The sequence below is a fragment of the Cervus elaphus genome, chromosome X (genome assembly GCF_910594005.1).
Source record: "Cervus elaphus chromosome X, mCerEla1.1, whole genome shotgun sequence".
NCBI classification, from domain to species: domain Eukaryota; kingdom Metazoa; phylum Chordata; class Mammalia; order Artiodactyla; family Cervidae; genus Cervus; species Cervus elaphus.
Genome location: NC_057848.1, coordinates 105,267,963 through 105,411,450, shown reverse-complemented (window position 1 = coordinate 105,411,450; position 143,488 = coordinate 105,267,963). Strand labels below are relative to the sequence as shown.

Sequence of the window (143,488 nt, the reverse complement as noted above, 5' to 3'; positions counted from 1 at the left end):
ATTGTGTTGTCTTTATCTTTCTGGCTTACTTCACTCTGTATGATGGGCTCTGGTTTCATCCATCTCATTAGGACTGATTCAAATGAATTCTTTTTAATGGCTAAGTGATATTCCATGGTGTATATGTACCACAGCTTCCTTATCCATCCATCTGCTGATGGGCATCTAGGTTGCTTCCATGTCCTGGCTATTATAAACAGTGCTGCGATGAACACTGGGGTGCACGTGTCTCTTTCAGACCTGGTTTCCTCAGTGTGTATGCCCAGAAGTGGGATTGCTGGGTCATATGGCAGTTCTATTTCCAGTGTTTTAAGAAATCTCCACACTGTTCTCCATAGTGGCTGTACTAGTTTGCATTCCCACCAACAGTGTAAGAGGGTTCCCTTTTCTCCACACCCTCACCAGCATTTATTGCTTGTAGACTTTTCGATAGCAGCCATCCTGACTGGCGTGTGATGGTACCTCATTGTGGTTTTGATTTGCATTTCTCTGATAATGAGTGATGTTGAGCATCTTTTCATGTGTTTGTTAGCCATCTGCATGTCTTCTTTGGAGAAATGTCTGTTTAGTTCTTTGGCCCATTTTTTGATTGGGTCATTTATTTTTCTGGAATTGAGCTGCAGGAGTTGCTTGTATATTTTTGAGTTAATCCTTTGTTTGTTGCTTCATTTGCTATTATTTTCTCCCAATCTGAGGGCTGTCTTTTCACCTTGCTTATAGTTTCCTTTGTTGTGCAAAAGCTTTTAAGTTTAATTAGGTCCCATTTGTTTATTTTTGCTTTTATTTCCAATATTCTGGGAGGTGGGTCATAGAGGATCCTGCTGTGATTTATGTCGGAGAGTGTTTTGCCTATGTTCTCCTCTAGGAGTTTTATAGTTTCTGGTCTTACATTTAGATCTTTAATCCATTTTGAGTTTATTTTTGTGTATGGTGTTAGAAAGTGTTCTAGTTTCGTTCTTTTACAAGTGGTTGACAAGTTTTCCCAGCACCACTTGTTAAAGAGGTTGTCTTTTCTCCATTGTATATTCTTGCCTCCTTTGTCAAAGATAAGGTGTCCATAGGTGCATGGATTTATCTCTGGGCTTTCTATTCTGTTCCATTGGTCTATATTTCTGTCTTTGTGCCAGTACCATACTGTCTTGATGACTGTGGCTTTGTAGTATAGTCTGAAGTCAGGCAAGTTGATTCCTCCAGTTCCATTCTTCTTTCTCAAGATTGCTTTGGCTATTCGAGGTTTTTTGTATTTCCATACAAACTGTGAAATTATTTGTTCTAGTTCTGTGAAAGATACCGTTGGTAGCTTGATAGGGATTGCATTGAATCTATAGAATGCTTTGGGTAGTATAGTCATTTTGACAATATTGATTCTTCCAATCCATGAAGACAGTATATTTCTCCATCTGTTTGTGTCCTCTTTGATTTCTTTCATCAGTGTTTTATAGTTTTCTATGTATAGGTCTTTTGTTTCTTTAGGTAGATATACTCCTAAGTATTTTATTCTTTTTGTTGCAATGGTGAATGTAATTGTTTCCTTAATTTCTCTTTTTGTTTTCTCATTGTTAGTGTATAGGAATGCAAGAGATTTCTGTATGTTAGTTTTATATCCTGCAACTTTACTATATTCGTTGATTAGCTCTAGTAATTTTCTGGTAGAGTCTTTAGGGTTTTCTATGTAGAGGATCACGTCATCTGCAAACAGCGAGAGTTTCACTTCTTCTTTTCCTATCTGGATTCTTTTACTTCTTTTTCTGCTCTGATTGCTGTGGCCAAAACTTCCAAACTATGTTGAATAGTAGTGGTGAGAGTGGGCACCATTGTCTTGTTCCTGATTTCAGGGGAAATGCTTTCAATTTTTCACCATTGAGGGTAATGCTTGCTGTGGGTTTGTCACATATAGCTTTTATTATGTTGAGGTATGTTCCTTCTATTCCTGCTTTCTGGAGAGTTTTAATTATAAAAGGATGTTGAATTTTGTCAAAGGTTTTCTCTGCATCTATTGAGATAATCATATGGTTTTTATCTTTCAATTTGTTAATGTGGTGTATTACATTGATTGATTTGCAGATATTAAAGAATCCTTGCATTCCTGGGATAAAGCCCACTTGGTCATGATGTATGATTTTTTTAATATGTTTAAAACACTTTATTTATTTTTAATTGAAGGGTAATTTTTTTTACAATATTGTGTTGGTTTCTGCCATATACCAACATGTATAGCCAAAAATTTGTTTCATTCATGACTAGTAATTGTTTTCTAAGCCATTTTAATGATGGGATTGATCAAGATTTAAAGCAACTTACAATGACATTTAAAAAATGAGGACTGGCAACAAACTATTTGTGTGTGTGTGTGTGTGTTTACATGTGTGTGTGTATATACACATATATATATCCTCCCATTTCTTACTGTTCATTTCCATTAGAACTTCCAATTATTGGCGCACATGGTATGTCAAATTAATAGAGTTTGTTATTCATCTCTCTATCTTTGCTATAGCTGTGCACCAACTTAGACGTAGGATTAATTTAATCATTGAGTCAATGTTGGGTGACATCCATACATTAACAGATTCTAAGCAGACAGATAACTATCTTTCAGTAAAAATTGAGAAGGGGTTTTAATTGCTTTGAAATTAAAATTAATTGAAATTAATTTCCCTAAAGTATAAATGTTTTAAATATTCTTATTGGTTAACAAGTCAATGTTACAAATGATTAAATGCCCCATTTAGATAGATTGTTTCAAGTATTTCAGTTTTACAGGTTAAATGATTTCTAGTATATCTAGAATCCATTTACCTTTAGCATTTGGAGAATTTCTTGTTCTTTCCCCTCATGTTTTGGTCATTATCTTTTCATTTTAAATTTAAATGCTAAATTCATGTTTAGATCTTCAATTTCTAGCAATGTTATGACTAATTATTTACATAAGAACAATCAAAATTTAAGAACAAGAATGGCATCACAACACTTTTTCATGAAGAAGCGTTTATTTTTATACTTGGGTTGGGAAGAGCCCCTGGAGAAGAAAATGGAAATTCACTCCAGTATTTTTTAAAATTATTTGTTTATTTTAATTGAAGGATAATTACTCTACAATATTATGATGCTTTTTGTGATACATCAATATGAATCAGCCGTAGGATTCCAATTATTGTATTGGATACATGTGTCCCCCACATCCTGAACCCTCGCCCCACCTCCTTCCCCACCCTATCCCTCTAGATTGTCCCAGAGCACCAGCTTTGGGTGCCCTGCTTGATGAATTGAACTCACACTGGTCATCTATTTTACATACGGTAATGTACATGTTTCAACACCCCACCCTCTTCTTTTTCCACTGAGTCCAAAAGTCTGTTTGTTATGTCTGTGTCTCCTTTGCTGCCCTGTATGCAGGATCATCCATACTATCTTTCTAGATTGCATATATATGTATTGATATACATACAGTACTTATCTTTCTCTTTTTGACTTACTTCACTCTGTATAATAAACTCTAGGCTCAGCCACCTGATTAGAACTGACTCAAATGCATTCACTTTTATAGTTGAGTAATATATCCACTTTGTATATGTACCACAACTTCCTTATTCATTTGTCTGCTGATGGACATCTAGGTCCATCTAGACATGGACATTGCTTCCATGTCGTGAGTGAGTGAGTGACTGAGTGAGTGAAGTCACTCAGTCGTGTCTGACTCTTTGTGACCCCATGGACTGTAGCCTACCAGGATCCACCATCCATGGGATTTTCCAGGCAAGAATATTGGAGTGGGTTGCCATTTCCTTCTCCAGGAGATCTTCCCAACCCAGGGATTGAACCTGGGTCTCTTGCATAGTAGGCAGACGCTTTACTATCTGAGCCACCAGGGAAGTCTAGCTATGGTAAATAGTGCTGTAGTGAACATTGGGGTACATGCGTCTTCTTCATTCGTGGTTTCCTTGGGGTATATCCAGCAATGGGATTGCTGGGTCATATGGTAGTTTTTAGGAATAAATTTACCTAAAAAGACAGAAGACCTGTACACAGAAAACTATAAAACACCGATGAAAGAAATCAAAGATGACAGAAATAGATGGAGAAATACACCATGTTCTTGGATTGGAAGAATCAATACAGTGAAAATGAATATAGTTCCCAAAGCAATCTATAGATTCAATGCAATCCCTATCAAACTACCAATGGTATTTTTCACAGAAATAGAACAAACAATCTCACAATTTGTATGGAAACATAAAAGACCCTAAACAGCCAAAGCAATCCTGAGAAAGAAGAATGGAACTAGAGGAATCAACTTTCTCAACTTCAGATTATATTACATAGCTACAGTCATCAAGACATTATGACCCTGGCACAAAGACAGAAATATAGATCAATGGAACAAAATAGATAAATCCATGTGCCTATGGACACCTTTCACAAACGGTGCAAAAATATACAATGGAGAAAAGACAGTCTCTTCAAAAAACAGTGCTGGGGAAACTGGCCAACTACATATAAAAGAATGAAATCAGAACACTTTCTGAAATTATACACAAAAATAAACTTTAAATTCATTAAAGAGCTAAATGTAAAACCAGAAACTATAAAACTCTTAGAGGAAAACATAGAACACTCTCTGATATAAATCACAGCAAGATCTCTATGACCTACCTCCTAGAGTAATGGAAATAAAAACATAAATAAACAAATGGGATCTTATTAAACTTAAAAGATTTTGCACAATGAGGGAAACGATAAACAAAGTGAAAAGACAGCTCTCAGAATGGAAGAAAATAATAGCAAATGAGGCAACTGACAAAGAATTAATCTCTAAAATATACAAGCAGCTCATGCAACTCAGTACCAGAAAAAGAAACAACCCAATCAAAAAGTGGGCAAAAAACCTAAACAGATATTTCTTCAAAGAAGACATGCAGATGGCTAATAAACACATGAAAAGGTGCTCAACATCACTCATTATTAGCGAAATGAAAGTCAAAACCACAATGAGGTATCATCTCACACCGGTCAGAATGGCTATCATCAAAAAGTCTACAAAAAATAAATGCCTCAGAGAGTGTGGAGAAAAGGAAACCCCCTTACACTGTTGGTGGGAATGCAAACTGGTACAGCCACTATGGAGAACAGTATGGAGATTCCTTTAAAAACTAGGAATAAAACTACCATACAATACTCCAGTAATCTTGCCTGGGAAATCCCATGGACAGAGGAACCTGGTAGGCTACAGCCCATGGGGTAGCAGAAGTGTCAGACATGACTTAGCGACTAAAACAACAACAAAAAATATCAAATCGTCAAAATGCAGAAACTATAGAACTTAGTAATTTTTATAGTACAAGAAAAGCTAGAAGCAATATATAATAGTTATACTGTTATCAATAGAACCTCTTATTAATTTCACATCTGCTTCAACTGTTGCTTTCATTCATTAAATTAAATTATGATAAATAACTATATGATGAAGGACAATTTGACAAAGGCTAGGTTGCCAGGGATTTTATCCAGTGTAAAGCATTTCTAGGGTAGCTTCATTAAACACATCTTCCCAACAAAACCCATTTTCCATCTCATTAGCTGGTCAATAAACTACTCTATCAAGTGAAGTACCTTTTTCAAGGCAGCTTTAATAATTTTGATTTTTAGGCTCTTGAAATCTCTTGATAAAATCTTATAGAAGTCTCCATTTTGCTGTTCTGCACACCTCACAAATTTACCATTATTCTTCTCCTACTTTACTCTGTACTTGGACAATAAATGTAGTGCTTTAAAACAAATCATCCTAATGAAAGGAAATACTATGTGAGGAAAAGTACAAAATGTTGAATGACATTACTACAATGAAACACAAATCCTCAAAAATTCGTCTTGATAAACTCTGCATACAAATAATTAATTCTGGTTGATCAAAGAAAAAACAAACAAGCAAACAAACAAACATTAGCTTCCTTAGAAGTAGGAAAACTTTATAAACTGGGGCATAATATGTTACAATAGATATATCCATGATTCTTAGTTTTAATTTCAAGCTGAGTCTAAAGTTAAGTACCCTCATAGTTCATAAAGGCTACAGTTAAAAAATGCTGATGCATGTTGCAATAAAGGGTTTGTGCCTCACTGCATAAATCCCAAGCTAAACCATCTAACTATACAAAAGTAACATTAAAAACAAGTATATCAATAGGGCAAGAACTATAAGGATGTAGTCTGCTTTGCAAATTTTTATAAATTATTTAATTCAAATTATTGGTCAGATGTTAATATTAGAATTTATTTTATATTGAAAAAATAATGTAAATGATTTCAAAATGGATTCCTTTAATATTAAATTGTATATATGCTACAATTAGAGTGTAACTCTTCAGAACCCCATTTAAGTAGATTTTCTACTATGTTATGCTATGAAAGAGATATGTTAACTTTAGACACTATTTTCAACCTTTTTTAAAAGTGGGAAAACACTTCAGGTATAACCTGATGAGGAAGCAATGCTTATCTTCCAGAATTAAATTTAGGTTCAGAGTTTCTCCACAACTTCACAATTGGGGGATTTCAATTAGCAATGCATGGAATTGGCCCATAACTGCCTGTGCTTCCTACATTTTTCCTTAAAAATATCATTCTTTGGATAAAGTTCCCTACTATAACCTTCTGCAGCATCAGAATTTACTTTTACCACCAGACACATCCACAACCAGGTGTTGTTTCAACTTTAGCTCAGCTTCTTCATTCATTCTGGAGCTATTTCTCTGCTCTTCTCCAATAGCATATTGCATACCTACTGACTTGGGGGGTTCATCTTTCAGTGTCATATCTTTTTGCCTTTTCATACTGTTCATGGGGTTCTCAAGGCAAGAATGCTGAAGTGGTTTGCCATTCCTTTCTTCAGTGGACCACATTTTGTCAGAACTCTCCACCATGACTTGCCCATCTTGGGTGGCCCTGCACAGCATGGCTCATGGTTTCATTGAGTTACACAAGGCTGTGATCCATGTGATCATTTTGGTTACTTTTCTGTGACTGCTGTTTTCATTCTATCTGCTCTATGATGGATGAGGATAAGAGGCTTGTGCAAGCTTCTTGATGGGAGGGATTGGCTGTAGGGAAAACTGGATCTTGCTCTGGTGGGCAGGGCCATCAATAAATCTTTAATCCAATTTTCTGCTGATGGGTGGAGCTGTGCTCCCTCCCTGCAGTTTGGCCTGAGGTGGCCCAATCCTGGAGTTTGCAGTCTCTATAGACTTTATGGTAGAGCTAAAGGTGGCCTCCTCCAAGAGGATTTATGCTTATCCTCTGCACCTCACAGGACTGCTGCTGCCAGTGCCCCTGACACCATGGCAGGCCACTATGGACCCATGCCTCTGCTGGAGACTCCCAAACACTCAATACTGAGTAGGAACCTGGATGTTAGGTCCATGACCATTTGAAGTGGTCAAACAGGAAATAGGAGTGAACATTGATATTTTAGGAATCAGTGAACCAAAATGGACAGGAATGGGTGAACTTAATTCTGATGACCATTATATCTACTACTGTGGGCAAGAATCCCTTGGAAGAAATGGAGTAGTTCTCATAGTTAACAAAACAGTCCCAAATGCAATGCTTGGGTGCAATCTCAAAAATGACAGAATGATCTCAGTTTGTTTCCTAGGCAAACCATTAAACATCACAGTAATCCAAGTCTATGCCCCAACCACTAATGCCAAAGAAGCTGAAGTTGAATGGTTCAGTGAAGACCTACAAGACCTTCTAGAACTAACACCAAAAAACATGTCCTTTTCATCATAGGGGACTGGAATGCAAAGTAGGAAATCAAGAGATACCTGGAGAAACAGGCAAGTTTGGCCTTAGAGTACAAAATGAAGCAGGGCAAAGGCTAACAGAGTTTTGCCAAGAGAACACACTGGTAATACCAAACACCCTCTTCTAATAACACAAGAGATGACTCTACACATGGACATCACCAGATGGTCAATATGGAAGTCAGACTGATTATATTCTTTGAAGCTGAGAAGCTCTATACAGTCAGCAAAAACAAGACCTGGAGATGACTGGCTCAGTTCATGAGCTCCTTACTGCAAAATTCAGACTTAAATTGAAGAAAATAGAGAAAATCACTAAGCCATTCAGATATGACCTAAATCAAATCCCTTATGATTATACAGTGAAAGTGATAAATAGATTAAAAGGATTCGATCTGGAAGACAGAGTACTAGAGAACTATGATGGAGGTTCATAACATTGTACAGGAGGTGGTTAGCAAAACCACCCCCAAGAAAAAGATATGCAAAAAGGCAAAATGGTTGTCTGAGGAGGCCTTACAAAAAGGCCTACTGAGAAAAGAAGATAAGAAAAAGGCAAAGGAGAAAAGGAAAGATATACTCCTCCGAATGCAGAGTTCCAAGCAAGGAGAAATAAGAAAGCATTCTTAAGTGAACAATGCAAAGAAATAGAGGAATACAACAGAATGGGAAAGACTAGAGAGCTCTTCAAGAAGATTAGAGGTACCAAGGGACCATTTCATGCAAAACGGACACAATAAAGGACAGAAATGGTATGGACCTAACAGAAGCAGAAGATATTGAAAAGAGGTGTTAAGAATACACAGAACTGTACAAAAAAGATCTCAATGACCAAGAAAAACACAATATTGTGTTCCCTCACTTAGAGCCAGACACCCTGGAGTGTGAAGTCAAGTGGGCCTTAGAAAGCATTACTATGGACAAAGCTAGTTGAGGTGATGGAATTGCAGCTGAGTTCTTACAAATCCTTAAAGATGATGCTGTGAAAGTGCTGCACTCATTATGCAAGTGAATTTGGAAAACTTAGCAGTGGCCACAAGACTAGAAAAGGTCAGCTTTCATTCCAATCCTGAAGAAGGACAATGCCAAAGATTGTTAAAACTACCACACAATTGCACTCTTTTCACACGCTAGCAAGGCAATACTCAAAATCCTTCAAGCCAGGATTCAACAGTATATGAACCAAGAGCTTCCAGATGTATAGGGTGGATTTAGAAAAGGCAGAGGAGCCAGAAATCAAGTTGCCAATATCTGTTGGATCATAGACAAAGCAAGGGAATTCCAGAAAACCATCTACTTCTGCTTCATTGACTACGCTAAAGCCTTTGACTATGTGGATCATGACAAATGGTGGAAGATTCTTAAAGAGATGAGAATGTCAGATGACCTTATTTGCCTTCTGTGAAACTCGTATGCAGGTCAAGAAGCAATGGTTAGAACCCTATATGTTACAATGGACTGGTTCAAAATTGGGAAAGGAGTACATCAAGGCTGTATATTGTCACACTGCTTATTTAAATTATATGCAGAATACATCATGTGAAATGTTGGGCTGAATGATGCACAAGCTGGAATCAAGATTGTCAGGAGAAATATCAATAACCTCAGATACGCAGATAACACCACCCTTACAGCAGAAAGTGAAGAGGAATTAAGAAGCCTCTTGATGAAGGTGAAAGAGGAGAGTGAAAAAGCTGGCTTAAAACTCAACATTCAAAAAACTAAGATCTTGGCATCTGGTCCCATCATTTCATGGGAAATGGTTGGGGAAGCAATGGAAACAGTGAGAGACTTTATTTTTTTGGCTCCAACATCACTGCAGATGGTGACTGCAGCCATGAAATTAAAAGACTTGCTCCTTGGAAGAAAAGCTACGAGAAAGCTTGACAGCATATTAAAAAGCAGAAACATCACTTTGCCGACAAAGATTCATATTCAAAGCTATGGTTTTTCCAGTAGTCATGTACAGATGTGAGAGTTGGACCATAAAGAAGTTTGAGAGCCAAAGAATTGATGCTTTCCAACTGTGGTGCTGGGGAAGACTCTTGAGAGTCCCTTGGACTGCAAGATCTACCCAGTCAATCCTAAAAGAAATCAACCCTGAATATTAACTGGAAAGACTGATGCTGAAGCTGATGCTCCAATACTTTGGCCACCTGATATGAAAGGCCAACTCTTTGGAAAAGACATCGATACTGGGAAAGACTGAGGACAGGAGGAGACAGGGATGATAGAGGATGCAATGGTTAGATGGCATCACTGACTCAATGGACATGAGTTTGAGCAAATTCCAGGAGGTAGTGAAGGATAGGGAAGCCTGGCATGCTGCAGTCCATGGGATCACATAGAGTCAGACATGGCTGAGCAACTGAACAACTACAGCCTTTTAAAAGTCCAATTCCAAAGTCACAAATATTTTTAAAACTGGAAATAAGTTATTAAAAATCATCTACAATATACTCTTGCCAAAGAGCTGCTTTTTATATATTTATTTCTATTTTTTCATTTATTTTTATTAGTTGGAGGCTAATTACTTTACAATATTGTAGTGGTTTTTGCCATACATTGACATGAATCAGCCATGGATTTACATGTGTTCCCCATCCCGATCCCCTCTCCCGCCTCCCTCCCCATCCCATCCCTCTGGGTCTTCCCGGTGCACCAGCCCTGAGCACTTCTCTCATGCATCCAACCTGGGCTGATGGTCTGTTTCACCCTTGATAGTATACTTGTTTCAATGCTATTCTCTCAGAACATCCCACCCTCGCCTTCTCCCACAGAGTCCCAAAGTCTGTTCTATACATCTGTGACTCTTTTTCTGTTTTGCATATAGGGTTATCGTTACCATCTTTCTAAATTCCGTATATATGCATTAGTATACTGTATTGGTGTTTATCTTTCTGGCTTACTTCACTCTGTATAATGGGCTCCAGTTTCATCCATCTCATTAGAATTATTCAAATGAATTTTTTTAATGGCTGAGTAATATTCCATTGTGTATATGTACCATAGCTTCCTTATCCATTTGTCTGCTGATGGGCATCTAGGTTGCTTCCATGTCCTGGCAATTATAAACAGTGCTGCGATGAACATTGGAGTGCACGTGTCTCTTTCAGATTTGGTTTCCTTGGTGTGTATGCCCAGGAGTGGGATTACTGGGTCATATGGCAGTTCTATTTCCAGTTTTTTAAGGAATCTTCACACTATTCTCGAGAACAGTGTGCCCTTCCCCGCTCCGAGCAGCTCAGGCGACCAGGTGCTTGGCCTGCGCACTCTCCTCAGGTGCGTTGCGTCTTATCACCTCTCCGGTCCCAGCCGCCTGGTTTCCGGGCACACCTGTCTCCAGTGTACCATGTGTCTCTTCTGGGGAGCTGATCTCTGGCTGCAACCCTCCCTGCAGATGTACTGTCCAGAATCTCAGGAAGTCTTTGGTTAGAAACTGGAAGCCTGTTCCCAGTTTGGTAGGGGATGCCGTCTCTGGGGCCGAGTTTGCCCCTTTTCAGCTCTGGCTGGTGCCTGCCTGCCCCCCTCTCATTTATTCTTTACTTTTAGACTCAGATAAAATAAATTACCAAAAAAACCAAATGAGACCAAATGAGCATATTTGTGAATATATTTGATAAGTTTTAACTTACTATTTTGTCCTTTTACAGTATTTAATTTGCTAAGTAGTTTAATTCACTAAGAAGTATAATTAAAACAGAATGAGAATTTGTGAAAATTTTTACACATTTTTAAATTTAGAGATGAAAATATTGGTGATACTGCCAAACTCTAAATATAAATCATAGCAAAACAAACAAAAAATAGCCAACACACACACACTTTTTGTTAAGATTTTAGAGACACAGAAAGCTGGCAAATTTAATGGCAGATCATTATAAATTTACTTCTTCTATATATTTTTAGAACAAATTTCATAATGAACTGCAATTTTAATTTTATAGCACAGTTGTAATTCAAATTTCTTTGTCAATTTATTTGTACTTGAATAAAACATAAGGAATTTTGCCTAGATCTTAAAGTTGAATTTGGGGATCTAAAATGTCAGGCTCATATTTATGAGTACAGCAATTTATATTAAGAACTAGAAGTGATTTTTCAGTAAGCACTTCAAAGGTGTTATATATAAAAAAGTCAGCACTGCAAAGGTACTTAAAACTCTCCTGCTAAAGTCTAGTGCTTATCAGTGATGAACTGCATGTAGTCACCTCGACCTGAAGATATTTCACCACAGGCTTTCTCTGAGATAAACACAAAAACAGGTGGAAAAATTAAAAAAAAAAAAGCCATGCTTTGCTAAGTCTGCCATTCAGATTTTGATTTAGTGTCAAATGAAAAATTGTCAGAAACTTTTCAAAGAAGTCATCTATTTCCAAGCTTGAAAAGCAGTATAAAATAAAACATTTTAATTTTGTTAATGAGAGGTATTTCAAAATATTCTCAGGGTACAGTTAGCTGTATCTTTAATCTACCACCATCCCTGAATACTTTATGCACTTCTATATGATTAAAAACAATTTATATTATCACTTGCAGAGATAACTTTAAACAGAAGTTTCCAAGAGTTTAATTTTCTGTTCTTTGCAAAATTTTTTTTAAAGTAACAGAGTACTTTAAAAAAATTGTAGTGGTCATTTATAAAAATAAACTATGAAAGTTCTTTGGTATTTCTGTCACCCACTCTTTATGACACAGATACCGCATTAAGAATCAGGTTTCACTTATATTCACTATGATTTCAACCAAGAGAGATGGCATGTCAAAGGAGGGGCAGCATGGGCAAGAGTGGAGCAGGGTGGAGAGGGGCAAACGGTAGTGGTGCCATGACCTGAAGGAGGAAAGGGTCAATTTCTCCTTGTAAGATCTCCCTGAAAGTTATGAATGGATGCTTATGGTCTTTAATTTCTGAATACTTGTCAACAAACTGATAAAACCATTACTTTCCTGAATGAATTTGGAATCAAGACTCCTTGAAAACAATTACTTTGTCCTATTTTCAAGGGATTGCTTATATAAGGACAAATTTGGGAAAGAAAAAACTTGCAAGTACCACTGAGAGAGACTGAAAAAACTTGATTCAAAGGGTTTCACAAGGTGCCCATTCAAGTAAGTTTTTAATAAAAATAAAAATACGCAAGTATCCTACAATTAAAAATAAAATGTAGATAAAAATAAATAATTAAACTTTGAAAAAAAAGTATAGACAAAAAAAGCAAGGGCATTACCAGTTAGTTTTCTTTTTTTTTTCCATTTATTTTTATTAGTTGGAGGATAATTGCTTTACAATATTGTAGTGGGTTTTGTCATACATTGACATGAATCAGCCATGGAGTTTCTTTTTAGCTTTAGAAAAGTCAATGATTCACATGAATAACAGGTATCCTCAATGTGAGATGCAAAGATAAAGGAAAAAAACCAGTGATTCCCAAATAAATCAACTTCACCTTAAGCCGCAAGCACAGATCCTCAGTTAAACAAACAAAACCTCAAACACCCAGCATTGAGCAATACTCCTTTGTACGTCCGCAAGAAATCTACATTTTTCTCTTCAATATAATTAGACCTGGTTCACTTACCTGTCAACATTGACGGAAAAATTAAAAAAAAAAAAAAAGACAAGATTAGAATCAACACTGGGCAAAAATGACAAGATTTACTGAAAACTGTCCTCCAACACTAAGAGCTCCAGACTGTAACTAACTGCAGAGAAAACTATAGTGGCTGCAAAGTCCAGGAACGTAGAAAGTAGGAAAAAAGATGACTACAGAAGCAGGTCTCTCTTCAGGTATTTCCTAGTCAGGATAGTGCATTCTGAATAGGAAGAGACCCAACTACAATGACCCGCCAGAAAATAAGAGATAAAAGGGAGGGCTGTAAAAGCAGTCACTGAATACAAAGACAAGCGGTGAAGTGAAGCTATGCAAAGAAAGGGGGAATGTGCAGGAGGGACCTAAGTGGCCAGAGTGGTGGTCGTGCGGCGTTGGGGGAAGTGGAAGAAAGGTCTTACCACATGGCACCCAACGGCTGACGAGGGAATGAGGGACCAAGCCTTATATATGGTCCCCAATCTAAATGAGGCTCCAGATGTAAAAGGAGCCCCTGGTCTCTCCTCACTCCACAAACAACTACCGCCCCCGACCCTGGCCCCTAACTCCTCCCAGCTTCTTAGCTACTCTTGCTTCCAAAAATATCCCCTTCACCTCCTTGAGCCGGTCCCAACAGCAGTGTAACCCTATCCACTAGCATCCCAGCAACAGGCGAACTCAGCTCCAGGGCTGCCGGCCCTGTCCCACTCCTGTACCACCACCGTCCATGCGACACCCCCTCCCCCACCAAGTCCAGCCTCATGCTATTTGGCGTTTTCCATCCTGTCACTGCATCGTCCTTGTCCTCTCCCAATGCAGAAGTCCCCAAGCAGAAGTTCTCCCAGAGGCTATTCATACCTTCTTGGCAACTGAACACAACAGCCATTAGGGAAAGAAGAAAGGCACAAAGTTACAAACCACAGTAGCAGCTGTTCCTTGCCCAAGAACTAGGAGGGGAGGGGCAAGAAAGAAAAAAAAAAAGAGAGAGAGAGAAAAAGATGAATGGCCACTGTCGCCTCATCAGGGTCATAGTTCTGGACTCCGGGTAAACACTGACAGACAAATCATCTGATCAGGGGCAGGGGTGGCCGTGGCTCCTCAGCTGCTCCTCAGCTGATCAGGGTGCTGAAAGAGACCTTTTTCTCTCCCATTTTCCCGGTCTTTGCACTTTAAGCACTAAAATGTCCCTGAATCTGAATCCCTGGATGTCACTTTTACAATGGACACACAAGTTACCTCTAAAAGAACTGGAGTGTTGGACAGAACTGCTTCCATACCTTAACGTCTGAGGTCAGCAGTGGGCAGAGGTCGAGCTCGACATGGCATGCCTCTGTTTCTGAGCGGTGGGCAGTGTAAACTAAGGCCTTGGGGATGCAAGTTTGGACTTTACAAGACCTTTTTGAAAGGCATTGTCGGCCAGGGAGGGTTATTTTGGGGATGGAACATCTTCTGCGGGCCCTTCTGCAGCCCTTTCTAGTCACTTTAGACAAGGAATTAGGAGTGACCATGGAGTGGGTCCCCTTTCTTGTGGCTAAGGGTTCTGAGCCTACTGAGAAGCAGCAGGTCCTTCCCAAATATGTCTGGCACAACTGTCAGTCGATGCAACCTCGACCTTTGAAAGAGACATCAAAGGACATTAACTAAGTATTTGCCTGTCTAGACCCCAGAATAGATAGCCTCTGCTCCGGAGTTCTTTATCAGGAGAGCTGTTACCTCATTGTATACCAGGCTATTCACTGATTTGAGCAATCAGGGACCCGCCAACCTTTTCTTCTGTTCTCTTGAGATTAGTGCTCCCAATTTGCAAACCTATCTCCTTGGCCATGTCATTGTGTGGATTGTTTCTTAAGGGTCTGCAGCAGCTGCGGCCCCAAATTAAAGAGGAAATTGCTGAATAATAAGGTTTTACACAAGTGTTCACTAACGAAAGAATTTGTGAGAGGAAGGGGCAGGGACATTTATAAAATACTATTACTCACAATGTGACTAGGTGTCCTCTTTCCCACCAATCCCCCATCCTGCCCAATTAGTTGATTTGAGACTCTCTGAAGCCTGACTGACGCCAGAGTAAACAAATTCTCTAAGAGTTGTAGATATGTTAATGTTTGACAGGAGACAAATATCAGGATAGAGTTTGGGGATTGGTTGGCCTCAGAGGAGAGTTCAATCAATTCAATAAAATCAGTTGCCTTTATTGATGGCTTGCTACTACTGGCATTACAAAGAGAGGGTGTCTATGGGAGGTGAGATGAAGCAAACTCCTGAGATAATTTGGGAGGTTGGAGAGTATCTGTGGGGTCAGCAAGGTCTGAAGACATCAGGCAAGCCAAAAATGACTCTACAGGATGGAGGTAGGTGCTGTCTGTACCAAGAGGAATAAGATGAGACTAGTATAAAGAGAAACTGTCGGCAGAGCTAAGGACAAAGTGAACTCACAGATAGAATACTGGGCTGGAATTGTGAGAACTGGGAAGGAGGAGCTAACAAGAAAGTCAAGGAGACACCAAGACAGAATACTGAAAGGAGCCAATCAATATGACCTGAAGAAGGAACAGGAAGGTGAACACTGAAAAATGAAATGAAGAATAGTGACAAAGGAACCAGGGGCATCACATATAAGGGGGGAAAGTGAAGTCCAGTGGGGAGAAGGAACTTATTATTTAGTGGCAAGACCAGTCTCCTGACTCCCAAACCTGTGTTCACTACCACCAACATCTCAAAGTGTAGGTGAAAGAGGTCTGCACTTTACTTTTCAGAGCTGTAGTCTGCCTAATTTATGAGAGGTTCTAGGCTTCAGAGGCTTCCCCAGTGGCTCAGCAGTAAAGAATCAAGACAATATGGTACTGGCACAAAGACAGAAATATAGATCAATGGAACAAAATAGAAAGCCCAGAGATAAATCCATGCACCTATGGACACCTTATCTTTGACAAAGGAGGCAAGAATATACAATGGAGAAAAGACAACCTCTTTAACAAGTGGTGCTGGGAAACTTGTCAACCACTTGTAAAAGAATGAAACTAGAACACTTTCTAACACCATACACAAAATTAAACTCAAAATGGATTAAAGATCTAAATGTAAGACCAGAAACTATAAAACTCCTAGAGGAGAACATAGGCAAAACACTCTCCGACATAAATCACAGCAGGATCCTCTATGACCCACCTCCCAGAGTAAAGGAAATAAATGCAAAAATAAGCACATGGGACCTAATTAAACTTAAAACTTAAAACTTCCAAAACTATGTTGAATAGTGTTGGTGAGAGTGGGCACCCTTGTCTTGTTCCTGATTTCAGGGGAAATGCTTTCAATTTTTCACCATTGAGGATAATGTTTGCTGTGGGTTTATCATATATGGCTTTTATTATGTTGAGGTATGTTCCTTCTATTCCTGCTTTCTGGAGGGTTTTTGTCAGAAATGGATGTTGAATTTTGTCTAAGGCTTTCTCTGCATCTATTGAGATAGTCATATGGTTTTTATCTTTCAATTTGTTAATGTGGTGTATCACATTGATTCATTTGCAGATATTAAAGAATATTTGCATCCCTGGAATAAAGCCCACTTGTTCATGATGTTTTTCATGATCTTTTTAATATGCTGTTGGATTCTGTTTGCTAGAATTTTGTTAAGGATTTTTGCATCTATGTTCATCATTGATATTGGGCTGTAGTTTTCTCTTTTTGTGTCATCTTCATCTGGTTTTGGTATTAGGGTGATGGTGGCCTCATAGAATGAGTTTCGAAGTTTGCCTTCCTCTGCAATTTTCTGGAAGAGTTTGAATAAGATAGGTGTTAGCTCTTCTCTAAATTTTTGGTAGCATTCAGCTGTGAGGCCATCTGGTCCTGGGCTTTTGTTTGTTGGAAGATTTCTGATTACAGTTTCAATTTCCATGCTTGTGATGGGTCTGTTAAGATTTTCTATTTCTCCCTGGTTCAGTTTTGTAAAGTTTTTCTTTTCTAAGTATTTGTCCATTTCTTCCAAGTTGTCCATTTTATTGGCATATAGTTGCTGATAGGAGTCTCTTATGATCCTTTGTATTTATGTGTTGCCCGTTGATTTCTTCATTTTCATTTCTAATTTTGTTGATTTGATTCTTCTCCCTTTGTTTCTTGATGAGTCTGACTAATGGTTTGTCAATTTTATTTATCTTCTCAAAGAACCAGCTTTTAGCTTTGTTGGTTTTTGCTATGGTCTCCTTTGTTTCTTTTGCATTTATTTCTGCCCTAATTTTTATGATTTCTTTCCTTCTACTAACCCTGGGGTTCTTCTTTTCTTCCTTTTCTAGTTGCTTTAGGTGTAGAGGTAGATTATTTATTTGATTTTTGTTGGTTATTCAGAAGTGTGTTGTTTGGTCTCCATATATTTGTATTTTTAATAGTTTTTTTCCCCCAGTAATTGACATCTAATCTTACCGCATTGTGTTCAGAAAAGATGCTTGAGATGATTTCAATTTTTTTGAATTTGCCAAGGCTAGATTTATGGCCCAGGATGTGATCTATCCTAGATAAGGTTCCTGTGCACTTGAGAAAAAGGTGAAATTCATTGTTTTAGGGTGAAATGTCCTATAGATATCAATTAGTCTAACTGGTCCATTGTATCATTTAAGGTTTGTGTTTCCTTACTAATTTTCTGTTTAGTTGATCTATCCATAGGTGTGAGTGGGGTATTAAATTCTCCCACTATTATTGTGTCATTGTTAATTTCACCTTTCATACTTGTTAGCATTTCCCTTACATATTGTGGTTCTCCTATGTTGGGTGCATATATATTTATAATTGTTAGTTATATCTCCTTGGAATGATCCTTTGATCATGTCCTTGTCTCTTTTCACAGCCTTTATTTCAAAGTCTATTTTATCTGATATGAGTATTGCTGCTCTTGCTTTCTTTTGGTCTCCATTTGCGTGGAATATCTTTTTCTAGCCCTTCACTGTCAATCTGTATTTGTCCCTTACTTTGAGGTGGGTCTCTTGTAGACAGCATATATAGGGGTCTTGTTTTTCTATCCATTCAGCCAGTATTTGTCTTTTGGTTGGGGCATTCAAACCATTTACACTTAAGGTAATTGTTGATAAGTATGATCCTGTTGCCATTTACTTTGTTGTTTTGGGTTCGAGTTTATACACTTTTTCTGTGTTTCCTGTCTAGAGAAGATCCTTTAGCATTTTTTGAAGAGCTGGTTTGGTGGTGCTGAAATCTCTGAGTTTTGCTTATCTGTAAAGCTTTTGATTTCTCCTTCATGTTTGAATGAGATCCTTGCTGGGTACAGTAATCTGGGTTGTAGGTTTTTCTCTTTCATCACTTTAAGTATATCCTGCCATTCCCATCTGGCCTGAAGAGTTTCTATTGAAAGATCAGCGGTTATCCTTATGGGAATCCCCTTGTGTGTTATTTGTTGCTTTTCCCTTGTTGCTTTTAATATTTGTTCTTTGTGTTTGATCTTTGTTAATTTGATTAATATGTGTCTTGGGGTGTTTCACCTTGGGTTTATCCTGTTTGGGACTCTCTGGGTTTCTTGGATTGGGTGGCTGTTTCCTTCCCCATTTTAGGGAAGTTTTCAACTATTATCTCCTCGAGTATCTTCTCATGGCCTTTCTTTTTGTCTTCTTCTTCTGGGACTCCTATGATTCGAATGTTGGGGCGTTTCACATTGTCCCAGAGGTCTCTGAGGTTGTCCTAATTTCTTATAATTCTTTTTTCTTTTTTCCTCTCTGCTTCATTTATTTCCACCATTCTATCTTCCACCTCACTTATTCTATGTTCTGCCTCAGTTATTCTACTGTTGGTTCCCTCCAGAGTGTTTTTGATCTCAGTTATTGCATTATTCATTGTTGACTCTTTTTTTATTTCTTGTAGGTCCTTGTTAAACATTTCTTGCATCGTCTCAATCCTTGTCTCCAGACTATTTATCTGTAACCCCATTTTGTTTTCAAGATTTTGGATCATTTTTACTTTCAATATTCTGAATTCTTTTTCACCTAGATTCCCTATCTCCTCCTCTTTTGTTTGGCTTGATGGGCATTTATCATGTTCCTTTATGTGATGAGTATTTCTCTGTCTTTTCATCTTGTTTAGATTGTTATGTTGGGGTGGCCTTTCTGTATGCTGGAAATTTGTGGTTCCTCTTTATTGTGGAGGTTCCTCCCTTTGGTTGGGGTTGGACGAGTGACTTGTCAAGGTTTCTTGGTTAGGGAGGCTTGAGTTGGTGTTCTGGTGCATGGAGCTGGATCTCTTCTCTCTGGAGTGCAATGAAGTGTCCATTAGTGAGTTTTGAGGTGTCTGTGGGTTCAGTGTGACTTTGAGCAGCCTGTATTTTAACGCTGAGGGCTATGTCCCTGAGTTGCTAAAGAATTAGCATGGTATGTCTTGCTCTGAAACTTGTTGACTCTTGGGTGGAGCTTGGGTTCTGTGTAGGTATGGAGGCCTTTGGATGAGCTCTTGTCGATTATTGTTCCCTGGAGTCAGGAGTTCTCTGGTGTCCTCAAGTTTTGGATTTTAGCCTCCTGCCTCTGACTTTCAGTCTTATTCTAACAGTAGCCTCAATACTTCTCCATCCATACAGCACCAATGATAAAACATCTAGGGTAATGGTGTAAAGATTCTCCACAGTGAGGGGCACCCAGAGAGGTTCTCAGAGTTACATGGAGAAGAGAAGAGGGAGGAGGGAGATAGAGGTGACCAGGAGGAGAAGAGGGGGAATCAAAAGGGGAGAGAGCAATCTAGCTAGTAATCAATTCCCTATTTGCTCTCCGTAGCCTGGAACACACAGAGAGTTCACAGAGTTACATAGAGAAGAGAAGAGGGAAGAAGGAGATAGAGATGACCAGGAGGAGAAGAGGGGGAGTCAAAAGGAGAGAGACAGGTCTAGTCACTAATCAGTTGCCTAAGTATTGTCCACAGCCTGGAATACCCAAAGAGATTCACAGAGTTGGGTAGAGAAGACAAGGAGGTAGGAGGAGATATAGGTGACCTGGGGGAGAAAACGGAGATTCAAAGGGGGGAGGGGGCAATCAAGCCAGTAATCCCACTCCTAAGTAAAAATGGGTACGGAAGATTGGGTTCTTGTAGGTACAATATTGTTAATGCATACCAACAAGCAAAGATTGAAAATATAGAGTAAAGGTTAGACTATCAAGAATACAATATTAAAAAGGCTAATCAAAATCACCAAAATTATAAGGAATATATATGAAGTTTGCTTTAAAAGTAGGATTTCTTTTGACAAGGTAGGTTATAAAAATGAAAATTAAAGGTGTAATAAAGGACTTAAAAATAAAAAAATTAAAAATTAGAAAAATGATAATAGTAAAATACATCTGGTAATTTCTCTGAAGTTGTTGAGGGCAGTGTGGGGTCAGTTCAATTTCAGATAGTTCTTATTCCAGCTCATAATCCTTTTCAAGGTCTATAGGCTCCTTCCAAAGTAGTCGGTGCTAACTACAGGGTTTTAAACTGTTGCACCTGTCACTTCCAAAGTGGTCCCTCGTTTATTTTTGCTTCTTCTATTTACAAGTCTCTTCAGTGTCTAGTTTCTGCCCTGATGCAAGAGGGCAAAGGTGGTCACTTATTTAGGCTCACTTGTTCAGTTGTGCTGTGGGGAGAGAGAAACATTGCAGACAAATATCACTGGCGTGTGTGGGGAGTGCTTGCAGTGTTGGGCCACACTGGGTTTGCCCCTGCTCACGGCGTGTGTGCTTTCCCGGTGTACACTGTTCAGGCTCCAGGTTGCTCTGAAGGGGAACTGTCTAAAGCGGGCCCTGGGTTGCGTGCACTTCCGAGGTCTAAGCCACTCAGGTTCACGTTCTCGAGTAGTCCACAAAGGCACAGACTTGGTTGGGCCTGTGTTTTGTGCCCTCTCCAGGTCTGAGCAAGTCAAGTGACCAGGTGCTTGGCAAGCACACTCACCCCAGGTGGGCCAAGCGTCTTATCCCCTCTCTGGTCCCAGCTGCTCAGTTTCCTGGGTGTGCAGCGGGACCACAGTCTCAGGTGTGCCATGTGCCTCTCTGAGGAGCTGATCTCTGGCTGCGGCCCTCCTGGCAGATGTCAACCGTCTAGGATCACAGGAAGACTTGGTTAGCAACTGGGAGCCTGCTCACAGTTTGGTGGAGGATGCCATCTCTGTTGCCGAGATTGCCCCTCTCCTTTCAGCTCTGGCTTTTGCCCGCCTGTCTCTCTGCCTCAGGCAGGGAATGGGCCAGTCTGCAGCTGGCTAGCTCTCCTCTAGTATTCGCTCAGTTTTTTGTTCTGTGAGTGGGCTGGCAGTGCCTTAGGTTAGAGCTTTTCATGGGAAAGTTCTGTCTCTCTCTCTCTCTCTCTTTCCTTTCTTCTTCTTCTTCTTCTCTCTCTCTGGCTATACCACAGTTTGGGTTGCTATCTCACGTTAGCTCCCTCAGATTGTCCTCAGGGTATTCTGGCCCGGCCCTTACCCTAAGCAATGTAGCACACGCCTCCCTGTTCAGCCCCCATTGCTGGTGGTGAACACGAGTGTCTGGGCTACTTCTCTGCTGGGAGTTGTGGTTAGGTGCGTAATCTGTGGGTGTTTATTTATTTTTTCTTCCTGGTTATGTTCCCCTCTGAGATTCCAAAACTCCCCACAGAGCCACTGGTGAGAGGGTTTCTTGGTGTTTGGAAACTTCTCCTGTTTTACGACTCCCTCCCAGGATGGGTCTCTATCCCTAACTATTTTGTCTCTCTTTTTATCTTTTACATTTTGTCCTACCTCCTTTCGAAGACAATGGGCTGCCTTTCGAAGGCAAAGGGTGTTCTCCGCCAGCATTCAGAAGTTGTCCTATGGAATTTTTCTCAGCATTCAAATGATCTTTCGTTGAGTTTATCAGGGAGAAAGTGTTCTCCCTGTCATAATCCTCCCCCATCTTAGGACCTCCCCCTTGTCTTGGCTATTGTAAATAGTTCTGCAGTGAACATTGGGGTGCAAATATCTTTTTGAATTATGGTTTTCTCTGGTTATATGCCCAGGAGTGGGATTGCTGGATCATATGGTAGACCCCTGTTTATTTTTATTTTATTTTTTTATTGAAGGATAATTGCTTTACAGAATTTTTTTATTTTTCTGTCAAACCTCAACATGAATCAGCCAAAGGTATACATATATTCCCTCCCTTTTGAAACTCCCTCCCATCTCCTGCCCCATCCCATCCCTCTAGATTGATACAGAGCTCCTGTTTGAGTTTCCTGAGCCATACAGCAAATTCCCATTGGCTATATATTTTACATATGGTAATGTGAATTTCCATGTTACTCTTTCCATACATATCTACCTCTCCTACCATCTCCCCATGTCCACAAGTCTATTCTCTATGTCTGTTTCTCCATCGCTATCCTGTAAATAAATTCTTCAGTACCATTTTTCTAGATTCTGTATATATGCATTAGAATACGATATTTAACTTTCTCTTTCTGACTCGCTTCACTCTGTGTAATAGATTCTAGGTTCATCCACCTTATCAGAACTGACTCAAATGCGTTCCTTTTTATGGCTGAGTAACATTCCATTGTGCATATGTACCACAACTTCTTTATCCATTCATCTCTCGATGGACATCTAGGTGGCCTCCATGTTCTAGCTATTATAAATAGGCCTGCAATGGACAATGGGATATATGTGTCTCTTTCAATTTTTGTTTCCTTAGGATATATGCCAAGGAGTGGGATTGCTGGGTCATAAGGTGGTTTTATTCCCAGTTTTTTTTTTTTTTTTTAAGGAATCTCCATACCATCCTTCATAGTGGCTGTATCAATTTACATCCTCAATGACAGTGCAAGTTCAGTTCAGTTCAGTTCAGTCTCTCAGTCGTGTCCGACTCTTTGCGACCCCATGAACCACAGCACGCCAGGCCTCCCTGTCCATCACCAACTCATGGAGTCCACCCAAAACCATGTCCATTGAGTCGGTGATGCCATCCACCCACCTTATCCTCTGTTGTCCCCTTCTCCTCCTGCCCTCAATCGTTCCCAGCATCAGGGTCTTTTCCAATGACTCAGCTCTTCACATCAGGTGGCCAAAGTATTGTAGTTTCATGTTCAACATAAGTCCTTACAACGAACACCCAGGACTGGTCTCCTTTAGGATGGACTGGTTGGATATCCTCGCAGTCCAAAGGACTCTCAAGAGTCTTCTCCAATACCACAGTTCAAAAGCATCAATTCTTTGGCACTCAGCTTTCTTTATAGTCCAACTCTTACATCCATACATGACCACTGGAAAAACCATAGCCTTGACTATGTGGACATTTGTTAGCAAAGTGATGTCTCTGCTTTTTAATATGCTGTCTAGGTTGGTCATAACTTTCCTTCCAAGGAGTAAGCGTCTTTTAATTGCATGGCTGCAATCACCATCTGCAGTGATTTTGGAGCCCCCCAAAATAAAGTCAACCACTGTTTCCACTGTTTCCCCATCTATTTGCATGAAGTGATTGGACCAGACGCCATGATCGTAGTTTTCTGAATGTTGGGTTTTAAGCCAACTTTTTCACTCTCCTCTTTCACTTTCATCAAGAGGCTTTTTAGTCCCTCTTCACTTTCTGCCATAAGGGTGGTGTCATCTGCATATCTGAGGTTATTGATATTTCCCCCAGCAATCTTGATTCCAACTTGTGCTTCCTCCAGCCCAGCATTTCTCATGATGTACTCTGCATATAAGTTGAATAAAGCAGGGTGCCAATATACAGCCTTGACATACTCCTTTTCCTATTTGGAACCAGTCGGTTGTTCCATGCCCAGTTCTAACTGTTGCTTCCTGACCTGCATACAGGTTTCTCAAGAGGCAGGTCAGGTGGTCTGGTATTCCCACCTCTTTCAGAATTTTCCACAGTTTATAGTGATCCACAGAGTCAAAGGTTTTGGCATAGTCAACAAAGCAGAAATAGATGTTTTTCTGGAACTCTCTTGCTTTTTCGATGATCCAGCAGATGTTGGCAATTTGATCTCTGGTTCCTCTGCTTTTTCTAAAACCATCTTGAACATCTGGAAGTTCACGGTTCATGTATTGCTGAAGCCTGGCTTGGATAATTTTAAGTATTACTATAGTAGCCTGTGAGATGAGTGCAATTGTGTGGTAGTTTGAGCATTCTTTGTCATTGCCTTTCTTTGGGATTGAAATGAAAACTGACCTTTTCCATTCCCGTGACCACAGCTGAGTTTTCCAAATTTGCTGGCATATTGAGTGCAGCACTTTCACAGCATCATTTTCAGGATTTGAAATAGCTCAACTGGAATTCCATCACCTCCACTAGCTTTGCTCGTAGTGATGCTTCCTAAGGCCCACTTGACTTCACATTCCAGGATGTCTGGCTCTAGGTGAGTGATCATACCATTGTGATTATCAGGGTCGTGAAGATCTTTTTTGTACAGTTCTTCTGGGCATTCTTCCCACCTCTTCTCAATATCTTCTGCTGCTGTTAGGTCCCTACCATTTCTGTCCTTTATTGAGCCCATCTTTGCATGAAATGTTCACTTGGTATTTCTAATTTTCTTGAAGAGATCTCTAGTCTTTCCCATTTTATTGTTTTCCTCTATTTCTTTGCAGTGATCACTGAGGAAGGCTTTCTTATCTCTCCTTGCTATTCTTTGGAACTCTGCATTCAAATGGGAATATCTTTCCTTTTCTCCTTTGCTTTTTGCTTCCCTTCTTTTCACAGCTATTTGTAAGGCCTCCTCAGACAGACGTTTTGCTTTTTTGCATTTCTTTTTCTTGGGGATGGTCTTGCTCCCTGTCTCCTGTACAATGTCACAAACCTCTGTCCATAGTTCATCAGGCACTCTATCAGATCTAGTCCCTTAAATTTATTTCTCACTTTCACTGTATAGTCATAAGGGATTTGACTTAGATCATGTCTGAATGGTCTAGTGGTTTTCCCCACTTTCTTCAATTTCAGACTGAATTTGGCAATAAGGAGTTCATGATCTGAGCCACAGTCAGCTCCCTGTCTTGTTTTTGCTGACTGTATAGAGCATCTCCATCTTTAGCTGCAAAGAATATAATCAATCTGATTTCAGTGTTGGCCATCTGGTGATGTCCATGTGTAGAGTTTTTTCTTGTGTTGTTGGAAGTGGGTGTTTGCTATGACCAGTGCGTTCTCTTGGCAAAACTCTATTAGCCTTTGCCTTGCTTCATTCTGTACTCCAAGGCCAAATTTGCCTGTTGTTTCAGGTGTTTCTTAACTTCCCACTTTTGCATTCCAGTCCCCTATAATGAAAAGGACATCTTGTTTGGGTGTTATTTCTAGAAGGTCTTGTAGGTCTTCATAGAACTGCTCAACTTTAGCTTCTTCAGCATTTCTGGTCGGGGCACAGATTAGATTACCGTGACTTTGAATGGTTTGCCTTGCAAATGAACAGAGATCATTCTGTCATTTTTGAGATTGTATCTAAGTACAGCATTTCAGACTCTTTTGTGGACTATGATGGCTATTCCATTTCTTCTAAGAGATTCCTGCCCACAGTAGTAGATATAATGGTCATCTGAGTTAAATTAACCCATTCCAGTCCATTAGTTTGCTGATTCCTAGAATGCCGATGTTCACTCTTGTCATCTCCTGTTTGATCACTTCCAAATTGCCCTGATTCATGGACCTAACTTTCCAGGTTCCTATTGAGACAGTCATTTCCTAGGCAGGTTGATAATAAGTCTAGGGGTTCCCAAGGAGAAAAGGGTCTGGAATTCTCAAGGAGGGAGAAAGGACAAACTTTTTTTCCTTCTATGTTCCTTAGAATTATATAACAATAATGTATCCTGCTTGAAGACAATCTCTGGAAAAAACCTTCTGGCTAATCCTATTATCTTAAGGTGTAAATTATGGGAGTAGGTCTAGTGAGGTCTTTACAACCTCCAGACATTCTTTTGATTCACTGTAATAACTAATTGGAGACTATATAACTTCATTGCTAACACTAGCAAGGGGGTACTCTTTCTGCCCCCTTCTGATGTCTATGTCAGAAGCTTTCTCTATCTCCTTTATACTTTAATAAAACTTTATTACACAAAAGCTCTGAGTGATCAAGCCTCATCTCTGGCCCAGGGTTGAATTCTTCTCCTCTGGAGGCCAAGAATCCCGGCATCTTTTTGTGGTTCAGCAACAACCTTTCATCTTGGGGGCTCGTCCAGGATTCTTCAGAACAAGGTAAGGATGCTTGAAGCTCTAGTTCTTTGTTATCCTAGCGAGCACATTTTCTGCTGTACTTTACTAACTCTACGGTACTTGCGTGAATGAATGAAATGCCCTGCAGGAAGCAAGTGAGGAGCCCTGCTCTGCGTTTCCGCTGTGACCTCATACAGCTTATGGCAGAAACCTTCCGGGGTTTATACCGACCTGCCAATGCAGAGGCACCCAGTGTCTCCTTTGGGGGATCGACCAGAAATGGCCAAAGTTTGTGGGCCAAGCTCTCCTTTCTCGGTCAGTCTTTTTGGTCTCTTTGACTATTTCATAACTCCTTGGAAATTAGAAGTACTAACCTAATCTGTCGGATCATAGACTTTCAAGGGACGTGTGATCTATGCTGTTACTGTGTACTCTTACTTAGGTCCCAAATTTGGATTGGCAGTCAGGACGTGCCTAGCCTCGCTAGGAAAGTTTGGAAGCTAGATGGAGCTCTAGCTCCAAGAGCATCTCTGAGGTTAAAGGTTACTCAGATCAGAACTGCAATAGGTTTTTTCCCTTTGGTAATGCTGGCTGTTAGTGGACCAGAGGAGGCTCTTATACTGGTGTGGTGACGCTTGGAAGGAACATCTCAGTTTTATGTTCCTATTGGTCTTATTGTGGTCAGGAATATACTCAGGATCGTGCACAGGCACTCAGGTGACGAATGTTTCCCCCAGCTGTTTAGCCTGGGAGGCATTCCGGAAGGTTACCCTGATTGCACTCTGGGTGGCATAAGAGGTAAGCAAAGTTTTAATGGTGAGGAGCTGGACGTCAGTCAGGGATGCCCTCAGGTCTACCCCTGGTGCATCCCCACCCCGTCTTGGTGGTAGAACCAGGAGGGACAGACTAAGTCCAACCAGGAAAGAAAAGCTTTTGGTGTAAAGTCTGTCTACACCCCCATCTAGAGCACGGGAGGGTTGCCTCCAGTAGAAAGATGGCACTGGCCGCTTTTTTTCTCTCTTACAGATGGGAGCTAACAATTGCAGCCTCACTCCTTTGAACTGTATCCTGAAAAACTGGGATAGATTTGATCCCCAGGGCTTAAAGAAGACACACCTGGTCTTCCTATGTGATACTGCATGGCCGCAGTACCCGCTGGAGGATGGTGAACGGTGGCCAGTTGGAGGGTCTCTTAAGTATAATACTGTTTTACAATTAGACTGGTTCTGTAGAAAACAAGGAAAATGGGTAGAAGTAGCATATGTGTTGCACTTTTTCTCTCTGCGAAATATATCAGACTTATCTCCTAAGGGTATAGATTTGGGTGTGACACCTTCAGCTCCCTCCTGTCCTCCTACTTTTCTAAATGAGATGGAGGACAGGAGACAAAGAGATAAAGAAATGCAGGTTTCTTCAATCTATTCCTGGGATCATATGCGCAGAGAAGCCAGAGAGACTGAGAACAGCCACACAAGCTTTTGCCTCTTCATGAAGCACCCACTGGGAGAAATTACCAGTCTATGAGAGTTAATAAGCTTTTTTCTTATCAAGAAATACAAAAAATCAAGGAGGATCTGGGAGACTATTTAGAGGACCCAGAAAAATATATTAGAGCTTTTAAAGGTGTTACTCTGCTTTATGACCTTACTTGAAAGGATGTGATGTATATCTTGGGACAAACGCTGACTCCCAACTCAAAGACTCGAGTTTTGGGAAAAGCGGTTGCTTATGGAGATGAATGGTTTGGTAATGAATCAGTAGGGTAGAGGGAGGACGAGATAACCATCCTCCCCATTGGAAATCAGGCGGTCCCAACTACAGAACCAGACTGGGACTACAACACAGCTAAAGGAAGACGGGATCAGAGTCATTTTGTCAGATGTATTCTTAAAGGACTCAGGCAGGCATGTGCTAAGCCTTTAAACTATGGCAAATTGGCAAACATAGAACAGGAGGAGAAGGAAGCTCCTGGTAAATTCCTAGATAGACTGAGAGAAGCCCTTCTCAGATTCACTGAGATTGATCCTGAAAGTGAAGAGGGAAAAGTGATCTTAAAGGATAGAGTTCTTACTCAGTCGGCTCCAGATATCTGCCGTAAGCTATTAAAATGGGCGTATGGACCAAATCAGTTTCTAGATACTCTGTTACAACTGGCTCAGACAGTCTGTTATGGTAGAGGATATGAGAAAATGAAAGAAAGGCAGAAAAGGACAAAGGAACAGGCAGAAGCCCTGTTGGCTTCTGAAATGGCTATGAAAACCGTTCTTAAACAGCCCGAGAAAAATGCCCAGAGGGACCCAGGTGAAAAGGGATGGGCTTGCTATTACTGTGGAAAGGACGGGCACCTCAAGCGGGATTGCCCTCAGGCATTTAAGTCGCCCCCGACTCCATGTCTGGTCTGCAAAGGACCATACTGGAAGAGAGACTGCCCCAGAGGTGTAGGTTTCAGGGGTCAAACTCTCAAGACAAACAGGACTGAAGGTGCCCGGGGGTCCCCACACAAGCTTCCATCCTAATTACATCAGAGGAACCCCAGGTGTTAATAACTGTGGAGGGCCAATCTGTCGATTTCCTTTTAGATACTGGGGCAGCTTACTCCGTGCTTACTGAAGCCCCTGGCCCACTTTCTTCCCAATCCACTTCCATAATGGGACTGTCTGGACGAGCCAAAAGGTATAACTTCAGTGTTTCTGTCAATTGTGACTTACTCTGTGCTATTTTCACAAGAGTTTCTGATTGTGCCAGAGTCTCTCTCAACCCCTTTTGGGGAGGGATATACTGAGCAAGGTCCATGCCTCTGTTTTCATGAATATGGAGCCCTCCCTTTCTCTCCCTTTAATTGAACAAAATATAAATCCTAGAGTATGGGCTGATGGAAAATCTGTGGGTCGAGCACAAAATGCTATTCCTGTAGTTCTCAAGCTCAAAGACCCACACTTATTCCCACATAAGAAGCAGTATCCACTGAAACCTGAGGTTAAGGAAGGGTTAAAACCCATCATTGAGAATTTAAAGGAGCAGGGACTATTAATTCCCTGTAACAGTCCATGCAACACTCCTATTTGGGGTATAAAGAAATCAAATGGTAAATGGAGACTAGTTTAAGATTTACAAATAATAAATGAGGCTGTAGTTCCTTTACACCCTGTGGTGCATAATCCTTATAGTCTATTGTCTGAAATTCCTGAATGAGCCAAATATTTCTCAGTAATTGATTTGAAAGATGCCTTCTATTCAGTGCCTTTGGCGGAGGAAAGTCAATTTCTATTTGCTTTTGAGCACCCTACGCAGCCAGCTTCTCTATTAACCTGGACAGTTTTGCCCCAGGGATTTTGTGACAGTCCTCACTTATTTGGACAAAGTTTATCACGGGATCTACAAAACTTTAATAGCTCTGAAGCAGTGGTGTTACAATATGTAGATGATATTTTGCTCTGTGCTGAGACAGAGGAAGCTTGTTCACGAGCCTCAGAAGACTTCTTAAACTTTCTAGCAGGTTGCGGTTACAAGGCATCAAGAGAAAAGGCTCAGCTTTGTCAACAATCTGTTAGATATCTGGGCCTAATCATATCAGAAGGGACTAGGGCCATAGGCCTGGAGAGAATTAATCCTATACTAAACCATCCCCTACCTATGACTTTAAGACAATTGAGAGGATTTTGGGGAATCACAGGCTACTGTCGCATTTGGATTCCAGGTTATGGGGAACTTGCCTGGCCTTTATATAAACTTATAGCTGAGACTCAGCAGGCCCAAACCGACAAACTGGTTTGGTTTCCAGATACTCAAAAGGCTTTTAAGGTTCTTCAGACTGCTCTCCTGCAAGCTCCTGCTCTGAGCTTGCCCACAGGGTCAGAATTTAATTTGTTTGTCACTGAAAGAAAAGGTGTGACCTTGGGAGTTTTGACACAACCCTGAGGGCCTCACCAGCAACCTATTGCTTATCTAAGCAGATAATTAGATGTAATTTCATGTGGGTGGCCCCACTGCCTAAGAGTAATTGGGGCAGCGGCTTTATTAGCACCTGAAGCTTTAAAAATAATTAATGGACGGAACCTTACTATACTGACTTCTCATGATGTGAGTGGAATCTTAAATTCTAAGGTTAATATTTGAATGACAGACAGTAGGCTTCTTAAATATCAGTCATTGTTGTTAGAAGGACCAGTAACTAAGCTTAAAGTTTGTGGAAATTTAAATCCTGCCATTTTCCTTCCTGAGAAGGAAAAATGAAACACCTAATCACGATTGTTCCCAATTCCTAACTTTAAACTATGCAGCTCGGGAAGATCTAATGGATATCCCATTAGACGTTCCTGACATGGAAATATTTACAGATGGCCGTTCTTTTATTCTGGATGGAAAGCGTAAAGCAGGTTATGCCATGGTGACTGCTGAACAGGTTTTAGAAGCAAAATCTCTCCCCCAGGGAACCAGTGCTCAGTTGGTGGAGACTGTGGCTCTGACCTGAGCTCTAGAGTTAAGTAAAGGGCAGCGGGTAAATATCTACACTGAGTCTAAGTACGCTTATTTGACTTTACATGCTCATGCTGCAATATGGAAAGAAAGACAGTTTAAAACAGCAACAGGAGAACGTATTAAACATTTCAGAGAAATTGAGAGACTTTTAACTGCTATATATTGTCCTAAAGAAGTAACTGCTATGCATTGCAAAGGACACAACAGGGATGGGAGTAAAGAGGCTGAAGGTAATCAGCTGGCTGACTGTCAAGCCAGAAAAGTGGCCCTTTACGAAACCCCCTCACTACAGACACCTATGATCGGGACAGGTCCTGTGGAACAGGAAAAACCACAATATACTGAGGAAGAATTAGAAAGATATGAAAAAGAGAAGCAAAGATTACTGATAAAGGGTGGTTATAGTCTGAGGATGGACGATTAATAATTCCTGGAAATGCTCAATGGAAAATTCTTAAGGGTTTACACCAGAGTTTTCATTGGGTGCAGAGAGTACTTGCCAGATGGCTTCTCGTTTGTTTGAAGGTAAAAATGTAATGAAAACTTTAAAGAACATTATCAAAAGGTGTGAGGTTTATCAGAAAAATAACCCAAAGACTGAAAAGCTAGCAAAATCTGGATTACAACGAAGTGGAAAGTATCTTGGAGAGGACTGGGAAATTGATTTTACTCATATGCCAAAAGCTAATGGATATTCTTGCTTACAAGTTTGGGTGGATACTTTTACTGGATGGATTGAGGCTTTTCCATGTCCAAGATAAGGAGGTTATAACGATTTTAATCCACGAAATTATCCCCAGGTTTGGACTGCCATGGAGCCTTCAGAGTGACAATGACTGTGCCTTTATTTATTTATTTTTTTTGACTGTGCCTTTAAACCTGCTGTAACTCAAGGGGTGTCTAAAGCTCTAAGAATAGAATATCACTTACACTGTTCCTGGAGACCCCAATCCTCAGGAAAGGTTGAAAAAGCTAATGACATTATCAAAAGACATCTTCGCAAATTAACTCAAGAGACTCAAGACAACTGGATTAAAGTCCTACCCATAGCTTTAGTGAGGGCTCGAACTGCCCCCCAAAAGGAGGGACTGTCCCCTTTTGAATGTATTTATGGAAGCCCTTCCTAGGCACAGACATTGTTATAGACCCTGAAGCCTTGGAATTAACTAGTTATGCAACTCAGCTCTCAGCTTTTCAACAGGCATTAACAGAACTCTGGGAGACGACTCCTGACCCAGCCTCTGAGTCAAGCAAGCCTCTATTTGAGTCGGAAACTGAGGTCCTCATAAAAACATTGGGGTCTGGGGGTCCATCCCTCGAGGACCCTTACCAGGTTATTCTTTCTTCTCCCGCAGCTGTCAAAGTCCCAGGAATTGATTCATGGGTACATCACACTCGAGTTAAGAGGTGGCACCCTGACCAGAACTAAGTGACTTCATTTTATGTCTTTACTTTCTATGCTCTGACTTTGTACTTTTCAGATGGGCCTGATAATCTATGTGAGCCTACTTATGCTGACTCCAAAAATCCTGAGTCTGCTGTTTGATCCTCAAGACAATGTCTTCCTGTCCTGGGCTCACTCCTACACAGCATTTCACAATCAGTCTAACTGCTGGGTCTGTGGAGCGCTCCCCTCTTCATCAGTGGAAGGCTTCCCATGGTGGGCATCTCCACTTCAAGGAAAAGACTTTCTCCAAGTCTGCGAATACCTTCGACAACAATCATATGCAATGACTCTTCTTCATCTGATGACATCTAATAACCTTAAGATGGACTGTTGTAACTACGGACATAATGTGATTTTTCATTTTGATTTTAACTTAGTTTAATGACTATTTTGCCTTACATCTGTAACCGTATAATGGGGTTTTCTAACCATCCAAAAGCTTTTAATTTACAAATGGCTGTCTAAGCTCCTACTAGTGCCACAGCCTCCTCCAACTATTACTTGGGACCCCTGGATCAGAGACCCTCAATATGAGGGTTAGGATAATATGTTGCCTCAACAATTTAGGGACCACACTCCTAAACAGCAGGAAACAGTTATGGAATGTAAACGATGCCCCTTTCCCTTGGCAATATAATTCTCCTAAAAGAAAAGGGGGGAATGAGACAATCAATTCCTAGGCGGGTTGATAAGAAGTCTAGGGGTCCCCAAGGAGAAAGGGGTCTGGAATTCTCAAGGAGGGAGAAAGGACAAACTTTTTTTGTCCCTCTACATTCCTTAGGATTATATAACAATAATGTATCCTGCTTGAAGACAGTCTCTGGAAAAAAACCTTCTGGCTAATCCTATTATCTTAAGGTGTAAATTATGGGAGTAGGTCTAGTGAGGTCTTTACAACCTCCAGACATTCTTTTGATTCACTGTAATAACTAATTGGAGCTATATAACTTCATTGCTAACACTAGCAAGGGGGTACTCTTTCTGCCCCCTTCTGATGTCTATGTCAGAAGCTTTCTCTATCTCCTTTATACTTTAATAAAACTTTATTACACAAAAGCTCTGAGTGATCAAGCCTCGTCTCTGGCCCCGGATAGAATTCTTCTCCTCTGGAGGCCAAGAATCCCGGCATCTTTTTGTGGTTCAACAACAACTTTTCACTATGCAATATTGCTCTTTACAGCATCAAACCTTGCTTCTATCACCAGTCCCATCCACAACTGGGTGTTGTTTTTGCTTTGGCTCCATCCCTTCATTCTTTCTGGAGTTACTTCTCTACTGATCTCCAGTAGCATATTGGGCACCAACCGACCTGGGGAGTTCATCTTTCAGTGTCCTATCTTTTTGCCTTTTCATACTGTTCACGGGGTTCTCAAGGCAAGAATACTGAAGCCATTCCCTTCTCCAGTGGGACCTGTCCCACTGACCTGTCCCGTTCAGTCAGACCTGTCCACCATGACCTGTCCATCTTGGGTGGCCCCACACAGCATGGCTTAGTTTCATTGAGTTAGACAAGGCTGTGGTCCATGTGATCAGATTGGCTAGTTGTCTGTGCATTCCCTTTTCTCCATAGCCTCTCCAGCATTTATTATTTGTAGTCTTTTTGATGATAGCCATTCTGACTGGTATGAGGTGATATCTCATTGTAGTTTTGATTTGCATTGCTCTTTGGAAAATTCTGAAAGAGATGGGAATACCAGACCACCTGACCTGCCTCTTGAGAAACCTATATGCAGGTCAGGAAGCAACAGTTAGAACTGGACATGGAACAACAGACTGGTTCCAAATAGGAAAAGGAGTATGTCAAGGCTGTATATTGTCACCCTGCTTATTTAACTTATATGCAGAGTACATCATAAGAAATGCTGGGCTGGAAGAAGCACAAGCTGGAATCAAGACTGCTGGGAGAAATAGCAATAACCTCATATATGCAGATGACACCACCCTTATGGCAGAAAGTGAAGAGGGACTAAAAAGCCTCTTGTTGAAAGTGAAAGAGGAGAGTGAAAAAGTTGGCTTAAAGCTCAACACTCAGAAAACTGAGATCATGGCATCTGGTCCCATCATTTCATGGCAAATAGATGGGGAAACAGTGGAAACAGTGGCAGACTTTATTTTTAGGGGCTCCAAATTCACTGCAAATGGTGACTGAAGCCATGAAATTAAAAGACACTTACTCCTTGGAAGGAAAGTTATGACCAACCTAGATAGCATATTAAAAAGCAGAGACATTACTTTGCCAACAAAGGTCCATCTGGTCAAGGCTATGGTTTTTCCAGTGGTCATGTATGGATGTGAGAGTCAGACTGTGAAGAAAGCTGAGCGCTGAAAAATTGGTGCTTTTGAACTGTGGTGTTGGAGAAGACTCTTGAGGGTCCGTTGGACTGTGAGGAGATCCAACCAGTCCATCCTCAAGGAGATCAGTCCTGGGTGTTCATTGGAAGGACTGATGCTGAAGCTGAAAGTCCAATACTTTGTCCACCTCATGTGAAGAGTTGACTCATTGGAGAAGACCCTGATGCTGGGAGAGATTGGGGGCAGGAGGAGAAGGGGACGACAGAGGATGAGATGGCTGGATGGCATCATTGACTCGAGGGACATGAGTTTGAGTAAACTCTGGGAGTTGGTGATGGACAGGGAGGCCTGGTGTGCTGTGGTTCATGGAGTCGCAGAGAATCTGAGTGACTTAACTGAACTGAAGTGATAAATGAGCAATGTTGAGCATCTTTTCACGTGTTTCTTAGCCATCTGTATATCTTCTTTGGAAAAATGTCTGTTTAGGTCTTTTTTTCCCCACTTTTTGACTGGGTTGTTCATTTTTCTGGCATTGAGTTGCATGACTGCTTGTATATTTTTGAAATTAATCCTTTGTCAGTTGTTTCATTTGTTGCTATTTTCTCCCATTCTGAGGGTTGTCTTTTCATCTTGCTTTTAGTTTTCTTTGCTGTGCATAAACTTTTAAGTTTGATCAGGTCCCATTTGCTTACTTTTGTTTTTATTTCCATTACTCTAGGAGGTAGGTCATAGAGATTCTTGCTTTGATTTATGTCATTGAGTGTTCTGCCTACGTTTTCTTCTAAAAGTTTTATAGTTTATGGTCTTGCATTTAAGTCTTTAATCCATTTTATCTTTGTGTATGGTGTTAGGAAGTGTTCTAATTTCATTGTTTTCCATATATTGGTCCAGTTTTCTGAGCATGATTTATTGAAGAGACTGTCTTTGTCCCATTGTATATTCTTGCCTCCTTTGTCAAAAACAAGGTACCCATAGGTGCATGGGTTTATTTCTGGGATTTCTATCTTGTTCCATTGCTCTATATGTCTGTTTTGGTGCCAGTACTATACTGTCTTGATGGCCGTAGCTTTGTAGTATAATCTGAAGTCAGGAAGGTTGATTCCTCCAGCTCCATGCCTCTTTCTCAAGAGTGCTTTGGCTATTCGGGGTCTTCTGTGTTTCCCCGTGAATTGTAGAATTTTTTGTTTTAATTCTGTGAAAAATGCAATTAGGGATAGGGATCACATTGAATATATAGATTGCATATTGTAGTATAGTCATTTTCACAATATTGATTCTTCCAACCCAGGAATGTGGAATATCTCTCCATGTGTCTATGTCATCTTTTATTTCTTTCATTAGTGTCATAATTTTCTGTGTACAGTTATTTTGTCTCCTTAGGTAAATTTATTCCTAGATATTTAATTCTTTTTGTTGCAATGGTGAATGGGATTGATTCCTTAATTTCTCTTTCTGATTTTTCATTGTTAGTATATAGAAATGCAAGTGATTTCTGTGTATTGGTTTTGTATCCTGCAACTTTGCTAAATTCTCTGATTAGCTCTAGCAATTTTCTAATACTATCTTTAGGGTTTTCTATGTGCAGTATCATCTCATCTGCAAACAGTGAGAGCTTCACTTCTTTTCTGATCAGGATTCATTTTATTTCTTTTTCTTCTCTGGTTGCTGTAGCTAGAACTTCCAGAACTATGTTGAATAATAGGGGTGAAAGTGGACACCCTTGTCTTGTTCCTGATCTTAGGAAAAATGCTTTCAGTTTTTGATCACTGAGAATAATGTTTGCTGTAGGCTTATCATATATGGCCTTTACTATGTTGAGGTAGGTTCCTTCTGTGCCCATTTATTGAAGAGTTTTAATCGTAAATGGGTGCTGAATTCTGTCAAAGGCTTTTTCTGCACCTATTGAGATTGTCATATGGTTTTTTTCTTTCAATTTATTAATATGGTGTATCACATTGATTGATTTGCAAATATTGAAGAATCCTTGCATTCCTGGAATAAACCCAACCTGATCACGCTGTATGAACTTTTTGATGTGTTGCTGAATTCTGTTTGCTAAAATTTTGTTGAGGATTTTTGCATCTATGTTCATCAGTGATATTGGCCTGTAGTTTTTTTTTTTTTTTTTGGTGGTGTCTTTTCTGGTTTGGTATCAGGGTGATGGTGGCCTCATAGATTGAATTTGGAAGTGTTCCTTCCTCTGCAATTTTTTGAGAGTTTTAGAAGGATAGGAATTAGCTCTTCTCTAAATGTTTGATAGAATTCTCCTGTGAAGTCATCTGGTCCTGGGCTTTTGTTTTTTGGGAGATTTTTGATTATGGCTTCAATTTCAGTGCTTGTAATTGGGTTGTTCATCATTTCTATTTCTTCCTGGTTCAGTCTTGGAAGATTTCTTCCAGGTTATCCTTTTTATTGCCATATAGTTGTTCATAATAGTCTATTATAATCCCTTGTATTTCTGCCTTGTCTGTTGTAACCTCTTCTTTTTCATTTCTAATTTTGTTGATTTGATTCTTCTCTCTTTTTTTCTTGATGAGTATGGCTAAAGGCTTGTCAATTTTGTTTATCTTCTCAAAGAACCAGCTTTTAGTTTTATTAATCTTTACTATTGTTTCTTTCATTTCTTTTTCATTTATTTCTGCTCAGATCTTTATGGTTTGTTTCCTTCTATTAATTTTGGGGTTTTCTTGCTCTTCTCTTTCCAGTTGTTTTAGGTGTAAAGTTAGGTTGTCTATTAGATGTTTTTCTTATTTCTTGGAGTAGGATTGTATTGCTATAAACTTCCCTCTTAAAACAGCTTTTGCTGCATCCCATAGGTTTTGAGTTGTCGTGTTTTCATTGTCAATTGTTTCTAGAAATTTATTGATTTCCCTTTTGATTTCTTCAGTAACCTGTTGGCTACTTAGAGATGTGTTGTTTAATCTCCATGTGTTTGTGTTTCTTACAGTTTTTTTTTCTTGTAATTGCTATCAAGTCTCATAGCATTGTGGTCAGAAAAGATGCTTGATGAGTTCAATTTTCTTAAATTTTCTGAGGTTTGATTTGTGACCCAAGATGTGGTCTATCCTGGACAGTGTTCCATGTGCACTTAAGAAGAAGGTGTATTCTTCTGCATTTGGATGGAATGTCCTGAAGATATCAGTGAGATCCCTCTCATCTAATGTATCATTTAAGACTTATGTTTCCTTATTAACTTTCTGTTTCGATGATCTGTCCTTTGGTGTGAGTGGGGTGTTAAAATCTCCTACTATTATTGTGTTACTGTCAATTTCTCCTTTTATGTCTGTTAGTGTTTGTCTTATGTATTGATGTGCTCCTATGTTGGGTGCATAGATGTTTACAATTGTTATGTCTTCCTCGTGGATTGATCCCTTTATCATTATGTTTTGTCCTTCCTTATCTCTTGTAATCTTCTTTATTTTAAGGTCTCTTTTGTCTGATATGAGGATTGCTACTCCAGCTTTCTTTTGCTTCCCATTTGCATGGAATATATGTTTCCATCCTCTCACTTTCAGTCTATATGTGTCTTGAGGTCTGAAGTGAGTTTCTTGTAGACAGCATATATATGGGTCTTGTTTTTGTATCCATTCAGCCAGTCTGTGTCTTTTGGTTGGAGCGTTTAATCCATTTACATATAAATAATTATTGATATATATATTCCTATTGGCATTTTGTTAATTGTCTGGTGTTGATTTTGTAGATCTTTTTTCTTCTGTCATATTTCTTGACCATATTATTCTGTTTAACATTTTCTGTACAGCTGGTTTGGTGGTACTGAATTCTCTTCACTTTTGTTTGTCTGAAAAGCTTTTTATTTCTCCATTAATTTTGAATGAGATCCTTGCCGGGTACTATAATCTTGGTTGTAGATTTTCCCCTTTCAGTATTTTAAATATATCCTGTCATTTCCTTCTGACCTGCAGAGTTTCTGCTGAAACATCAGCTGTTAAATGTATGCGGTTTCCCTTGTATGTTACTTGTTGCATTTCCCTTGCTGCTTTTAATATTCTTTCTTTGTGTATAGTCTTTGTTAGTTTGATTAGTATGTGTCTTGGCATATTTCTCCTTGGGTTTATCCTGTATGGGACTCTTTGTGCCTCTTGGACTTGACTGACTATTTCCTTTTCCATGTTGGGGAAATTTTCAACTGAAATCTCTTCAAAAATTTTCTCATACTCCTCCTATTTCTTTTCTTCTTCTGGGATCCCTATAATTGGAATGCTGGTGCATTTGGGTTGGAGCATTTAATCCATTTCATTTAAAGTAAATATTGATATATATGTTTGATATTGTCCCAGATGTCTCTGAGAGTATCCTCCTCAGTTATTTTCATCCTTTTTACTTTATTTGGCTCTTCATAAATTATTTCCACCATTTTATCTTCCAGCTTACTGATTCGTTCTTCTGCTTTAGATATTATGCTATAGATCCCTTCTAGAGTATTTTTAATTTCAGCAATTGTGTTGTTTGTCTCTGTATGTTTATTCTTTAATTATTCTAGGTCTTTGTTAATTGATTGTTGCTTTTTCTCCATTTTGCTTTCATGGTTTTTGATCATCTTTACTATCATTATTGTGAATTCTTTTTCGGGTAGTTTGCCTATTTCCTCTTCATTTATTTGAACATCTGTGTTTCTAGTTTGTTCCTTCATTTGTGTAGTATTTCTCTGCCTTTTCATTATTTTTTTTAAACTTATTGTGTTTGAGGTCTCATTTTCCCAGGCTTCAGGGTTGAATTCTTTCTTCCTTTTGGTTGCTGCCCTGCTAAGGTTGGTCCAGTGGTATGTGTAAGCTTCGTATAGCGTGAGATTTGCACTGAGATTTTGTTTGTTTTTTTTCCTCTGATGGGCAAGGCTGTGTGAGGTGGTAATCCTGTCTGCTGATGATTTGGTTTGTATTTTTTGTTTGTTTGTTTTTTTGTTTAGATAAGGTGTCCTGCACAGAGTGCTACTGGTGGTTGGGTGATGCTGGATCTTGTATTCAAGTGGTTTCCTTTGTGTGAGTTCTCACTATTTGATCCTCGCTAGGGTGAGTTCTCTGGTATTCTAGGGTCTTGGAGTTAGTGCTCCCGCTCCAAAGGCTCAAGGATTGATCTCTTGGAATTGTTTAGTGAAGGTATAATGACTTACTGCTGGTCCCAAGTAGTTCCTAGCCAAAATGAAGTAATGGTGCCTCAATTTGCCTTCTCTCCTGAGGTTCCACTCTACAAGAAATGTGTCAGGTCACTTCTGTCAGAGTTGATACGGAGTTCTGCTCACCACACAAAAGGCCAGTATATCAGGAAGCAAGTTCCTGGGGCAGGAATAACAACTTTAAACAGACAGCCATCAGCCTGAGAGGTCAGCTGACTGGTGTTTCAAAGAAGCAGCTTTTATTTCTTGTCTTTTTGATAATAGTCATTCTGACAGGTGTGAGGTGATATCTCATCATATTTTCAACTTGTGTCTCTCTGCTGATTAGATATGTTGAGCATCTTTTCATGTGCTTGGTAGACATCTGGGTGTCTTTTTTGAGAAAATGTCTATTTAGGTCCTCTGCCCATTTTTTCAAATTAAACTTTTTATTTAGTATTGGACTATAGCCAATTAACAATGCTGTGACAATGTTTCAGGTGGACAGAAAAGGGACTCTGCCATACATATACATGTATCTATTCTCCCCCAAGCTTCCCTTCCATGTATGCTGCCACATAACATTCAGCAAAGTTCCCAGTGCTATACAGTAGGATCGCGATGGTTATGTGTTTTAAATATAACAGTGTGTACATGCCTGTCCCAAATTCCCTTATCTATTCCCCCCATTCTTCCCACCTGGCAACCATAAGTTCATTCTCTAAGTCTGTGAGTCTGTTTCTGTTTCGTAAATAAGTTCATTTATATTATATCTTTTTAGAGTCCACATATAAAGGATGCCATATGATATTTCTCTTTCTCTGTCTGACTTACTTCACTCAGTGTGACAATCTCTAGGTGCATCCATGTTGCTGCAAATGACATTATTTCACTCTTTTTAATGACTGAGTAATAATCCATTGAGGATAAGATCTAACAGTCAGCAAAGACAAGACAGGGAGCTGACTGTGGCTCAATCATGAACTCCTTATTGCAAAATTCAGACTTAACTTGAAGAAAGTAGGGAAAACAACTAAGCCATTCAGGTATGACCTAAATCAAATCCCTTATGATTATACAGTGGAAGTGACAAATAGATTAAAGGGATTAGATCTGATAGAGTGCTTGAAGAACTATGGATGGAGGTTCTTAACATTGTGCAGGAGTCAGTGATCAAGACCATCCCCAAGAAAAGAAATACAAAAAGGCAAAATGGTTGTCTGAGGAAGCCTTACAACACATGAGAAAGGAAGAGAAGTGAAAGGCAAAGGAGAAAAGGAAAGATTTGAATGCAGAGTTCCAAAGAATAGCAAGGAGAGATAAGAAAGCCTTCCTCAGTGATCAGTGCAAATAGGGGAACACAATAGAATGGGAAAGACTAGAGAGCTCTTCAAGAAAATTAGAGATACCAAGGGAATATTTCATGCAAAGATGGGCACAATAAAGGACAGAAATGGTATGGACCTAACAGAAGCAGAAGATATTAAGAGGTGGCAAGAATACACAGAAGAACTGTACAAAAAAGATCTTAATGACCTGGATAACCACGATGGTGTGATCACTTACCTAGAGCCAGACATTCTGGAGTGTGAAGTCAAGTGGGCTTTAGGAATCATCACTACAAACAAAGCTAGGGGAGGTGATGGAATTGCAGCTGAGCTATTTCAAATCCTAAAAGATGATGCTGTGAAAGTGTTGCACTCAATATGCCAGCAAATTTGAAAACTCAGCAGTGGCCACAGGACAGGAAAGGGTCAGTTTTCATTCCAATCCCAAAGAAAAGCAATGCCAAAGAATGTTCAAACTACCACACAATTGCACTCATTACACATGGTAGCAAGGTAATGCTCAAAATCCGTCAAGTTAGGCTTCAACATTATGTGAACTTAGAACTTCCAGATGTACAGATTAGATTTAGACAAGGCAGAGGAATCAGAGATCAGAATGTCAACATCCATTGGATCATAAAAAAGGCAAGAAAATTCCAGAAAAACATCTACTTCTGCTTCATTGCTTACTCTGAAACCTTTGACCCTGTGGATATCAACAAACTGTGGAGAATTTTTAAAGAGATGGGAATATCAGACCACCTTACCTGCCTCCTGTGAAACCTGTATGCAGGTCAATAAGCAACAGTTAGAACTGGACATGAAACAATGGCCTGGCTCAAAATTGGGAAAGGAGTACATCAAGGCTGTGTATTACAGAGTACATCATGCAAAATGCCAGTATGGTTGAAGCACAAGCTGGGATCAAGATTGTTGGGAGAAATATCAATAACCACAGATATGCAGATGACACCACCCTTATGGTAGAAAGTGAAGAGAAACTAAAGATGAACGTAATAGGCTAGATTGAAAAAGCTGGCTTAAAACTCAACATTCAAAAAACGAAGATCATGGCATCCAGTCCCATCAGTTCAAGGCAAGTAGATGGATAAAAATTGGAAACAGGGACAGACTTTATTTTCTTGGGCTCCAAAATCACTGTGGACCATGACTGCAGTCACGAAATTAAGACACTTGCTCCTTGGAAGAAAAGGTATGACAAACCTAGACAGTGGATTAAAAAGCAGAGACACTTCTTGCCTACAAAGGTCCATATGGTCAAAGCTATGGTTTTTCCAGTAGTCATATATGGATGTGAGAGTTAGACCATAAAGACAGCTGAGCGCCAAAGAATTGGTGCTTTGAAACTGTGGTGTTGTAGAAGACTTTTGAGAGTCCCTTGGACAGCAAAGAGATCAAACCAGTCAATCCTAAAGGAAATCATTCCTGAATATTCACCGGAAGTACTGATGCTGAAGCTGAAGCTCCAATACTTTTGCCACCTGATACGAAAGACTGACTCATTGGAAAAGACCCTGATGCTGGGAAAGATGAAGGCAGGAGGAGAAGGGGACAACAGAGGATCAGATAACTGGGTGGCATGACCAACTTAATGGACATGAATTTGAGGCAACTATGTGAGATGGTGTAGAGTTGGGATGGGAAACCTAGCACACTTGCAGTCCATGGTGTCGCAAAGAGTTGGACACGTTTGAGTGACTGAACAACAACAATAATCCATTGTATATATGAATCACATTTTTTATCCATTCCTCTGTCAATGGACATTTCCTCTGACCATTTTTTAAATGAATTGTTTGTTTTATTTTTTGACATTGAGTTGTATGAGATCTTTATATATTTTGGATGTAACCCCTTATCAGAGTAATCATTTACAAGGATTGTTTCTCTTTCAGTCTGTTGCATTTTCATTTTGCTGATTTGTTTTTCTGTGCCAAAGCTTTGTAGTAGGATGTGGTCCCATTTGTTTATTTTTGGTTTTATTGCCCTTGCCTGAGGATGCAGATCAAAAAATCATTGCTAGGACCAATCCCAAAGAGTGTACTGCTGATATTTTCTTTTAGGGCTTTCATGATTTCAGGTCTTACTTTTAAGTTTAATAAACTATGAGTTTTTTTTTTTTTTGTATATAGTATGAGAAAATGGTCCAGCTTTATTCTTTTACACGAAGGTGTCCAATCCCCCCAACATCAATTATAAAGACACTGTCTTTTCTTCAATGTCTATTCTTGTCATTTTTGTCATAAATTAATTGACCATATGTACATGGGTTTATTTTGGGGCTCACTCTTCTGGATGTTGAATGGATATTGAATTTTGTCAGATGCTTTTTCTGCATTGATTTTGATGATCTTGTGATTTTTATTCTTTGTTTTGTAAATGATTAATCTGCAGATGTTGAACCATCCTTGCTTCCCTGGAGTAAATCTTATTTGATCATAATGTATGATCCTTTAAATGTATTGTTGAATTTGGGTTGTTAATATTTTTTGAGAATTTTTTTATATATATTCATCAGGGGTATTGGACAGTATTTTTTTTTAGTCTTTTTGTGTAGTTTTGGTATCAGGGTAATGCTGGCCTCATGGAATAAGTTTGAAAGTGTTCCCCTTTTTCAGTGTTTTGAAACAGTTTGAGAAGCATAGGTATTAACTTGTCTTTATTTTTAAAAAATTTTAATCACTGTATACTGTTTTTTCCTTTATTTTTTAAAACTTTTAAATTTTGTATTGGGTATAGCTGATTAACAATGTCGTGACAGTTTCAGGTGAACAGTGAAGGGACTCAGCCATATATTTATATACATGTATCCATTCTCCCCCAAACTCTTATCCCATCCAGGCTGCTCTATAACATTGAGCAGTGTTCCATGCACTATAAAGTAGGTCCGTGTTGGTATTAAGCCTTCTTTAAAGTTTGGCAGAATTCCTCTGTGAATCCATCTTTTTTTTTTTTGGGAGATTTTGGGTTATTGATTCAATTTCATTATTAGTAACAATTTTGTAGAGATTTTTTTCTTTCTGATTAAGTCCTGGAAGATTGTCTATTTTTAAGAATTTATCCATCTCTTTCAGATTGTTCTCTTTGTTGGCATATAACGGTCCATAGAATTCTGTTAGTATTATCTGTATTTCTGTGATAATCAAGTGTAATTTTTCCTCTTTCATTTCCAATTTTATTTGGGTCCTCTCTTTTTTATATCTAAAGAAAAGTCTCAAATAAACAACCTAACTTTACAACTAAGGAATTAGGAATAAAAGGACAACCAAGGCCTAAAGTTAGAAGAAAAAAGAACACACTCACTCTTTTATTTTTTGATGAGTCTGGACAAAGGTTTATCAATTTTAACTTTTCAAAACCATCTGTTGGTTTCATTGATCTTTTCTATTGTTTGTTTTAGTCTCCATTATATTTATTTCCATTCTGATCTTTATTATATTTTCTTCTTCTAACTAGGCCTTGGGTGTCCTTTTTTTCTAATTCCCTTAGTTGTAAAGTTAGGTTGCTTCTTTGAGATTTTTCTTTTTCTTCTTCTTAATGTAGGCTTATATTGCAAGGAGATCCAACCAGTCCATCCTAAAGGAAATCAGTCCTGGGTATTCATTGGAAGGACTGATGCTGAAGCTGATACTCCAATACTTTGGCCACCTCATGAGAAGAGTTGACTAGTTGGAAAAGACCCTGATGCTGTGAGGGATTGGGGGCAGGAGGAGAAGGGGAGACAGAGGATGAGATGGCTGGATGGCATCACCGACTCGATGGACATGAGTTTAAGTAAACTGCGGGAGTTGGTGATGAACAGGGAGACCTGGTGTGCTGCGATTCATGGGGTGGCAAAGAGTTGGACACTACTGAGTGACTGAACTGAACTGAACTGAACTGATATTGCCATAAACTTTCTACTTAGAGCAGCTTTTGCTTCATCTCATAGATTTTGGATAGTTGTGTTTCTATTTTCATTTGTCTCAAGTATTTTTGTTCTCCTTTTTCATTTCTTCACTGATCTATTGCTTTTTAGTATCATGTTGTTTAATCTCTATGTGTTTGCATTTTCCTAGCTATCATGTGATTTATCCTGGAGAATTTCTATGTGCATTTGAAAAGAATATATTCTACTGTTTTTATATGAAACATTCTATAGATATCTGTTAAGTCCATCTGGTCTAATGTGTCATTTAAGGTCACTGTTTCCTTACTGATTTTCTGTCTGAAAGATCTCTCCCTTGATTTAAGTGAGATATTAAAGTCTCTAAATATTATGTTTATTGTCAGTTTCTTCCTTTATGTCTTTAAATATTTGCTTATAGATTTATCAGCTTCCTTGTTAGGTGAATATATGTTTATGAATGTTATATCTTCTTCTAGGATTATCTACTTTATTATTATGTACAGTCCTTCATAGCAAATAGATGGGGATACAACAGAAACAGTGACAGACTTTATTTTCTTGGGCTCCAAAATCACTGTGGATGGTGATTGGAGCCATGAAATGAAAAGATGCTTGCTCCTTGGAAGAAAAGCAATGATAAACCTAGGAAACATATTAAAAAGCAGAGACATTACTTTGCCTACAAAGATTAGTATAGTCAAAGCTATGGTTTTTCTAGTAGTCATGTACGGATATGAGAGCTGGACAATAAAAAAGGCTGAGCGCCGAAGAACTGATGCCTTCAAACTGTGGTGTTGGAGAAGACTCTTGATAGTCCCTTGGACTGCAAAGAGATCCAACCAGTCAATCCTAAAGGAAATCAGTCATGAATATTCATTGGAAGGACTGATGCTGAAGCTGAAACTCCAATATTTTGACCACCTGATGTGAAGAATTGACTCATTGGAAAAGACCCTGATAATGGTAAAGATTGAAGGCAGGAGGAGAAGGGGACAACAGAGGTTGAGATGGTTGGATGGCATCACTAACTCAATGGACATGAGTTTGAGCAAACTCAGGGAGATGATGAAGGACAGGGAGGCCTGGAGTGCTGTGGTACATTGGGGTTGCAAAGAGTTGAACATGACTGAGCAACTCAACTGAACTGAACTAACTTTAGGTTTTGTTTGTTCTCTCTCTAGTTGCTCTATAGGTGTAAGGTTAGGTTGTTTATTTGTGTTTTTTCTTGTTTCCTGAGGTAAGATTATATTGATATGTACGTGCTCAGTCACTTCAGTCATGTCTGACTCTTTGTGACCCTGTGGAGAGTAACCTGCAAGGCTCCTCTGCCTATAGGATTCTTCAGGCAAGAACACTGCAGACTGGGTTGTCAAACTGCAATTGGTTTGCCATGCCCTCCTCCAGGGCATCTTCCACCCAGGGATTGAACCAGCATCTCTTGTGTCTTCTGCATTGCAGACAGATTCTTTAGCACTGAGCCATCAGGGAAGCTAGACTGTATTGCTTAAACTTCCCCTCTAGAACTACTTTTGCTGTGTCCCTTTGATTTTGGATTGTCGTGCTTTCATTTTTATTTGTCTGTAAGTATTTTTTAATTTCCTCTTTGGCTTCTTCAGTAATACACTGGTTGCTTAGTAGCACATTGTTTAGCCTCCGCGTGTTTTTTCTTTCTTTCTTTCTTTTTTTTTTTTACAGTTTTTTTCCCCTACTGGTTGATTTCTATTCTCACAGCATTGTGGTGAGAAAAGATGCTTCATATGAGTTTAATTTTCTTAAGTTTACCTAGGGTTGCCTTGAGGCCCAGCATGTGATCAATCCTGGAGGATGTTCCACGTGCACTTGAGAATGTGTATTTTGCTGCTTTTGGATAGAATGCTGTATAAATATTGATTAAGGCTATCTGGTCTAATGTGTCATTTAAAGCTTGCATTTTCTTACTGATATTCTGTCTGCATGATCTGTCCATTGATGAAGTTGAGGTGTTAAAGTTCCCCACTATTACTGTGTTACTGTCAATTTTTCTGTTTACAGCTGTTAGTATTTGTCTTAAATATTTTGGTGCTCCTATGTTGGGTGTGTATATATTTATAATTGTTATATCTTCTTCTTCAATTGATCCATTGATCATTATCTAGTTTCCTTCCTTGTCTCTTGTAACAGTCTTTAGTATAAAGTCTGTTTTTTTTTTTTCTGATATGAGTATTGCTATTCCAGTTTTCTTTTGATTTCTATTTGCGTGTTCTTTTTTAGTTGCTCAGTCATGTCAGACTCTTTGCAATCCCATGGACTGCAGCATGCCAGGCTTCCCTGTCCTTCACCATCTCCCAGAGTTTGCTCAAACTCACATCCATTGAGTCGGTGATGCCATCCAACTATCTCATCCTCTGTCATCTCCTTCGTCTCCTGCCTTCAATCTTTCCCAGTATCAGGATCTTTTCCAATGAGTTGGCTCTTAGCATCTGGTGGCCAAAGAATTGGAGCATCAGTCCTTCCAATGAATATTCAGGACTGATTTCCTTTAGGATTGACTGATTGGATCTCCTTGCAGTCCAAGGGACTCTCAAGAGTCTTCTCCAACAGCACAGTTGGAAAGCATCAATTCTTTGCTGCTCAACCTTCTTTATTTTCCAGCACTCACATCCATACGTGACTAATGGAAAAACCATAGCTTTGACTATATAGACCTTTGTAGGCAAAGAAATGTCTCTGCTTTTTAATATGCTGTCTAGGTTGGCCACCTCTTTTCTTCCAAGGAGCAAGCATCTTTTAATGTCATGGCTGCAGTCACCATCTGCAGTGATTTTGGAGCCCAAGAAAACGAAGTCTGTTACTGTTTCCATTTTTTCTCTCTCTGTTTGCCATGAAGTGATGGGACTGGATGCTATGATCTTCATTTGTTGAATGTTGAGTTTTAAGCCAGGTTTTCACTCTCCTCTTTCACCTTCATCAAGAGGCTCTTAAGTTCCTCTTTGCTTTCTGCCATAAGAGTGGTGTCATCAGCATTTCTGAGGTTATTGATATTTCTGCCTGCAATCTTGATTCCATCTTGTGCTTCATCCAGCTCAGCATTTCGCATGATGTAATCTGCATATAATTTAAATAAACAGGGTGATAATATACAGCCAGCCTTGACATACTCCTTTCCCAATTTGGAAGCAGTTCATTGTTTCATGCCTGGTTCTAACTGTTGCCTCTTGACCTGCATACAGGTTTCACAGGAGGCAGGTAAGGTGGTCTGGTATTCCCATCTCTTTAAGAATTTTCCATAGTTTGTTATGATTCACACAGTCAAAGACTTTAACATAATCAATGAAGCAGAAGCAGATGTTTTTCTGGAATTCTCTTGCTTTTTCTATGGTCCAACAGATGTTGGCAATTTGATCTCTGTTTCCTCTTTTTCTAAATCCAGCCTGTACATCTGGAAGTTCTAGATTCATGTACTATTGAAGCTTAGCTTGAAGGATTTTGAGAATTACCTTGCTAGCATGTGAAATGAGTGCAATTGTTGGTAGTTTGAACATTCTCTGCATTGCCCATCTTTGAGATTGGAATGAAAACTGACTTTTTGAGTCCTGTGGCCACTGCTGCATTTTCCAGATTTCTTGAATATTGGTCTGTTTGCATGGATTACCTTTTTTCATCCCCCTCACTTTCAGTTTGTATGTGTCCACAGATCTGGAGTTTTAAAAAATCTATTCAGCCAGTCTGTCTTTTGGTTTGAACATTTAATCCATTTACATTTAAGGTAATTATTGATATGTAGGTTCTTATTGTCATTTTAAAAATTTGTGTTGAATTTGTTTTTTGGGTCTCTTTTGTTCTTTTCTCTTGTGATTTGATTACTAATTTTAATGTATGTCAGGGGACATTCAGCTTTAAGGGATCCAATATGTTATTCTTTTCTTTTGTGTGCCATTTCTCAAGGATTCTCTATTCCTTGTCAGTTCCTGGAAAACAGGGAAGAGCAGAGGTGCAGGCAGTTCTCAGGACTGAGATCATAAGAAAGGGCACCTGCTTGGATTCCTTTCAGTGACTCCCTTCAATGACCTTACTTAAATGTAATCTATTCAGTTATGCCCCTCTTACTCAGGAAATGGAATGCTTTCTGGCCCTTTGAAGATTGTTATTTGCTTGGCTTCGTTTTTGCTCAGTTTTTTATTTTTTATTTTTATTTTTACTCCCTAAAGCTGCCTTGTATGCAGATATATAAACATGCATTTCTACAAATAAAGCACCTTTGTTTCACTCGAGACTTGGGTCCCCTGCGTCCCTCTTCTCGTTGACTCCAGTCCCCAGGTCCTGGTCTACAAAGACTGTGACGAATGTTGTGTTTGATTTTCTTTTTTTGTGTCTATATCTATTGCAGATTTTTGGATTGCAGTTGCCATGAAGATTTAATATAATGGTCTATATATAAACAAGATTATTTCAAGTTGCTGGTTTTTCATTTTAAATGCATTTCCAATATCCTGCAATAATACTCTCCTCATAATTGCTGTTTTTGATATTATAAATGTGTGCAGATGATTTTCTACCTTTACTGTGTGTTTGTCTTTACTGGTGAGCTTTTCCAGTAGAAATTTTCTTGTTTCTAGTTTTGGTCTTTTCTTTCCTGTCTAGAAAAGTTCCTTTAGCATTTGTTGCACAGCTAGTCTATTGGTGGTAATTCTCTCAACTTTTTTTTTTTTCTGTAAAACTTTTGATTTCTCCGTTGAATCTGGAAGAGAGCCTTGCTGGGTAGAATATTCTTGGTTTTAGGTTCTTTTTCATTGCTCTAAATATGTCATGCCACTCTCTTCTGACCTGCAGAGTTTCTGCTAAGAGATCTGATAAACTTATGGGCTTTTGTTTGTTTTTTGTCTCTTTTCCTTTGCTGTTACATATACTGTTTCTTTGTCTTTAACTTATGTCATTTTGATTACTATGTGTCTTGGCATGTTCCTCCTTGGGTTTATCCTGCCTGGGACTCTCTGCACTTTCTGGACTTGGGTGACTGTCTACTTTCCTATGTTAAGGAAGTCTTCAACTAATTATCTATTCCAACATTTTCTCAGGTACTTTCTCTCTCTCTTCTCCTTCTCAGACTCCTAGGATGTTGCTGCATTTGACATTGTTCCTGAAGTCTCTTGTTGTTCAGCCACTACTGCAGCATGCCAGGCTTCCATGTACTTCACTGACTCTGAGAATTTGCTCTTCTTGTGTAAAGAACTTGAAAGTTGACAAGCCCATCACCACAACTAAAAAAAAAAAAAAAAACTGAACAAACTGAAAGTCAACAATTCTCCTTAGGTCCCTCAGAGAATAGAGGTCACAGGGCAAGCTGCTATGCCCCAAATTTGAGAGACAAATGAACACAGAAAACCACAGATTTTAAGACTGTTAGTTCAAATATTGAAAAAAATTATTTGTAGACACAGTCAAGGTGATTATAATAGGTTTCTGCTTCCAAAGTGCCACTTGTAGTATTGAGGAATAGCTTGATAAGCAAGACTTTGTGGTTATGGTTTTTCTCTTTTCCAGAGTTGGGACTTCCAAAACTTTAGATCTAGAAACCTCCATCATTGTTCAACTTATTTTGTTTAGAGCTGAGTTGGGGCTGAGAAGAGAGGGTATGGCGATAAGACCCCAGGAAAGCTGGCTCATATCGCCCAAACTCACCAGAAAAGAATTTTTTCTAGAAAGTCAGTTGAATATTTTACAGTCAAACTAGAATAGCCAAAGAGATGGATATTTTTATTGGCCAGTCAATACCTTTTTATTTGATGAGTAAGCTAGGAAACCATATGGATACCTTAAGGTGGATTGATGAAGAATACAGTTGACTAAGGAGGAGACTGCACAAGCTATCCAGAATCTCCTGTCATACATTTGAATTCTCCCTTTAGTGTTCCTGGCTAAATGCTGTCCCAGTATCACTTCCAGTTGCTTTTCTCAAGCATTCCAACTTGCTTCTTGAGGTTTTCTAATGATATGAATACCCACTTTAAATGTCCCAAATTATTTCACCCCTGAGGAAAGCCCAGTTTTTTCTGTTGATAAGCTAGTTTCTAATTCTGTTGAATCAAGGAGTTTCAGGCTTCTTCCAATATTCTGACAAAATTTGAATATATATTGTTGATAGGATCTTTCTAAGCCAGAGGAAGAAAGCTTAGATTGTCAAGATCTTAGTTATGTGAGCACTTATTGTGGCATAGTGGGAATAGAGACAGAAATTAAGTCCCGCAGAGCTATAGGATCTGCTTTGGAATGCTCTTATAATTAGATTTAAATATATTATTTTTAATAATTATATTTAAATAAAAATGGTATACATTAAAAGTTGTTATGCTGTTATTTTAAGTAATTAATTTTTTCTTATGGATAGATAAAAGAACCAAATCTAATGGTGAAGAACTGTATCCATTATCTAGTAAAAATGAAAACCATGTGGAAGAGTGAAAGGGGATAAACTTTCTTGGTTTTCTTTGTCAGCTGTTTGATTTTTTTTTTAAGGAGACTAATAATAGGTAGTAATTTGAACTACTCTTTGCTAAAGGTATGGAAAGAAGAGCCTGTTTTTTTATGAGCAGGTAGACATTATTTTTAAAATGTTAATTTTCATGTGTCTCTGTGTCTTCAAGTGACCATTAATCTTGTAAGTTAGCAAGGTCATAGAAAACCACCACACCAAAACAAAAGTAGTTATGGGTGTTTAGGAAGAATGAAAATGGTCATTTTTTGTCTACTTAGACTTCAGTGAAAACTTATTTTTGGTCATAGAAACTTTTATTTTTCCCTTTGAATAATATAACTTTCTTTGCCAAAAAGGTCGTTTCCTATAAGGCTTATTTAGTTGTGCTTAATTTCGAAGGCAGTTCTTGTGACATATAAAATGTTTGTGAAATCAAATGACTAGCTATCAAGAGAAACTGTAAAGGTCAGGTGCTTGAGGATACAAATTTAAATGTCAATTGAGCAGATGTTCTTTAAAAAACTGATAAAATTTAAGTTATGTTTTTGTAGTTTAGAATAGAAATATATTCTTGTGATTTTTGTAGAATTATTACAGAGGGAATTATATAAAGGGATTCTATATAGTTCAGAGAAAAACGAAGCAATGAACAAATGAATGAGGAGTTAGAATTTGTCTTGTGTTTTATCTAGGATAACAGAGATCTAGGATGGGTCAAAGAAAATGTTCTGGATTTGGCCTCTCAGAAATATTGTGCTATTTTTTTTTTTTTTTTTTTTTTTTTTTTTTTAATTTTTTTATTAGTTGGAGGCTAATTGCTTCACAACATTTCAGTGGGTTTTGTCACACATTGATATGAATCAGCCATAGATTTACACTTATTCCCCATCCCGATCCCCCCTCCCATCTCCCTCTCCACCCGATTCCTCTGGGTCTTCCCAGTGCACCAGGCCGGAGCACTTGTCTCATGCATCCCACCTGGGCTGGTGATCTGTTTCACCATAGATAGTATACATGCTGTTCTTTTGAAACATCCCACCCTCACCTTCTCCCACAGAGTTCAAAAGTCTGTTCTGTATTTCTGTGTCTCTTTTTCTGTTTTGCATATAGGGTTATCGTTACCATCTTTCTAAATTCCATATATATGTGTTAGTATGCTGTAATGTTCTTTATCTTTCTGGCTTACTTCACTCTGTATAAGGGGTTCCAGTTTCATCCATCTCATTAGGACTGGTTCAAATGAATTCTTTTTGACGGCTGAGTAAAATTCCATGGTGTATATGTACCACAGCTTCCTTATCCATTCATCTGCTGATGGGCATCTAGGTTGCTTCCATGTCCTGGCTATTATAAACAGTGCTGCGATGAACATTGGGGTGCATGTGTCTCTTTCAGATCTGGTTTCCTCAGTGTGTATGCCCAGAAGTGGTATTGCTGGGTCATATGGCAGTTCTATTTCCAGTTTTTTAAGGAATCTCCACACTGTTTTCCATAGTGGCTGTACTAGTTTGCATTCCCACCAACAGTGTAAGAGGGTTCCCTTTTCTCCACAGCCTCTCCAGCATTTATTGCTTGTAGACTTTTGGATAGCAGCCATCCTGACTGGTGTGTAATGGTACCTCATTGTGGTTTTGATTTGCATTTCTCTAATAATGAGTGATGTTGAGCACCTTTTCATGTGTTTGTTAGCCATCTGTATGTCTTCTTTGGAGAAATGTCTGTTTAGTTCTCTGGCCCATTTTTTGATTGGGTCATTTATTTTTCTGGAATTGAGCTGCAGGAGTTGCTTGTATATTTTTGAGATTAATCCTTTGTCTGTTGCTTCATTTGCTATTATTTTCTCCCAATCTGACGGCTGTCTTTTCACCTTACTTATAGTTTCTTTTGTAGTGCAAAAGCTTTTAAGTTTCATTAGATCCCATTTGTTTAGTTTTGCTTTTATTTCCAATATTCTGGGAGGTGGGTCATAGAGGATCTTGCTGTGATTTATGTCGGAGAGTGTTTTGCCTATGTTCTCCTCTAGGAGTTTTATAGTTTCTGGTCTTACATTTAGATCTTTAATCCATTTTGAGTTTATTTTTGTGTATGGTGTTAGAAAGTGTTCTAGTTTCATTCTTTTGCAAGTGGTTGACCAGTTTTCCCAGCACCACTTGTTAAAGAGGTTGTCTTTTTTCCATTGTATATCCTTGCCTCCTTTGTCAAAGACAAGGTGTCCATAGGTTCGTGGATTTATCTCTGGGCTTTCTATTCTGTTCCATTGGTCTATATTTCTGTCTTTGTGCCAGTACCACACTGTCTTGATGACTGTGGCTTTGTAGTAGAGTCTGAAGTCAGGCAGGTTGATTCCTCCAGTTCCATTCTTCTTTTTCAAGATTACTTTGGCTATTCGAGGTTATATTGTGCTATTTTAGAGTTCAGGAAATACAATCTAACCTAGCTTGTGCACATAAAATAGAATAGAAAAAAAATGAGTTTTTTTTTTTCACCTCCAGTGTAATGTTGCTCCTGGAAAGGGTCTACAAATTTACATTGCTCTGAGATCTAATCTCACCTTTCACGTTTCTGAATTTTCCATGGTTGGAAACACTAAAGTGTTAATATGAGGTAGCTATAGAGAGATATATTTAATTATCTCAGGTCTTTATTTATTTAATTATTTTGTGAGTCAGGAATTAATTTTTTAAATTGAAGGATAATTACTTTACAATGTTGTGTTGGTTTCTGCTATACAAAAACATGAATCAGCCATATATATACATAACTTCCCTCTTGAGCCTTCCTCCCATCCTCCCATCCCACCCCTCTAGGTCATCACAGGGCACCAGGCTAGATTCGAACTCTGATGCTGATGCTTACCAGCTATCTTACATTAGATAAATTACTTAACCTCTTTGTGCCTCTGTTTTTAAATCAGTAAAACAAGGATAATAATGGTACCCATCTCACAGGTCAGTTGTAAGCATTAAATTAACTGATACAGATAAAACAGAGCAAATGCTCATTAAATGTTAGGCACCATGATTTAAAGGGCATAATTTTCAAGGAACTGATAATTACACCAAACAATTTTTTCACTTTGGGAGAAAATACTAATATATTTGGAAAAATTAGCAAAAAAATTGAGTGCAAAGCAGTGTGGTACAGGTTATAATACATACAGCATTAGAGAAGAATAAATTCATGGTGAGCTTGTAGGTATGTTTCTGAGTGGGAGGAAGTTGGACTGTGGTTGGAAATGAGAACACAGGCAAAAACCTGGAGGTAGGAAAAAATAAACAAGATTATTTTATGTGCAATACATTTTAACTATGGCCATATTTTGTTCTAATTCTTTCAGAATTGAGAATCTCTGTATTGGGTTGGCCAAAAAGTTCATTCGGATTCTGCATACACGGTTGCAGGAAACCTGAATGAACTTTTTGGCCAACCCAATAGTAAATATGATTCAGTATGTTTAAGTAACAAAACCATCTCTAAATACTTTATATTTAGTGTGATAAATTGTACCACACTGTATGTTTTAAGGTAAAATTTTAACATATGTGTGTTAAAATATGTATGTATACTATGATTACATTTGAGTTTCAAATGTGCCTTGTAAGAAAGGCAGGACAAGTATTATTATTCCCACTTTACAAGTGAGGAAGCTGAGAATCAGAGTTTATGTTACTTGCTTCAAGTTTCACTGCTAGTAAGTATAAGAGAGTAGATTAGCATCCAGGTCTTCTGGCTTTCAATGTAGTGTTGTTCTACTACAGTATACTTATTGAATAGCAGAAAGCTTAGTAAATAAGAAATAAGGACTGATTTTATGACACATATTACATTTGATCTTTGTCAAGCAAGAAAAAAATATAGGGTAAAAGTGCAGGTACTTTTACCTCTACAAACCTCAGGTATGTTAAAAATAAATGGGCACCAGTTATTACTATACCTTTGAGATCCTATGGGCTTCCCAGGTGGTGCTAGTGGTAAAGAACCTGCCTGCCAATGCAGGAAACATATGAGATGCAGGTTCGATTCATGGGTCGGGAAGATTCCCTGGAGGAGGGCATTGCAACCCACTCCAGTATTCTTGCCTGGAGAATCCCATGGACAGAGGAGCCTGGCAGGCTATAGTCCATAGGGTTGTAAAGAGTTGGCCATGACTGAAGAGACTTATGCATGCAGAAATCTTCTATCTTTCAGGTGTTCGAAGGGATTGCAACATTAGAAGTGAAATAGAAATTACATGCATGTGGCAGATTCAGATAGAACTTATATCCTAGCTTTTCTTTTTATCAACATTATCATTTCCTCTGAGACAATGCACTTTTTGAAACACAGAATTAAGGAACAGACTACACTTCGACAAAAACTTTCTCATGAATATTATATTTCAGCCATAATCAAGCTGTTGCTATTTTAAGAAGAAAGCTTCCACTATAACATAAAAACCACTGCAGTATATCTTTGGTATTCCTGTCAACATGCTAATGAAAGTAAAAAGCATAAAATATAACAAAGCTTATAACTAACTTCCACTCATAAATGCATACAGAAAAATTTCTTACATATAGTTTACACAATATGCATAAATGTAAGTACTTCTTAAAATTTGCAATATCAACATTCAAATTTTTATTCAGAGAATCATTGCAGTTCATTGTGGTTCCAGTAATAAGTGTGTAGAAAAGTAGATTCTCTTTCCTCTTCTTTAGATAAATTTTAAATGATTTCTGTTATTAGATGGTAGTGCCAGTCATCTGCTTTATTAAGGAAGGATTGCATCTTGTTTAGGGAGAGAGTTCCCTAAAAGAATCTCAATGAGCAACAAAAACCCCACTATTCTCTTTTGGGAGCCTAAGGCAGAAGCAGAAGAAAACTGGAGACAAACTAGCCTTTGATCAGGTTTACCTTCCTCAGTTTCCAGATTGTACATTGAATGGAGACTTTAGGGCCATTTGGCTGAAGACTAGGCTGTTCTAACACGTGATCATTTTCTCGAGGGAAAGAAATGGCTGTGATTTCCTAGCCAATCAGTGCTACAAAGAAAGAGGATGATAGTACATTTTATGTAGCTCCTGGCTCACTCCAGTTCTCATCTGTTGGCATGCATGCAAAGAAATATGTTAGGATCACTATTAGCTAAATTTATATCTTAAAAAGCTAGTTCTTACCCTTTGTAAAGCTTTTATTTGAGAGGGAAAACTTTAATCTCAGACCTATGTTTTACAGTGCCAAGATACAAATTTTGTCCATCTTTAGGTGAAAGATCAGAAAATCATTTATAATTTAGTTCATAGACTTGAACTGAATTTTAACACTAAAAATATCTTTAGGACCTCTAATAATGTGAATTCATAAATGAGATAGATTTCTAGGTCATTAAGTCAAATAAAGGTAAACTATTAATGGAAGCTCTTATTTTTACTGTGAATGATTTGAGAAAATAGTGATTTGGGAATCCATCAAAAATGGACTTAAACTATTCTTTATATATTTCTTCTCCTTTTTCTGGCAAGGAGGTCTTCTTCTTGGGTACATAAGTCATGCTGGACAAAGAATGCTTTCTAAATGTAGACAGCCTTCTCCTAAAGTTCCCCCCTGAAAAGAAATATAATAGAGGGTCAAAGCAACAATTTGATGCAGCCAGAGACAAGGTTACGACCACTGATTTTTGCATTCTAAGTACAGAATCACAGGGTTTTGTTTCATTGTGTAAAAAATGAAGGTGAATGGTACGTTGAATATGATATGGCATGAAGCTGATCAAAAAGGCAGCTGTCACAACTATGATCATTCCTATAGCTTTTTTACGACTTGATAGATTTTTCTTCATTGAATTTTTTAGTAAGGTCAAAATGATCATAGTGTAACAGACAATTATAATAATGAAAGGAATGATAAATCCAAAAAATAATGACACATAATGCAAGACCAAGACATAATATTTAGCTTGATTGTCCTGTGGAGGCTCAAAGCACTTGGTATTATTTTTCTCATCTTTGTAAGATTTGGACATTAAAAATGGAGAACTAGTCAAAATCACAAAAATCCAAATACCAACACACACAAACCTGGCTTTTTTCTGTGTAACCAAATTAATATTTTGGACTGGGAAAACAATTGCAATGCACCGGAAAAAGCTCATGGCTGTCATAAAGAAGATGCTACAATAGAGGTTGACATACAAGGCATAGGTGCTGAGGCGACACAAAAAGTCACCAAAGAGCCAAATGCCTTTGTGAACATAATAGACCACACGGAGAGGTAGTGTGCACACACACAGTAGATCAGCTACTGCTAAATTAATCATGTATACTTGGTAGGCTGACTTCTCATGATATGTTTTTATGAGGATATAGAGCACAAAGCCATTGCCAAAGAAGCCCACAACGGAGATCATAGAGTACAAGGTGGAATACACTTGATTTCGGAAATCATCAATAGTGTCATTGCATGCATTACTACTGGAAGAAGATACTGTCAGATTTCCAACTCCATCCATGTTTCTCTAGGAGAGTCTTCTTGGTGCCTACAATGTATATAAAAAATCTTGTCAATTTTTGCTCTTCCATAAATTATAGGACATACTAACATTTCATTTTATAGTGTCGTTATGTATATATATTTTTAAAACAGCAGGAAGCAAGAGTGGTGGATGAATGAAGAGAGATGTTCTTCTGGACTTTGCCCCCAGGAGAAGGGTTTGGATCCTATAGGCACCCAGAAAGCTCGTTTTCCCCATTTCCTATCCATGTTTGCCTGATGGCTTTTTAATCTTTAAGAACTAGCTAAAAGAGCTATGCCTTATTTTAAGCCATATTACTCCAGTACCATCCTATAAATCTTCCTTTTAAATGGGTTTGTTTTTTAGAGAAAAGTTTTAAAGATAGTAGTTTCATAAGTATGAGTATGTATCTATCTTCTATCTATCTATCTATCATCTCTTTCTCTACTAGAAGAGATCTAGATTCTTTCTGAGAATAAAATCTGGATGAAAATGCTTAGTTCCCCCACAAAGAAGTCTTCCTAAGTAACAGCTACTGGGTGATGCTTGTACCTAAGGAAAATAATTAAATTTGTTATCAATGGAACTCACTCCCTGGTGGAGAATCTTAATCTAGAACATGGTGGACTCTATTTAGAACCACAGAACACCAAGGCTGGGGAAACTTTAGAAGCTATCTAATTATTTTAACGAGGAAAAAAGGTGAAATACATTTCTAAAATCCGCACCTAAGTTAAGGTTCTGAGGAGAACTGCAGCATGACTAATTGGAATATACTTTCTGGGTGAGGAAATTGTACATGTTCATCCTTATTCTCTTCCCAGACTCACATTCAAAGTCTTACTGTTCAACAGCACATGGTCATTTCTATTATAGCAAGAGAGTGTTGCTTGGTCTGGCCTAGTTCAGCTTTATCACGGCAATAAATAAGCCCTGATCAGAAAGATATAGAGATGAGATAGTGCAGAAGTAGTGATTTCCTATGTTCCTCCATATTCTTCTCTTTTATTCTTTAAGGAGATGGGAACAACTCATCGATTTATAATATGGTAGATAATCTTTGGTTGCAATATGATTTGTTGGCCTGTTACACAGCTCTTTCTCCCTGGTAAGAGAGGGGTTAGGATTTGTAAGGTGGGAAGATTGCTTCAGCATGCAAGAACTGCTGGTAGTGGAAGAGACTGAATTAGTCTCTGTGTCAAGGATACAGATACAGGGAGCTATGGTTGTGGTTGTAGGTAGGATATAACTTTCCAGGTTTACTACTGCTAACAATTATATTTGCTGTGAGGGTATGTCATTTATTCATTTGCCCATCTATTTCTTTCCTTTCATTAAAAATGTCATTGTTGGGAGTTCCCTGGTGGCCTAGTGGTTAGTATTCCAGGCTTTCACTGTGGTGGCCTGGGTTCAGTCCCTGGTTGGAGAACTGAGATCCCACAAGCTTTGCAGTGTGGTCAAAAAAACTCATTATTTTACACCAAGAACTGTTGATATACAGTAAAAAATTTGAAGGTGAATCATTCTGAGAGTATATAACTAAGATCACAGAGAAAAATTAGTTCATTATTGTCAACCTATGCATTATTTCTCAGTTTGCTTTCCACTTAACCTGCCTCTTTCACCATTGCTTTCCTGAATTCAGATGCAATTGTGGAAGAAAGAGAATCTCTGTAAACTTGTTCTAGCTAGCCCTGTATTGGGTTTTCTCCAAATCAGACAGTGTTAGCCTGTGAGGCACTAGATGGTGCTGTTGAGATTTTTGATATAGCCTTTTTAAAAAATAACCACATTTGAAAGGTATCAAATAATTACCATCTGTCCTTTCTACCACCACCAACACTCACTATATCCTGTTACAAACTCTTTCCAAAATAATTCTCTATACATTATAGCTTCCAATTATCTCATATTACTTCTCTAAAAATCTTCAATGGTCCTTCAGTGTCGTCAAAATAAAATCCAGACTTCTTGGCCTGATATTTAAGGCTCTTGGAAGAGCCCCTGGAGGAGGGCACAACAACCCACTCCAGTATTCTTGCCTGTAGAATCTGATAGACAGAGGAGCCTGGCGGGCTACAGTCCATAGGGTCGCAGAGTCAGATACGACTGAAGTGACTTAGTGCACACACACACACACAGACACACACACACACAGTCTGGTTGCAACTGAATTTTCCTAGCTTCTCTCTCACTTCTCCCTTTTTGTATACCCTATATTTCAATAAACAACTACTTTACTATATCAGGGACATAAGCTATATGTTTTCCCACCTGTCTGTCTTTTTTCATGGTATTTCTTCTTCCTGAAATGACCTTTTCTCCATCTATGTGTGTGCAAAAGCTACCCATCTTTCAACTCTTCTTGACACCTTCTTGACAAAGCCTTCCCTTAGCCTCCTTCCAAGGTAATTTCTATCTTTCCCCTTCTAGGGAATTTTAAATCTGTCTTTCAGATCAGTGATGTGTATGTTTGTTATCTTCCCTCATAGACTTTCTGATTGATATATAAAGGGCTCATACAGGGCCAACACATATGTACTTTGCTCCTAAATATTAATAGAATGAATGAGTAAATGAATGACAGAGCAAGTTTATCTTTTGAAAGTATTGTTTATCATTCTAAACCACTGAAAGTTGCCTTTTCACTCCAATATTATTTAAAAATTTCCCAACCTCAGAACCTAAAGTGGATCTGTTAAGTTGCTTCCTAAAGTATTAAGAAAGGCACTAAATCATAAGCTTAACTATAATATTAAAACACACTTATATCTTGACAGAGATTAATTATTTGTTTTACTTGTCTGTTAAATATTATAAATAATTTTGAAATTCTCAGGTGTTTAAATGAAAGATGCCAAATAAAATGGATAAGCAAATTAATTAAAAAAAGAAATAGGTATCTCTAGTACCATTAATAAATTTATTGGTCATTACTAAAAAACTTCCCTGGTACTTTTGGTATTTAGATTTGATTGCTTATTTATAACTAAATCAAGCCATTGACCTATATTAGGTCAAAAAAAGAAAATTTTAAAACTTTCAAACAAGTAATGAATCCTAGAAGGTTAGAGATCATTTAGTTCAAGCTACTCATTTTGCAGATGATGGTTTTACTTATCTTAAACAGCATTTGATTCATTTTTATAGAATTTACTGTGATCTCTTAATAATGATAGCCACACTATATGGAAACAGAGATGCTTAAGGACGCATCTCTGCCTTTGAGCAGCTCATAGAATGGTGGGGGAGAGGAGTGATAGCTCAGAAGCATGAAGAAGTATGGCAAGAACTATCTTAGCACAAAACGAATGGGCTATTAGTTGACTCATATATACAAACAATAGGGACTTCCCAAGTGGCTCAGTGGTAAAGAATCTGCCTGCCAATACCAGAAATGCAGGTTTGATCCCTGGGTTGGGATGATCTCCTGGAGGGGGAAATGGTAACCCACTCCAGTATTCTTGCCTGGAAAATCCATGGACAGAGGAGCCTGGTAGGTTACAGTTCATGGGGTTGCAAAGAGTCAGACATGACTGAGCACGTATGCAAACATATACAGGCAATAAACATAAATGAAATTAATATTTAGTGCAGATGATGAAGGAAGTTACTTTGTTAAGATAACTAGTGAGTTGAAAATCAAGATTTATTTAGAAAATAGAGGCATACCTCTTTCTGGCACCACAGTACCCTTCACGAATGTTCTTGGTTAGTGGTCAGCGCTTCTTATGATATAATATCAGATGAAGCCTAAGCTGAAATCGTAAGATTGAAAAGGAAGTTAATGACTTTAGAAGCAGTCCAGAGGGTCATGGGAGCTTAGCAGCCTTAAGCACAGATCCAGGGTGTGTGATGGGACATCATAGCTTTACTGACAGGTTTAGAGCTAGTTATTGGATTCCATGTATCCTTGTTTCCACTCCACTCATTTTTACATCCTCAGGGGAAAATTTAAAACAAAGACCAGAGCTGATTACACATGTCTGCTGCTCTATTAATAGCTTCTGTATCTAGAGATGAACACAGTATTATAAAAATTTTGTTCTATGAAACCATGATATTTTCCCTATTTTCTCTTCTAAATAGCTTGTTATGAAGTTCAAAGGGGAAATAACTTGGAACTTCATATCCAAGGGCCTAGTTTGCTAGGAAGAGGAATTAGGACTTGAAAAATATCAAGTATATCTGCCTGTGATGGCTTAGGGACAGTTTTCCTGGGAGGAGTGATGATTTAGAAGACTTTGGGCTCTTTTCCCTAAAAATTCATAATAATAGTTATGGAATTTATTATCAATTTGGCATATATTATATACCTTTGGATATCAACTGTTTTATAGTTTATATAGTTAACTTTTCATGAGTGTATGTATCTTTAACTAAACTATCAGAAAATCTAAGAAAGTGTAAAAAAATCTCCAAGAAATGAACAATGAAACAATGAACTGTTTCTTAAAACAGTAGCAGCCTGAATACTTGTTTCCTAAATTTGTGTTGCCCTATGGCAACTTTCATCCCTATATGCAAGGACCCCAGAGGCTGGCCATTTTTCTTTTATTTGTGGTCTAAGTGTCAACAGAATAAACATGTTTCTCCAATTTATCCTTCAGTTCAATTCAGTTGCTCAGTCATGTCCGACTCTCTGGGACCCCATGGACTGCAGCATGCCGGGCCTCCCTGTCCATCACCAACTCCCGGAGCCTACTCAAATTCATGTCCATCACGTCAGTGATGCCATCCAATTAGCTCATTCTCTGTCATCTTCTTCTCCTCCCGCCTTCAATCTTTCCTGGCATCAGGGTCTTTTCCAGTGAGTCAGTTCTTCCCATCACGTGGCCAAAGTATTGGCTACAGCATCAGTCCTTCCAATGAATATTCAGGACTGATTTCCTTTAGAATTCACTGGTTGGATCTCCTTGCAGTCCAAGGGACTCTCAAGAGTCTTTGCCAACACCACAGTTCAAAAGCATCAATTCTTTGGCTCTCAGTTTTCTTTATAGTCCAACTTTCACATTCATATGTGACTACTGGGAAAACCATAGCTTTGACTAGATGGACCTTAGCAAGTTTAAAATAGGTTGGAACTTTCCAAAGGAACTCTACTGAAAAAAAGGAAAATCAAAATGAAAATAAAGAAAATGCAAAAACATGAAACAGACAGTTTAAAAAGTAGGAATCTGAACCCACAGCTATGATATTGATGTTTGAGTCCACGACGTATTCAGATAATCAGTTTTCAAATATTCTCCAATTTCTTCTGTCTCAGGATTTTCCTTTCATCCCCAGGCAAGGAGTTGACATAAGTAAGCTTCTACTAGCAGTCTGGAGGAAGTAAGCATTACAGCTGGGGAATTACTCAAACAGAGTTGGCTTTTATATTTTGTTACCCAGGCATTAAAACTTCTTTGGGGATTTAGCTTATCCTGGGGCTCTGTAATCAGTAAAGATATACTGCCTGAATATTTAATAAAAATAACCTTTCTAATCCAAGAATTATATGATTCCAGTCATTTTCTCTAGGTGAAAATTAACTTTGGCTCTGTTACAGTTTTGTGTTTAGACAAAGCTTATATTTCTCCCCAGTGTTGAAAGAGAAAGTTTTTGAATTTCTAAGACCCATCTATGAGAAGTGTAGTTTTACCAGGCTAATGTAATAATTGTCCAAGTTTATGGTAGCTGTACAACTACAATTTAGCCTTCTCTCTGTACATGCACAAGTGAATAAAAGTCACATTGCCTGAGCAACAATGTAATGTTTCTCAAAGTTTGGGATTTTGAAGGGTTTTCTATGGTTCCTTTAGAAATTTCCTTTAGAAATTCTGAGTTTGCATATAGCAGGCATTCAGTAGTCTTATTCTTTGCCCCTCTTTTCTTTTTTGTTTAGTTGAGAACTCTTGTCTCTGACATCAGCTTCTGCCAAAATCGGATTCTACCATTCTTGTCTGGGTGATTGGGTGAGGGAAGATGAGGCAATAAAGTAAATGTGTGGATATATAACTTTTGGGTTCAATTATTTATTTCAGGAGGTACTCAAATTTTTATTTGGCTCATCTAGTCCATGTATATCTATCTATCTATCTGTCTGTCTATCTTCATTATCATCATCACCTATCTACTCTCCTTGCATCAGTCCTTAGCCTCCATTGATCTGTAACCTGGTCAAGCTTCAGTGAACAAGTAAGTAAGAGTTCCCAGAGATAATCTGAGAATATAAGGTCCCAATTCATATACCATAGCCTTTATTGTTGCTGCAATAAAACTGCCTATGAATGAGGATGACTTATATACTGTTTTGCCTTCTAAGTGTGCCCCAGGTAGGGCAAGTGATCCATAGCATCCTCAGGTAGTCCTCAGGCTAGTATCTTCTATTAAATGAAGATAGTATAACTGTGCCTCTTTTTTGCTTATATTCAAACAAAAAGCCATTCCTGACCCATTTCTTTCATTTGAAGTCCTACATTATTTTGTTTGTACTTTCCTTGATAATTTTCACTGATTGTTTCATGTCATACTCATCTCTGTGGTTATTCAATTTAAACTTCACTGTTCTTCCTACTGGGCAGTCCCACTAGACTCAAAGGGCAAAAACCAAGCATTCTTTATTTTTCATCTTAGAAAAATAAGAGCAAATAAGAAAAGAGATTTACAGCTTCAATAAAGAGGAACCAGACAGAAGTTGTGTGTGAACTTGATTTAAGACTTCTAGGTGTTCCCTGAGTTTCTCTCAGGTAAACATCTGAGAGAAAGTATCACTTCATTCCTCTTTGAATGTATCAGCTGTGCTCAGGATACAGGTTTCTTCAGGCCCTCTAAATGTAGCACAGCAGTTTTAACTTTAACAGTGGTTTCTAAACTAAGTGCTAATTTTGCAATGTAAAATTATTGGGCTTTCTAGGGCTCAAAGGTCTTTTTTTTCTTGGTCTTACCCCCTTTGTTTTGCAACAAATAACAACATATCTGATTCTGGCAGTATGGTCACCATTCTTCATAACCTGTAAGGGAGAAACTGCTTAAGTCTTCTTTGTTGGTCTCTTTTTAAAAAAATCATCTCATATGAGATGCTCATCCAGCTTGATCATATGGCTTTAGAGTTCTAGGACCAACAATTCATCTGTCCATATCTTAGCTGAGGACCAGAATCTACTCTTCAGAATTTTTAAGAGGCTTTGATTTCTGTTAAAATGACAAATTTATCAGACTGTGTCATCTCAGTTAGATGGTAGGGGTCTGGGAGGGTTTTGCTAAAACTCATAGGGAAAGAGAAAAAGAGAGGAAGGTAATAGAAATCTGAGATCTGATGACACTGAAGTTAAAATTAAATATAGGGAAAACAGCACAGATGTGGGAAGCTGGGGGTGAAGAGAGAAAGGATCTGACTCTTTGCAATTTTGCTCCAGTTCCAGCTAACATTTATACAATCCGACATCAAGTCTTGGTCTTTTTCCACTCAATTCCTTTTCTTTCCTACTGCTGCTTCTTCTATCCTGACTCTCATTACCTCAGATGTAGATGACTTATAATAATCTCCTAGCTTTCACATGTACCTTGTATTTGAACCATGCTGAACTGTTTGTAATTCCTGGAGATGTCTTTCATGCCTCCTTTCAGGCTCTTTCTTTTCAACATCATCTTACACACCACTGCCAGACTAGCCATTTTTTTAAATCGAAATACAGTTGATTTACAATGTTATGTCAATTTCAGGAGTATAGCACAGTGATTGTTATATATATACATATACATATATACATATGTATATATATGAATAGAATATATATTTATTTTCAGATTCTTTTCCATTATAGTTATTATAGAGAATATAACTCCCTGTGCTATACAGTAGGTCCTTATTGTTTATCTATTTGTATATAGTAGTGGGTATCTGTTAATCCCAAACTCCTAATTTATTCCTCCCCTCCTTTCCCCTTTGAAAACCATAAGTTTGTTTTCTACATCTGGGAGTCTATTTCTGTTTTGTAAATAAGTTCACTTGTATAATTTTTTAAAGATTCCACATATAAGTGATAACATATGATATTTGTCTTTCTCTGTCTGACTTCACTTAGTATGATAATCTCTATGTCCATCCATGTTGCTGAAAATGGCATTATTTCAATATTTTTATGACTGAGTAATATTCCATTGTGTGTCTCTGTGTGCGTGTACATGCATACTCCAGATTTTCTTTATCCATCATCTGTTGATGGACATTTAGGCTGCTTCTGTGATTCTTGGTTACTGTAAATAGTGCTGCTATGACATTGGGGTGCATATATGTTTTTCAAATTAGTGTTTTTTCTGGATGTATGTTGAGGATTGGGATTTCTGGGTCATACATATGATAACTCTATTTTTAGTTTTTTAAGGAACCTTCATACTGTTCTCCATAGTGGCTGTATCAATTTAAATTCCTATCAACAGTGTTGGAGTGTTCCCTTTTCTCTACATCCTCTCCAGCATTTATTGTTTGTAGATTTTTTGACAATGGCCATTCTGACTGGTGCAAGGTGATACTTCCTTGTAGTTTTGATTTTCATTTCTGTAATAATGCATGATGTTGAGTATCTTTTCATGTGCCTGTTGGTGATCTGTATTAAACTAGTCATTTTAGACCTTGTTGTTTGATTTCTCGAGTCTGTAAATAACTATAATCAAGACCCCACCCTAAATTCCAGGCAATTCCATCCACAATCTAGCACTAGCCTCCTATCCAGTGAAACTTCTGTTTCACAGAGAAAGGTAATAATGGCAGAAGCCAAAGAAAGAATCTGGAGAAAGAATAAAACCACCAGTAAGTACTAAGGAGAGCTTAGGGCTCTTAGAAAGAGAGCCTTGAAACAATCTGTGGCATATTTTTGGATATGCAGTTATCTCAAGCTAAGATATGCTGTAGAACTAAAATGACAGCTTAATTATTGAAACAGTGACTCTTCGGAAAATTAGGTTCAAGGACAAGGTTACCTTGATGTGCCAGTTTAAAATTCTTATCTTGACAGGCATATCAATTTTGTATATTATAGTGAGTCACCAAAATAGGTCAATAACTTTCTAAAGTTTAGCTTCTTTTTAGGTTATCCAGTCATCATTTACAAGTATTCCACCCAACATTTTCCCTGTTGGGCCCACCTCCATCTGTACGCCACTTGGATAATCTCTTGAGAAATGAAACATTTATTTTGACTTTGTTATTTATCCAATCTGAACAAATCACAAACATTATTTGTTATTTATCCAATCTGAACAAATCACAAACAAGATATTATAAGTAATATCTTGGGGGGATAGTCAGGTATACTTAATATTTCTAACAATTCTAATCAAAGGAGATTAGTTGGCCAGGGCCAGGGCCAACTTTGATCAGCTGGGTGAGAAGTGAGAGTTTGTTTACTTTATGACATTTGGAACTAAAATCGTCTTAGGAGATGAACTTAACTCTGGGATTTGTTTCCCGGAAGAGTGTGAGAATATTTTTGAAGATATACAAAGAAGAGCATCTATGTTAATCTAAATTTGGGGACTTCACATTACTGATAGCATTTTGTTGGAGTAAACAAATTGCAAATCATTTTAATTGTGAAGAAGAGCTCACTTATTTGGGTTATTAAGGATCCAAGGAATCAAAATAGTCTGCATTAGGGGATAGATATGCTTTCTATAAGGACTAAGGAGATAGGTGTAAATGTATAATGAGTCTATTTTGTTTTCCAAAACATAGGAAGTTAGGACTTGCCAGCAAGATGGCAGAGTAGGATGGAAGCTCACCCTTTCTCACAAAAACACCAAAACAACAACTAACTGCTGAACGACCATCGACAAAAAAGATTTCCTATATCCAAGACAAAGAAGCCACAATAAGACAGTAGGAGAGGGGTGATCATGATAAAATAAAATTCTACACCTTCTAGGTGGGTGACTCATAAACAGGAAAATATTGATACCACAAAAGTTCTCCCATAAGAGTGAAAGTCTTGATCTCTATGTCAGGCTTTGCAGACTTGGGGCCTGGCAATAGGAGGAGGAGCCCCCAGAGATTCTGAATTTGAAGGCCAGCAGGGTTTGATTGCAGGAATTCCACAGGACTGGAGAAACAGAAACTCCATTCTTGGAGGGCACCCACAAGGTCCAGCCTGCACCAAGACTCAGGGAAAAAAGCAGTGACCTCATAAGAGACTGGGAAAGACCTATCTGCTAGTACTGGAGGGTCTTCTTTGGAGGTAGGGAGTGGCTGTGGCTTACTGCAGGGAAAATGACACTGGCAGCAGCAGCTCTGGTGAGCACTCATTGGCATGAGCCCTCCTGGAGGCCTCCATTCTCCCACAAGAACTAGCCCGACCCAATAGCCAGTAGGCTTTAGTGCTGGGATATTTCAGGCTAAACAACCAATAGAACAGGAACACAGCCCCACCCATCAGCAGACAGGCCACTTAAAGTCTTCCTGAGCACAGCTCTGCTCAACAGAGGGACAAGACCCAGCTGCACTCCTCACTAGGCAGAAACCAGGTTCTCTCACAGGAAGCCTACACAAGCCTCTTACCAGCCTCATCCAGCAGAGGACAGACAGAAGAAGCAATAAGAAATGTAACCCTGCATCTTGCAGAAAAGAAACTGCTATCACAGAAAGTTAGATGAGATGGCAGAGGAGTATGTCCTAGAGAGAAGAGCAAGAATAAACCTCAGAAGAAAAACTAAATGAAGTGAAGATAGGCAATCTACTGGAAAAGGAATTCAGAGTAATGATAGTGAAGATGATCCAAGTTCTCAAAAAAATAATGGAGGCACAGACTGAGAAGATACAAGAAATATTTAACAAAGACTTGCAAGAACTAAAGGCTTCCCTGGTGACTCAGACAGTAAAGAATCAACCTGCAAATGTGGGAGACCCAGGTTCAATCTCTGGATCGGGAACATACCCTGGAGAAGGGAATGGCTGGCTACCCACTCCAGTATTCTTGCCTGGGGAATTCAATGAACATAGAAGCCCGGCAGGCTACAGTCCATGGGGTCACAGAGAGTCAGACACAAGTGAGCAACTAACACTTTCACTTTTCCAGAAGCGCTAAAGAACAAACAAACAGAAATGAACAATATAATAACTGAAATGAAAAAATATACTAGAAGGAATCAATAGCAGAATAGCTGAAGCATAAGAATAGAGAAGTGAATTGGAAGACAGACTGGTGGAAATCACTGCCATGGAATAGAATAAAGAAAAAAGAAGGAAAAGATTTGAGGAAAGAATGAAAGATCTCTGGTACAATGTCAAATGCACCAACATTTACATTATAGAGGTCCCAGAGGAGAATATATAGAGAAAAGACCTGAGAAAATAGTGAAAGAGATAATTGTTTATATATAGACTGCTATATAAAATTCTCATGGTAATCATAAACCAAAAATCTACAATAGATACACAAACAAAAAAGAAAAAGGAATGCAAACACTACACTAAAGTTAGTCTTCAAATCACAAGAGAACAAAAGAGGAAGGGAAGAAAAAAGACCTACAAAAAGAAATCCAAAAGAATTAAGAAAATGGCAATAGGAACATACATATAGACAATTTCCTTAAATGTAAATGGATTAAATGCTCCAACCAAAAGACATAGACTGGCTGAATGAATTAAAAAAAAAATAAGACTCATATATATCCTGTCTAATGTAGATCCACTTCAGATCTAGTGGCACATACAGACTGAAAGTGAGGAGATGAAATAAGGTATTGCAATCAAATGGATATCAAAAGAGCACTGAAGTAGCAATACTCATATCAGACAAAATAAATTTTAAAATAAAGACTATTACAAGAGAAAAGGAAGGACACTATATAAAGATTAAGGGGACTGATCCAAGAGGAAGATATAACAATTGTAAATATGTATGAACTCAACAAAGCATCATACCAATATATAAGGCAAATATTAACATCCATGAAAGGAGAAATATACAGTGACACAATACTACTGGGGGACTTTAATACACAACTTTTGGCAATGGACATATCATCCAGACAGAAGATCAATAAAAAACAGGCTTTAAATGACACATTAGACCAGATACACTTAACTGATATTTATAGAGCATTCCTTCCGAAAGCAACAGAATACACAGTCTTCCCAAGTGGGCTTGGAACATTCTCCAGGATTGACATGCTGGGCACAAGGTGAGCCTTGGAAAATGCAAGAAAATTGAAATCATATCAAGGATGTTTTCTGACAATAATGCCAAGAGATTAGAAATAAACTACAAGAAAAGAACTGTAAAAAACACTTAGAAGCTAAACAATAGGTTAAAAAACAATGAATGGGTCACTGAAGAAATCAAACAGATGATAAAAAATACAGAAAATGAAAACTAAAACATGGTGTTCCAAAACCTATGGGATGCAGCAAAAGCACTTCTAAGAGGAAAGTTTATAGCAATACAACCTTCCACAGAAAACAAGGAAAAATCTCATAAACAACTCAATCTTACACCTAAAAAAAAGAAAGAACAAACAAACTCAAAGTTAATAGAAGGAAAGAAATCATAAAGATCAAAGCAGAAATAGAAGTGAAGTACACAATAGAAAAGATCAATGAAACTAAAAGCTGGTTCTTTGAAAAGATAAACAAAATTGATAAACCATTATCCAGCCTCAACAAGTAAAAAAAGATAAGGCTCAAATCAATAAAATTAGAAATGAAAAAGGATAAGTTACAACATAAAATGCCACAAAAATACAGTAGATCACAAGAGACTACTACAAGCAACTATATGCCAATAAAATGGACAACCTGGAAGAAAGGGATAAATTCTTAGGAAGCGACAATCTCCAAAGAATGAACCAGGAAGAAATAGATATTATAAATAGATCAATCACAAGGCCTAAAATTGAAAATGTGATTAAAATCTCCCAACAAATAAACGTCCAGGACCAGATGACTCCACAGGTGAATTTTACCTAATTTTTAGAGTTAACACCTATCCTTCTGAAACTCCTTCAAAAAATTGCAGAGAAAAGAATACTCCCAAACTCATTCTATGAGGTGACCATCACCCTGATACCAAAACCAGTAAAGATACCACAAAAAAGAGAAAATTTCAGGCCAATATTACTGAAGAACATAGAAGCAAACCTCCTCAACAAACTACAAGCAAATCAAATCCAATGATATTTTAAAAGGATCACACACCATGATCAAAAGGAACTTGAGGACTTGGGAATCAATCAGTGTGATACACCACATCAACAAGTTGAAGAATGAAAATAATATGGCCTTCTGGCTCAAGATGGTGGAGCAGAAGAGCATGTTCTCATTTCCTCCTTTAAGAGCACGAAAATCACAACTAGCTGTTGAACAACCATAGACAAGAGGTTACTAGAACCCACCCCCCCCCCAAAAAAAATATGCTTCACATCCAAAAACAGGAAGCCACAGCAAGATGGTAGGAAGGGCACAATCATATTAAAATCAAATCCTATACCTGCCATGTGGGTGACACATAAACTGGAGAACAACAATACCAGGAAGTTCTCTCACTGTTGTGAAGGTTCTGAGCCCTACATCAGGCTTCCCAGCCTGGGAATCTGACAAAGGGACTGGGAATTCCCAGGGAATCTGACTTTGAAGGCCAGCAGGATTTACTTACAGGACTTCCACAGAACTGGGGGAAATAAAGGCTCCATTCTTTGAGGGCACAAACAAAATCTTGTGCATACCAAGACCCAGGGGAAAGGAGCAGTGACCCCACAGGAAACTGACCCATACCTAACTACTAGTCTTGAAGGGTCACCTGTGGAAGCGTGAGTCAGCAGGGGAAAATGTGATTAAAATCTCCCAACAAATAAACATCCAGGACCAGATGACTCAGGGACAGGGGCACTGACAGCAGCAGTCTTAAAAGATGCCCCTTGGTGTAAGTTCTCTTGGAGGTTGCCATTAACCCTACCGTAGAGCCTGTAGATCCCATGGCTGGGCCACCTCAGGCCAAACAACTAACAGGGAGGGAGCACAATCCCACCTATCAACAGCTAATTGGATTAAAGCTTTACTGAACAAGGCCCTGCCTACCAGAGAAAGACCCAGTTTTCCCCACCATCAGTCCCTCTCCTCAGGAAGCTTATACAAGCCTCTTAGCCTCATCCACCAGAGGACAGATAGAAGCAAGAAGAACTACAATCCCACAGCCTGGCTGGAACAAAAACCACATTACAGAAAGTTAATCAGGATGAAAAAGCAGAGAGTTATGTCCCAGATGAAGGGACAAGATAAAACCCAGAAACAACTAAAAGAAGTGGAGATAGACAACCTCCCACCAAAAGAATTCAGAATAATGATAGTGAAAATGATCCAGAATCTTGGGAAACAATGGAGAAGATGCAAGAAATGTTTACCAAAGGCCTAGAAGAACTAAAGAAAAAATAGAACAGACAAACAATACACTAGAAGGAATCAGTAACAGAACAACTGAGGCAGAAGAATAGACAAGTGACCTGGGGGAAAGAATGATGGAAAACACTGCTTCAGAACAGAATATAGAAAAAAGGATGAAAAAAGATGAATATGGCCTAAGAGTCCTCTGGGACAATATTAAACACACCAACATTTACATTATAGGGGTCCCAGAAGGAAAAGAGAGAGAGAAAAGACTCGAGAAAATATTTGAAGAGATAATAGCTGAAAACTTCCCTAACATGGGAAAAGACATAGTCAACCAAGTCCAGGAAGCACAGAGTCTCAGGCAGGTTAAGCCCAAAGAGGAACACACCAAGACACATAATAATCAAGCTGAAAAAATTAAAGACAAAGATAAAATATTAAAAGCAACAAGGGAAAAATGACAAATAATGTGCAAGGGAATACCCATAAGGCTGTCTGCTGATTTCTCAAAAGAAACTCTACAAGCCAGAAGGGAATGGCAAGATATATTTACAATGATGAAAGGGAGATGACTGCAAACAAGAATACTCTACCCTGTAAGACTCTTATTCAGATTTTTTTTCATTTATTTTTATTAGTTGGAGGCTAATTACTTTACAATATTGTAGTGGTTTTTGCCATACATTGACATGAATCAGCCATGGATTTACATGTGTTCCCCATCCTGATCCTCCCTCCTGCCTTCCTCCCCATCCCATCCCTCTGGGTCTTCCCAGTGCACCAGCCCTGAGCATTTGTCTCATGCATCCAACCAGGGCTGGTGATCTGTTTCACCCTTGATAGTATACTTGTTTCAATGCTATTTTCTCAGAACATCCCACCCTCGCCTTCTCCCACAGAGTCCCAAAGTCTGTTCTGTACATCTGTGTCTCTTTTTGTTTTGCATATAAGGTTATCATTACCATCTTTTTAAATTCCATATATATGTGTTAGTGTACTGTATTGGTGTTTATCTTTCTGGCTTACTTCACTCTGTATAATGGGCTCCAGTTTCATCCATCTCATTAAAAACTGGAAATAGAACTGCCATATGACCCAGCAATCCCACTCCTGGGCATACACACTGAGGAAACCAGATCTGAAAGAGACACGTGCACCCCAATGTTCATCACAACACTGTTTATAATTGCCAGGACATGGAAGCAACCTAGATGCCCATCAGCAGACGAATGGATAAGGAAGCTATGGTACATATACACAATGGAATATTACTCAGCCATTAGAAAGAATTCATTTGAATCAGTTCTCATTCAGATTTGATGTAGAAATCAAAGCTTTCCAGACAAGCAAAGGAGAATTTAGCACCATCAGATTAGCTTTACAACAAATGCTAAAGGAACTTCTCTAGGCAGGAAACATAAGAGAAGGAAAAGACTTACAGAAAATAAACCCAGAACAATTAAGAAAATGGTAATAGGATCATACGTATCAATAATTACCTTAACTGTAAATGAATTAAATGCACCAACCAAAAGACACAGACCAGCTAGGTAGATGAAAACATGTGCATGCACACTTCCACTTACCACATCACTCTATTTAACCACCCAAATTGTATGCAATTATTTTGCATTGTTAGATTAATCATGTTTCCATTGCAATTGTAATTATCTTTTATCTTTTGTCTGGCTATTGATTGTGAAAACTGATAAACATCTTTTACTATTGTGATTATGTAACTAGTATTCATTTTAATGCCGTTGTATCATGATTGGTCAACAGAAAACAATAGAATTTTATATCACCAAAGACTGGTGGGCTGCAGTCCATGGGGTTGCAAAGAACTGGATATGACTGAGCAACTGAACAACAAAAACAATATCACCAAAACTATCCTTTAATAGAAAAACCTGTAATCACTCAAAAAAATCTAGATGCATAACAGAATTATCTTGGAATTTTTTGAAAAATACAAATGCTTAGGTATTTTTTTTAACAAAAATAAATTCCATCCATCTTTTATTCATTTCAGTCTTCCCTATGGCAACAGCATTTATATTCCCACCACATGCAAAATATATTTATTTCCTGTGAGGCCCTTCAAATTCTTTTTTTCCCTTTATTTTTATTAGTTGGAGGCTAATTACTTTATAATATTGTAGTGGTTTTTGCATTACATTGACATGAATCAGCCATGGATTTACATGTGTTCCGCATCCTGAACCCCCCCTCCTATCTCCCTCCCCACCCCATCCTTCTGGGTCATCCCAGTGCACCAGCTCTGAGCACTTGTCTCATGCATCCAACCTTGACTAGCGATCTGTTTCACACTTGATAATATACATGTTTCAATGCTATTCTATCAGATCATCCCACCCTCACCTTCTCCCATAGAGTCCAAAAGTCTGTTGTATACATCTGTGTCTCTTTTTCTCTCTTGCATATAGGGTTATCGTTACCATCTTTCTAAATTCCATATATATGCATTAGTGTACTGTATTAGTATTTATATTTCTGGCTTACTTCACTTTGTATAATGGGCTCCAGTTTCATCCATCTCATTAGAACTTATTCAAATGTATTCTTTTTAATGGCCGAGTAATATCCCATTGTGTATATGTACCAGAGCTTCCTTATCCATTCGTCTGCTGATGGGCATCTAGGTTGCTTCCATGTCCTGGCTATTATAAACAGTGCTGTGATGAACATTGGGGTACACATGTCTTTTTCACTTCTGGTTTCCTTGGTGTGTATGCCCACGAGTGGGATTGCTGGGTCATATGGCAATTCTATTTCCAATTTTTTAAGGAATCTCCACACTGTTCTCCATAGTGGCTGTACTAGTTTGCATTCCCACCAACAGTGTAAGAGGGTTCCCTTTTCTCCACACCCTCTCCAGCACTTGTTATTGTAGACTTTTTGAGAGCAGTCATTCTGACCGGGGTAAGATGGTACCTCATTGTGGTTTTGATTTGCATTTCTCTGATAATGAGTGATGTTGAGCATCTTTTCATGTGTTTGTTAGCCATCTGTATGTCTTCTTTGGAGAAATGTCTGTTTAGATCTTTGGCCCGTTTTTTGATTGGGTCATTTAGTTTTCTGGAATTGAGCTGGTATTTTTGTTTCTTCAAAGCTCCATATGTTTTTCTAATGAGCAGCCATGTTTTAAAACAACTAGGTTATATGATGCTCTTTTACTTCTATAAAGTTTGCTTCATTTTTTCTATTTCATATTCAGCCTTCCCATTTTATCTTGTTTATGTTTTCCAATTTCTCCATCTTTTTTTTTTGATGTTCTTTCTCAAGTTTTCATCAAGTTTAGTAGATAAGCTTTTGTATATATATATTATACACAAAAGCTTTTCTACTAAGCTACATACTACATATATGTGTGTGTGTGTGTGTGTGTATATATATATACATACATATATATGTGTATGTATATATATATATATATGATCCCCCTTCATAGATCACTGCCTTGTTGTGGTGAAGGGGCTTGCATAACTCAATGAAGCTACGAGCCACACCATGCAGGGATACCCAAGATGCACAGGTGATAGTGGAGAGTTCTGACAAGATGTGATCCACTGGAGGAGGGAATGGCAAACCATTACCACAGTATATTTGCTGTGAGAACTCCAAAAGCATGGAGTCACAAAGAGTCAGACACAACTTGATGACTGAACAGCAACAATAATATACATATTTTAGAAACATGAATTTTTGCTTAACTAAAAGATTTATGACATTTTGATTCTATTTATTTGACTTAATATGAATAGAATGCTAGTTTTCTCATGAAACATATACATTACCATATGTAAAATAGATGACCATTGTGAGTTTGATGCATGAAGTAGGGCACCCAAAGCCAGTGCTCTGGGACAACATAGAGGGATAGGGTGGGGAGCAGGGTAGGAGGGGGATTCAGGATGGGGGTGACGCATTTATACCTATGGCTGATTCATGTTGATATATGGCAAAAACCATCACAATATTGTAAAGTAATCATCTTCTAGTTAAAATAATTAACTAATTTAAAATAGATAGGCAACAGGCAGCAAAGTTTTTCTGTATAGTATAGGGAATCATAGTCGATATCTTGCAATAACCTATGATGGAAAATAATCTGAAATATAATATATGTATATATGTATAAGTGAATCACCTTGCAGTGCACCTGAAATATTGTACGCCAACTACACTTTGGGGATCCCCTTATAGCTCAGTTTCTTCAATAAAGTATATAAAGAAAAATATGATCTTCTTAATAGATGTAAGAAAAGCTTTTGATAAAATTCACCAATGATTTATGATAAAACTCTTCAGCAAGTGGGCGTAGAGAGAACATACTTCAACATAAAACAGCAAGCGTTATTCTCAATGGTGAAAAACTTAAAGAATTTCCTCTATGATCAGGAACAAGACATGGATGTCCACCCTTGCCACTTTTATTCTTTTTTTATAGTTTTGGAAGTCCTAGGCATGACAATGAGAGAAGAAAAAGAAAAAAAAGAATCCAAATTGGAAAAAAAGAAAAACTGTCACTGTTTGCAGGTTACATGATATTATACATAGAAAATACTAAAGAGGCCACCAGTAAACTACTAGAGCTAATCAATGAATTTGGTAAAGTTCTGGATACAAAATTCATACACAGAAATCCCTTGAATTCCTATATACTAACTAACAACAAAATATCAGAAAGAGAAATTAAGGAAACTCTCCCATTTACTACTGCAGCAAAAAGAATAAAATACCTAGGAATCAACCTACTTAAGGAACCAAAATACCTGTACTAGAAAACTATGAGGTATTGATGAAAGAAATAAAAGATGACACAAACAGATGGATAGATATACCATGCTCTTAGATTGAAAAAGTCAACATGGTGAAAATTGCTGTAGTACTCAAAGCAATCTACAGATTCAATGCACTCTCTGTCAAATTACCAATCACACTTTACAGAGAACTAGAACAAAATCTTAAAATTTGTCTGAAGACTCAAAAGACCCTGAATAGGAAAGGGGTCTTAAGAAAGAGAAATGGAACTGGAGGAGTCGGGTTCCCTGAATTCAGACACACTGAGTGGTTACAGAGAAAATTTAAAAACCACCTTGTATGGAATAGAAGGACTTGATGATGGATGAAGCCAAATAACTCTGTCTTCCTTGATGGACCCATCACCCCTGTATTTCACTTTGAGATTAATTTTAGTTTTATTCTATGTCATATTTTATTTATAGCAAGTTCTTTGTTTTATCGATAAAGATTTTTTCATTATGCAAAACATACCTTTTTTAAAAAAGGAGAAAAACTCAGCTTAATTTTCTACTGAGACAAGGTCAATATGGATATAATGGGGAAAACATAAAGGCTTTTGAGCCAGGATAGATCTGAGTTTGAATCATGGTTTCTCCACTTACTATTTGAACTTGGGCAAGTTACTTAACCTCACTGATACTCAGTTTTCTCATCTGTAAAGTGAAGATAGTAGAGGGGAGAAAGCCAAAGAATAAAACAACTCAAAAAGGCAATTTTAAGAAATAATATGGTCATTTATTTAAAATATTTCCAAAAGACCAAAGAGAATGAAGTTCATAAAATAACAATTTCATTTGGTACTTAGGAGGCCTTGGAGACCTTGGAGAAAATATTTTCAATACAGTGTTGAGTTTAGAACCAAAATAAAGGTTTTAATCAGACTTATTGATCTCCACTTTGGTAGTCATCATCAATAAAAACAGAAAAACAATGAAACAAAGTATATTATTTTTCTATTTTGGTTTAACAAATTATCACAAACTTGAAACAACACCCACTTATTTCCTCATAGTTTCTATGGATCAGGAGCTCAGATACAAGTAAGCTGGGTCCTCTGCCTAGGGTCTCATAGGGCTACAATCAAGTTGTCAGCCAGAAATGAGATCTCATCTGAGGCTAAGGGTTCTCTTCTAAGATCACTGGTTATTGGTAGAATTCATTCCTTGTTATTGAGGTCCTGTTTTCTTACTTTCTTATTGGCCAGGAACCACTCTCAGTTCTTGAAGGGCATTCTTAGACTCTTGACCCATGCCCCACTTCTCTCACAACATGGATGTTTGTTTTCTTCCAGTCCATCGGAAAAGAAATCTCTTTAAATCTTTCTGACTTCTTTCTCTAACTTCCCAACTTCTCCCCTGATATAGGTCTCACCTAATCAAGTAGTCCAACCCAGGATAATATCCAGTTTGGTTAACTGAAAACCAGTGGATTGTACTCTAACACAGGAATAAATATCTTATTCACAGGTCCTACATACATTAAAGAGGAAGAGATTATATCAAGTTTGTACACCAAAGGGTAATAATCCTGAGATCTATCTTTGAATTCTGCTTACCAAAGAAAAAATGTCTAGGGGGGACTTTCTAGGGAGAAAAATGTGGTTCAAAGCTAAGCTAGATAAATCTGAAAAGAGTGACAGCTATGGAAGTATAGACTCATCTATAGAAACGTGATGAAGATTGGTTAAAGTTCTTCAGGTGGATGTTCATTTCATGTAAAACATATTTGTTTTTCTGGTAAGGTGGGAGTGAATCACTGTAGTCTGCATATAAGTGCTCCAACAGAATGGCATTGTCAGAAATCTTTGCTTCGCGTCCAGATGAGGTCTCCTGGGTAAATTATAGTAAAATCTGGGAATTCAGATGAAAGTTTTAAGATGAAGTAAGGATTTTATAGTGTTGGAAGAAGCTCTTAAAGGCACATAATGCCATTAAATAAAGCATCATTATTTTGTGCAGATGTTTCCAACTAGTGGGTGGGGGTAAAATTGTTAATAATTCTGAAAAATTAAATGAGGAAATGTAACTAAGGTGAACACTCTGTAAGTTTGTGTAGTTTGTTAAATACCAGTTAGGAAATGTACTGTATTGTTGCAAGTAAAGCTAGAAAGAAAGAAAATAAGGAAGGAGGGGGAGGGAAGAAAGAATTAGAAAAAGAAAAAGAAAGCAAGATAAAAAAAGAGAATGAACTAGGCGTAAGTGTGGAAAGCAAGCTTCAACTTGTTCATTAATCAGCAGTGAAGAGGTAATTCTGGGTGACCACCATCTTGATCATACCTTCTATCTCCTTAGAATCTCGTGGTTGCTTACAGGAGAAAGCATAAATTTTATCCCACTCAGTTCAGTTCAGTTCAGTCACTCAGTCATGTCCGACTCCTTGCCACCCCATGAATCGCAGCACGCCAGGCCTCCCTGTCCATCACCAACTCCCGGAGTTTACCCAAACTCATGTCCATTGAGTCAGTGATGCCATCCAACCATCTCATCCTCTGTCTTCCCCTTCTCCTCCTGCCCCCAATCCCTCCCAGCATCAGGGTCTTTTCCAATTAGTCAACTCTTTGCATGAGGTGGCCAAAGTATTGGAGTTTCAGCTTCAACATCAGTCCTTCCAATGAACTGATCTCCTTTAGAATGGACTGGTTGGATGTCCTTGCAGTCCCAGGGACTCTCAAGAGTCTTCTCCAACACCACAGTTCAAAAGCATCAATTTTTTGGCGCTCAGCTTTCTTCACAGTCTGACTCTCACATCCATACATGACCACTGGAAAAACCATAGCCTCGACTAAACGGACCTTTGTTGGCAATGTAATATCTCTGCTTTTTAATATGCTTTCTAGGTTGGTCTTAACTTTCCCTCCAAGGAGTAAGCGTCTTTTAATTTCACGGCTGCAGTCACCATCTGCAGTGATTTGGGAGCCCCCAAAAATAAAGTCTGACACTGTTTCCACTGTTTCCCCATCTATTTCCCATGAAGTGATGGGACCAGATGCCATGATCTTGGTTTTCTGAATGTTGAGCTTTAAGCCAACTTTTTCACTCTCCTCTTTCACTTTCATCAAGAGGCTTTTTAGTTCCTCTTCACTTTCTGCCATAAGGATGGTGTCATCTGCATATCTGAGGCTATTGATATTTCTCTCGGTAATCTTGATTCCAGCTTGTGCTTCTCCCAGCCCAGCCTTTCTCATGATGTACTCTGCATATAAGTTAAATAAGCAGGGTGACAATATACAGCCTTGATGTACTCCTTTTCCTATTTGGAAGCATGCTGTTGTTCCATGTCCAGTTCTAGATTGTAGTAAATTACTTCTCAGAGTTCCTTCTGTTACTATAAATCTGCTAGCCTAATGTCAAATTTACTTCTTTAAGGTGTATTCAATTATTTGAAAAATTCTACCAGTGCACACTTTGGCACTCTACAGTAAGAAATGGCAGAACAAAGAATAATCTAGCAGTGTCCTGGTGGTCAGGCTTTCATGAAGATTAAAGACTAGACATGATCACAGAGCAAGTTCTATGAGAAGGGATAAAGGTTATGTTCCCATATAACTGTTAACTGAATCAGATCACTGTGAACAAGAAGTATGTGTCAGATAAATAAAAAGGAAGTATGTATCAGAATACTGAAGACAATTCTTAAACAAAGCTACTCCTGAAGGAAACTTCCAGAAGTGGCTATACAATCTCTATTTGTTGAATGACCTATTTTGATGGAATATTAGATACAGAAGAGCACTTAGAAAACATCTAATCCATCCCACTCCCTTCATGACCCAGAAAGATAAAGTGATTTTTGAAAGTAACTCACAGAATTAGTGGCAGAGCCAGTATGCCTGGCTCACAGTCCAAGGCTATTTTCTTTACACCACACTATTAAGTTTCAAATTCCACAAGGCCTGTTACTAAACAATGACATAAGATAAACTTGTGTATTGGTGTGAAAGTGAAAGTGTTAATCACCAAGTCGTGTCTGACTCTTCATGACCCCATGGACTGTAGCCCACCAGGCTCCTCTGTCCATGGAATTCTTCAGGCAAGAACATTGGAGTCAGTAGCCATTCCCTTCTCCAGGGGATCTTCCTGACCCAGGGATTGAAACCGGGTCTCCTGCATTCCAGGCAGATTCTTTACCATCTGAGCCACCAGGGAAGCCCCATATACTGGTATAAATCATGAAAACTTAACAAACTGTGTGGAGAGGACTGCTCAAAAGCCCAGGATTGATCCATTACTTTGCTCTCTCTTTGGTTTATAATATGGGAGAACTGTTTACTGAATGCTAGAAATTACAACTTTCTTTTTCATTTTCTTATTTCTCTTCTATTTATTCAGTCTTTATCACTTATAACAAATTATTCATCTTAAAGCCCAGTTATAATCATTTCACATTCCTTTCAGAATTCTCTGATGACTTATTAAGCTTGAAGTACCATTCAAGACTATAATAATATTTTATCTTAACTTTATAGAGTCATTTTACACGGTTTACTATATATATAATATAAATGTGGTCTTATGAATAGCTCCATCCTTTATTTAGTCTCTTTGCTCAGGCTATTTTGCCACCTGAAACACTCTTTTCCTTCATTGTTATTTGATATAATTCTGACCACTCTTAAGACCATCTCTTACATCACTCCCTCTATAAGAACTTTCCTAATCTTCTGCACTACTGTGATATGTTTATTATATTAAAAGGGATGTATTAGCTACTTACTATATGTCAATTCTCTGTTAGATCCTTTGGAAAATAAGACACAGACCCTGCCTGCCCATGAAGGCTTACACTCTACTAGAATAAGACACAGGTATCTTAACAAATTCACTTACTACACAATTACAGTTGCTGCAATAGAGGTATATAAAGAACACAAAGAATGAAATAGTACACGGTTTGCATATGTTAGTAAAGGCTTTACAAAAGATAGAGGTGTATGACAGGTGGAGAAGAGCATTCTAGGCAGGGGTAGAAGGTAGAGTGGGCTTCCCTGGTAGGTCAGATGGTAAAGATCTGCCTGCAATTCAGGAGACTCTGGTTTGATTCCTGGGTCAGGAAGATCCCCCAGAGAAGGGAAAGGCTACCCATTCCAGTATTCTCGGGCTTCCCTGGTGGCTCAGATGGTAAAGAATTCACCTGCAGTGAGGGAGACCTGGGTTCAGTCCCTAGGTTGGGAAGATTCCCTGGAGGAGGGTATGGCAACCCAGTCCAGTATTCTTGCCTGGAGAATCCCCATGGACAGAAGACCCTGGAGGGCTATAGTCCATGGGCTCACAAAAAGTCGGACACGATTGAGTGACTAAGGACAGTACAGCACAGAAGGTAGAATGAGCAAAGATTTGGAGATGTGAAATAGCATGGCATGTTTAGGGAATAGCTAGCAGTGTGATAGGGATGAAATATAAGATGAAGGTTGTATTTGTGTGCAGGTGTGTCTATTTAGGTGTATGCATCTGTGTATGTTTGCACTATTGAGTTTAAACATAAGAAAATAGGTTGGCAAAAAATGCAGAAACTAGATCACAATGGTCTAGTATATTGTTTTAGAGAATTAAAGTTTATCCTTTAGGGAATGGAAAGTTACTAGAATGTGCAGAGGAAGAAAAAATACTAACAGGTAATGGAAAGTGGAGGGTGTCTCAGGTGGCTCAGTGATAAAGAATCCATCTGCCAAGCAGGAGATGCAGGTTCAATCCCTGGGTCAGAAGATCCCCTGGAGGTGGACCGACTCCAGTGCTCTTGCCTGGAGAATTTCATGGACAGAGGACCCTCATGGGCTACAGTCTATGGGGTTACAAAGAGTCAACACAGCCTAGCAACTAAAACAGCAAAGGCAAGGGAAAGTGGAAGTGGAGAAACAAAGACAGAGATTGCTTATCTCTGAGAGGCTTAACTTCCTTGGTGAAATAAGAAACAATGTTGTCTGTTGAGAAAAAGAGGGCTAAACTTGGGTTCAGGTCTTTTGAAAATTGGTGAAGGTTTGAATGGTGACTCTAGGGATTGGGAGGGAAATATGACCAAGAAGAAATTGAAGGCCCAGTTGAGGTTGGAGAGTATGAATTTTTAGTGGATCCAGCTGCCAAATTGTGCCAATTTGTTTTAGGAGTGTTGAAAAACTTGGGTGTAAGAGAAAAAAAATGCAAATGCTTAAATCGATATAAGGTTGGGATCATAGAGCAAGTGCTATGGAAGGACAATGGGATAAGAAAGTTGAAAATGCTACAAAAAGAGTAGTTAAAAGCGAAACAATGAAGAAGTTTAACAGATTAGGAAAAAACGGAGGAACCAAGGGGTGCAAAGATTTAACTGAGATTTAAGGAGTGGTATAGGGATTCTTGGGGTCGCAAAGAGTCAGACACGACTGAGTAACTGCACTGAACTGAACTGAACTGATAGGGCTTCCTTGGTGGCTCAGTGGTAAATAATCTGCCTGCCAATGCAAGATATGTGGGTTCGAGATGCAGGTTCGACCTCTGGGTGGGGAAGATCCTCTACAGTAAGAAATAGCAACCCACTCCAGTATTCTTGCCTGGAAAATTCCATGGACAGAGGAACCTGGTGGGCTACAGTCCATGGGGTCACAAAGAGTCAGACACGACTGTCAGGGAGAGTTTGACGGGAGGATGCCTACGTGCTGTCTCTCATGAGTCCTTCGTCCCTCTTCAAGCGGAACAGCACGCTGCTCCCAGGGACTGAGGTTATTGTGTGAGGCAGGCTTGGGTCTCCTTTAGTAAACATTCTCTTTTTGACAAAATTGCTTAGTCTTGCTCCCCCTTCATGAGATATGGATTGTCTCCTGACCTTGTGACTAGGATTACCCCTTGTTGCCTTGGTAACGGTTACTGTATGTTTGGTTTTCTGATCCCTATCTTTCCCGAAAGAAGTTTCTTGTACTACAGCCTGTATACTCATAGAAAAATCATTAAAGCACTTTTGCTCCATCAGAGCTTAGGTCCCCGGGTCTTTTTTTGTCTCTCTCTCTCTTTCTCTCTTTTACTTTCTTTTCATCGACTCCATACCACCAGGTTCCGGTCCATTAAAGGACCCCAACAAATGGCACCCAAACAGGGACACTGGTATACGTGGCATATCCGGCGGAGTGACTCAGGGACCTATTGAGGTCGGTAAGTACTAACCATGGGTCAAACGGCTGGCCAGCCCCATTATTTTTCTACTTTACTTCACCATTTGTTTAAATTTCAGGGACTTCTGGTTTCACGCCAATGAATAGAGGCTTGCCTTCAAACAGTAGTTGAACATAATCCTTAGTTTCCTGATAGATGCAGTTTTGATTTAGAAATTTGGCTCCAAGTCAAAGAAAATATTAAATGAGCAGCCAAACAAGGAAAAAATATTCCATTTGATCTCTAGCCCCTATGGGCTCTAATTAAAGCTGTAATTTTGCCATTTCAAGGTACATTCTAGCCCTTCTAATATCCACAACAGACAAAACACTTATTACATAAATATAAATTAAATGATTAAACTTTACAAAAGGCCCAATTAAAACAATACAAAATATCTCAAAATTTTCTTACTAGCCCTGCCCCGGCTGCTCCAAATGCTTCTCCTCTGCCAACAGTCGCAACTCCAAAAGTCTCTCCTTTGTTGGAACCTAATGAAAAGTTATGCTAATTTTTAAGCTAGATTAGAAGCTGCTATTTCCCATACTGTAATCGGAGAAGAAACCAAAAAACAGTTAGAGAAATTACTTGCTTATGAGAATGCAAATCAGAAATGTCAAAGAGCTATAGCTGCAATTTGTGAGACTAGGACTATTATTGATTATTTGAAGGCTTGTCACAATCTAAGATCAAAAACTTAAAAGATGCAAATACTACCTGAAACAATGGCTACTACCTTTTAAAAAGGGAAATGAAGGATGCTTTACATGTGGAGATAAAAACCATTCAAAAAGGGGCTGCCCTAAAAAGGCTAATAAAAAACCTCCAAAAATTTGCCCTTGCTGCCATAGAAGAATGCACTGGGCCAAAGACAGTAAATTTAAATTTGATATTGAAGGAAAACCTATTCCAGGAAACTCCATACAAGGGACCTCCCAGGTCCCCTCCAACAAAAACCAGGGGCAAATTTTATCTTTTCCCTCAAACCCTCAATGTCCAGCAGTGCTTCCATTAATATACCAGCCCTAAATGATTTTTTCCTTTACCCTTAAGCAGTCCCTTCTAGAATACCTACTGGACTTTTTGGACCCCTGCCCCCACAAACCTTCAGTCTTTTACTTGGCTGATCTAATTTGGCTTCTAAAAGAACTACTGTTCACCCTGAAATAATTGATTCAAATTATAAAGGAGAAATTCAAATTATGATGTCAGCTCAGATTCTATGGCAATTCAAAAGGGGGGACAAAATTGCTCAATTACTTCTTTTGCCTTACATTTCTATTAACTCCTCTAATAATGTACGGACAGGCAGATTTGGCAATACAGATCAAAAACAATCCTTATGGACATCATTGGTATTTAAATATGTCCAACCAAATATAAATATCAAAATTAATGGTAAAAGATTTTCTAGTCTCCTCGGCACTAGATCTAATATTATTATTATTTCCAAACACTTGTGGCCCAAATCCTGACCTATACAAAAGGTCTCTTGCCAAATTGCAGGAATTTCTCAAACCAAAGTACAAGAAATTTATCAAAATATTCAAATCTACCCATATGATAGACCAAAAGGCCAACCTACAACATTAAGACCTTATGTGATAGATGCACCCTTTAATCTAATAGGAAGGGACTTACTTATGCAATGGCAAACTCAGATATACATTCCACATTTTTCCTAGGGGCCACTACTCATTTAACAAACAAAACAATTATTAAAATAACTGAAAAAAATTATGAGCCTATTTAGACAAAGCAATGACCCCTTATGAAAGAAAAATTACAAAGCTACTAAAAAACTTATAAACACACAATTAAAATTGAAACATATTGAAGAATCTTGCTCTGTTTAGAACTCTCCTATTTTTGTTATAAAAAGGAAATATAACAAATGGTGTCTCTTAACAGAGTTTAGAAAAGTTAATTCTTTTATGAAACCTATGGGTGCATTGCAACCAGAGATCCCATCACCTATCACTATTCCTCAAAATTGGCACATTATTATTACTGATTCACAAGATTGCTTTTTAAATATACCTTTACACCCTTTAGACCGGGAGAGATTCACTTTCTCTCTCCCTTATCCTAATCATATCGGGCCTCATAAAAGATTTCAGTAGACTATGTTACCTCAAGGTATGCTTAAAAGTCCTGCTACTGCTGCTGCTAAGTCACTTCAGTCATGTCCTACTCTATGCGACCCTGTAGATGTCAGCTTACCAGGCTCCCCCATCCCTGGGATTCTCCAGACAAGAGTACTGAAATAGGGTGCCATTGCCTTCTCCATAATAGTCCTAGTATTTGTCAAAATGTTGTAGCCAAGGCTTTAATTCCTATGTGACAGCAATTCCCTCATGCATATATCATTAATAATATACTATAGCTACAAAAAGGAAAAATGATATTTTTAACACTGAATGGCTATGATATTCTTTAGACTCCGGAAAAAACTGATTAAAATAAAATCTTTTTTAAAATTACAAAACCGGTTCTTCTTGCACGTGCAGTTAGGAAAAGGTTAACTTGTTAAAATTTTTTTTTTGGAGCTCCAGTTCTGCCTGGGAAACAAAAATAGGCCTAAGAAAAAACCTTAAGTTAACTCTTATCATGTCCTTGGGATACACAGCCCACTCTCTCTAGGACTCCAGCCATTAACAAATTGGTGGAGCTCAAAATAAATAAATAAAACAAAAAGATATTTTAAATTTCAAATGGAGAACTATGCCTATGTAACTAAAATTATCTGTGTCTCAATGTATGTCTTTATTTTTAGATAATATAAAGTTAATAAGCTCTATTTAAATTCATCTTCACATGAACTGAAAAGTATTCAATATTAAATATAATGTTTATTAGGTGGGATGCATGAGACAAGTGCTCAGGCCTGGTGCACTGGGAAGACCCAGAGGAATCGGGTGGAGAGGGAGGTGGGAGGGGGGATCAGGATGGGGAATACGTGTAACTCTATGGCTGATTCATGTCAATGTATGACAAAACCCACTGAAATGTTGTGAAGTAATTAGCCTCCAACTAATAAAAAAAGAAAAGAAATAAAGAAAAAAAAATAATGTTTATTTAAATATAAATATAATTTAAATATAATTATTTGTTAATCTAATTAAGACATGTCTTAAGTCATCAACATTACATAATACTTTTATTATGCCTTGGTTTAAGGTAAACTAAGTTTGTCAACAAAAAGGTAACTCTTTATATATATATACAAATATATAAATGAGATAAAAACTTTTAGATAAGCTCTATTAGAAATAGTTATATTTTTAATAGAATAATCTATTATCTATAACCTAAAACAATCTCTTAAGATTGGAGTGACTTAGGTTTCTAGAGTTGTGCTGAACTAAATAGTGAAAGTTTGTTGAATGGCTGGGTCATTTCCAAATGAAGTGGGATTTTGAAACATTAATTGCTGAACATTGGCTTACTCTTACAAGGGGTTTTTCTTGCAGAAGAGCTGAAGAGACTTTGAGCTGTTAATGAATATAAATATATATTTATATAGGAATAGATATACATATAATATGATTTGATAAATATATTCAGCAGTATATAAAATACTAACATACAAGACATTTCATAGTTGCTATAGAAAAGTAAAATATATGCTTTTAATAAAAAGATATAAGAAATGGAAAATAAAATGAATACAAAAATATTTTTTTTAATTGTTGAAATATTTATTATAAAATAAAGTAGTATTTACATAAGCTTTACTAAACTAGTTTTTCATTGTTGTTCTAGATACAACAAATGTTCTTTCTCCAAATTAAACCAAATTAGAAACAAAAGAAAAATTCTGGGAAAACAACATTTAACAGAATTAACTTTAGTCAACAGATACATTCAGACTGCAAAAATATTAGAAAATGCAGTTAAAATACTTAGGTAGATCACAATAAAAACCACAAAGTATGATGTGTTTATTTGAAATAAACATTGCATTTGTTTATTGTGCTACCATATTTTGTTTTGGCCTTTTAACTTTTAAAGATATTTAGTGCTAGAATGTTAAAAAGGCTTATAATAAATGAAAGAAAATTTTATGGAAAATAAATGTAACTCATTGTCCTGAACTTTCTTCCTCTTCCTCCTTACATGTCTCGATCAATACAAATTCTATTTTTCTAGGGGCAACACCTCTCTAAGGTAAAACTACACAACATGTTATAACCCACCTACCTATCAACTTACTTCGCGATAATGAGACACACTGTAACTGCAAATAAAAAATTAAATAAGAGAAAATACACAAGAACATTTTTATCTTCCTTATCCAGAACAAACTTTACTAGATTCTAATGTAATATAGTCTTTAAGCCTATAACTAATATTAATGTGACTTTATTTCTGTTTCCAATCGGTAAGATTCTTAAAACAAAACGAAAACAACATTAAAAAAGACACCATTTCCTAAATAAATTATTTGTTCCTAAGAATATAAAAAATGTAAAATATTCACCTTCTTTTCATGTCTGTCTTAAAAGCATAATCATCTTCTTTAACACACTAAACAGTGAGATTCAACAGTTGCTAAGCTGCGTTTCTTTTTCAAAGACAAGGTCAAATATATTTAGATGTAAACAACATTTCATTTGTCAAGTTGTTCTACATCACCTTTTCAATAATTTCACTTAGGAAAAAAATATTTAAATGGTTACTCCTAATCCTTTGCCCCAAATAACACAAACCACAGCCAAATACCAGTCCCAAACAGATTTCTGAATGATTTTTTTCTTTTAGACTGAAATATTTCCTGAGAATGTTTTCATCATTATCGCTTTCCTTTCTTTTTATAACTATTGTTAATATAGCCTTATTTGTTTTAAACTTACCACAAGGAGATGTTTTGACAAAAGCAAAAAACAAAAAACAAACAAACAAAAAAAAGTTTTGAAACATTAAAGGACACCTCCTTTCCTTTGCCCATTTGATATCAAGACAGGTTAACTAATCAATGGAAATCTAAGAAACTAATTTTACAGGGAAAGGGGTATGCTTCTATTTCTCCAGATGGATCCAATGAGCTCACATGACTTCCTCTTCAGAAGATTCAACCTAAGGGGGCCCCCAGCATTCAGACTAGAGATGAAACAACAAAAAACCCAGGAGGAAAAAATTACAATACAAGCCATGGCGACATTAAAAATTTCCAAAAAACGCCGCACTCGACGTCATCGACCTTATGATCTCCCTACTTGGGGACAGATAAAAGCCCTTACTAATCAAACTAAAAATCTGATTTCTCAACAGGGAATGCCTCGGAATCCTGAAAATATTTTTCTTCGCTATGCTTGCTTTGCTTGCTTTTGCTTCCCCCACTCAGGCTGACTTGATTGATAACACTTACTGGGCTTATATACCTAACGTCCCTTTTTTATTGTAGGTTATAAAATGGACAGATATAAGACCAATCATATCCACTAATGAGTCAACACATATGTCCCCTCCTTGGAACTTGAAGGGGCCCTCTCATCCTGAAAAAAAAGAAAAACTAATTAATATCTTTCTAGGTTATAAAATCCTTCCTTTGTGTATGGGCACAACAGAATTATGCATAAACGTTAGCCGACAAACTTAGGCCTTCCCCTGCCTCCAAAAGAAGACTTTCTGATGCTTCTTGGATTACTTACTGCCCTTTCTTTGTCCATGAGTCATGTTTATACTACTAAAACTTTAGGAAAAGAATTAAAAAAAAAAACAAAAACAAAGAACACTATGCAAAGGATTTACTAATAAGAACTTTAAATATATTCCTGTTCATTAAGACAAATGTCAGGCCAAATCAGGAAAATTAATGTTTATAGCTAATCATACAATTGTCAATTGGTGACCCCATAGTGTGTGGTTATTGAACTGCTCAGATGATATTAACAATACTATATATGATTATATTACTCAAGTAACATGGAAGGTTATTAATACTACAATAGAACATTACCATGACAGAGGGCTTCTTGGCTAGCTTGATGATAGAATGGCCCCCACCTCGTCCTCAAATCATCCTTGATAAACAGATTGGGCCTAAACAATGGGACATCTGAAAACTTGCTGCAAACACTGAAGAACTTGGGACTTGGACCAGACATTTCACAGGGACCGATCATAGCTATAGCAATTATTTCTTTCACTATAATCAACCATATTTTATACAAGCCTATGTTCCACTTCCTTTTGTTGTAGCTATAAAAAGTTTACAATTCAGTAAGACTTTACGTTCTGTAACTTACATAAATTGCAGATTATATACTTGTCTTAACTCCTCTATTTCCTTAAGATATGATTCTTTTTTGATTCTTTGATCTCGATGTAGTCTATGGTTACTAATAAATCTCCAATGGCCCTGGGAAGAAGGTCCCATGGCTGGACTTACTTTCCGGTTGCTTACTAAATTGCTCCGGCGATCTAAACAATTCATTGGATGGCTGATTTTTAGTATTTTGAGATTAATAGCCATTTGCACCACTGCTGCTGTCACTGGTGTTGCTTTACAAACCTCTATTCAGACACATAATTTTATTCAAAATTGGACTAAAGATGCCCATATTATATGGGCCACTCAGACTCAGATAGATGAGAAAATTCAAAAAGAAATACAGAAACTGAAAACAGCCGTCGAATGGGTTAGAGATCAATTAACAGATGCACAAAAACAGGTGATGCTAAAATGTGACTGGAACTCTACTCAATTTTGTGTTACTCCTGTTCATTTCAATAATAGTGCCTACAACTGGGAACAAATCAAGTTTCATTTATAAAACATACATGATAATGCCTCTCTGAATGTACAATTATTACAAAAAAAATATTTGAAACCTTTTCTAATAATCTGCCCTCTTCCACTGATATGCAAACTTTACCTAAACAATCAGCTGATCAATTATCTGGGCTAGACCCACGTGGATGGTTTCAAAGCCTTACTCATAGCATTGGGTCTGGAACCATAATTTTGGTGATTGTCTTAACAATTATATTTGTTGTCTACCGTTGCCTTCATGCAAAGATTGTCAAAACTAAACAAACTCTGATGGTCAGAACTCTTTTTATGAATATTAATAAATAAATAAGAGAGAATTGTCAGGGAGTGTTTGACGGGAGGATGCCTACATGCTGTCTCTCATGAGTCCTTTGTCCCTCTTCAAGCGGAACAGCATGCTGCTCCCAGGAACTGAGGTTATTGTGTGAGGCAGGCTTGGGTCTCCTTTAGTAAACATTCTCTTTTTGACAAAATTGCTTAGTCTTGCTCCCCCTTCATGAGATATGGATTGTCTCCTGACCTTGTGACTAGGATTACCCCTTGTTGCCTTGGTAACGGTTACTGTATGTTTGGTTTTCTGATCCCTATCTTTCCCGAAAGAAGTTTCTTGTACTACAGCCTATATATACTCATAGAAAAATCATTAAAGCACTTTTGCTCCATCAGAGCTTAGGTCCCTGGGTCATTTTTTTGTCTCTCTCTCTCTTTCTCTCTTTTACTTTCTTTTCATCGACTCTGTACCACCAGGTTCCGGTCCATTAAAGGACCCCAACAACAACTTAGCAACTAAATAACAACAAGGAGAACTGGTATAGTAACAAAGAGATATCCTGTTCCAATGAACTGATGACTTGCTCAACAGCACATAGCTGGGGACAGGGCTGGGACTAGAACCCACTGCAACCAACAGTCTAGTTCTGCTACCACAGTGCTGCCCCAGTAGCCACTCTTTCTTTTTGTCTCACTTCGTCAGTGACAGAGTTTTCAGATAGTCAATTGTGGCTATCAGTGTTGCCAAGATCTGTGAAACACAAATTTTGGTGCTCTGTTCTGTGCTTCTCTCTTTCCTTTGGAGAATCTACCAATTTACATGGCTTAAAAAGATCACTTATGTATTAATAGATGATTCAAATTTCTGTCTCAGCCACAAACCTGAACTTTAGTCTCTCATTTTTGTCTACCTATTATGTTATTGGTTTTTCCAGTGGTCATGTATGGATGTGAGAGTTGGACTGTGAAGAAAGCTGAGCACCGAAAAATGGATGCTTTTGAACTATCGTGTTGGAGAAGACTCTTGAGAGTCCCTTGGACTGCAAAGAGATCCAACCAGTCCATCCTGAAGGAGATAAGTCCTGGGTGTTCTTGGAAGGACTGATGCTGAAGCTGAAACTCCAATACTTTGGCCACCTCATGTGAAGAGTTGACTCATTGGAAAAGACCCTGGTGCTGGGAGGGGTTGGGGGCAGGAGAAGGGGACGACAGAGGATGAGATAGCTGGATGGCATCACCAACTCGATGGGCATGAGTTTGAGTAAACTCTGGGAGTTTGTGATGGACAGGGTGGCCTGGCTTGCTGCGATTCATGGGATCGCAAAGAGTCGGACACGACTGAGCGACTGAACTGACTGAACTGAACTGATTATGTTATTCTTCTTGGACTTCATACGTTTCCCTCAGTTTTGACCTGTTTAAAGACAAATATCACCTTTCTTCCCAACTCAAATTCTCCAACTGACTTTTCTGTTTTTGTTCCATTGACCTAATAGTCTTTCAGTCACTCAAGCACAGAATCTGGTATTCATATTTGACCCCAACCAACCCTGACCTCTTCCCTCACATGTAAACGCTGAGTTCTGTTAATTCTTATTCTGCAGTATCCTCTGACCCTCTTTCTTCCACCAATGTAGTTCAGAATACTGATAGCATTGAAAGATTGTTGCTGAACGATAAGACACCGGGATTCTTAGCCTCCGGAGGAGTTGAATTCAATCCTGGGCCAGAGACGAGGCTGGATCACTCAGAGCTTTTGTGTAATAAAGTTTTATTAAAGTATAAAGGAGATAGAGAAAGCTTCTGACACAGGCATCAGAAGGGGGCAGAAAGAGTACCCCCTGCTAGTTTTCAGCTGTATGTTATATAGTCACTCGCAGTCTGCTAATGAAAAGAAAGGAATGTCTTAAAATTCAGAATGGCACCAGATAATTCATCCCAGGCCATAAAACGATTGACCTGAATCTTGTAGAAGGGCAGATTACCAAACAAATAGTTTCATTTACATAGATTAGGGGAACAGTATCTGAGTATAACATACTGGTTTGTCAAGTAGTTTGAGCCATTTGGCGGAATCAACTTGAAGACAGAGTCTGGGGTACATTAACATAGCTTAAGACAAACATTTCCATAAGAAAAATGTATTGGTTAACTCAAGGTTTTGAGAATAGTTAGCTTCAGGTAAAACCAGGTGTCACGACAACACAGCATTTTAAGAGAAACCTTCTTTTAAATTTGTATAGAGAAGGAAAAAAAAATCTCTAGTTTGTTTCCTCCTGCCACTTAAGAGAGATAAAAATGTCTGGCACTTGTAGCCTATTTCCTCCGTTTGGAGACCCCTGGCCTTTCTGCCTGTTACCCTCTCAGCATCATGTCTGGGCTACTTAAAGGTACTTGAACTATGTGTCTTTTGCCCTTTACATAGTCAAAGAGGTGAACTTAGCAAATTTCTACTTGTAGTTCAAGAGTAAAATAAGTGGTCATTCTCTACAAATGTTCCTTTGCTCATGGCTTTATTATTTCATTTATTACAGTGATTTAATTACTCTTTTTGCTTACATGTCTGTCATACCCACTTACACAGCAAGCCCATTAATGGCCATGAGTCTGTTTTATCCATTTTTTCTCTCTTCCTCTCCTAGTTGAGCAACTTTCGAAGAGTAACAGTGTGGTACAGGAGATTTTGAGTAATTTGACTCTCCAGGATGAGTGTTCTGGGAGGAGCATGTTTTTAGTATGGAAACATAGGTGCTATTGTGCAGGAATCTAGATAATGGTGTAAAGTGGAAGTGAAATGTGTTCTCTTAGAATGATAGAGTCTTTTAAAAAGAAACTTGAAAAATCAAAGAGTGTAGGGTATCACGACTCATCCACCCTCCCTCTCCCCAACCCACATTCATGTCCACGTGTATGAATTACTAGAGAAGAAAGGAAAAGTGGTAGTGCAGTTGTATCCACACATTTGGGAAGAAATAGAAGGCAGAGCTTAAAAAAAAACAGCTAAAGTGGTGTGATGGGGCTGTAAGAGAGTTCAAAGTGGCTGAGGACAGAGATTGTTGAGACTCCAAAGGTCCAAAGCTGTGTCTGACCATAAGTTCTGGGTAACACATAATTCAGTCAACAAGAGAGACTGAAAGATTAAATCAGCATTTGGATGTAGTTTTATGATTCTGTTTAGTTGACTGCCTCCCCAAGACTTTCTTTACCTTTCTAGTAAAATTTAGCATGCACCAGATTGTCTGCATATATTGGAGGACTGCCAGCAGGGGTGGGGTGATGAGGCAAAAGCAGAAGGGGAAGTGGGGGGACTCAGGGCTCTGCTTCAAAGACAGATACTTCCTCAAATTCTGCTGAGTAGTGAAAAAATGCAGGAAACTTAGTTTGCATGAAGGTACAGCTCAATGGTCCATGCTTTTATTTGGCCAACTCCCCAGTGCCATCTTTTCTATTCTCCATGTATCCTATTATTGACAAATGAAAAAATTTAGTTGTGCTATTCATTTTAAAGCTGAACTCAGGAAGGTGAAGGACAATGCTTCCCCTTCAACTTTATTGAGGTATATTTGACAAATAAAATAACATATTTAAAGTGTACAATGTGATGATCTGATATATGTTTACATTGTGAAGGGATTCCCCCCAACAAGTTAATTATCAGGACAATGATTTGTTCACCTTTTTATATAGAAGGTGTTTTATTGAATAAATACATGAATGAATAATAGGATCAACAAATATGAGTGTTTTGTAAACTCTAAAACACTATACAAATGTAAATTTTGATGATTCTCTTTCCTACTCACATCAGACTTACCTCCGGTTTCACTTCCTGACACCTACTTTGACTGTTGCATCTTACACTCATATTTCTCCTTTTTGAACTTATATTATTTTTATTGCCTGTACCAATAGTATGACAACCAGTATTCTATTGCTTTGTATTGTATCTTTTAGTGTGTAGGAAACTATCTCCCTAGGTAGATTGTGAACTCCCCTAGAGCAGGAGAAAATCCAGCCTTTTTTCCCCCCTAAGCTCTGTGAACCCAAAGCCTAACCTGCCACAACACTTTGCACATAGAAAAATGTTTATTAAATGATTGGTTATTGCTTAACTGGAGCAAAGCTGCACATCCCCCATGGAGTTTTAATCTATAAATGACCAGGATTGTACTAATGATCCCAGTGGCTTTCCTCCATGATAGTAAAAGATCTTGAGGAGGAAAGTAGAAAGGCCCCTCCCCTGTCATTACTGTCACCTTATTATTACAATAAGTAGTATTTACCCTGGCATGTCCAAGGATATACTTAGTAGCATTCTCACTAGTATTAAAAATTACAGGAGGAATTGCTACTACATTGCTGACAGTTCTATGACCTCTCTTCTCCAGTAGTTAATTCATTCTTAAGAGATCATCACACTCATCAAATTGGGCCACTCTATTGTCAAACAGTTGGGTTCTAAACACAGGACACTGTCAAGTCCAAATGGAAGTCAGACTGTGGCATTCAAAGTTAATGTCACTATGTGCCCTCTTGCATAGTGAAGTCACTCAGTCATATCCAACTCTTTGCAACCCCATGGATTATAGCCTACCAGGCTCTTCTGTCCATGGAATTTTCCAGGCAAGAGTACTGGAGTGGGTTGCCATTTCCTTCTTCAGGGGATCTTCCCAACCCAAGATCGAACCCAGGTCTCCTGCATTGCAGGCAGATGCTTTACCATCTGAGCCACCAGGGAAGCATAGTACCATGATACAAATATTTTATCTTGTATAATCAGAATGAAGCAATGCATAAGAGCAGACCTCAGGGGAAATATGAGTCACAAAATGGCAATAGAAATCTTGAGGAGTGCATGAGTGTGTGTGAGAGAGGACAGTGGGAGATTAGTTCTACCCTTAGTCTAGATGGTCAAAATATGTTACAGACAGCTTACATACTTTTGAACTTTTTGTAAAGTACTAACTAGAGGGCTGACTTTTCAGGGATACCTGTATGAGTCTCTACCGAATTACTGGCAATTTGGAATCCTCCTAAGTTCTGAGGTCTTCCCTCAGACCTGGCTCCAAAGCCTGCTTCTAACTTCTTGGTATTTTAGATGCCTGGATTTTGGAAGCAAGATAATTGTCCTTTAAGAGATTGCTTTTTACGGAAGGACGTTGTCATAAACAAGAATTCAATTTCATATTAAACACATGAACCAAATGTTTACCCGAACTGGGTAATCGATTCATAATGAAAAGAAGCTTTTAATATCTTGTAAGGCCTGAACTTCTTAGAAACTTTGGAATAAATAAACAAGATGTGTTAGAGGTGTTTGAGTATTGTTCAGTTCAGTTCAGTCACTCAGTCGTGTCCGACTCTTTGTGACCCCATGAACCGTAGAATGTCAGGCCTCCCTGACCATCACCAACCCCCAGAGTCCACCCAGACCCCTGTCCATCGAGTCAGTGATGCCATCCAACCATCTCATCCTCTGTCGTCCCCTTCTCCTCCTGCCCTCAATCTTTCCTAGCATCAGGGTTTTTTCAAATGAGTCAGTTCTTCGCATCAGGTGGCCAAGGTATTGGAGTTTCAGTTTCAGCATCAGTCCTTCCAATAAACACCCAGGACCGATCTCCTTTAGGATGGACTGGTTGGATCTTCTTGCAGTCCAAGGGACTCTCAAGAGTCTTCTCCAATACCACAGTTCAAAAGCATCAATTCTTTGATACTCAGCTTTCTTTATAGTCCAACTCTCACATCCATACATGACCACTGGAAAAACCATAGCCTTGGCTAGACGGATTTTTGTTGGCAATGTAATGTCTCTGCTTTTTAATGTGCTGTCTAGGTTGGTCATAACTTTCCTTCCAAGGAGTAAGTGTCTTTTAATTTCATGGTTGCAATCACCATCTGCAGTGATTTTGGAGCCCAGAAAAATAAAGCCAGCCACTGTTTCCACTGTTTCCCCATCTATTTGCCATGAAGTGATTGAGTATTGTTACTGCTAACTTAATTCCACTTATCATGTAGAACTCATGACAACACAGATAGGCCTATGTAAAAATAATGGCTATTAATCTGAAATAGGTGAAAAATCTTGACAAGTCCTATATGTCAGTCATCTCAAAATGTGATTTCAACCTGGATTTTCCATTCCTTTTTAGAGGAAAGAGATTGATGAAAAGTAAATGAAAGTTTGATGTGCCAGAGGACTCTAAGTCTAGATCTCAGTCCCCTTTCCTTTTTCATTAGCGACACTTAAGTAGGAGCTCAAATGTCTGGGATATAAGTCCACGAACACTCTAAATAAGATAATGGCATTTTAGTCTTCAAAAGGAAAACCAACTCTGTATTTAAGTGCTTAAGTGTTTATGTTTACTCTTCTATTTTGCCTCGTTTCCCCTATTTCTACGGGCCCCTCCTTAACCTATATCTTCCAAACATGTAAAGATGTTTCTCTTTTCTCTCAAATGTGTGCATGGGGTCGCACAGAGTCAGACATGACTGAAGCAACTTAGCACACACACTCCAGGCAAGAATATTGGAATGGGTAGCTGTTCCCTTCTCTGGGGAATCTTCCCTATCCAGGGATCAAACCTGCATCTCTTACATCTAACCTGCATTGACAGGTGGGTTCTTTACCACCTGGCAAGCTCCTGTCTCGTATGTATTACCCCCTAAATAAATAAGAAAAGCTTGCAGGGCACAAAGAAAAGAGGGATCGTGATGGGATGAAGTGGGATGGGCTGAAAAGAAGAAGTAGGATAGAAGAGTTTTGTGGTGCACAACTTATGTTTATTGGTGGTTTTCCCTACCAACCCATGAAGAATTCTCAGTCAAAGGCAAAAGTAATCGTCAGTTGACAGTGTTTTAGCACCAGTATTGTAACATGAATTAATTGACCTAAGATGTCTGGATTTATCTATTCAGGTTAAATGGCTTCCTTTGTTGCTTTTTCTATAAGAATGAAGATGTGCCACTACCAGCTATGAGTCTACCAGACTTATTGACAGTTGTATTTCTTCAATACAAATAAACAAATTGATAATCTTATTCAAGAATCTCTTTTATAGGATTGATTAATAGGAATCTAACTTCCAGGAATTTTTTTACACCTGATTGAACAAGGGAAGCTGTTTCTTCCTGGCTCTCAAATCATACTATGTTTGGTAACCATGTAGCCTGAAATATAAATATCATTGATATGAGGGATAAAAATGACTTTAGGTCTTTGTATTTTAGGGAGAGATACATGCACTATACCTACTTATATATTTTGGAACATCATTTGTATTATAACTAAATCTTTGGCTGGACAAATGGCTTGATAACAGAGTAGTAGAATATTGTGTTACATTCAGAAATCAGTGTAAAAATTATTTTGATTCTCAGCATTTGATCCTAGGAATCAATGGACTTAATGGAAGTAATATGTAGGGAAAAAGTAAATAGCATTCTCACAGAAATACTTCTTAAATACTACTCTTAAATATTTCAATCCTTTCAACAGAAAATTAATAAGTAAACATTGGCCTTAAATGACATTTCAGATGACTTGGACTTATATTTGTAGAGCATTCCATCCAAAAGCAGCAGACTACACACTCCTTTCAAGTGCCTACAAAACATTATCTAGGATTGACCACATGCTGGGCCACAGAACTAGCCTTAATAAATTTAATAAAATTGAAATGATATCAAGAATCTTCTCTGATCACAACGCTATGAGTTTAGAAATAAACTACAAGAAAAAAACCCCCATAAAAACACAAACATGTGGTGGCTAAACACTAAGCTACTAAACAACCAATGGGTCACTGAAGAAATCAAAGAGGAAGTAAAAAGAAACCCTACTGACAAATGAAAATGAAAGCACAAGTCCAAAACCTATGGGATGCAGCAAAAGCAGTTCTAAGAGGGAAGTTTATAGCACTGCAATCTTACCTCAAGTAACAAAAAAAGAAAAACTCAAATAAACAACCTAACCTTATACCTAAAACAACTAGAGAAAAAAGAACAAAACCTAAAGTTAACAGAAGGAGAGAAGTCATAAAGATCCAAGCAGAAACAAATGAAATAGAGACAAAGAAAAAAACTGCAAAGATCAATGAAACTAAAAGCTGGTTCTTTGAAAAGATAAACAAAATACATAAACCTTTAGCCAGACTCATCAAGAGAAAAAGGGAGAGGACCCAAATCAATAAAATCAGAAATCAAAGAGAAGTTGCAACTGACACTACAGAAATACCAAGATCATAGTACCAATACTATGAGCAACTATATACCAAAAAAATGGACAACCTGGAAGAAGTGGACAAATTCTTAGAAAGGTACAAGACTGAACCAAGAAGAAATATAAAATATTAACAAATTAATCATAAGCACTGAAATTGAAATTGTGATTGAAAACCCCCCAAAAAATGAAAGTCCAGGACCTGACAGTGTCACAGGCAAATTTTATGAAACTTTTAGAGAAAAGTTAACATCTATCCTTCTGAATCTGTTCCAAAAATTGCAGAGGAAAAAAAACTTCCCAACTCATTTTATGAGGCCACCATCACCTTGATACCAAAACCAGATAAAGATATCACAAAAGAAGAAAATTACAGTCCAATATCACTGATGAACATAAAGATGCAAAAATCCTCAACAAAATACTTAGCAATCCATATCCAACAATACATTAAAAAGATCATACACAACGATCAAGTGGGATTCATCATAGGGATGGAAGGATTTTTCAATATCCATACGTCAACAAATGTGATACACCACATCAACAAACTGAATAATAAAAATCATATGATCATCTCAATAGATGCAGAAAAAACTTTTGACAAAATTCAGCACCTGTTTATGATTAAAAAAACTCTCCAGAAAGTGGGCATAGAGGGAAAACACCTCAAAATAATAAAGGCCATATAAGACAAACTTGCAGCTAGCATCATACTCAATGGTGAAAATCTGAAAACATTCCCTCTAAGATCAGGAACAAGACAAGGATTTTCACTCTTGCCACTTTTATTTAACATAGTTTTGGAAGTCCTAGGTTATAGCAATTAGAGAAGAAAAAAAAAGTAAAGGGAGTCCATATTGGAAAAGAAGAAATAAAACAGTCACTGTATGCAAATGACATGATACTTTAGATGAAAGATCCTAAAGATGCTACCAGAAAATTACTAGAACTCATCAATGAACTTGGTTAAGCTGCAGGTTACAAAATTAATACATAGAAATCTGTTGCATCTCTATGCACTAACAATGAAAGATCAGAAAGAGAAATTCAAGAAATAATTCCATTTACCATCACATCAAAAACAATAAGATATCTAGGAATAAACATAATTAAAGATACAGAAGACCTGTACTCTTAAAACTATAAGATGCTAAACTGGAAATAGAACTGCCATATGACCCAGCAATACCACTTCTGGGCATACACACTGAGGAAACCAGATCTGAAAGAGACACTTGCACCCCAATGTTCATCGCAGCACTGTTTATAATAGCCAGGACATGGAAGCAACCTAGATGCCCATCAGCAGATGAATGGATAAGGAAGCTGTGGTACATATACACCATGGAATATTACTCAGCCGTCAAAAAGAATTCATTTGAACCAGTCCTAATGAGATGGATGAAACTGGAGCCCATTATACAGAGTGAAGTAAGCCAGAAAGATAAAGAACATTACAGCATACTAACACATATATATGGAATTTAGAAAGATGGTAACGATAACCCTATATGCAAAACAGAAAAAGAGACACAGAAATACAGAACAGACTTTTGAACTCTGTGGGAGAAGGTGAGGGTGGGATGTTTCAAAAGAACAGCATGTATACTATCTATGGTGAAACAGATCACCAGCCCAGGTGGGATGCATGAGACAAGTGCTCGGGCCTGGTGCACTGGGAAGACCTAGAGGAATCGGGTGGAGAGGGAGGTGGGAGGGGGGATCGGGTTGGGGAATAAGTGTAAATCTATGGCTGATTCATATCAATGTATGACAAAACCCACTGAAATGTTGTGAAGTAATTAGCCTCCAACTAATAAAAAAATTAAAAAAAAAAAAAAAAAAAGATCACGAATAGTCAAAGCAATTTTGAGGAAGAAAGACAGAGCTGGAGAAATCAGGCTCCTTGACTTAAGACTATACTATATAGGTTGGTGCAAAAGTAATCGCAGTTTTTGCATTGTTGAAGTTTGCTGTTTGATATTGGAATACATTCTTAAATAAATGTGGTTATGTTATACATCATTTTAATGTGCATTTCTCACTTTATGTTTTTTTGCTAGTGACATTACCTGCTGCTTATTTTATCTTTATTTTAGACTATGGAAATGAAGTTAGACAAAAATCAAATTTGAGTGATTCTCTTATTCCAGTTCAAAATGGGTTGTAAGCAGTGGAAACAACTCGGAACATCAACAACGCATTTGGCCCAGGAACTGCTAATGAATATATAGTGCAGTGGTGGTTAAAGAACCTTTGCAAAGGAGATGAGATCCTTGAAGATGAGGAGCATAGTGGCCAGCCATTAGAAGTTGACAATGACCAACTGAAAGCAGTCACTGAAGCTGATCCTCTTACAACTATACACTATGCTGCTGAAGAACTCAACATTGACCATTCTATGGTTACTCAGAATTTGAAGCAAATTGGAAAGGTGAAAAAGCTCAATAAGTGGATGCCTCATGAACTGACTGAAAAAAAAAAAAAAAAACTTCATTATTAAGTTTCATCTTCTCTTACACAACAAGGAGCCACCTCTTGATCAGACTGTGACATGTGATGAAAAGTGGATTTTATACAGCTGGCGACAACCAGCTCAGTGGTTGGACCGAGAAGAAGCTCCAAAGCACTTCCCAAAGCCAAGTGAAAAGTAGTGAAAGTGTTAATTGCTAGGCTCCTCTATCCATGGAATTCCCCAGGCAAGAATATTGGAGTAGGTAGCCATTTCCTTCTCCAGGGGATCTTCTCAACCTAGGGATTGAATCCAGGTTTCCTGCATTGCAGGCAGATTCTTTATCATCTGAGCCACCAGGGAAGCCCCTTCTAAAGTCAAACTTGCACCAAAAAAGGTCATGGTGACTGTTTGGTGGTATGCTGCCAGTCTGACCCACTACAGCTTTCTGAATCCCAGCAAAACCATTACACCTGAGAAGTATGCTCAGCAAATTGATGAGATACAGCAAAAACTTCAGTGTCTTCAGCTGGCATTGCTTAACAGAAAGGGCCCAATTCTTCTCCATGACAATGCTCAACCACACGTTGCACAACCAACACTTCAAAAGTTGAATGAATTGGGCTACAAAGTTTTGCCTCATCCACCATATTCACCTGTCCTCTTGCCAAACCACTACCACTTATTCAACCATTTTGACAACTTTTTGCATGGAATACACCTTCAGAACTAGCAGGAGACACAAAATGCTTTCCAAGAGTTTGTCAAATCCTGAAGCACAGATTTTTATTTATTTATTTATTTATTTTTAAATTATTATTATTATTTTTTTTTCCAGTGGGTTTTGTCATACATTGATATGAATCAGCCATGGATTTACATGTATTCCCAATCCCGATCCCCCCTCCCACCTCCCTCTCCACCCGATTCCTCTGGGTCTTCCCAGTGCACCAGGCCCGAGCACTTGTCTCATGCATCCCACCTGGGCTGGTGATCTGTTTCACCATAGACAGTATACATGCTGTTCTTTTGAAATATCCCACCCTCACATTCTCCCACAAAGTTCAAAAGTCTGTTCTGTATTTCTGTGTCTCTTTTTCTGTTTTGCATATAGGGTTATCGTTATCACCTTTCTAAATTCCATATATATGTGTTAGTATGCTGTAATGTTCTTTATCTTTCTGGCTTACTTAACTCTGTATAATGGGCTCCAGCTTCATCCATCTCATTAGGACTGGTTCAAACGAATTCTTTTTAATGGCTGAGTAATATTCCATGGTGTATATGTACCACAGCTTCCTTATCCATTCGTCTGCTGATGGGCATCTAGGTTGCTTCCATGTCCTGGCTATTATAAACAGTGAAGCACAGATTTTTATACTACAGGGATAAACAAACATCTCTTGTTGTCAAAAATGTGTTGATTGTAATGGTTCCTATTTTGATTAATAAAAATGTGTTTGAGCCTAGTTATAAAGATTTAAAATTCACTATCTAAAATCACAATTAGGGTAGGAGCTAAGATGGCAGAGGAATAGGACGGGGAGACCACTTCCTCCCCCACAAATTCATTGAACGAACATTTGAACGCTGTGCAAACTCCACAAAACAACTTCTGAACGCTGGCAGAGGACATCAGGCACCCAGAAAAGCAGCCCATTGTCTTTGAAAGGAGGTAGGACAAAATATAAAAGATAAAAAGAGAGACAAAAGAGTTAAGGATGGAGATCCGTCCCAGGAAGGGAGTCTTAATAGAGGAAGTTTCCAAACACCAGGAAACCCTCTCACCAGCGGGTCTGGGGGAGGTTTTCGAATCTCAGAGGGCAACCTAACTGGGAGGAGAAATAAACAAACAAAACCCACAGATTACATGCCTAAAGGCAACTCCCAGCAGAAAAGTACCCCAGACGCTCGCATCCACCACCAGCAAGTGGGGGCTGAACGGAGAGGAGTGGGCGGCATAGCTTAGGGTAAGGACCAGGCCTGAATGTCCTGAGGGCAATCTGAGGGAGCTAATATGAGATAGCAACCTAAACTGTGGGATAGCGCATGTGCGTGCAAGAGAGTTAACCTGTGAAAAGCCCTAACCTAAGGCATTGCTGGCCCATTCACAGAACAAAGGACTGAGCAGTACCAGAGAAGAGCTAGCCGGCTGTGCACCGGCCCATCCCCCGCCAGAGGCCCATGGGGAGGTGGGCGCCAGTCAGAGCCGGAAAGGGGCAAGCTCGGCCCCAGAGAGGGCATCCCCTACCAAACTGCAAACAGGCTTCCAGTTTCTAACCAAAGACTTTCTGAGATTCTGGATGGTTGACATCCACCAGGAGGGTTGCAGCCAGAGATCAGCTCACCAGAAGAGACACAGGCACACCAGACTGGGCATACCCGGAAACTGAGGCTGGGACTGGGGAGGGGATAAGTTGCACTGCACCTGAAGAGAGTGCACTCGTCAAGCACCTGGTTGCCTGAGCTGCTCAGAACGGCACAAAACGGAGGCCCAACCGAGTCTGAGCCTTTGTGGAGTACCTGAGAACCTGAATTGAGTGGCTTAGACCTGGGAAGTGCATGGAACTCAGGGCCCGCTCCCTGTAGAGCAACCTGAAACTTGAGCAGTGTAGACAGGGAAAGCACACAAGCCATGAGCGGGGTCAAACCCAGTGTGGCCAAAATACTGTGAGTACTCCCCACACACACCATTGATATTTGTTTGTAGTGTTCCTCGCTCCCCACAGCACGACTGAACAAGAGAACCTGAACAAGAGACCACCTCCGCCCCCCTGTGTCAGGGCAGAAATTAGACACTGAAGAGACCTGCAAACAGAAGCCAAATAAACAAAGTGAACAGCTTTAGAAGTGACAGGTGCAACAGATTAAAATCCCTGTAGTTAACACCAACTACACTGGAAGGGGCCTATAGATATTGAGAAGTATAAGCTGGAACAAGAAACTATCTGAACTGAATCCACAGTGCCTGCAACAGCTCCAGAGAAATTCCTAGATATATTTTTACTATTATTATTATTTTTAATTAAAAATTTTTTTCTTCTTTTTTTAAGTCCTCTATTACTCCTTTAATTTTCATTTTTATAACCCACTATTACCTTGCAAAAAGAGACCTTATTTTTAAAGCAAACTTCATATATATTGCTTACACTTTATGTGTTTTTGTTTTTTTAATATTGTACTTTAAGAGTCTAACCTCTAGTATAGATGTTTAATCTTTGTTTTTTAATATTTGATATCAGTTTTGTACATTTAAGAATCCAATCTTCAGTACCCATTTTTACTCAGGAGTATGATTACTGGCTTGATTACTCTCTCCTCTTTTTGACTCTCCTTTTTCTCCCCCAGGTCACCTCTATTTCCTCCCTCCCCCTTCTCTTCTCAACCCGATTCTGTGAATCTCTGTGGGTGTTCTGGGCTACGGAAAACACTTAGAGGCCAGAGTACTGCCTAGATCTGTCTCTCTCCTCTGGATTCCCCATTTTTTTCTCCACCTGCTAACCTCTATCTCTTTCCTCCCTCTCCTCTTCTTCATGTAACTCTGTGAACCTCTCTGGGTGTCCCTCATGGTGGAGAATCTTTTCACCATTAACCTAGAAGTTTTATTATCAGTGCTGTATGGATGGAGAAGTCTTGAGGCTATTGGAAGAATAAGACTGAAAACCAGAGGCAGGAGGCTTAAGCCCAAAACCTGAGAACACCAGAGAACTCCTGACTCCAGGGAACATTAATGAATAAGATATCATCCAAAAGCCTCCATACCTACACTGAAACCAACCACCACCCAAGAGCCAGTAAGTTCCAGAGCAAGACATACCACACAAACTCTCTGGCAATGAAGGAACATAGCCCTGAGCGTCAATATACAGGCTGCTCAAAGTGACACCAAACACACAGACATCTCAAAACTCACTACTGGACACTCCATTGCACTACAGAGAGAAGAAATCCAGCTCCACCCACCAGAATACCAATCCAAGCTTCCCTAGCCAGGAAACCTTGACAAGCCACTCGTCCAACCTTACCCACAGGGAAGAACCTCCACAATAAAGAGGAACCACAAACTGTCAGAATATAGAAAGGCCACCCCAAACACAGCAATCTAAACAAGAAGAAAAGGCAGAGAAATACTCAGCAGGTAAAGGGACATGAAAAATGCCCACCAAACCAAACAAAAGAGGAGGAGATAGGGAATCTACCTGAAAAAGAATTTAGAATAATGATAATAAAAGTGATCCAAATTCTTGAAAACAAAATGGAGTTACAGATAATTAGCCTGGAGACAAGGATTGAGAAGATGCAAGAAATGTTTAACAAGGACCTAGAAGAAATAAAAAAAGAGTCAATTAAAAATGAATAATGCAATAAATGAGATAAAAAACACTGTAGAGGGAACCAAGAGTAGAAAAACGGAGGCAGAAGATAGGATAAGTGAGGTAGAAGATAGAATGTTGGAAATAAATGAAGCAGAGAAGAAAAAAGAAAAAAAGAATAAAAAGAAATGAGAACAACCTCAGGGACCTCTGGGACAATGTGAAACACCACAATATTCGAATCATAGGAGTCCCAGAAGAAGAAGACAAAAAGAAAGACCACGAGAAAATACTCAAGAGATAATAGTTGAAAACGTCCCTAAAATGGGCAAGGAAATAGTCACACAAGACCAGGGTATCCAGAAAGTCCCAAACAGGATAAACCCAAGGCAAAATACCCCAAGACACATATTAATCAAATTAACAAAGATTAAACACAAAGAACACATATTAAAAGCAGCAAGGTAAAAACAACAAATAACACACAAGGGGATTCCCATAAGGATAACAGCTGATCTTTCAATAGAAACTCTTCAGGACAAAAGGGAATGGCAGGACATACTTAAAGTGATGAAAGAGAATAAGCTACAACCCAGATTACTGTACCCAGCAAGGATCTCATTCAGATATGAAGGAGAATTCAAAAGCTTTACACACAAGCAAAAGCTGATAGAATTCAGCACCACCAAACCAGCTCTTCAACAAATGCTAAAGGATCTCTAGATAGGAAACACAGAAAGGTTGTATGAATGCGAACCCAAAACCACAAAGTAAATGGCAACGGGACCATACTTATCAATAATTACCTTAAATGTAAACAGGTTGAATGCCCCAACAAAAAGACAAAGACTGGCTGAATGGATAGAAAAACAAGAACTCTATATATGCTGTCTACAAGAGATCCACCTCGAAACAAGGGACACATACAGACTGAAAGTGAAAGGCTGGAAAAAAATATTTCATGCAAACGGAGACCAAAAGAAAGCAGGAGTCGCAATACTCATATCAGATAAAATAGACTTTAAAACAAAGGCTGTGAAAAGAGACAAAGAAGGACACTACATAATGATCAAAGGATCAATCCAAGAAGAAGATATAACAATTATAAATATATATGCACCCAACATAGGAGCACTGCAATATGTAACACAAATGCTAATAAGTATTAAAGCGGAAATTAACTATAACACAATAATAGTGGGAGACTTTAATACCCCACTCACACCTATGGATAGATCAACTAAACAGAAAATTAGCAAGGAAACACAAACTTTAAATGACACAATGGACCAGCTAGACCTAATTGATATCTATAGGACATTTAACCCCAAAACAATCAATTTCACCTTTTTCTCAAGTGCACACAGAACCTTCTCCAGAATAGATCACATCCTGGGCCATAAATCTAGCCTTGGTAAATTAAAAAAAAAATGAAATCATTCCAGTCATCTTTTCTGACCACAGTGCAGTAAGATTAGATCTCAATTAAAGGAAAAAAAAACTATTAAAAATTCCAACATATGGAGGCTAAATTACACACTTCTGAATAACCAACAAGTCATAGAAGAAATAAAAAAATAAATCAAAATATGCATAGAAACGAATGAAAATGAAAACATAAAAACCCAAAACCTATGGGACACTTTAAAATCAGGGCTAAGGTGAAGGTTCACAGCAATACAGGCTTACTTCAAGAAACAAGAAAAAAGTCAAATAAATAACCTTACTCTACACCTAAAGCAACTAGAGAAGGAAGAAATGAAGAACCCTAGGGTTAGTAGAGGGAAATAAATCTTAGAAATTAGGGCAGAAATAAATGCAAAAGAAACAAAAGAGACCATAGCAAAAATCAATAAAACCAAAAGCTGGTTCTTTGAGAAGGTAAATAAAATTGACAAGCCCTTAGCCAGACTCATCAAGAAACAAAGGGAGAAGAATCAAATTAACAAAATTAGAAATGAAAATGGAGAGGTCACAACAGACAACACAGAAATACAAAGGATCATAAGCGACTACTACCAGCAGCTATATGCCAATAAAATGGACAACTTGGATGAAATGGACAAATTCTTAGAAAAGTATGACTTTTCAAAACCGAACCAGGAAGAAATAGAAGATCTTAACAGACCCATCACAAGCAAGGAAATCGAAACTGTAATCAAAAATCTTCCAGCAAACAAAAGCCCAGGACCAGATGGCTTCACAGCTGTATTCAACCAAAAATTCATAGAAGAGCTAACACCTATCTTACTCAAACTCTTCCAGAAAATTGCAGATGAAGGTAAACTTCCAAACTCATTCTATGAGGCCACCATCACCCTAAGTCCAAAACCTGACAAAGATGCCACCAAAAAGAAAACTACAGGCCAATATCACTGATGAACATAGATGCAAAAATCTTTAACAAAAGTCTAGCAAACAGAATCCAACAACATATTAAAAAGATCATACATCATGAGCAAGTGGGTTTTATCACAGGAAAGCAAGGGTTCTTTAATATCTGTAATTCAATCAATGTAATACACCACATTAACAAATTGAAAGATAAAAACCATATGATTATCTCAATAGATGCAGAGAAAGCCTTTGACAAAATTCAACACTCATTTATGATTAAAACTCTCCAGAAAGCAGGAATAGAAGGAACATACCTCAACATAATAAAAGCTATATATGACAAACCCACAGCAAGCATCACCCTCAATGGTGAAAAATTGAAAGCATTTCCCCTAAAGTCAGGAACAAGGCAAGGGTGCCCACCCTCACCACTACTATTCAACATAGTTTTGGAAGTTTTGGCCACAGCAACAGAGCAGAAAAAGAAATAAAAGGAATCCAGATAGGAAAAGAAGAAGTAAAACTCTCGCTGTTTGCAGATGACATGATCCTCTACATAGAAAACCCTAAAGACTCTACCAGAAAATCACTAGAGGTAATCAATGAATATAGTAAAATTGCAGGCTATGAAATTAACACACAGAAATCTCTTGCATTCCTATACAGTAACAATCAGAAAGCAGAAAGAGAAATTAAGGAAACAATACCATTCACCATTGCAATGAAAAGAATAAAATACTTAGGACTATATCTACCTAAAGAAACAAAAGACCTATATATAGAAAACTATAAAACACTGATGAAAGAAATCAAAGAGGACACAAACAGATGGAGAAATATACCGTGTTCATGGATTGGAAGAATCAATATAGTGAAAATGAGTATACTACCCAAAGCAATTTATAGATTCAATGCAATCCCTATCAAGCTACCAATAGTATTTTTCAGAGAACTAGAACAAATATATTCACAGTTTGTATGGATATACAAAAAACCTCGAACAGCCAAAGCAATCTTGAGAAAGAATAATGGAACTGGAGGAATCAACCTGCCTGACTTCAGGCTCTAATACAAAGCCACAGTCATCAAGACAGTATGGTACTGGCACAAAGACAGAAATGTAGATCAATGGAACAAAATAGAAAGCCTAGAGATTAATCCACGTACCTATTGACATCTTATCTTTGACAAAGGAGGCAAGAATATACAATGGAGAAAAGACAACCTCTTTAACAAGTGGTGCTGGGAAAACTTGTCAACCACTTGTAAAAGAATGAAACTAGAACACTTTCTAACACCACACACACCGAGGAAACCAGAACTGAAAGAGACATGTGTACCCCAATGTTCATTGCAGCACTGTTTATAATAGTCAGGACATGCATGCAACCTAGATGCCCATCAGCAGAAGAATGGATAAGAAAGCTGTGGTACATATACACAATGGAATATTACTCAGCCATTAAAAAGAAAACATTTGAATCAGTTCTAATGAGATGGATGAAACTGGAGCCCATTATACAGAGTGAAGTAAGCTGGAAAGAAAAACACCAATACAATATACTAATGCATATATATGGAATTTAGAAAGATGGTAATGATAACCCTATATGCAAGACAGGAAAAGACTCACAGATGTATAGAACAGACTTTGGGACTCTGTGGGAGAAGGCGAGGGTGGGATGATCTGATAGAATAGCATTGAAACATGTATATTATCAATTGTGAAACAGATCGCCAGTCCAGGTTTGATGCATGAGACAAGTGCTCGTGGTTGGTGCACTAGGATGACCCAGAGGGATGGGATGGGGAGGGAGGTGGGAGGGGGTTCAGGGTGGGGGACACATGTAAATCCATGACTGCTTCATATCAATGTATGGCAAAACCACTACAATATTGTAAAGTAATTAGCTTCCAACTAATATAAATAAATGAAAAAATAAAATAAAATAATAAAATCACAATTACTTCTGCATCAGAAAAGTATGGTACTGGTGCAAAAAAAAAAAAAAAAAGAAATATAGATCAATGAATAAGGAGAGAAAACCCATAAATAAGCCAACACACTTATGGCCAATTAATATATGACAGAGAAGGCAAGACTACAATATTTTGGAAAGATAGTCTCTTCAACAAATAGTTCTGGGAAAACTGGACAGCCACATATATGAATGAATATATCATCATTATATATGTATATATATAATGAATTTGAATAGTTACTTAACTCAGTACACAAAAATAAGCTCAAAATGAATTAAAGACCTAAATGTGAGACCAGACACTAAAAAATTCTTAGAGGAAAATGTAGGCAGAACACTCTCTGACATAAACTGTAGCAGTATCTTTTTCAATCCACCTCCCAGAATAATGGATATAAAAACAGAAATAAATAGATGATATCTACTTAAATGCCAAAGCTTTAGCACAATATGGAAACAATAAATAAATTGAAAAGACAGCCCCACACATGGGAGAAAATATTTGCAAATGATGTGGCTGATAAGGGATTAGTCTCCAAAATCTACAAATAGCTCATGATGCCTATAAGCATCAAAACAAGGAATCCAATCAAAAATTGGGCAGAAGACCTAAATAGACATTTCCCCAAAGAATACATACAGGTGACCAATAAGCACAAGAAAGATGTTTGGCATTGCTAGTTTTTAGAGAAATGCAAATCAGAGCTAGAGTGAACGTTGGTTCACACCAACCAGGATGGCTATCATAAAAAAATCCACAAACAATAAAAGCTGCAGAGGGTGTGGAGAGAAAGGAACCTTTCTGCACTGTTGGTGGGAATGTAAGTTGGTATAGCCACTATGGAAAACAGTACGGAAAATCCTTAAAAATCTAAATATAGATTTACCATCAGTTCAGTTCAGTCACTCAGTCCTGTCCGACTCTTTGCAACCCCATGGACTGTAGCCCTGCCAGGCTTCCCTGTCCATCACCAACTTATGGAGCTTGCTCAAACTCATCTCTATCGAGTCGGTGATGCCATCCAGCCATCTCATCCTCTGTCGTCCCCTTCTCCTCCTGCCTTCAATCTTTCCCAGCATCAGGGTCTTTTCCAAGGAGTCAGTTCTTCACATCAGGTGGCCAAAGTGTTGGAGCTTCAGCTTCAACATCAGTCCTTCCAGTTAATATTCAGGAGTGATTTAGTTCAGGATTGACTGGTTTTATCTCCTTTCAGTCCAAGGGACTCTCAAGAGCCTTCCTCAACACCACAGTTCAAAAGCATCAATTATTTGATGCTCAGCTTACTTTATGGTCAAACTCACATCCATACATGAGTAGTGGAAAAACCAATACTTTGACTAGACGGAGCTTTGTCAGCAAAGTAATGTCTCTTCTTTTTAATATGCTGTCTAGGTTGGTCATAGCTTTTCTTCCAAGGAGCAAGTGTCTTTTAATTTCATGGCTGCAATCACCATCTGCAGTGTTTTTGGAGCCCATGAAAATAAATCTGTCACTGTTTCATTGCTTCCCCATCTAGTTGCCATGAAATGATGGGACTGATGCCATGATCTTAATTTTTTGAATGTTGAGTTTTAAGCCAGCTCCTTCACTCTCCTCTTTCACTTTCATCAAGAGGCTCTTTAGTTCCTCTTCGTTCTCTGCCATAAGGGTGGTATCATCTGCATATTTCAAGTTATTGATATTTCTCTTGGCAATCTTCATTCCAGCTTGTTCTTCATCCAGCCCAGCATTTCGCATGATGTACTCTGCATATAAGTTAAATAAACAGGATGAGAATATTCAGCCTTGACGTATTCTTTTCCCAATTTGGAACCAGTCTGTTGTTCCATGTCCAGTTCTAACTGTTGCTTCTTGACTTGCATACATATTTCTCAGGAAGCAGGTAAGGTGATCTGATATTCTTGTCTCTTTAAGAATTTTCCACAGTTTGTTGTGATCCACCCAGTCAAAGGGTTTGGCGTAGTCAATAAAGCAAAATTAGATGTTTTTTCTGAAGCTATCTTGCTTTTTTGATGATCTAGTGGATGTTGGCAATTTGATCTCTGGTTCCTCTGGCTTTTCTAAATCCAGCCTGAACATCTGGAAGTTCTTGGTTCATGTACTGTTGAAGGCTCACTTGGAGAATTTTGAGGATTACTTTGCTAGCGTGTGAGATGAGTGCAACTGTGCAGTAGTTTGAACATTTGGCATTGCCTATCTGTATGATTGGAATGAAAACCGACCTTTTCCTGTCCTGTGGCCACTGTTGAGTTTTCCAAACTTGCAGGCATATTGAGTGCAGCACTTTTACAGCATCATCTTTTAGGATTTGAAAATAGCTCAACTGGAATTCCATCACCTCCACTAGCTTTGTTTGTAGTGATGCTTCCTAAGGCTCACTTGACTTCACATTCCAGGATCTGGCTCTAGTCTAACCACACCATTGTGGTTATCTGGGTCATGAAGATCTGTTATGTATAGTTCTTCTGTGTATTCTTGCCACCTCTTCTTAATATCTTCCTCTTCTGTTAGGTTCATCCTGTTTCTGTCCTTTATTTTGCCCATATTTGCATGAAATAGTCCCTTGTTATCTCTAATTTTCTTGAAGAGGTCTCTAGTCTTTCCCATTTTATTGTTCTCCTCTATATCTTTGCATTAATCACTTAGGAAAGCTTTCTTGCCTCTCCTTGCTGTTCTTTGGAACTCTGCATTCAGTGGGGTATTTTCCACCATTACCCATCTGTCTTGAGTGGCCCTGGCATGGCTCATAGTTTTATTGAGTTATACAAGGCTGTGATCCATGTGATCAGTTTGTTTAGTTTTCTGTTTTCATTCTGTCTGCCCTCTGATGGATAAGGATAGATGCTTATGGAAGTTTCCTGATAGAAGAGAATAACTGTGGGGGAATTTGGGTCTTGTTCTGATGGACAGGGCCATGTTCAGTAAATCTTTAATTCAATTTTCTATTGATGGTCAGGGCTGTGTTCCCTCACTGTTGTTTGGCCTGAGGCCAAACTATGGTATGGGTAATGGCAGTAATGAAGACCTCCTTTAAAAGGACTTATGCCCACACTGTTGTATTCAGTGCCCCTGACTCAGTGCCCCTGTATTCAGACTCCCTGATTCTGGAGAGTCCTGGACACTCACAGGCAAGTCTGGCTCAGTCTCTTGTGGGGACACTGCTCCTTTCTCCTGGGTCCTGGTGCACACAAGGTTTTGTTTGTGCCTTTGAAGTGTCTGTTTCCCCATTTCTGTGGAAGTTCTCTAATCAAATCCCACTGGCCTGCAATGTCAAATTCCCTGGGGGTTCTCAGTCTTTTTGCTCGATCCCCAGGTTGGGAAATCTGTTGTGGGTCCTAGAACTTTCTTAACAGTGTGGTGTGACAATTTCTTTGGTATAATTATTCTGCAGTTTGTGGATTGTCTGTTCGGTGGCTCTATGGTGGGGCTAATCATGACCTCCTCTAAGAAGGCTTATGCTACACGCAGCATGTTCTGGGTCTGCTGCAACCAGAGCCCCTGTCCCCATGGCAGGCCACTGTTGACCCATGCCCCCACATGAAACACTCAAACACTCAAAGGCAGGTCTGGTTTGGTCTCTGTGGGTCCTCTGGGTCCTGGTGTGCACAAGGTTTTGTTTGACCTTCCGAGTGTCTCTGGCGGGTATGCAATTTGATTCTAAACATGATTTCGTTCCTCCTACCATCTTGTTGGGGCTTCTCCTTTGCCCTTGGATGTGGGGTCTTTTTTTGGTGGGATCCAACATTCTCCTTTTGATGATTGTTCAGCAGCAAATTGAAGTATTGGAGTTCTCGCAGGAAAAGATGAACACACACCCTTCTACACTGCCGTCTTGTCTCATATGAGATCTACCATATGACCCTGCAATCTCACTCATGGGCATATATCCAGAGAAAAACATGGTCTAAAAGGATACATGCATTTCAATGTTCATTGCAGCTCTAACCAAGACATGGAAACAACCTAAAATTCCATTGACAGAGGACTAGATAAAGAAGATGTGGTTCATATATATAATGGAATATTACTCAGCCATTGAAAATAATGAAATAATGCCATTTGCAGCAACACAAATGGACCTAGAGAGTGTTATACTGAGTGAAGTAAGTCAGAGAGAGAAGGAGAAATATTATATGATATCCCTTATATGTGGAATCTAAAAATATATGATACACATGAACTTATTTACAAAACAGAAACAGACTCATAAACTTCAAGTACAAGCTTATGTTTGCTGGGGTAAAAGATGGAGGGAAGGGATAATTAGGGAGTTTTGGATGGGCATGTACACACTGCTATATTTAAAATGGATAACCAACAGGGACGTACTGTATATAGCACATGGAAGTTTGCAGAATCTTATGTGGCAACCTGGATGGGAGGGGAGTTTGGGGGAGAATGGATACATGTATATGTATGGCTGATTCCCTTCAGTGTTCACCTGAACCTATCACAACATTGTTAATCAGCTATACCCAAACACATAATAAAAAGTTTAAATCTTTTAATCCTTCCAGAATTCACATTGAGGCTTGTACAAGTATTGTAGAGTTAGTGGTAATGAAAGGATTGGATCCTATTGAAAGGTCTTTAGAGTTGGCTGAGATTGCTGATGCTTAGAATGAGGCCCTTGTCTACAATGTAATGTTGGGAGCAGAAAGTAACTGGCCCTGATGCCTCAACATATATTTAATTTTGTTACATATTTTATTCTTCTGGAATAGACTTAAAACTCTTTTGGAAAGTGGTTTGTATTTTCAAGTTGCTTTCATATTTACCATTTTAAATGATCTGAAAAATATCTCCATTTGTTCATTACTACATACAATATATGAAGATATCAAGAAATACTGATGTTCAGGAACTTGCTAGAGAACAGACAACTGATTAGAAGCCAAGGCTAGGATGAACTCTCAGTTATCCTGGCTCAATTTCATTCCCATTGAAATTCATTCAGCAAGGTAGTTTAGAGCAGCCACTGTTAGATTGCACCATTTATGACACCGTTCAAACTGGAATACAGTTTAAAGAAAAAAATCATGCTAGCCTATGTTAGAATAACTTTGTATTAAGTACTCACAGGGTATATGAGGTACTGTGCAAGTTACTGGTGGTCAGGGGACATTTAAAAGAATAAACAATCTGATACCTTTCCTCAAGACTTTTTAAAAATCCTTTGAAGTGAAGTGAAGTGAAAGTCTCTCAGTTGTGTCTGACTCTTTGCAACCCCATGAACTATACAGTCCATGGGATTCTCTAGGCCAGAATACTGGAGTGGGTAACCTTTCCCTTCTCCAGGGTATCTTCCCAAGCCAGGTATCGAACCCAGGTCTCCCACATTGTTGGTAGGTACTTGACGGTTGAGCCACAAAGGAAGCCCTTTGAGAGGAATTATATTTCTGTGGCTCTTATTTTTCAGGACTGTCTTCTTCCTCTTCACTGAAAGTGTAAGTATTGCATGAATTTCAGTCTTTGGTCATGCCTTATATTTGATTTTTCTAAGCTGAGTAATTCTTATGATTTTGGCTGTTACACTCCCCAGATTTAATTTTGGCCTCCACCTCTTACCCATCATTCATGTTCAGGGTCATTATTTTCAACTATTCATTGGACATTGCTTTGAGTTTTTGCCGTCTCCTCAAACCCAGTTGGTCAAAACACTTTACCCTCAAATTACATATTTATATAAATAGTAGTAACATCGGTGCCCAGATCCCATAGTTTCAAAATTTCAGAGACAGCTCTGACATTTCTTTCCTATGCTGCCTATATCTAGTCAATCACCAACTTTCACCGATTACTCTTGAGTTACTCTTCATTCCATTTCCACTACCACCAAATAGCAGTGGAAGAGCCTCATTAACTGCTATTCTTTTCTCTCTTTTTAAAAAAATTAATTAATTTTAATTGGAGGCTAATTACTTTACAACATTGTGGTGGTTTTTGCCATACATCCACATGAATCAGCCATAGGTGTACATGTGTCCCACCATCCTGAACCCCCCTCCCACTTCCTTCCCCACCCCATCCTTCTGGGCTGTCCCAGAGCACAGCTTTGAGTGTCCTGCTTCATGATTCAAACTTGCACTGGTCATCTGCTTTACTTATGGTAATATACATGTTTCAATGCTATTCTCTCAAATCATCCAACCCTCACCTTCTCCCACAGAATCCAAAAAGCCTTTTTTACATCTGTGTCTCTTTTTTTGTCTTGCATATAAGGTCGTTGTTACTGTCTTTCTAAATTCCATATATATACATTAATATACTGCATTGGTGTTTCTCTTTCTGACTTACTTCACTCTGTATAATAGGCTCCAGTTTCATCCACCTCTTTAGAACTGACTCAAATGCATTTTTTATAGCTGAGTAATATTCCATTGTGTATATGTATCACAACTTCCTTTTCCATTCATCTACCGATGAACATCTAGGTTGCTTCCATGTCCTCGCTATTGTAAACAGTGCTGCTATGAACATTGGGGTACATGTGTCTCTTTCAGTTCTGGTTTCCTCGCTGCATATGCCCAGCAGTGGGATTTCTGAGTTGCATGGCAGTTCTATTTCCAGTTTTTTTTTAAGGAGTCTCCATGAAGGAAACTATAAGCAAGTTGAAAAGGCAGTCTGAGGAATGTGAGAAAATAATAGCAAATGAAGCAACTGACAATTAATCTCCAAAATATACAAGCAGTATATGCAGCTCAATACCAGAAAAATAAACAATCCAATCAAAAAGTGGGCCAAAGAACTAAACAGACATTTCTCAGAAGAAGACATACAGATAGGTAACAAACACATGAAAAGATGCTCAACATCACTCATTATCAGAGAAGAGGAAATCAAAACCACAATGAGGTACCATCTCACACCAGTCAGAATGGCTGCCATCAAAAAGTCTACAAACAATAAATGCTGGAGAGGGTGTGGAGAAAAGGGAACCCTCTTACACTCTTGGTGGGAACTGCTACTTTTTTTAAGTGGTCTCTCCATCTCCAGTTTTCTATAAATGTACTCAGGTATATGAAAATTTGCTAGATTTGTCTACTAAAAATATTTTTTTCTATCAGGTCTTCACTTATTCAAAGTTTGCTAATATGATTACCCTTTAAAAAGTGCTTGGAATTCAATGGCTAATAATTTGGCCTTAAATTTCTATCCAGATTTATTTTGTGTTACCTCAACATAATCCCAGACCAGGGTCCTCAGTGTACCTTGTAGGTGTCAAACTCAGTCATTACACAATATGTTTCTCACATCATTTCTGTGACTAGAATTGAATTTAAACAATGTATATTTACCACTTACTATGTGCAGAGAAAGTTTGTTCAGCATGGTTCCATATTCTAGATATTCTTCTAGACCTATCTCATTTTATCTTCTCTGTGACACCTTCTCCAGTCATCCCAGCCCACTGATTTTTTTTCTTCCTAAATGCCTTTGCCATTAAAAAAACACTGGTTTACCATCTCATATTTTTATGTTCTGTCATTCTTTTAATAAAGATTAATTAATTTATTTTAATTGGAGAATAACTACTTTATAATATTGTGATGGCTTTTGCCATACATCAACATGAATCAGTCACAGGTATACATGTGTCCCCCCCATCCTGAACTCCCCTCCCACCTTCCTCCCCACCCTATCCCTCTGGGTTGTCCCAGAGCACCAGCTTTGGGTGCCTTGCTTCATGCATCGAATTTGCACTCGTCATCTATTTTACATGTGGCAATGTGCATGTTTCAGTGTTATTCTCTCAAACCATCTCACCCTCGCCTTGTGCATTGAGTCCAAAAGTCTCTTCTTTACATTTGTGTCCCCTTTGCTGCCCTGCATCTAGGATCGTTGGTGCCATCTTTTTAAATTCCATATATCTCCCCACCAACATGGTAATTTCCTGAAAGGCAGGAACTACGTCTAACTTTACTTTGTGGTACATATTGTATTGAGCTTAACTGAAGATTGTTTAACTGAGTTACAAGAGATTTGAGCTATTTTAATAAGAACATAAAAGTAACAAAATAGATCAGAATAGTGGTCCATACAGAGCTATTTAATAGAATGATAGGTTAAAGAAAGTTTGCAGGTTGAGTCCAGTGTGAATTCAGCATTTAGGTGTCTTCCTAGCCCAGAATCATCATTTTCATTTTCTACTATCTTTTCTCTCCCATCTTTAGTCAAGCTTTTGATTTTTCAGGAACTTTTTATCTGAGATAAAAGCAAAATTTACCCATGGTGCTGAAAATTATAAATTTTCCTTTGCAGTACTGCTTATTAATAATAAGATATTAAAGGAACAGCACTGATCCTTAAGATAGATATCAAACCTTGTGAATTTGATGCCATGAAGAGTATCTATCATAATTTCCCAAGTAACACAGATAGCTCTGCATGGACCGCTAGTCTGATCTATTTTGTTACTTTTATGTTCTTATTAAAATAGCTCAAATCTCTTGTAATTCAGTTAAACAATCTTCAGTTAAGCTCAATATAACATGTACCACAAAGTAAAGTTAGACGTAGTTCCTGCCTTTCGGGAAATTACCATGTTGGTGGGGAGATACATGGAATTTAAAAAGACGGCACCAATGATCCTACATGCAGGGCAGCAAAGGGGACACAGATGTAAAAAGAAGAGACTTTTGGACTCAGTGGCACAAGGCGAGGGTGGGATGGTTTGAGAGAATAGCTCTGAAACATGTAAATTGCCACATGTAAAATAGATGACCAGTGCAAATGACCGATGCATGAAGCAAGGCACCCAAAGCTGGTGCTCTGGGACAACCCAGAGGGATAGGGTGGGGAGGAAGGTGGGAGGGGGTTTCAGGATGGAGGGGGGACATATGTATACCTGTGGCTGATTCATGTTGATGTATGGCAAATTCGCCCAAATGATGAATTCGCACTGGACTCAACCTGCAAACTTTCTTTAGCCTACCATTCTATTGCTTCCCTTGTGGCTCAGCTGGTAAAGAATCTGCCTGGGTTTCTTTACCAATGTGGGAAACCTGGGTTCGATCCTTGGGTTGGAAAGATCTCCTGGAGAAGGAAAAGTCTACCCACTCCAGTATTCTGGCCTAGAGAACTCCATGGACCGTATAGTCCATGGGGTTGCAAAGAGTTGAACACTATTTTCACTTCACTTCACTTTACTATTCTATTTGGGTTCATGGGCTGATTTATTTCATTTGCAGGAAGGGACTCGCTAGTATAGTCATTTAAATATCATGGGGGCCTGGAGGACAGCTCTTATTAAGGGGACTGAAGTAAATACAGTACTTCAGGTTGTTTACTTACAGTGTAAACACAGACTGCTTTTAGTTCTGATTGAACAATTAATAATAAAACAGCAACAGAAAGTTTTCTGAATAATTTAAATAGCTACCATAAACTTGATTTTGTTGTAGTAGAGATTATAAATTTAAAATTATCTGGAAACAAATTTCACCAACATATTTGAAATGCAATGCAATCTCAACTCTGAGTTTAGTTACATTTTTTTTTTTTAATAATAGCCTGAAAAATCCTTTTTCTAGATTTCAAAATAATCAGAGGATTGGAAGGCAGAACCACTGAATTCAAGTTAGTTTTTGTTTTTGCTTTTTAGCTATAGATGGAATCCACCAACCCATTTGTTTACTTTTGAAAACAACTCTTTGCTTTTAAGTAGAAGGATTCTCCTGGCCAAAGATTTTGATTAAAATATATGAAGTGGTAGGCCTGTTTAAACCTGGTGTAATTCAGATATGTCCAAGCTACTAAATCATCTAATTTCCTTATATTCATTTATAATTGTGAAAGCTTTCTACTTGCAGTTTCTAGTCAGAACTTGCCAATTCTAGTTGTGTGGCAAGTTTCCAGAAAATTTCTTAACCCCTTTGAATTTATTTTTTTGCAAAACAGAAAATAATAACACTTACTTGTTTAAATTGCAGAATATTGAGAGATTCAAGTAGGATAATTAATATGAAACTACCTTGTGAAGATACCAAATCAGTCTTCACTAGTGGGTTTACCTTCAGCAGTCACTGTATATTTTATTTGTATGTTAAAGGAAACTGCTACTACAGTTTAGAGAAACTCCACTGAGCCCTTAATAAAGAATAAAAAAATATCCCTTACTTTTCTTACTTGATTGCAAAGGTGCTGGAGGCTTGGGGAGTGTCCCTTCTGTATTTTGCCGCATTGAACCCCTAACAGAAGCACTGAGCCATACTTGTTGACTGACTGATTAGATTATTGAATCTCTATCCAATAAATAAAGCAGAAAGAATCATACTAGCAGCCCAATTTAAAGCAGGCAAGGCAAATTATTTATCCTCAAACTCCTGGGAATTTGCTAAAATCTACCATCAGCAGAATGCCTGGTTCTAGCACTGAAAAAAACATTGAATCTGCTTACCTGTTAACTTCAAGGTTGACAATTTAGGGTCTTTTGCATTCACTCTCAGAAGCAAGCTCCAGGTCTTCAGTAAATCCAATCTATCCGTCCCTTGGAAAGCTAATCATCGTTGGTCAGCTGTACAGTAAATTTGAATACCCTGGAGGTCCTGAAAGTAAACACCATTCACAGTGTGCCTGCTCTTTTAGGCAAACTTCTTTGAAAAGATGAGTTGTTGCTATTTTCAAGAGGAGAGGAGGGCAGGGCACATATGCTAGCCAATGTATACAAATTCTTCTTCCTCTTTCAGATCAGTCCTCAAGCTGTTTAAAGCACGCCTCAATTTGGCTACTCTGGTTCAAAGTGGGGGAAGGGGAAGGCAGAAAGAGAGAAGAATAGAAACTGGACTTGCAGGTTGTTGTGTGTATAGATGAACTTTTATCCCTAGCTCCAGCAACGGAATCCTCAGGAAATCACACAGCTGCTCTGAGATTGGAAGCAGGAAGGAGTATACTCTGTCCAGTTTAGTTCTCTCTGATTTTTATGGTTTGGGGGAGTGGTTAGACTATTTGTAGGTGGAGAAGTATAATCCTACCAGTATATGCTAATATAACCGTCAGCATGTGAAACCTGATCTTAGGCAAGATAAATTTCACGTCTCTCTCTCACTGACAATTATGGCTCTATCTGCATTCTAAAAATCCTTCTCCTTTCTGGTGTCTTATGTCTTGAAAAATAAATGTCTTAGGTTGAATTTGGTTTCTCAAAATCCCCATGGCAATACATTACCTCCATTGAATTAAAAATGATTTTTTTTCTTTCTGTCACACTAAGAATGGTCTGGAATGACTGGGTTTTCTGTCTGTGGGCCTGTGTTAGGAATTTAGAAGAAATTTGTCTTTGGCTAGGCTCTGGGATATTGGAGCTTTGGGATACTCTGTCTGCTTCTGGAGAAAGGGATATAGCAGTCTGTTATGTGTTGACTGGAACTCGGGGCAGCACTTTGATGTTATGAACCAAATGGATAATAATACCCTAATGTGAGTTGGTTACCTCAATTATATTGAGTTATATTAAGATATTTCATCTGGGGATGGCATAAATATGTTCATATTAACACTTTGAAAACATAGCCCTATAACTAATAACTAATTTGTGTACTCAGTAAATCAGGAAACTAGCAACAGCCTTCTGACCTGCTACCTGCTGCAGGAACAAAGGCTTGAACTTTGCATCTGTAGGTACCAGAATTATCTTACAGCCAACCTGGGGTCAGGGTTCTAAGGTTTCTTAAATATTCATCTCCTTTCATAGTATTCTTGGTTGTGGTATTAGTTGGGGGGAAAAGTCATTCAACCAAATTAAAGAAGGACATAACATTTGGATTCAAGATCAGACTCTAATCCTTTCCTGGAAAGTTTACTAACTGAAGTGATATTAGAAATAGAATTTCTTCAACTGAGTTTGGATCCCCAGAGATCTAGGGGAAAGTTCATAAGAGAGACAGAGGATAAGTTACCACTTTGCCTCCAATCTGGACTGTTACTGCCATTTTCAACTATGGTGGAAGCATAGTACATACTCAGGTAAGGAAGGAAACAGAAAGAGGCAAAATCTTTCAAGAGGATATCACAATAACTGTGGCAGAGACAGAATGCTCTGTGGTGCCTCTATGTACTCCCCCAGTTGTCTGTCCTTAGCTGTTTCTCTGCCTCTGGGATGGAAAAAGCAGTGCTCCACTCACCCCCAATTGTGTTTTGGCCTTGTTTAGCTATATCAATTTATGCCATGTTTGTTATAATTGACAGCAGATTCCTAATCTTTCCTCATCTCTCTATCCTTTCTTTTCCATCCTCTCTGTCTTCATTACATACTTGTCCTTACATTTTCTATTATTTTAGGAAATGATGAAATATCACACTGATATATTTTTGCTGTCATCTCTCTACTCTTTCTTATTTTCCCCAGACTCTTTCAGTTCTTAATTTTTTATTGGGGTGGAGAGGACCAAGAAGGGAATGGTGAGGGAGAAGGTGAATAATGTGTAGTTGGATGGGGACTCTGTCTTAAGGGAGTAAGACTTGGGTAGAAGGTTATAAGATTTTCAGTAAGACAGCATTCATATATTAACTTTGTGCTGCAGGATTCATAACTTACTCATAGAGCTGAAAAGGCCTTGAAAAATCATTTTGTTTAGACTTTAAAAAAATTGAGTTCCTGAGGGTATGACATATCTGGTTAATCATTGTGTTCCTAGATGTTAGCTGATTGCCTTGTTTGGTTTGTTAAATAAATTTAGTTCAACTCTCTTATATTATAGATAAGGAAACTGAGACCATAAGAGAAAGAGATTTTCTAAAGATGTTTATTTTACCACAAAATCAAGAAATATCACTTATTTTCTTTTAGAACTGAAACTGTTCCACAATTAATACTCACAACACTTTGGAAAGGTAGATAAAGAGTGTTACTATATTTACAGCCCAGTTCTATACACACATACACATTTACTCAAAGAGACTGGGATACCATGATTCATGCTTTAGTTCCAGCTTAGAGAAAATCAGAGACGGTGAAAAGTATCAGTCTGGCTGTGGAAATATGACTCTCATCACTCTCCCTGTTTCTGCCCCAGGGCTTACCTCATGATATAAATCATTTTTGAGTTGTCATTTCTGGTGAGGCCACGACACAATAAATGAACCTTTTGAATAAGTTTGAATAAGCCCTGTAGGACAGAATGGTATAGACCACTTAGAGCTGGTACAGATTATTTAAGCCCCAAATCCCTACATTATTCTGTGCTGCCCAATGCCATAGTCACTAGTACTATGTGCTTATTTAAACTTAAATGTAAATACATTAAATTATATTAAATAGAAAATTCTGTCCTTCACTTACACTAGTCACATTTCAGATGCTCAATAGCTAACGTATAGACAGTGGCTACTGCTTTGAACTGCACAGATTTAGAATAGATTTTAAAATTAATACTTAGTTTGGAGTAAAGCATATCATCAGTACAAGGTCATATAATTAAGTGCCAAAGTTGGGAAAGAAGCCAAGTTTCTGGATTCCTAATCAAGAGTAAGTAGATTTATTTCCACTCCCTTTGTATTTATTTATATCTCAGTGTGGGTTTATGGGCATAGCTGAGGCACACTAGTGTGTGTAACTTCATGTATGGGCTTTGAAGTTTGAGGAGGATGCCATCTGGTTAGCATGGATGAGAAAGTTCATTTGCATGGATTTGTAGAGTTCTTGCCTTTCTCCCTGACAGGACCAAAAGGGAGAATATATAGAAAGGTGCTTTGAAAAGAAAAACAAAAGTTATACAAATGGAAGTTGTAGTAATGATGATAAACTCCAACTTTACTTTTTCCTACTTAGTATTTGCCCCTGAGTCCAGCTGCAGATGGTGTGAGTAGGAAAATGAGCTGTATTGCTGAGTCATTTTGGCAACTGATGTGAGAGAGAGTTTGCTGTGTGCATGTGATCAGGGAACCTGGTATAGCCTGCAAACCTAGGAACTGGGGCTGGTTGGATCTGCCCCTACCTCAGACTTTACTTCTAAAGAAGATCAGTAATGGAAGAATTAGACAAAGACTTTCTTTCCGTGAGAACTAGGCCTTCCGTTAATTGAAGGGATTGTGCAACTACTGAAAAGTGTGTCAAGTTTAGTTTTTTCTAAGAAAATGAAAGAAAACTTTCTGAGTAATCATTGTGCTGTAAATTCTTGGTGAAAGTGTTGCTATAACTAGAGACTAGTGTTGTTGTTGTTGTTTGTTGTTGTTCAGTTGCCCAGTGGTGTCCAACTCTTTGTGACCCCATGAACTGTAGCAAGCCAGGCCTCCCTGTCCCTCATCATCTCCTGAAGTTTGTTCAAGTTCATGTCCATTGCTTTGGTGAAGCCATGCAACCATGTCATTCTCTGACGCCCTCTTCTCCTTCTGCCCTCAATCTTTCCCAGCATCAGGGACTTTTCTAGTGAGTCAGCTGTTCACATCAGATGACCAAAATACTTGAGTTTCAACTTCAGCATCAGTATAGAGGCTAGGGTACTAAGAATTATTTTAGGAGTGTCTAAGAAGTCCACAGATCCTCAAAGCTCCTGCTACTCCAAACTTGCTAGCCTAGGCTGAAATACCTTTAAGTATAGTTTAGAGTGAGTATCGTCTATTAGATGTCTCTAAATTAAGAAGTCACTCAAGAACTGACTTTTATAGGAGAGGTCACCCACTATAAATGGGGAGTCTAAGTATTCTTATTAGAAAAGCAATGATAATATCAGCTCTGCTTATTTCACAGCATTTAAAAGTCACAGAAAAGGAGAGCCATGAAAGGGCAAAGGCTTATTTTTATATCTGGAGCTTAATTTGCCATAATGACATCATCTCTCAGGAATATTTGTATGTGTTTACTGTGTGTATGGGTTAATAAAGTGCTTTTGGAAAACTGCCTTAGCCACTGAAGGGAAAACATTAGTTTAATTTGAAAATGGAAAAAAAAAAAAGAAAATGGAATTCCATGACCTGGGTTTACTGGGGCTTCATCACTTTTGGTGTGACCTGAAAGGGAGCAAGTCACTTGAATTTTCTGAGCTTCAGTTTTTCCCATTTGTAATTAATAGCGGTAAAGGGTTAATAACCACCACTCTATCACTTCACTGGGAATCAGAGTGAGCTAACACATGTTGAAGTGCTTGTGAACTGTAAATAGCTATAAAAACAACCTCTTAGTTATTTCCTAGTATTGGGGGAAATCCCCCAGGGATGTGCTCAGAAACTGTGTTTGGCATGTTTCCTTTATCTCACCAGGGACCAAACAACTGTCTAAGCCAAGAAGGGAAATTGACTTAAATATTTGATTTTGGGGCCTAGCTCTTAACTAGCTTCACCTCTCTTACCAAGATAACTTCCCTTTTAAAAAATACAAGCAAGACTAGACTTGGACAAATATTTTGAAGCAAATAAAGCATGTTTTCAATTACTTTCTTTTTTTCATTTTTCCTTTCAGTACCCCCTCCCCGAGGGAGTAGAAGGTAGTGGAAGAAACTACATTCTGAGAGGTTGTATGCACTAGGGTTTAATAATATAAACTTTGGAGGTGGACAGATCTGGACTGAATTTTGGTTCCACCATTTACTAATTGTGATCTTAGGTAAGTTATCCAAACTCTTGGATCTTTAGATTCCTGGTCTGTAATATGGGGCCATTAATTACACTACCTTATGTGGTTATTATGGGGCTTAATTGCAATAGTGCCTGGCACAAATTATGCTTCTAATACATACAGATTTATTTTTATTAACATTATGGTTTTACTCACTCAGAGTTATTTACAAAGTTACCAGCCAGGAATGTGACACTGTTTCAAAGAATGATTTCTGGTTTGGAGCATTAAAAACTTTCCCATATCTTAGCTTTGCTGGTTTGGTTTGTGTAAGTGAATTCTCAGGCAATATTGGGCACAAATCAGAATATAAAATAGAATCTTGTTTTTTTAAAAAAATAACATTTTCACAGACATGTAAATCCATGGCTGATTCATGTCAATGTATGGCAAAAACCACTACAATATTGTAAAGTAATTAGTCTCCAACTAATAAAAATAAATGAAAAAAAATTTTTCACAGACATGCCAATTTGCATTTTAGATGATTTTTCTTTTTACTTTTGCTTTCAGATGATCAGAAGTTCTTTACTTGATATTGATTTGTCTCCTATTAAATATGTTCTTTCCTGTTCTGTCCAGAGGCCTCTCACCACTGGATAGTTGGCGCTTAGATTAGCTTGTTGAGGTTTTGACCGTGGCTAAAAAATAACAAAATAGAAGATTTTTTCCTGTGTCACAGGGCTAAGTTGAATCCTTAAAGTGGAATATATATGGCTATGGAACAAAGTGCTTAGTTTAATTTCATGATTTTTAATTTGGAATGTACTTTTATGGATCAACCTCAATTTTACTTGTCAGTTTGTAGATTGCCATTGGCATTTTAAAGTTGTATTTATTTCTCATGCATAGAGAAAAATAGTGGACAAAGTTGTGGGAAGGGGACATATGTGAGGTTACTGGTTGGTTGAACACTTTCCTTATAGCAGGAAAATACACTTTTAGGATGAAGAGTAAAGGTTTATCTGGTGTTCAGGCACTCAAACCAATAGCTTTTGTCACATCTGTTAACATAGAGCCAGAGCCATTGTTTTTTCAATTTCTCACTGTTGATAAAATGAAGTCTGTTAAAGCACTTTGAAAATTGGGATGCATTATAAAATTCTGAGATTATTTTTTGTTATTAACTTAGTGTTGCTTGTGAAATGCATTTGTTAGGTAATGTTGAACTTTCTTTTTTGCATTAAAATATTATTGGTATCCTCCCTCTACTGAAATAGTTCTAATGTCCACTTGATTTCTAAATGAAATATATTCTTGAATCTCATGACTATTCCATCTCCAGGCTGTCTTGAGTTCAATATCATTTAAACAAATGAACAAACAAGCAATTATCAGGAGCACTCAAAATGGCAAGTGTAATGGTCTGTCTTTTTGTTCCTGAGATAAAGAGGCCTCATTTCACTAATTTTGGGTTTAGGACTGTCAGTCCTTCTCTTCCTTCCTGTTTTAAGCAGGAAGTGCTGATAGTATTATATATAAGTAAGCACCCCATGTTGCACAACTGTTGCCTCCTTTAAGACTTTAAGAGTGTCAGAAAGTCATGCTGTACTTAATATATACTCAAGAGAACCAGTCAGATGAACATTTTAAATAAAGAAGAAACAAAGCTAGAAATCTTGAAATCTCTCTTACACACTGTGTATGTGTCTTCTTGGGGGCATGGCTTATCTACCATGTGAAACACATGAAATTAACTCTAAATTTCTCAGTCTAGCTGAGTCAATCCTGAGAAAAATTAGGGAATAAATAAATTAGGGAATAAATTAGGTGTCAGCCCTTCCTGGAGATCTCTTTTCTCTTTTTTATCTCTTGTGTGGTCCAGATATCTTCTTATGCTGACTGAGTTCCAACTGCTTGAAGGAAAGTAGATCTGCGAAATCTCTATCATTTCAGCGTAAATAAATTTAAATTGTTCTTTTTTCTGAAATGACTTCATTTTATTTTAGTTATGTAAAAGTATAAAATATCACTAAGCAGAAATAAAATTAATTAAAAAATCATCCATGACCCCTCATGCTAAAGTAACCCACTCTTAATATTTATGCTTATAGCCTTTTTTGCTTTTTTATTTATCTATATATATATAGATATATTAATAAAAATGGGATTTCACTATACATATTACTTATCAACTTGTGATTTTTACTTAGCAATATATTATGAATTTATTTCTATAATATTAAACATATTCTCTCTCTTCACAGGCAATCTGCTTATAGATCATTTACAGAGCAGTTTCTTTGTTGTGATTTAAACAAAGTCAGCCCTCAACATAGGGTTTGTAAAAAAAAAAAAAGATGAGGTAGAAAAACACACTCACAAAAGAAATTAAAAAAAAAACTTAAAAAATGCAGTGTGTAATTGGCTGAGGAGCCAATGGGGTGAAGCTACTATTTGCAGAATTATAGTTAAATGCCTCTGAGTCAGAATCCTACTCAGGAGGAATGACATGGCAGTGCTACAGAGCTTAGATTGGCATCAGATAACCTATCCTCCTACCCCTCATGTCACTCAACATGTTCCCACTGTGTACCAAGACAGGATCTGGCATCCAGACCTGTCACAAATGGTGATGGCCTGGAAAGAAAGCCTATTCACTTGCCAGTCATTCAGCACAAGTTGGTAGGGAACCTGGTGCTAAATTTTTTTCCATTTATTTTTATTAGTTGGAGGCTAATTACTTTACAATATTGTAGTGTTTTTTGTCATACATTGACATGAGATGGGAGAAACTGGAGCCCATTATACAGAGTGAAGTAAATTTTTTAAATCAAAATATTATGCTGTGATAACTGCATATTCACATGCAGTTCTAAGAAATAACAGAGAGATGTTGTGCACTTTCTGCCCCATTTCCCCCAATGGTAGCTCCTTAAAAAAAAGGATAGTACAATATCACAATCAGGAGACTGACACTGATATAGTCAAATACAGAACATTTCCATCACAACAAAGATCATGTCACCCTTTTATAGGATTGGCTTCTTAGCACTCCGCATAGTTCTCTGGAACTTCATCTTAAGTTTTTGTGTGTATCAACAGGTTGATCATTTTTTATTGCTGTGTAGTATTCCATGGTATGCATATGCCACAGTTTGTTTAATTGTACGCTTATTGGAGGACATTTTTGTTGTGTCCAGTTATTTGTTCTTATGAACAAAGATCCTACAAACACTTATGCACAGGCTTCTGTGTATACATAAATTTTTACTTCTTGGGGAAAATGCCTAAGAGTCCAATTGTTTGACTGAATGGCAGTTGCTTGTTTAGCTTAGTAAGAAAGTGACAAATTGCTTTCCAGAGTGGAATTTTAATTTCCAAAACCAATGCATGAATGATGTTTCTTGCAACCTCACAGGATTGGTGTCACTTAAAAAAATCCATTCTATGGCTGCTATCCAAAAGTCTACAAGCAATAAATGCTGGAGAGGGTGTGGAGAAAAGGGAACCCTCTTATACTGTTGGTGGGAATGCAAACTAGTACAGCTGCTATGGAGAATAGTGTGGAGATTCCTTAAAAAACTGGAAATAGAACTGCCATATGACCCAGCAATCCTGCTGCTGGGCATACACACTGAGGAAACCAGAATTGAAAGAGACATGTGTACCCCAATGTTCATCGCAGCACTGTTTATAAATATAGCCAACACATGGAAGCAACCTAGATGTCCATCAGCAGATGAATGGATAAGAAAGAAGTGGTACATATACACAATGGAATATTACTCAGCCATTAAAAAGAATACATTTGAATCAGTTCTAATGAGGTGGATGAAACTGGAGTCCATTATACAGAGTGAAGTAAGCCAGAAAGAAAAACACCAATACAGTATACTAACGCATATATATGTAATTTAGAAAGATGGTAATGATAACCCTGTATGTGAGACAGCAAGAGAGACACAGATATATTGAACAGTCTTTTGGACTCTGTGGGAGAGGGGAGGGCGGGATGATATGGGAGAATGGCATTGAAACATGTAAATTATCATATGTGAAACGAATCGCCAGTCCAGGTTCGATGCATGATAGAGGATGCTCGGGGCTGGTGCACTGGGATGACCCAGAGGAATGGCGTGGGGAGGGAGGTGGGAGCGGGGTTCAGGATGGGGAACATATGTACACATATGGCGGATTCAAGTCAATGTATGGCAAAACCAATACAATGTTGTAAAGTAAAATAAATAAATAATTTAAATAAAAAAATCCATTCTAATAGTGCATAGAGATATTTCATTATTTAAATCTGTATTTCTCTAAGAACTAATGAACTGAATATCTTAAAATGTATTTGTTTACCATTTGTACATATTCTTCAGTGAAGTGTTTGTTCATACCTTTTGCTCATTTTCTAATTATGTTTAATTTTTTTTTTTTGCTTTTGGAGACTCCTTTATATATTCTTGACACTATTCCATTGTCAGATATGTCTTCTGAAAGAATTTTGTCTGAATCTATAGCTTGCATTTTCAACCTCTTAATATGTTTATTTTCTTTTTTTATAAAGCAAAAGTTCTTAAGTTAATGAGGTCAGATTTGTCAGTTTTTCTCTTTATGGATCATGCTTTTGATGTCAAACCTCTTTGCTTTGCCCCAGATTCTGAAGATAATTTCCTATTAATTATTCTGAAATTTTTACAGTTTTTAAAAAAATTATTTTTAATTGAAGGATAATTGCTTTAGAGTATTGTATTGGTTTCAGCCAAGCATTAACATGAATCAGCCATAGATATGCTTTACATTTAAGTCTGTAATCCATTCTGAGTTAAATTTTGTACAAAGTGTGAGACTTTGGTGGAGATTAATTTTTTAATCTATTGATATCCAATTGTTCTAGCAACATTTGTTGAAGAGGCCTTCCTCCACTGAATTGCTTTTGCATCTTTGTCAAATATCATTGGGAATATTTATATCAGTCTATTTCTAGGTTATCTATTCTGTTTCATTAATTTAGGTTTCTATCCCTATGCCAGTACCATATTGTCATTATTTCTAAAGAAATCCTTTTTTTTAAATAAAAAATTCAAAACAACTTTATTGAAGTATAGTGGATTTACAATTTTGTGTTAGTTTCTGATGTACAGCAGAGTGATCCAGTTATACATACACACACATTCTTCTCCATTATGATTTATTATAAAATATTAAGTATAGTTCCCTGTGTTATGCAGTAGGTTCTTGTTGGTTATCTGTTTTATACATAATAATCTGTATCAGTTAATCCTAAATTCCCAATTTATCCCTCCCTCTTTTTTCTCCTTTGATAACCATAAGTTTGTTTTCTTTTTTTTTCATTTATTTTTATTAATTGGAGGCTAATTACTTTACAATATTGTAGTGGTTTTTGCATTACATTGACATGAATCAGCCATGGATTTACATGTGTTCCACATCTGGAACCCCCCTCCCACCTCCCTCCCCATCCCATCCCTCTGGGTCATCTCAGTGCACCAGCCCCGAGCACTTGTCTCATGCATCCAACCTGGACTGGCGATCTGTTTCACACTTGATAATATACATGTTTCGATGCTGTTCTCTCAGACCATCCCACCCTCGCCTTCTCCCATAGAGTCCAAAAGTTTGTTCTATACATTTGTGTCTCTTTTTCTGTCTTGCATATAGGGTTATCATTACCATCTTTCTAAATTCCATATATATGAGTTAGTATACTGTATTGGTGTTTATCTTTCTGGTCTGTTTTCTTTTTAAAAAAATTGTTTATTTATTTTAATTGGAGGCTAATTACTTTACAATATTGTGGTGTTTTTTGTCATACATTGACATGAATCAGCCACACGTGTACATGTGTCCTCCCATCCTGAGCTCCCCTCCCACCTCTCTCCCCATCCCATCCCTCTGAGTTGTCCCAGTGCAGTGGCTTTGAGTGCCCTGTTTCATGCACCAAACTTGGACTGGTCATCTATTTCACATCATAAGTTTGTTTTCTATGTCTATGAGTCTATTTCTGTTTTGTAAGTAACTTTAGCTTTATAATATTTTTAGATTCCATGTGTAAGTGATATCACGTGTTTGTTTTTCTCTGATTTACTACCCTTAAGATAGTCTCATCCATATACATGTAAGTGTGTATATGTTAATCTCAATACCCTAATTTTCCCCTCCAACCCATTTCCCTTTGGTAACCAGAAGTTTGTATTTATGACTGTGAGTGTATTTCAGATTTGTAGATAACTTTGTATCTTTTTTAAAAAAGATTCCACATGTAAGTGATATCATATGATATTTGTCTTTTTCCATCTGGTTTACTTCACCTAGTATGATAATCTCTAAATCCATTCATGTTCGTGCAGATGACATTATTTCATCCTATTTTATGGCTGAATAATATTACTAATCTATCTACCTACCTATCTATCTATATCCATACCTATACCACATCTTTATTCATTCATCTGTCAATAGACATTTAGGTTGCTTCCATGTCTTGACAATTGTAAATAGTGCTACAATGAATATTGGGGTGCATATATCTGTTTGAATTGAAGCTTTCTCCAAATATATGCCCAGAAGTGGGATTGCAGTATTATATGGTAATTCTTAGTTTTTTAAGGAACCTCCACACTATTCTCCATAGTGGCTTTATCAATTTACATTCCCACCAACAGTGTAGGAAGGTTCCTTTTTCTCTACATTCTCTCCAGCATTTATTATTTAATAGACTTTTTGATGATGGTTATTCTGACTGGGGTGAAGTGATACCACATTGTAGTATTGGTTTACATTTCATTAATAATTAGTGATGTTGAACATCTTTTCAAATGTCTGTTGGTCATCTGTATGTCTTCTTTAGAGAAATGTCTATTTAGATCTTATGCCCGTTCTTTGATTGGATTTTTTTTTTTATATTGATGTATTTGAACTGTTTGTATATTTTGGGTTTGAATCCCTTGTTGGTGGCTTGATCTGCAAATATTTTCTCTCATCTGTAGGCTGTCTTCTTGTTTTGTTTATGGTTTCCTTTGCTGTGCAAAACATTTTCAGTCTAATTAGGTTCCATTTGTTTATTTTTGTTTTATTTCCATTGTTTTAGGAGACAGATCCAAAAAGATATTGCTGCCGTTTATGTTGAAAAACGTTCTGCTTATGTTTTCCTTTAGAAGTTTTAGAGTATTCAGTTTTACATTTAGGTCCTTAATACATTTTGAGTTTATTTTGGTGCATGGTGTTAGAGAATTTTCTAATTACATTCTTTTACATGTAGCTGTCCAATTTTCCCAGCACCACTTATTGAAGAAACTGTCTTTTTTTCCATTGTATAATATATTCTTGGCTTCTTTGTCATAGATTAATTGACCATAGGTGCATGGGTTTATCTCTAGGCTTTTTGTCCTATTCCATTAATCTATATTTCTGTTTGTTGTGTCAGTAACATATTGTCTTGATTACTGTAGCTTTGTAATATAGTCTAAAGTCAGGGAGCCTGATTCCTCCAGCTTCATTTTTCTCTCTCAGGATTGCTTTGGTTATTTGGGGTCTTTTGTGTTTCCATACAAATTGACAAATGTTATTGGTGATTTGACAGGGACTGCATTGAATCTGTAAATCATTTTTCAGATAGTATAGTATATTCATTTTGGGTAGTATATTCATTTTGATAATATTGATTCTTCCAACTCAAGTACATGGTATATCGTTTCATCTGTTTGTGTCATCTTTGATTGCTTTCATCAGCACCTTATTGTTTTTGAATATAGGTCTTTTGTTTCTTAGGTAGATTTTTAACATTTATTTTTTAATTGAAAGATAATACATTATAATGTTGTATTGGTTTCTGCTGTACAAAAAGATGAATTGGTTATATATATATATATATTTTCTCCCTCTTGAGCCTCCTTCCACCTTCCCATCCCACCCTTCTAGGTCTTCACAGAGCCCCAGGCTGGGATCTCTATGTTATATAGCAGCTTTCCACTAGCTATCTATTTTATAATAGTGTATATGTAGTGTATATATGTCAATGATACTTTCTCAATCGTCGTATCTTCTCCTTCCTCTGCTGCATCCACATGTTTGTTCTCTACATCTGCATCTCCATTACTTTCCTGCAAATATGTTCATCAGTACTATTTTTCTAGATTCCATATTTATGTGTTAATATACAGTATTTGTTTTTTTTTTTTCTAACTTACCTCGCTCTGTATAACAGGCTCTAGGTTCATCCACCTCACTACAACTGACTCAAATTTGATGCTTTTTAGGGCTGAATAATATTGAATTGTATATATGCATCACATCTTCTTTGCCCATTCATCTGTTGATGGACATCTAGGTTACTTCCTTTTCCTGGCTATTGTAGATAATACTGCAATGAGGAGTACATGTGTCTTTTTGAATTGTGGTTTTTCTCAGGGTATATACTCAGTAGTGGGATTGCTGGATCATATGGTAGTCTTATTCTTAGTTTTTCAAGGAATCTCCATTCTGTTTTCCATGGTGGTTGTATCAATTTACATTCCTACCAACAGTGCAGGAGGGTTCCTTTTTCTCCACATCCTCCCCAGCATTTATTGTTTGTAGATTTTTTGATGGTGGCCATTCTGATTGGTGAGAGGTAATACCTCAATGTAGTTTTTTATTTATTTATTTTTTAATTGTTGGAAAATTGCTTTACAATGTTTTGTTGGCTTCTGCAGTACAACAATGTGAATCAGTCATAATTAGATATATATATATATATCCCCCTTCCTCTTGAGCCTCTATCCCCACCTCCATTGTAGTTTTTTTTTTTTTTTAAATTTTTTTATTAGTTGGAGGCTAATTACTTCACAACATTTCAGTGGGTTTTGTCATACATTGATATGAATCAGCCATAGATTTACACTTATTCCCCATCCCGATCCCCCCTCCCATCTCCCTCTCCACCCGATTCCTCTGGGTCTTCCCAGTGCACCAGGCCGGAGCACTTGTCTCATGCATCCCACCTGGGCTGGTGATCTGTTTCACCATAGATAGTATACATGCTGTTCTTTTGAAACATCCCACCCTCACCTTCTCCCACAGAGTGCAAAAGTCTGTTCTGTATTTCTGTGTCTCTTTTTCTGTTTTGCATATAGGGTTATCGTTACCATCTTTCTAAATTCCATATATATGTGTTAGTATGCTGTAATGTTCTTTATCTTTCTGGCTTACTTCACTCTGTATAAGGGGCTCCAGTTTCATCCATCTCATTAGGACTGGTTCAAATGAATTCTTTTTGACGGCTGAGTAAAATTCCATGGTGTATATGTACCACAGCTTCCTTATCCATTCATCTGCTGATGGGCATCTAGGTTGCTTCCATGTCCTGGCTATTATAAACAGTGCTGCGATGAACATTGGGGTGCATGTGTCTCTTTCAGATCTGGTTTCCTCAGTGTGTATGCCCAGAAGTGGTATTGCTGGGTCATATGGCAGTTCTATTTCCAGTTTTTTAAGGAATCTCCACACTGTTTTCCATAGTGGCTGTACTAGTTTGCATTCCCACCAACAGTGTAAGAGGGTTCCCTTTTCTCCACAGCCTCTCCAGCATTTATTGCTTGTAGACTTTTGGATAGCAGCCATCCTGACTGGTGTGTAATGGTACCTCATTGTAGTTTTGATTTGAATTTCTCTAATAATGAGTGATGTTGAGTATTTTTTCATGTGTTTATCAGTAATCTTCTTAGGTAGACTTATTCCTAAGCATTTTATTCATTTTGTTGATATGGTAAATGGGATGGTTTCCTGAATTACTGTTTCTGATCTTTTGTTGTCAGTGTAGAGAAATGAAACAGATTTCTGTGTATTAATTTTGTATCCTACAACTGTACCAAATTCATTGATGAGCTCTAGTAATTGTCTGGTACCATCTTTAGGATTTTATATGTATAGTGTTATGGCATCTACAAAGAGCGACAATTTTCCTTCTTTTCTAATTTGCATTTCTTTTATTTATTTTTCTTCTTTAATTGCCATGTCTAAGATTTTCAAAACTATGCTGAATGAGAGTGCATATTCTTATCTTGTTCCCAATGTTAGAGGAATTGCTTTCGTCTTTTCACTACTGAGTATGATGTTAGCTGTGGGTTTGTCACATATGGGCTCTACTGTGTTGAGATAGGCTTCCTCTATACCTACTTTTTGTAGAATTTTTTTTTAATCATGAATGGGTATTGACTTTTATCAAAAGCTTTTTCTGCATCTATTGAGATGATCATATGGGTTTTTATTCTTCAACTTGTTAATGTAGTGTGTCACAATGATTGATTTGCAGATATTGAAAAATCCTTGCATCTCTGCTATAAATCCCACTTGATTATGGTGTATGATCCTTTTAATGTACTGTTGAATTTGATTTGCTAGTATTTTGGTGAAGATTTTTGCACCTATTATTATATTTATTAATGATATTGGTCTGTAATTTTATTTTTTTGTGGTATCTTGGTCTGGTTTTGATGTCAAGATGAAGATGGCTTCACAGAATGAGTTAGGGAGTGTTCCCTCCTCTGAAATTTTGCAATAGTTTCAGAAGGATGGGTATGAGCTCTTCTCTAAACTTTTGATAGAATTCATCTGTAAATCTATTTGGTCCTGGACTTCTGTTAGTTGAGAGTATTTTAATCACAGATTCAATTTCAGCACTTCTGATTGGTGTGTTCATATTTTCAATTCCTGGTTCAGTCTTGGGAGATTGTACCTTTCTAAGAATTTGTCCATTTTCCAGGTTTTCCATTTTATTGGCATCTAGCTGCTTGCAGTAGTCTCTTATGATCCTCTGTATTTCTGTGGTGTCCATTATAACTTGTACTTTTTCATGTCTCATTTTATTGATTTAGGTCCCTCCTTTTTTTTTTTTTCTTGATGAGTTTGGCTAAAGATTTATCAATATTATCTTTTCAAATAATCAGCTTTAATTTCATTGATAGTTTCTATTGTTTTCTTTGTCTCTATTTCATTTATTTCTGCTCTGATCTTTGTGATTTCTTTCTTCTCTTAACTTTGGGGTTTGTTCTTCTTCCTCTAGCTGCTTTTGGTCTAAGTTTAGGTTGTTTATTAGAGATTTTTCTGGTTTCCTATTATAAGCTTGTATTGCTATAAACTTTCTTCTTAAAACAGATTTTGTGGTGTTTCATAGGTCGTGGGACTTTGTGTTTTCAGTTTCATTTGCCTCTAGATATTTTTAATTTCCTTTTTGATTTCTTCAGTGATCCATTTGTTGTTTAGTAGCATAGTGTATAGCCTCTATGTATTTGTGGTTTTTTGCAGGTTTTTTTAAATTGTAGTTGATTTCTAATCTCTTCATGGTCAGAAAAGATACTTCACGTGATTTCAGTTTTCTTATATTTATGAAAGCTCGCTTTGTGGCCCACCATGTGACCTATCCTGGAGAATGTTCTGTGTACACTGTTAAAGAATATATATTCTGTTGCTTTTGGATGAAATGCTCTATAAATGTCAATTAATTCCGTCTGCTCTAATGTAGCACTTAAGGCCTATATTTTCTTATTGATTTTCTGTTTGGAAGATCTTTCCACTGATGTAATGGGGTGTTAAGTATGTAACGGGGGTGTTAACACTATAATGTTACTATTAATATCTCCTTTTTGTGGTTGTTAGTATTTGCCTTACATATTGAGGTGCTCCTATATTGGGTGCATATATATTTGCAATTGCTATATCTTCTTCTTGGTTTGATCCCTTTATCATTATGTACTGTCCTTTCTTTTCTCTTTTAACAGTATTGATTTTAAAGTTTATTTTGTCTGATACAAGTTTTGCTACTCCAGCTTTCTTCTGATTTCTATTTGCATGGGATACCTTTTTCCACCCCCTCACTTTCTGGCTAAGTGTCTCTACATCTCAAGTGGGTCTCTTGTAGGCAGCATATATACAGTTCTTGTTTTTGTATCCATTCAGCCAGTCTGATTGTAGCATTTAATCCATTTCCATTTAAGGTACTTGTTGATATATACGTTCTTATTGTCATTTTGTTAATTATTTTTATTTTTGTAGGTCTTTTTTTCCCTTTTCCTCTTTAGTTCTCTTCTCTTGTGACTAAAAAAAATAATTAATTAATTTGGCTAGGCTGGATCTTAGTTGTGGCATGTGGGATCTTTTGTTGTGGCAGCACAATATTTTTTTAGTTATGGCATATGAACTCTTAGTCATGGCATGCAATGTGGGATCTAGTTCCCTGACCAGGGATCAAACCCAGGCCTTCTGCATTAGGAGCATGGAGTCTCAGTCACTGGACCACCAGGGAAGTACCATCTTCTCTTGTGATGTGATGACTATATTTAATGTTGTGTTTGGATTCTTTTTTTAAATTTTTGTGTGATATCCATTATAGATTTTTGGTTTTGGTTACCATGGGGTTTTTGTATAGCAGTCTGTATATATACATGATTGTTTTAAGTTTCTGGTGTCTTAATTTCAAATATCTTGCCTTTGTACTGTCCTTTTCTCACAATTGCTAGTTTAAATATCATAACTGTTTGTGGATGATTTCCTACTTTTACTGCATATTTACCTTTACCAGTGAAATTTCCCATCTCATATTTTACCTGTTTCTAGTTGTGGCCTTTTTTCCTGCCTAGAGAAGTTCCTTTACCATTGATTGTAAAACAGGATTGGTGGTGCTAAATTCTTTTAGCTTTAGCTTGTCTGTCAAGCTTTTGATTTCCCCATCAAATCTGAACAAAAGACTTGCTGGGTAGAGTATTCTTGGCTGTAGGTTTATCCCTTATATCACTTCAAATATATCATGCCATTCCCTTCTGGCCTGCAGAATTTCTGAAAAATCCAGTGATAGTACAGCGGGGATTCTCTTGTCTGTTGTTTCTTTTCCCTTGTTGTTTTTAGCATTTTCTCTTTGTCTTTTAAGCTTTTGTCAGTTTGATTACTAATTGTCTGAGCACGTTCCTCCTTTGGTTAATCCTTTATGGACCCTCTGTGCTTTCTGGATGACTGTTTTGATTCCCATGTTAGGTAAGATTTTAACCATGATCTCTTCAACTATATTCTCAGCCTATTTCTCTTGTTCTTCTCCTTCTAAGATCATATAGTGTGAATATTGGCGCATTTGACATTGCCCCAGAAGTCTCTTAAACTGTTTTCATTTATTTTCCTTCTTTTTTCTTTATTCTGTTCTATAGCAGTGATTTCTACCACTCTATTTTCTAGCTTACTGACCTATTTTCTGCCTCACTTATTCTGCTTCTTTTATTTTTTCTAGTGTAACTTTCATTTCAGTTTTTGTATTCTTCAACTCTGTTTGGTTGTCCTTATATTTTTAGCTCTTTGTTAAAAACTCTCTGTTAGATTAAATCAAGATTCTGAAGTTGAAGTATGTGTAGCCATCTCCTCCTGTGAGAGCACTGAAATCGCAACTAGCTGTTGAATGACCATTGATTGACAAGAGGAAGCTGGAACCCACTGAAAAAAGATACTTTGCACCCAAAGACAAAGGAGAAGATGCAATGAGATGGTAGGAGGGGAGCAATCATGATAAAATCAAATTACATACCTTCCATGTGGGTGGCCCACAAACTGGAGGACAATAATCCCTAAGAAGTCGTCGCACTGTTTTGAAGGTTCTGAACCATATATCAGGCTTTCCAGCCTGGGGGCCAAACACAGGGACTAGGAATCCCAAGGGAATCTAATTTTGAAGCCCAACAGGACTTGATTTTATGACTTCCAGAAGATTGGGGAAACAGACTCCACTCTTGGAAGGCACAAACAAAATCTTGTATGCACCACAACCCAGGGGAAAGGAGCAGTGATCCTACAGGAGACTGAACCAGACATAACTGCTAGTTTTTGAGGGCCTCCTTTGGAGGTATGGGTTGGCAGTGTTAGCCACTGTGGAGAACAAGGAAACTGACAGCAGCAGTCCTGGGAGGTGCTCCTTGACAAGTGAGTCCTCTTGGAGGTTGCCATTAACCCTAACATATAGACTGTAGACTCTAGAGCTGAGTCACCTCAGGCTAAAAAACTAACAGAAAATCAGATTAAAGTTTTACTGAGCAGGATCCTGTGCACCAGAACAAAACCTAGTTTTTCCCAACACCAGTTGCTCCCATCAGCCTCATCCACCAGAGGGCAGACAGAAGGAGCTAGAAGAACCACAATCCTGCAGCCTCCAGAAGGAAAACAACCACAGCAAATTAATCAAAATGAAAAGCAGAAGAATATCTCCCAGATTAAAGAACAAGATAAAACCCCAGAAAAACAACTAAATGAAGTGGAGATAGTTAACCTTTCAGAAAAAGAATTGAAAACAATCACAGTGCAGATGATCTGGGATCTTGGAAAAAGAGTGGAGAAGATGCAAGAAATGTTTACCAAAGACCTAGTAGAACTAAAGAACAAGCAAACAGAAATGAGCAATACACTAGAAGAAATCAACAGCAGAATAACTGAGGCAGAAGTGATCTGGAAGACAGAGTGGGAGAAATCACTGCCATAAGACGAATATAGAAAAAAGAATGAAAAAATGAAGATAGCCTAAGAGTCCTCTAGGATAACATTAAATGCACCAACATTTGATTATAGGGGTCCCAGAAGGAGAAGAGAGAGAGACAGAAAGAACTTGAGAAAATATTTGAATAGATAATAGCTGAAACCTTCCTTAATGTGGTGAAGGAAATAGTCAACCAAGTCCAGGAAGCACAGAGAGTCTCAGACAGGATAAGCTCAAGGAGGAACACACTGAGACACATAGTAATCAAAATGATGCAAATTAAAGACAAAAGATTAATAAAGATAAAATACATCAAAAGCAGCAAGGAAAAAATGAAAACATACCAGGGAACTCCCATAAGGTTATCAGCTGATTTCTCTTTTTTATTCTTTTTTTTTTTCTTTTCTTTTTTTTTTTTTAGGTTTTTCTTTTTTCTTTTTGTTTTAAAATTAATTAATTAATTAATTAATTTATTTTTCCAGTGGGTTTTGTCATACATTGATATGAATCAGCCATGGATTTACATGTATTCCCAATCCTGATCTCCCCTCCCACCTCCCTCTCCACCCGATTCCTCTGGGTCTTCCCAGTGCACCAGGCCGCAGCACTTGTCTCATGCATCCCACCTGGGCTGGTGATCTGTTTCACCATAGATAGTATACATGCTGTTCTTTTGAAATATCCCACCCTCACATTCTCCCACAAAGTTCAAAAGTCTGTTCTGTACTTCTGTGTCTCTTTTTCTGTTTTGCATATAGGGTTATCGTTACCATCTTTCTAAATTCCATATATATGTGTTAGTATGCTGTAATGTTCTTTATCTTTCTGGCTTACTTCACTCTGTATAATGGGCTCCAGCTTCATCCATCTCATTAGGACTGGTTCAAATGAATTCTTTTTGACGGCTGAGTAATATTCCATGGTGTATATGTACCACAGCTTCCTTATCCATTCATCTGCTGATGGGCATCTAGGTTGCTTCCATGTCCTGGCTATTATAAACAGTGCTGCGATGAACATTGGGGTGCATGTGTCTCTTTCAGATCTGGTTTCCTCAGTGTGTATGCCCAGAAGTGGTATTGCTGGGTCATATGGCAGTTCTATTTCCAGTTTTTAAAGAAATCTCCACACTGTTTTCCATAGCGGCTGTACTAGTTTGCATTCCCACCAACAGTGTAAGAGGGTTCCCTTTTCTCCACACCCTCTCCAGCATTTATTGCTTGTAGACTTTTGGATAGCAGCCATCCTGACTGGCGTGTGATGGTACCTCATTGTGGTTTTGATTTGCATTTCTCTAATAATGAGTGATGTTGAGCATCTTTTCATGTGTTTGTTAGCCATCTGTATGTCTTCTTTGGAGAAATGTCTGTTTAGTTCTTTGGCCCATTTTTTGATTGGGTCACTTATTTTTGTGGAATTGAGCTTCAAGAGTTGCTTGTATATTTTTGAGATTAATCCTTTGTCTGTTTCTTCATTTGCTATTATTTTCTCCCAATCTGAGGGCTGTCTTTTCACCTTGCTTATAGTTTCCTTTGTAGTGCAAAAGCTTTTAAGCTTCATTAGGTCCCATTTGTTTAGTTTTGCTTTTATTTCCAATATTCTGGGAGGTGGGTCATAGAGGATCTTGCTGTGATTTATGTCGGAGAGTGTTTTGCCTATGTTCTCCTCCAGGAGTTTTATAGTTTCTGGTCTTACATTTAGATCTTTAATCCATTTTGAGTTTATTTTTGTGTATGGTGTTAGAAAGTGTTCTAGTTTCATTCTTTTACAAGTGGTTGACCAGTTTTCCCAGCACCACTTGTTAAAGAGGTTGTCTTTTTTCCATTGTATATCCTTGCCTCCTTTGTCAAAGATAAGGTGTCCATAGGTTCGTGGATTTATCTCTGGGCTTTCTATTCTGTTCCATTGGTCTATATTTCTGTCTTTGTGCCAGTACCATACTGTCTTGATGACTGTGGCTTTGTAGTAGAGTCTGAAGTCAGGCAGGTTGATTCCTCCAGTTCCATTCTTTTTTATTCTTTTGAAAAAACATTTTACTTTTATTAATTTTTAAAAATTAATTTATTTTAATTGGAGGCTAATTACTTTACAATATTGTAGTGGTTTTTGCCATACATTGACATGAATCAGACATGGGTGTATATGTGCCACCCCATCCTATCCCTCTGGGTCATCCCAGTGCACCAGCTCTGAGCACCCTGTCTCAGGCATTGAACCTGGACTGGCAATCTGTTTCACATATGATAATATACATGTTTCAATGCCATCCTCTCAAATCATCCCATGCTCACCTTCTCCCACAGAGTCCAAAAGACTGTTCTATAAGTCTGTGTCTCTTTTGCTGTCTTGCATATAGGGTTATTGTTACCAGCTTTCTAAATTCCATATCTATGCGTTAGTATACTGTATTGGTGTTTTTCTTTCTGACTTACTTCACTCTGTATAATAGAATACAGTTTCATCCACCTCACTAGAACTGATTCAAATGCTTTCTGTTTAATAGCTGAGTAATTTCCATTGTGTATATGTTCCACAGCTTTCTTATCCATTTGTCTGCCGATGGACATCTAGGTTGATTCCATGTCCTGGCTGTTGTAAACAGTGCTGCGATGAACACTGAGATACACGTGTTTCTTTCAATTCTGGTTTCCTCGGTGTGTATGCCCAGGAGTGTGTATGCCCAGTTCTATTTCCAGTTTTTAAAGGAATCTCCACTTTGTTTTCCATAGTGGCTGAACTAGTTTGCATTCCCACCAACAGTGTAAGAGGGTTCCCTTTTCTCCACACCCTCTCCAGCATTTATTGTTTGTAGACTTTTGGATGCCAGCCATTCT

General features: G+C 38.0%; 1 protein-coding gene across 3 annotated transcripts; it reads right to left on the bottom strand.

Annotated features, from left to right (window-relative positions):
• Positions 1–55,862: 55,862 nt before the first annotated feature.
• Positions 55,863–121,528, bottom strand: CYSLTR1 (cysteinyl leukotriene receptor 1). Of its 3 annotated transcripts, XM_043897547.1 has the most exons (4): positions 121,058–121,528; positions 70,064–70,165; positions 61,673–61,758; positions 55,863–58,024 (listed from the first exon to the last, which is right to left on the bottom strand). In XM_043897547.1, exon 4 carries the CDS (start codon positions 57,995–57,997, stop codon positions 56,975–56,977), a length of 1,023 nt encoding a protein of 340 aa, XP_043753482.1. In that variant the 5' UTR covers positions 57,998–58,024; positions 61,673–61,758; positions 70,064–70,165; positions 121,058–121,528; the 3' UTR covers positions 55,863–56,974. The 3 variants fall into 3 exon arrangements, with proteins under 3 accessions (XP_043753482.1, XP_043753481.1, XP_043753483.1); XM_043897546.1 differs by lacking the exon at positions 70,064–70,165; XM_043897548.1 differs by lacking the exons at positions 61,673–61,758; positions 70,064–70,165.
• Positions 121,529–143,488: the final 21,960 nt, after the last annotated feature.

Coding starts and splice junctions, on each gene's coding strand:
- CYSLTR1 (XM_043897547.1), bottom strand. CDS start 57,997: ATGGATGGAGTTGGAAATCTGACAGTATCTTCTTCCAGTAGTAATGCA.